The 144,179-nt window shown below is 42.6% G+C and overlaps 2 protein-coding genes and 1 long non-coding RNA gene across 4 annotated transcripts; 2 read left to right on the plus strand and 1 right to left on the minus strand.

Moving 5' to 3' along the window:
- Positions 1–3,542: 3,542 nt before the first annotated feature.
- On the minus strand, positions 3,543–4,100 carry LOC147897912 (uncharacterized). The gene is made up of 3 exons (XR_015541641.1): positions 3,941–4,100; positions 3,684–3,749; positions 3,543–3,561 (listed from the first exon to the last, which is right to left on the minus strand). It is a non-coding gene; the product is annotated as an uncharacterized LOC147897912 (long non-coding RNA).
- Positions 4,101–38,714: 34,614 nt separating this feature from the next.
- On the plus strand, positions 38,715–89,825 carry LOC147897913 (O-fucosyltransferase family protein). Of its 2 annotated transcripts, XM_087380572.1 has the most exons (12): positions 38,715–39,569; positions 39,675–39,725; positions 57,011–57,101; positions 57,272–57,348; positions 57,505–57,593; positions 59,426–59,545; positions 59,643–59,759; positions 80,874–81,017; positions 81,123–81,246; positions 88,423–88,614; positions 88,811–89,209; positions 89,251–89,825. In XM_087380572.1, exons 1-11 carry the CDS (start codon positions 39,351–39,353, stop codon positions 89,168–89,170), a joined length of 1,584 nt encoding a protein of 527 aa, XP_087236698.1. In that variant the 5' UTR covers positions 38,715–39,350; the 3' UTR covers positions 89,171–89,209; positions 89,251–89,825. The 2 variants fall into 2 exon arrangements, with proteins under 2 accessions (XP_087236698.1, XP_087236697.1); XM_087380571.1 differs by having other exon boundaries at positions 88,811–89,825.
- Positions 89,826–115,744: 25,919 nt separating this feature from the next.
- LOC147897914 (F-box/kelch-repeat protein At5g15710-like) lies at positions 115,745–117,665 on the plus strand. The gene has a single exon (XM_087380849.1). The coding sequence runs from the start codon at positions 116,393–116,395 to the stop codon at positions 117,584–117,586; it is 1,194 nt and encodes a 397-aa protein (XP_087236975.1). The 5' UTR covers positions 115,745–116,392; the 3' UTR covers positions 117,587–117,665.
- Positions 117,666–144,179: the final 26,514 nt, after the last annotated feature.

A 144,179-nucleotide genomic window follows, 5' to 3' on the forward strand; every position in this document is an offset into this window, starting at 1 on the left:
TTTCATCTATGCATTTACATGATGGTCACATAGTCTTTCTTGTATGACTTTTTTTGGGGCAAAAAACTTGTTTGTGTCAATCAAATCAAAAGATCGTACAAATGAACTTCAACATTGGATATCTAATGCTTTAGTTTTATTAGAAATAATATGATGTGTACTATTACAAATGTAGATCCTCCAACAAACTCATTATCTTTAAAAATGTCTTCCCCTACATGGATGTCCTTTTTGGTAATAACCACAATATAGCCTTCATCATCTAGGGTTGCATGTCCCTTCCATGAGGGTAGCATATTCTGAGTACACATTCATTTTATCTTTGCAAAATGTTGAGCTATATATGTATCCTACCATGTCAATGTACATATCTACTATGAAGCAAACACATTACTTTTTCCTACAAAACTCCTTAAAAAATACCACAAACTGAATTTCATTCATACCAACCATCATTAATACAAGAAAACAAACTACAATATTAATACTGAGGGGAATTTTTCAATCTAATAATGCATCAGAAAACTACATTCCATTTTCGTGTTTTCAAATGCTTCATGAAGTAGCAAGCCCCTTAACAACCTATACACATGTACATAAACATACAAATACACATGTTCCCCCCACCATGTAAAATCCCTTCCACGACCATGCAAACCTACCTTCCAATAACAACACTTTAACATACCAGCATGCTCAATTATATTCGATGTGACTATGGTTCTACCAAAATAAGCAAAGCATTGAAGGGGGGGAAAATGAAACTACCATGTCACTAACCACAATCTCTATCCAACAACAAACTATACATTCAATACACTTTCTCATCATTTCCCTCCCTTGAGTTAGCCGTATTTCCTTCTAGAAGGGCACAATGATCTTGCACCTTATTTAACAAGGTGGGGATCCCACTAGGGCCTTGCATAGTTGAAAGTTCAGAATGTGTAAATGAAGGCTATGGAGTGGTCTATCCAGTAGGCAAAGGATGTGCCACTGAGTGTGCTTGTTGTTGTTTGGTAGGTTGGCCCATATGTGGTATAGCTGTGATCTATAAGTTGTGGTGGCCTCTTTAAACTTGAGGTCAAACATGTGCATCATGTTTTGAAGATTTGTGGATTTTGGTGTTCTTCTTCCAATGTCTATGTTGAAGTCACTAACTAAAATTGTTGTCGAATTACATGCAATTCTGGTCGTGAGTATGTTATTAAGGTATGTTATGAACATATTGTATTGTATAGATGGTGTCCTATATACGTTGAAAATGGAGACATTATGGTTGCCCTTAGTTACATCGATGCTTGTTATTTCTATTCCTTGTTCAATGTGTTTGCAGATTTGTCTATTGTGAACTCCTTTGTGATCAGGGTGCATTGTCTTGAGTGTGAGGAGTTCTCTATCACGTAAAAGTTTGGCAAAATGAAGTTCTTCGCTTATCTCGTTCTTTTTTCTATTATAAGCAAATAATATCTAAATCGATAAGGTCTGGGGTCCCTTTAATGTGTGATATGTAATTCGATAGGGATCTAGTGTTGAGTGATCGTAGGCATATTGTAGTTGCATTAGGGGAGAATTGGGGTCTCAAAAGGGTCTCATAAGGAATGGATTAGGGAATGCTTAGTGGGCTAATGCAAGGGGCTTGGAGGGTCCCAAAGAGGCTTAACCAACCTAGGTGGGTTAAGCCCACATTTGAGCCCACCTCTCCCCCCATCAATGAGGGAAGGGGCCACTTTTTGAAATTTGAATTTCAAATTTCGAATCTCCCTCCCTCCGCCCTCTCTCTCCCTCCCTCCCCCTCCTCCCTCCCTCCCTCCCTCCACCTCCCTCCCTCTTCCTCCCTCTCGCTCTCTCTCCCTCCCCCTCCCTCCTCCTTTCCCCTCCTTTGTCTTGCTCCTCCTCCTCCCTCCTCCATCTCCCCTCCTCCTCCTCCTTCTAGCTCCTCCTCCCTCCGCCCTCTCCCCTCCTCCTCCTCCTTCTGGCTCCTCCTCCCTCCTTTCTCTCCCCTCCTTCTCCAGCTGCCCTACTCCCTCTCCTCTGCTTCTCACTACTATAAAACTAGGTAGAAATGGCAGCCCAAAAGTGACATTTCTACATTATTAAATGGCACTTTCTTTACGCCATTTCCACATGTGCCATTTTTTGGAAATGGCAACCAAAAGTGCCATATATTTTTTCCATTTCTATGTCCATAATGGCAACCAAAAGTGCCATATATTTTGCCATTTTTATGTATGAAATGGCAACTAAAAGTGCCATATAGTTTTGCCATTTCCACATATAAAATGGCAACCAAGAGTGCCATATATTTATGCCATTTTTCTGTCTAAAATGGCAACCGAAAGTGCCATATATTCTGCCATTTTTACGCATTAAATGGCAACTAAAAGTGCCATATATTTTTTCAATTTTCACATGCAAAATGGCAACCAAAAGTGCCATATATTTTTGCCATTTTATGTCTTAAATGGCAACCAAAAGTGCCATATATTTTGCCATTTTTATGTATGAAATGGCAACCAAAAGCGCCATATAGTATTGCCATTTCCACATGCAAAATGGCAACCAAAAGTGCCATATATTTTTGCCATATTGATGTCTAAAATGGCAACCAAAAGTGCCATTTTTACGTATGAAATGGCAACTAAAAGTGCCATATAGTTTTGCCATTTTCATAATTGAAATGGCAACCAAAAGTACCATATATTTTTGCCATTTTTAATGCATGAAATGGCACTACATTTGAGCCCAACTGTGAAAGAAATGGCAAAATGTGACATAAAGTTATGTTTGAAATGGCAAAAGATGACATAAAAATTATCACTTATTATATTCAAAATGACAAAAGATGACTTAAAATTTGCAAGATTTCATGTTGAAAATGGAAATAAAGTGACATACAAAATGCCAGTTATTATGTTACAAATGGCAAGAAATGAAATAACAATTGCCATTTCTTATTTTATAAACAATAGCATTCAAAATGGGCAAAAAAAAATTTAACTTCTACTAGCTTTTAAAATGGGCCAAAAAGTTACATGACATTGGAATCTTAAATGACTAAAATTTTACATTTGATACTTGGTATCCATGAATGAAATTTATTGTCTAAGTGTGAAAGATTAATCAAAAGTCTTAAGTACATCAGTACTCATAGTACATAGTGTGAAGAAGTCATCTAAAATTCTAAGGAATAACTTTTACTTTTTATAACACACACATTTTACTTGATAACAAATATTATTCGATAGTTGATTGAGAAATAAATATTATCATTTTTACATAACAAAATAAAATATAAAATTATAAAGACATTACATGAAGAGTTTTCCAAGCAATATTCAAGCCTATGGCTTGACCCAATGTTTGAATCTCATCATTTGCTTTAAATATACAAGCATCCTTAATGATTGCATCATCAACTCGTACTGCTACATAACCAACTCCTATTGGTATAGTATGAACTCTAAATGAAGGATCCAAACTAATTATTGTCTGTATTCCAACTATGTCTTTTGAGTCCTTATGTAAGATCTTTACTCGTTGTTCCCTTTGAAAAGCATCAACCTACAAAGATACATTCAAGAGATCATTACTAGAATATTTGTTAAAAATATCTTTATGAAAATATCCAAACATGTTATGGTCATTGCCATACTAATTAAGAAAAATAAATAAATTTAACTTACTTGGAAAATACGTATGTCATTTGTTTGTGCTGCTGTCTTTTTTACTCCAATTGTTGATTGATGAACCTTTCTAAAATAAAGTAAATATGATAATAATGCTTTATGTAAATGCTTTTTACTCTACTCAAAGATTCATAAACCTTTTCAAAACAATATCTACAATACACGTACGTGCGCATGTGTGTGTGTGTGTGTGTCTGTGTGAGCATGAATCATATTTTTTGTGAAAATTATCATGAAGTAGGCATGAAATTCACCAAAGGTAGAGCAGAAATGCTTTTCCTCAAATCATTAAGTTGTTCTTGCAAGACATCTATAGCCTTATCCTTTTCATGAAGCTTTCTTTGCAACTCAGTAGTCTTCTCATGTATCACTTGGTCTAAATCACCGATTGCAAAATTTTTTTTGCCACAAGTAGTCTTTTTAGTAGGTACAACCAGTCTGTTATTATCCCCATTATCATTTGGATTAGGATCCTACACAATAAAAAACATGAAATATATCAAATTGATATTCAATAAAGTGTGTGTGTGTGTATGTGTGTGTGTGTGTGTGTGTGTGTGTGTGTGTGTGTACCTTGAATTCCTTTGAATTTACCAGTGTCTTTATTCTTTCCCATACATCATCTGATAGCCATGTTAATTTTTGTACATCATCTCCATCCCGTAAGTAAACACTATAAGCCTAGCATCAACTCATAACAAACAACACATTAATAAAAACTCAACAAAATCAATGTTAAAGTAAACAAGTTTTTAATAGAATTTTTAAAAATTTCACATATAGCCTGTTTGTTCAGTCTGAATGCTTTTGAGACTTTAGTTTTCTAGCATTTTTCATTACTGATATTACATTCATATTGAGCCTGCAAATACAATAAAATATACACAAAAGTATTTATCGATATAAAAGAAAATTTAAATACTAAACATGTAAAAGTAAGATCATCGAAAGATATCAAGAAAAAGTCAAGCCTTACATCAACATATCTTCTCACTACCTCCTTTTGAATGATCGGTACAACTCTAATTGATTGCAATGAGAGATCCATATGCCTATGATTGTCTTGAGTTATTGTCTGAGCATATGAATCTTTGTGTATTCCACAAGAAACTTGTTCCTCATTTACATGCACACTCTATGGTTCAAAATGAAGCAATTATTTTCCCTCGTTATAGTGGCACGCAATACAGATACAATGAATGGATGAAACTAATAGTATGAAATAAACTAATAAATAAGCATGCATTGTGTGAGGAGAGAAATGTGGAACCAGAGGCAGACTTGAGGTGATTGTAGGTGATGCGAAAAGTGGTAACATGGTAGGATACATAAATAGCGCAACATTTTGCATAGATTAAATGATTGCATACTAGGAATATGCTCCAAAGATACCCTCATGGAAGAAAGATGACCATGATGCAACCCTGAATAATGAAAACTATATTGTGGCTGCGTAAAAAGGGCATCAATGTAGGTGAAGAGACTTTCAAACATTATGTATTTGATTAGACCAAATGCTCGAGGCTCTCCTTTTGTAATTGTAAATGTCATATTATTTCTAATACAAACAAGGATTTTATGAAAGTCAAGAAGTCTCTCCTTTGTTGAAGTTCTAATATATCAATCTTTTGTATATAACATTAATTTAATACTTACAATAGCAAAAAAATTAATTCTTAGGATCTAGTTTTATAGTTGCAAAGTCATATGAAAGTGAATACTACATTTGTACTTAACAAGTACTTGTATCAATAGTAAAGTTTGAAAGAAGCAACAGCATCCCACAAGGCAAATGGAGAAAGCACAATGAGAAATTTAAAATACATAATACATGTTGCAATATGAATAGTACAAATAATACATTTGAATGAAATTAAATAAGTTTTTTATAATGAGGCCACACGCTACCGTTATAATCAAGTCTAAGACTGCAAGTAAGCCTCAAGAAGCCCAAGTAGGTTCCAAAACCACCTAAAACTAATATGTAACATGTAGCCATTCTACATACACTCAAACGTAGGTATACAAATATACTATGTAAAAAGCCTTGAGTTTTGAAGTAAGAAATAGTGTCACTATCTCCCATAATGAGCAAAATAGTATGCGGGACAAACTTGGTGAGATTCACACACAATCTTAGTTCAATTCCTAAATCTATCTTCTTTGCCTTTTTTAGCCACTCCCTTTTTGTCATTGTTCCATTAGGGAAATTGATTATTGGACATTCAAGTCGATTGCATCTTGGTTCCAAGCATTCGAAATATGATCCTTATCTTAATCCTTTATTCTAATTCTCATTAGAGGGCCATCTTTTCTTGGTCCCTTGGGACTCTTCATTGAAATATGTGTGCCAAGAAGAGGCCAAGAAGCACATGAGCATGTGACTATAGGAAGAGATGAGATCATAAGAACAGTAAGTTATATTCTATTGGATGGCATTGATAAAAAGAGAATGTGATTGGACGAGCAAGATGGAGTGCATATGATTTTGACATGTGTATGTGAGTGGTTAAGCCTATAATCTTTTACAACTACCTATGTATGGCTAAATTATCTAATGGAAGGATTACCCCCTAGATCATCAGCTTTGCATGTACTTCATCTCAATGCTCTCTCTTGCGCCATGTCTTCAAAACTACTCTTGATAGGATTTAAGTCTCCGTACCTTCCCACATCCGAGCATGTGGTATCAAATTGCACATATGTCCTTCCAAAAACCACCATCACCATGTCACAATCTATACATCTGCTAGCTTTTCGTGTGAATCTATAGATACACCACTCTCTCCCTTCTTTCTTTGTAGCTCTGTCGTGTACTTCCTAAATACAAGGTGGTCAATTGAAAGCCTACTGTCTCACCTTTATTTCCCCTATTTGCCCCTTGTCTAAGAGCTTCATCTGCTCACAACTCATACCCCAAACATTCCTACGATAGACAAAGAGTTTTATATGGCAACTTAGAGTGGTAGACATAGATGGCATCTTTTTTATAAGGAACATTGACACAGTTGAGAAAACATGTGTGCCTCAGGATCTATGGAGTGCTCTAAGGTGGATGGAACCTATGTGGAAACTTGATGAAGAGAGTGCTCATGACGTGTACCTCAAGTCAATTAGGTTCCAAGATAGACTAGCTTGGACTCATAAACAGAATCTTGAGTGAATGTGCATTACTTCTTGTACTCAACAATACATGATAAGAATAGTCAACACTTGTGGGATCCTCTAATCCACATCTCTCCTTGTGGATATCCTTGATCCATATCTCCACATCATGTAGTCCACATCCTAGGGTGGCTACTTTAATTCTTTCCTATACCATACCTTAGCCTCTAATTATGTGCTCATGGCACCACAACTCTCAACACCTCCCCTTGGTGCCATGATCCTTTGGCTACTGTAAGGTGGTCAGATGTGAGTTCCATTCCATCACCTCCCCTTAGCACATGCATTGCTACTTAAGGTGGTCCAGTGTGGATTTTACATGTCAATACGTCCCCTGGACTTCAGTTAACCCAAGAAAAATGTTAACCTAAGCTATCTACCACGTGTCACTTTGTAACCTAACCCAAGTGTAGTTAACTAATCTAACCTTATGGGTTAATCTCCTATCTGCCACGTGTCATTTTTCTTGTGAACCTTGGAGAAGGATGAGGATGTTGTGACAGAGGAGAAACGTCGATGGCACATCTGTGCTAGAGTGTTTTGCATAAACCTTCGTTGGAGGTAGCGATCCGAGAGCCTGCTGCTGTCGTTTAGAGATGGAGGGGCTACCCATCGTTGAACTAGAAGGTGAGCAGGTGGGATTTGGAATTGCTATTCAGAGAGGCATATGGCTAGCTGGAGCACAATAGATGCAAGGCATGAGCTTCCTGGGCTTAGCGTGGTCTCAGCCTAGCTAGCTTTCAATAGTAAGGAGTTGCTAATAGATGGTCTCAGGGAACAATTGCCTTAGGAAATCGTTGCGGCCAAGAGCTTGCTGTGTTGTTTGGAGAGCCAGTTATTACAAGGCATTGGCATTTCATGGAGCAGCTCTTACGGGTTAAAGCAGAGACTGTGTGCAGTCAGGTCGTTGGAGAGCTTAGGTGCTAGGCAAAGTTGGATGGAGATGGCTGTCTGAGCATTGGCTCGTTGAGGCTATTGCTGCCGTTTTGGCTATCGAGCCGATGATAGTGTAGACTGCTGCATTGAACTGCTAATGCATGTGGAGAGTGATCTTTGCCACTGCTAAAGCCTCCAATTGCTTGATGGCACTGCTATGTCTTGGAGTCATTCGCCTTTATTCATGGTTGATGAAGCTACTTAGCCAGGTTGAAGTCAGTGATGGAGGGTCATTTTTTTGGAGGCCAGTTGTCGACTCGGTAGCAAAAGTCATCTATTGTGTGATTCCATCGAGGTTGAGTGTCGGGAGCCGTTGCTCATGAGTGGGAAGGTGAAAGCTTGTTGCATTTGTTGTTGTGGATGTTGGAGCTACATAATTGTTGAGAGAGCCATCGTGGGCATTATGGAGTGTCTTGAGTTACTTGTCTCGGGAAGCCCTGGAGGTGGTACTACTATAGACGGACGTTGACGAAGAAGAGGTGCAATCGCAATGCTTGTGTAGCATAAGCTCTGCTATTGGCAGCTAGAGCATGCGTTGAAGGACCTTGGGCTATTAGAGGAGTCGCGTTGGCTTGTGGGCTGGAGGCGTGGGCTAGAGGCGAGGTACTTGAAGGATGCGGAGGCTGTAGTTCATTTGCTGTTGTACACATACTATGATAAATAGTTCGTTGCTATTGCAGTTTGTTGCTACAGCTCGTTGCTTTTTGTTGGATGCACTCCGTGGATGGAGAGGTTGTGTGTTGATGAAGCTTTGGCTGTCATTTGAGAGCCGGCTCTTGCATGAAACCTTTGGAGGAAGGCACTACTACTAGATTTTCTCCACTAAGAGCATTAAGCTCTCTCTCACACACACACACACACACACACAAATCTCTCATGAAATGTATGGATGGAAATTCTAAAAGAAATGCAAAGAAATCATCTCTCAAATGGACGAAATTTCTTACTTAAAGTGGATGAAATTCTCTCAATCTAAAACTACAACTAACCTAGGAGAAAACATGTGCTTCTAAGGCAAGCCTGTAACTAATCTAGGAGACTAGACCTAAGCTCTGATACCATGAGAAAACATGCATGCCTTAAGATCTATGGAATGCTCTAAGGTGGATGGAACCTATGTGGAAACATGATGAAGAGAGTGCTCATGACATGTACCTCAAGTCAATTAGGTTCCCAGATAGATTAGCTTGGACTCATAAATAGAATCTTGAGTGAATGTGCATTTCTTCTTGTACTCAACAATACATGATAGGCCTCTTATATAGAGAGTGCCCTTAGAATAGTCAACACTTGTGTGATCCTCTAATCCACATCTCTCCTTATGGATATCCTTGATCCACATCTCCACATCATGTAGTCCACATCCTAGGGTGGCTGCTTTAATTCTTTCCTATACCATACCTTAGCCTCTAATTATGTGCTCATGGCACCACAACTCTCAACAACAATCGCTAAAGTCTCTTGCAAAGTTCCAAGCTATGTTTAAAGCTATGTTCAATGCTATGTTTAAAGCTCACAAAGTCTACCTATCCCATAACACAACTAAAATGTAACACAAAACAGCAAGCATACAAAAAGGCAACAAACAATTGTAAACAAGCACTCTACAATAGGTCCGACTCCTTTTCAAACTATCAAAGAAGGTGACTCTACTAATGTATAGCACAACCAAACAACAACATGTACAAGCATAGTAAGACCAACATCGAGGCCACTATATGTCTACAACAAGAAGTAGTCAACAAGCACAAACATGGCAATGCTACACAACCATCTTATCTCACTTGGAGGTTCTTTCTTTCACTAGTCTAGTGCTTGCAAATTTCTATCCATTTTTATATCTCTTGCACAACTTAATTCCATTTCAAGGCCTTACCTCAATACCTCGTATCCTCCCTTGCCCATGGATACTCACGGTGAGGGTTTCATGACCATATCTAAGGATGATATTGACTACACTAATGAGCTTTGCTTTCCATCCCTGCCTGCAGACTACTCCGAAGATCATTTAGAGAGATTATGAGTCAAAAAGGGCCTGATAATAAATGGTTTAGCACAACTTAATTCCATTTCAAGGCCTTACCTCAATACATCGTATCCTCCCTTGCCCATGGATACTCACGGTGAGGGTTTCATGACCATATCTAAGGATGATATTGGCTACACTGATGAGCTTTGCTTTCCATCCTTGCCTGCAGACTACTCCGAAGATCATTTAGAGAGATTATGAGTCAAAAAGGGCCTACAAACTCTTTGTGAATATATTATGTGGCACAAATCCACATTAGAAATTCGAGCTCACATTGTGCACTCAAAAAAACTACTCCAACCACCCAAAAACAAGGATAAACTTAAGATGACATTCACTTCACTACAACTCTTTAAGTTTCTTACACAATGTATAGGCAGTCTATGAGGCAAACTAGACTTCTTACTTTGAACATCGTACAAGCCCCTACTTCATTAAATCAAAACTACTCCAACACATATAGTTCCCCCTAAAGCAAGCTACCTGTTGTTACAGTTTCGAACCCCTGTGCCACATTGTCTGCACTCAAGACTTCAAAATCACAAATCCAATTCCAATGATCAAAGAACATGCACATAATTTTACAACACAATCTCTTCATTCCGAAAGCATAATCTTCCATCAGGCTTTACAAATTCATGCATATCTACAAACTTAGCTCATGGAAATGGGAAGCAAATGCCAAACCACAAAAGCATGCATGGATATAGACTTCTTTAAACTATATCCACAAAAGAGGTGCATATTTATGTGTGTATCTTCTACGTTGCAATTTCATATCATACCAAAAGCATTTAGAAAAATGGTTTACTTGCAATGTACAAAACTCCTAGAAGCGCCTCTCTTCCAACAAGAGGAATGGGGACAAAAAATCGTTGAATCAGTACTCTTTCAACAACTTTACCCATGATTCACAAGTATTAAGGACTCCTTAGGCACATTATTCTATAACAATTCGTGTTACTATGCAAAGGATTTGTTCTTACAATATGTTTTATTCCACATGTTTGGCTTCAAATTTGAAACACATCATTTCTATGGTGAATTGACAATGACAACTTTAGAAACTATAACACTTGCAGAAGAACCCCAAAAAATGTAGGTTCTCATAAAATACCCCAAAATGTCAACCTTTCCATGTAAAACCAAAACTCTAGAAAGAAAGAATACTCATTGGACAAAATACATGGTCATTACATTGGAAAACATTATTGAAAAAAATGCATCCATTTCCATGGCTAATGTAATGCACATCTTAAATTAGAAATACTTAATAGCATAAATGCGTGTCCAGACTACCAAATGTAAAAGCTCAGACATAAAAAAAGAGAAAAAGAAACATGATGACATTGTGCAAAGATGAGCCCAACAACCAAAACAATGACTACCCATCAAGGAATCGAATAGCATGACAACATTACAACAACAACCATAACAAAAGAAAACTTAAGTTCACAAATAATAGCAACAAAATAAAAGACAAAATGAACACACATAACAGATGACTACATAACATTACAAAAGTATTTGTTGCCATCTTCTTCCCATCTCTCTCCTTCATATTTCTTCCCTCTTCTACCCCGATTTTTGCTTAATCTTGTTGTCCCTCATATCCATACCATTTCCTGAGCCCTTTTAGTTGTAGTTTTCCCTTGATAGCATGCACTTTAGGCTTAGAGAAATATCCTCTTTGCTACCCATGTCGACACGTACTCTACCCGATGACCTCATGTTAAATTCTCTTTGCTAGAGACAAATTTCACCCATCACTCCTAGCTGCTATTGGAAGACCCTTTCAAGAAGATGTTGATGGCTTTTGAGCATGAATGCTCTAGTGGATGAGGATAAATGATTGAAAAACTAGTCAGGATTGCTTAAGCTCTCCTAGGTGACATTCTGCCATTTTGTGCCTGTCCTTGCTATTGGCCTTGGGTTGGTATACAAGCTTCACTTTGGCTTTAAAACCCCTCTCAAATTTGCTTCAGGGTGTTTGAATTGAGGTCTTCACTTTTCTCTGTTTTGACACTATAATTTTGGACAATTTTGGTGTTTGGATGCTTGATAAAAAATGCCGAGCTCTTGTTTCTCTTCTAATGCTTCAAATGTGAAAGAAAAAGCCAAAAAGAAGAAAGAAGCACCTAGATATGTCAATAGAAAAGTGACAAAGCTTGTGAAGAAAAATCCATATTATTATTCTAATGCAAAAAGATTAGGATTCTCTTATGTCATTGCTTGCAATATGCACTTGTATGGTTGAGATTTATAGCCATTTGTAAGAGAGCATAAACTACCTAATCATAAAGGTAAGACCCTCTCATTGCTACCTTTAAAATAGACAAATGTAATGGCCAAGGCTTTCATACTTGGTAGATGAAAATTAAATTTGTGCTTATGAAGGAGAATTATGGGATTTAGTTAAGCCAGGGAATCAGTCATCACAAGAGGGTTGAATCCACCACAACCAAGGGAAATGGGAAGGCAAGTGACTCCACTTCAATGCCATCAGCAAATGAAGTAACAAATTTTTTGGTAGCATCAACAAATGAAGAAACAAGTCCAGAATAGACCTAGAGAAGCTAGCTGATGTGAGGGAAGCAAAGAATAGAAGACAACTTACTCGAAAGAAGACAACGACAAACCAAAGTCTGCGCAAGGTCATGTCAAGGTGCATGCAGGGTTGTAGGGAGGGCATTTGTAGGGTAGGGGTAGGTTACAACTACTTAATCTTCCAAGATTTGATGGGTGGGAGGTGTGAAAATTCAAAATTTGTGGGAGTATCAAAATTTTCAGTGGATGGTTCTCCCTCTGGCGATGCACATCAGTAGAATTGGATATCCCAAACAACTGCCATGTGGCCTCAAATTCTTCAAAACACAAATAGGCCAAAGGGCATGCTATCGGGTTTGATGGTGTGTATTATGGAATGCAATGAACTTTGGCATGCTTATGAGCCATATAGCAAGCAAGTACATGGAAAAAGAATCAATCCAAAATTGTAAATAGTGTTGGATTTATTAAACGATCTTTGCACATGCACAAATTGCACATTTTCAACTTCTTCCATTTTAGGGTGAATCTAGATACCAATACCAAAAACTATCAATGTTTTAATACCACCATGCAGTAGTCCCACTAGTTTGGATTCCAAATTTTAAATCCGTTTTGGTTTTCAACAAATTTAAAAAAAAAGTTATGGAGCGTGCCCTCAAATGGGTGTGCATCACTTTAGCACAACATTGGAGGCCCATTAATCCATGCCTAATGTTCTCTTTTAGGTGTGCCATTGGGTTAAGGAGAAGCTCATGTAATGTACTTTTGAATGATTACTTGGTTGCATGTATGTACATAAAAAATTTTGATGTTTTTGAATAAATTGGTATATCCTATAGTCTTCACATGCCACATAGCACTTGAAATTCTTTGACGGTCTCGTTATAAATCCTTATTCCATAATTTTATGGTCTCATGTTCAAGCTTGGAATGTGTACTACAACTTGAAGACAAAACTTGCCAAATTTCATTGAGCAATGCATAAGTTATGGGTCATGCAAGATACCTATATATAGAAACGTCCCAGAACCTCACCAAAAATGGCTACACCCAAGCAAACAATGACTCATTGCACTTCGCTTAATGAGTATTAATGCAAAATTTCAAGTTATATATTGAATTGGGTTTTTGGCATAGCATTTTTGTGTCATGTCCTAATGTATCCTATAGCCATGTTTGGTAGTGCTTAAATGGGATCTCTCTCTCTCTCTCTCTCTCTCTCTCTCTCTCTCTCTCTCTCTCTCTCTCTCTTTGCATGCACGTGTGTGCGTGCGTGCGTGTGTGTGTGTGTGTAGGTAGAAAGATAGATAAATAGAAATATAGATAAATATGTGTGTGTGTGTGTATAAATATAAATATAAATATATGAATAAATAAACAATATGTATATGTAAATATTGAGAGAGTTTGTCAAACTCTACGAAAGACAAAAAGGTCTAAGAGACTATGGAAACTTGATACAACAATTAGTAAAAAGTCCCAAACTTGGCTATGTCACCTCCTTCGGGCTATTTATCCCATCTAGATCACACTCTAGGTGGAATTTGGCTTAGCATGTTGATCTCATCTATGTGCCATGATTAGTTGGTCTCTTTGTCTTGAAAAATGATGTAACCGTCAAAAATACATCCATATACTGTTGCTATTTTTGTCAAAAAATCAGTTATCAATGTCAATACCAACAATATTTGCAATGTTAATTTTGATGTTTTCTTATTGATAGTAATTGTAACACGTCTCAAACTTTTGAAACAAAATTTTCAATGTACTTTCAATCGAAAAAAGTGTTGAAATTCATGTCAATGGTTAAAGTGTATGTAGCTTTTTCTTGAAACCATACCATAAAGAAATAGCACTTTTTCTTGGTAACTAGATTGAGGAGCTCGATTCTTGGTCTTAAAACTTCTCTCTTTACATGATTGTACTCCCACATTGAATTATATATGTAAAGTGTCAAATAATTCAATTCAAGACTTTTGTAAAATTAGAGTTCCATTTCCAATTTCACAATGTCTAGTATGGCTTGTAGATTGATCTTCACTCTTGTATAATATAATTCCATTCAATTAAAGGATAGTAGTTTTTCTATGAAATTTTTTTGTACCTATATCATGTGGAACATGTGATTTAGAGACAAAATTTCTCTTGCATTCCTTATAAGAAGATTAGGCAATGCAAAAAAACCATCCATTTTTAAGTAGAGGATTTTCTTTGAAAATTTTCAGTATTACATGAGACAATATGAAACACCTGACACGATTTCATTGAGATTGATGCAAATTTGGTTGGTGCCAAGATCATTAAATTTAACATGCTCAATGCAATGGGTTGGATATTCTTTTTTTTCCCACAATTTCTCAATACAAAATGACAAAAGCCAACCGTCTTGAATTTTTCCACAATCTTCACATACTTCAAGCAGCAATTGCCCCAGAATGTTAGCTGTTGAAATGCAAACAAAAGTAATAGTCTCATAATCTAATAATGGAAGAGCTATGATAACAACTTGTTGGTAGAAACATTTGACAATGAAATGATACCGATATCAAGTCATCTACATCTTCACCACCATCACCAACGATCATCCATTTTCGCATTGAGCTTCCTAACTTGACGTCTGTAATTGCCACTGTAGCTAGAGGAAGGTCATTCATCTACCCTTTTTTAATGAGATCTTTGCACTCTTCCTTGTATTTTGAAATGGATGTCTTTGGGAAAAATATTGGATCAACTATGAACGGTTCGAAATGCTCAATCCTAGTGGAAGGGTTAAAAATTAAGGTGTAATCTGACATTCCACCGTCATTGCAGGTATTCCTACTATAGACTGGGAAGTAGGTCATCTTTATGCATATTTAAGGTTTTATTAAAGTCTACCTCACCTATGGTGGCAAGGGTAATGCATTTGCCTCCTTCCCTATTAGTTAAATCAAATTTTAGACTCTTTGGGTAGGCAACACTTTGTAGGGCCCACGTACCATATTTGTTGAGGACTTTCCCCTCAAATATTCCATTTTTTATGGACAGATCTATTTCATGTATCAACAGAGACCTATCATTAGGGCAGTACTCAGCCTCTTCGCTCAATTGGTTTAAGGATTCTACATTCAAAGTATTGGGGGAGTTCTCTTGCTTCTTCTTTCATTTGTTTCTCATCTCTAGTTTCGATGTCATGAAAGTATCTCTTGATGGGATAACTTGTCTATAGTTACTACAATGCAACTTTGATGATAGTGCATCATTGTCATGAGGAAGAATTCCTTCGTCCTTGTTGTAGCAATTGCTGGAATTTGAAACAACCACATTCACTATTGTGCCTTCAACATAACACGTTAATTATGAAATTACAAGTGCATACTAAAGCTTTCACTCCATGCTCTCCTATAATCGTTCCAAATTACAATTGCTCAATTTGAAAATCTAAATCATAGACTATGCACACTATCATTTTTTTAATTGGCAAGAAATCACATACAAAACATAGTGAGAAGATCCATATACTATGAAACATCAATGTTACATAATATGAGTGTTCACTTACCTTACAGTACATCTAATGATTCATGTTATAAGATAATCCATATGACAGAAATATGACCTTATATCCATAAATATAATAGAAGGTCTTGCTAGAGCGTAAAGTATGAAAGTGGTACAAAACTCAAAGAACCTATGTCTTAGATATCATAAGGCTTCTCAAATCTATGTGACCATGAAACTTACCCATGTGCACATCAAGGTTCTAATTGTATAAGTACATGTGTGTGCTCATAAACTTTGAAAATCCTAATGACCTAGCAGTCTCATAGTACCAGGGCTTCCTTATAGGCTTTCTTCTCCTCTTCTTATGATTGATCTTCTTCTTCTCTTTAACTTGAACATAATTTGAGTTTGAAGATTCATAAAAAAGGGCCACTTTGCTAGGAATTTTGCGAACAATGTAAAAAACTTGTAATGTACTGTTATGGATAAATTTGACCAAAGCAAAAGGCATAAATATGTGTGTATGCTTGTATGTGTGGCAATAGTATAATAAAATATGGTGTGCATAAGGCCCAGGGTTGAGGTGGCACGGCATCACCATGTGCCACCCTTCCATGTAAGAGGACCAATAAGGTGTGTTGTACATAATCCATGGTAGTCATAATATAAAATGATAAGGTGGCATGGGTCCTCCATGCATCACCCCTCCACCTAGGCAGTCCCACACCTGCATTTAGTGAGATATGGCCCAAGGACCATGGGAGAAGTAATATAAAATAGGTGGAGATGGATATTATATTGGATTATTCCGTCCATGTAGGATAGGCCCATGTGGGGGGGGGTGTAGAAAGTCCAAGAATGCAAGTTAAATAATGGAAAAGTAGGATGAGGTGGCAAGATTCCTTGTGCCAACCCTCCACTTGTCCTCCTAGATGTTTGAACGTACTATAAAATTGGGAAGAGGCCAAGGGAGTGTCTTAGACTTGGGATATGGGGGTTGATGTATGTGGAAAAATGAGGCAAAGGGTTGTCGCACACAATTGAGAGTGTGTAACCACCTAGCCCACATGGAACACTCTTCCACACACACCATGCATGTGGGAGGATGCATTTATTGGGAGAGACCCCCTCTCTTGGCTATAAAAGGAGGGGGCTATTCCTTGATGGGGCACGCTCATTCTTGTAAAGCCACCTAGCTAGTACTTTGATTTCTTCCCCCCCACCTTTCCTTTCAAATAAAGCATGACCCTCCTCCCTTGATGTCTCCATCTCTACATGCCTTGTCCCATCATGTACATGCTCCTCTTCCCCCTCTCCCTTCCCCCTTGTGGCATAGTCCCTCTCTTCATTCCCACCCCTCTTAATCCTTTTTCCCCACATATGTTAATGCTTCTTCCCTCACGTTCCCTTTTCCTCTATGGCCCTCGAGCATCACCATGCCTTGCATCTAGCATCATGTCTCGAATTATTTCCTAGTTAATAGTACTTACAAGGGTCAATATCAAACCCTTATCTTGCTAATATCATGTGCAAGCACCAACAAAGGTGTTAAAACTCGAGCACATATAACTACATGACATTTTACAACTATTATCCCATACATGCTCTCACTATCTTCGAGCTATCTTCATAACCATTTAATCACTTATTGCTAAAACACAACACAACTCTTAAAATCATTTCAAAATCCTCCTAAAGTGTATATGAGCTATTGAGGCAGACTACATGATTAGGGGACAAGACACATATGATATTTGCTTGTCTATCCTAATCATAGTAGTAGCTAGCCAATAATTTGCATTTACCATGTAGCTAGCCAATAATTTGCAATCGCCATTATAGAATTATGTGAAAAGTATGGGTATGTACAAGTGCACCAATGCTGCTTTATTGCCAACCTGACAAAATAAGAAAAGGAATTTAAACACATAAAATGAGGGGACATGGAAGAACATATGCATATGTAAAAAGTATTACATTGACATGGACCATATGTACAAGTCATCATTTCATAGAAGCTAAAGCAATGAAAATTCCCAAGTATAATGATTTCAATTAACTACCCCTTCACAATCATATTCTACAATATGTTCACAATTTTTAACCCTCATGTTCATCCAAACATTGTGCATTAGCAAGTACATCTTTAAAGAAATAACTTGACTACATGTGTGTCCAATGATTTCATTAAGGCAAATACAATGACAATCCCCAATTAGTTTATGCAAATCTGCACAATGATTTTGATAGACTACTCCATGACAATCATATTCTACAATATCTTTGTCATTTTCACCATTGATGTACATCCAAAAATTGCCCATGGGCAAGAATATCCTTAAAAAATAAGCACACCACTAGTGTTGCACATTATGCATACATCTATCATATCTTCAAATAGGCACGTAGGAGAGCAGAGTAGGATTGCTGTAGCAGCAAGAGAAAGAACGAGGAAGGATACAATAGGTAAGGCAGAGGTAGCATGAGGTTGTAGCCATAGTGGGGCTTGCTGTAGCCACATCATCCACCAAAATTAGCAACATGGGAGAAGCAAAAAGGAGCAATGAGACATCACAGTATGAGTTGTAGCCATTATACAAACACCTATTGCATACACAACAAGTTGGAGGAGGGGGGATCAATTCCACAGATCTTAATTAAGACACCATTACACTGTCACAATGATTTTCTACAATATGTTTATTTTCAACCCTCTTGTACATTCAAACATTGGCCAAGAGCAATATATCTTCAAAAAAAAAGCTAAACTACATGTGGGCCTGATGATTTTGTAAAAGAAAATGCTTGCCTTTGAGGGACGCCTTTGTTTGGTCTTGGTAAAGGTCCATCTCTTTGGCTTGACCCACTCCCACAATCCCAATTTTCTGCTTGCATATTGCAATTGCATTCATTATCCTATGGTTTACCTCCTCCTAAAGGCCTTAGGTTGATAATGAGAGCTGAATTTGTCATAGTGAAGGAATTTTAATGGAGTTGTGCATTAAGATTGGGATTCAAGGGGATTTAGTTCTTTTCATTTGGAACATTCTGAAATTTGGTAGAGAACTTTAAGTTTTTGGAACTGGTTTGATCATGGTGACTTAGGTCTCTTGGAATTCAAAAAACATTCTCACTTATCCTTTTAATGGTGCACATCATTTAGTCATGACTGTATTTCAAGATATGATAGATGCATAACTTGCAATAGTGAGGGCTTGCTAAGTTTTAAGGGTATCCTTGCCCATGGGCAATGTTTGGATGTACATGAGGGGTAAAAATGATGAACACATTGTAGAATATGATTGTGATGGAACTGAAATTATTTTGTGTAAAGTACTTGGAAATTTTAATTCCATTTTTGGATGTACATGAGGGGTGAGAATGATGAACACATTGTAGAATATGGTTGTGATGGGGTAGTGAGCTGAAATCACTCTGTGTAAAGTACTTGGAAAATTTAAAAAGGAAAAAATCTAGACTACATGTGGGTCCGATGATTTCATAAAAGCAAATGCAATTAAAATTTTCACGTACTTTACATAGAATGAATTCAGCTCACTACCCCATCATAACCATATTCTACAATGTGTTCATCATTTTCACCCCTCATGTACATCAAAAAATGGAATTAAAATTTCCAAGGAATTTACACAAAATGATTTCAGTTCACTACCCCATCACAACCATCTTCTTCATCATTTTCACCCATCATGTACATACAAACATTGCCCATGGGCAAGGATATCCTTAAAAATTAGCAAACCCTTACTATTGTAGGTAATGCATCTATCATATATTGAAATAAAGTCATGACTAAATGGTGTGCCATTAATAGGATAAATGGGAATGTTTTGTGAATGCCAAGATTCATCTTCGACATTCTCAACAAAAGATTAGATTTGAGTCACCATGCTCAAACTAGTTCAAAACTTAAAGTTCTCCATCAAATTTTAGAATCTTCAGAATTAAAAGAATTGAACCCCCTTGAATACCAATCTTAATGCACAATTCCATTCAAAATCCTTAACTATGACTGAACTCAGCTCTCATAGTCAACCTAAGACCTTTAGGAGGTAAACTACGAGATAATAAATGCAATTGCAATATGCTACTAGAAAATTGGGATTGAGAATGGGCTAAGCCAAAGAGATGGACCTTTACCAAAACCAAACGAAGGGGTCCATAGGAGGCTTTTAGTATTTAGCAAGCATGAGGTTTGACATGGCAAGCACAAGTTTGCACCAAAGGTGATGCATATAGAACTAGTTGACCATCAACGCTCTCTTAACATTCCATCAGCCAACCAATAAATTGTGAATTGCAATAACTAGGAGTCCAAAGATGAGTCTACAACAGGCAATAAACAAAGTGGTTGCACCAGTCATAGGTGATTGCCAGTGATGTACAAAACCAAATGCCTACCTAAGAAAAATTAACTCAAGATCATAAGACATGTTTGATGAATAACCTCATAAGTCAAGCAATTTAGACTTTCGCGACATGTAGCTAAAGACTAGCATCACAGTATACATCTTCCCAATCTCAAAATAGACTTTCGTGACATGTAGATCAAGACTAGCATCACACTATACATCTTCCCATTCTCACAAAAAACATTCTTTCTATCATCTACACACCTATAAACTTCCTCTTCATTCTTGTCATAATGAGTAGGACACATTATCAAATGTGCAGCATAGAAATATAGAACAAAGACACGAAAGCAGGGACATACAAAAATCCAAAAGACAACCTTTGAATATGAGTAGTATGACAAAATATGAAGAGGGGAGAGGAGAAGAGTGGAGATGAGGAGAGAGGGCACAGCTAGAGAGCACATCTAGTCTCTCTATGCCAACATGGACTTAGGTAGAACAGAATAAGTGTGTAGAGTAGCAGCAAAGCTCCGCTTGCACTTGCATAAAGCTAGAAATAATCCCTCTTAGAAATCCAACTTGCATGTTCTACATGCAAGTTCTACATGCAACTCCTACATGCGAGTTCTACATGCAACTCCTACATGTGAGTTCTACATGATGCGAGTTCTACATGCAACTTGCAGCTCCTACATGCAGGTTCTACATGTAGAGAGAGAATGTAGAGAGAGAAGCTCTCCAACTTGTATAAATACCCATTAATGGAATGAATCCCACACTCTTTGGGGCATTGTGTTGAGTTCTACTTTGGTATTCCAAGCAATTGTCTCAAATGTCCATGCTTCCTTGCACTCCACATCCAAAAGCATGTCCTAACCTTGCAACTCCTCCTCCCCTCTCCTCCAACCTTGCAACCCATCCTCTCCCTCTCCTCCTCCTTCCTCCTCCTCCCTTCTCCTCCTCCTCCTCCCTCCTCCTCCCTTCTCCTCCTCCCTCCTCCTCCTCCTCCTCCTCCTCCTCCTCCTCTCTCTTCTTTCCCCCATGCTCTTACACCTTCTTCCTCTCCCACTCCTATGCTCCCCCTAAATCCTTAGTTCCTCAACCCTTAACCTCCATGATCTACGAGGGAGACGAGTTCTCCACCATGTACTCCACCTTGAACCTTGGAACCTCTTCTAAACTTTGGAACCTCCTTCTAAACTTTGGAACCTCCTTCTAAACCTTGGAACCTCCTTCTAACCTTGGAACCTCTTCTAAACTCTGAAACCTCTCTCTAAACCTTGGAACCTCCTTCTAAACTCTAGAACCTCCTTCTAAACTCTGGAACCTCCTTCTATCCCTTAAACTCCTCCTAAACCCTACAACCCTTGATGAAGGTAAAAACCTTCATTGCCTCAACCATGATGATACACATTCCTTTTACACATGCATGCACTACGTTTGCTTACCACACTTAAGCCTATGTCTCGCATTGGAATATGACCCGAGGTCCTAAGCTACATGTATACTACAAACGACAACCCCGATATATTTGTAGGTGACAAAAAGCCTTGGAACCCTATATACTGAGAATACCCTGCTCTTCCTATGAAAGCCGTAGGAAAGAGCCAACATTTGGCACCACTTTTGGGGAGACTAGCATCTCTGAAACGAGTAAACATATGCAGGTACGTGTTTTTTAAAAAAAAAAACTACTATGAATTTTCACGAACATAACACTCAAGGGCAAGGAGAGTAAATTTTTTTCCCAACTCTAGCCAAACATATCAACCCCAAGCATCAACCTTGGGTTATAACCTTAAGAAATTTTCTTTATTTCTTAAAAAGAAGCCATGTGATAAACAATTAGGCTAGGTATTGGACACAAAGATGTAGAGCTTGCAATTTCGATCATCGTGCCAATAGCAATGCCAAGACCACTCAGAGAATCTGAAGTTCAAGAAACTGATAGCATTGGAGAAACTCCAATCTATGAGGGACCAACAAAAACACGCACAATAAACCTCACCCTTGAAGGGGAGGAAGAAAAACTAGATTTCATTGGGAAACAGCATCGATAAGAAGATGAAACCAAACTCAAAGCACTCCTAATGGAATACTATGACTGCCTAGCATGGTCATACAAAGTGATGAAAGGAATTTCACCAGACGTGGCAATACACACAATACCTATAAGGGAAGGTGCCCACCCTAAGGTATGTGGACCTTATCACACAAATCCTAAGTATGGCACACCATGGTTTATGATGAGCTAGAAAAACTCCTAGATGCCGGATTCATCTAGAGATAGAGCACACTGATTGGGTTTCACCCATTGTCATTGTACCTAAACACAACAAGAAGCTCATAATATGCATAAACTTAAAGAATGTGAATGCCACCACAATTAGGGATCACTATCCCCTACCCTTAATAGTTCAGAAATATATAGCTTCTTGGATGGCCTTAGTGGCTATAACCAAGTACAAATTGCTCCTAAAGACCAATCAAAAACAACATTTGCTACAAAATGGGGTATTTTTACATATAGAGTCATGCCATTCGGCCTTTGTAATGCCCCGGCCACATTCCAACGAGTCATGTTCACAACTTTCAAGTCATTTTTGAATAAGTTTTTACAGGTGTTCTTGGATGATTTATGCATCCATTCAAACAAAAAAGACCACTTCAAATGTCTTGAAGCAATGCTCATCAAATGCAAGGAGTACGGCATCTCCCTAAATCCAACAAAATGCCAATTCATGGTCACCCACAGAGTTGTTTTGGGACACATTGTCTCTCAACATGGGATTGCAACTAACATGGACAAAATCAAAATCATCATGGAATTGCCTCCTCCTACAAATTCCAAAGGTGTACAAGTTTTTATGGGACATGTTGGCTATTATAGAAGATTTATATTGCGGTATGCCATGATAGCTAGATCACTTTACAAATTATTAGTGGAATTCTTATGGATAGAAGAGTGTGACCAAGCCTTTGAGCTATTAAAGTAGACACATAGATGATTGCATGAATAATTGTGCCACACACTTTCATTCCACACTCTAAAAGCATGTATAAAAATAAGATCTCTCACAAACACACAGAAAGGTCATACCTGCATGCCAACCAATCTAATGATCAATGGTACACCACATGCACATGGATGTAGGTTCAAAAAAGATGCCGCCACTAAAGAGGATGCGTAGAAAGAGCCCATCACCTCAACCATGAGACCCCCTCCAGAGTTCGCAGTCATCTACATCCTCTCAACCACGATGACCATAGGCATTTGTGCCATTGCTACAAAGGCCATCACTATTATTTGCAAGACACGACATAACCGACATCCCACCCATGCAGCTGGATGATCCCATCGCACCAGCAAAAAGAAGTGTCAGAAGATGACAGGGCCTACTTCCCATATCTAACCACTCTCTCTGCCAACCTCATAACCTCACTTACCCTTGCTGCTACCACCCTCTTAACCTTCCCCTAGCTCCATCCTAACATCTATTCCCTCCATCGTCTCTTTGCTCATGCCTCTCACCATTTTCAACTAACCCAACAATCACAAACTTATGAGACCCTCACACCTAGCTTATTCCCCTCCCTTGCTAATCCTACCCTTAAGGATTAACAAGCTGCTCAAACCATTTGCCCAATTCTTCCCCCCCTCCCCTCTGCTCCCTCTTTCATAACTAACACTCTTCCATATTTCTCCCCCATGTTCCCAGATTCTCTCCCTGCCTCGTCATCACCTTCGACACTACTTGTGCTTCCATCAGTAGAAAATGACTCTCCCTCCTCCTCCTCCTCCTCCTCCTCTCTCTTCTTTCCCCCATGCTCTTACACCTTCTTCCTCTCTCACTCCTATGCTCCCCTTAAACCCTTAGTTCCTCAACCCTTAACCTCCATGATCTACGAGGGAGATGAGTTCTCCACCATGTACTTTGCCCTGAACCTTGGAACCTCTTCTAAACTCTGGAACCTCCTTCTAAACTTTGGAACCTCCTTCTAAACCTTGGAACCTCCTTCTAACCCTAGAACCTCTTCTAAGCTCTAGAACCTCTCTCTAAACCTTGGAACTTCCTTCTAAACTCTGGAACCTCCTTCTAACCCTTAAACTCCTCCTAAACCCTACAATTAATGAAGGTGAAAGCCTTCATTACCTCAACCATGATGATACATGTTCCTTTTACACATGCATGCACTATGTTTTCTTATCACACTTAAGCCTACGTCTCTCACCGGAATATGACTTGAGATCCTAAGCTACACGTATACTACAAATGACAACCCCGATATATCTATAGGTGACAAAAAGCCTCAGAATGCTGCATACTGAGAATACCCTGCTCTTCCTACGGAAGCCATAAGAAAGAGCTGAGCACATCACAAATGACTAAATGTACACTAGATTTAGTTGAAAATGTAGAATATATGCAAACCCGTCTAGGGTTAGGGTTAGGTCATCTAACCCTTTCCTTTATAGCACTCTATATGTGTTAGTGCTATGCACATGTAATAACATGGTGTTGAGCATGGTCTCTCAACACCTTTCCTTAAGATGGTGATCCTAGGGAATGGAAGAAGGACTGAACATTACATTCCATCACACCCCTTTAATGGGAATGTCCTTCCTCTACGCTGAACCAAGAGCTTGTCGGTGTTTCTCAAAAAGCTCTTTACCGAGTGGTTTGGTAAAGATGTCTGGAAGATTCTCTTTGTTGTCAGAATGCTGGAGTGTGATGTCACCAAGTAACACTCTTTCTCTGATGAAGTGCTCTCTGACAACAATGTGCTTTGTCCTAGAGTGATATACTGGATTCTTGGGCAATGCTTGAGCCGATTGATTATCACAGTATATTGTTGTTGGCTTTGATTCAAAAAAGTAATCTATTTCTAACAATAGTTGTCTAAGCCATATAGCCTCACATGCACCCGTAGTGAGTGCCCTATATTCTACTTCAGTTGAAGACATAGAAACAGTTGCTTGTTTGTTTGGCAACCATGATATAGCACATTGACCAAGGAAAAATGCATATCCATGTGTGGATCTCGTGGTCTCATGATCTTCGGCATAGTCACTATCACAGTATCCATGCAACCTTGGATGACTTCCTCTGTATTCTATCCTAAACTGTCTTGTACCTTTGATGTATCTCAAGACTCTTTTGGCTGCATTCCAGTGAAACTGTTTTGGATTTGCCATAAACTGTGCTAGTGAACTTACTATATAACAAATATCTGGTCATGTGATAGTCAGAGATATAAGAGATCCAATGAGCTGTCTGTAGTACTTGTCATTGATTGTAGGCTTTTTTGAATATTTAGCAAGTTTCAAACTCTGTTCCATGGGAGTGGCTACAATCTTGCAATCTACCATATGAAACTTCTTCAGGAGATTGTCAACATATTTCAGCGAACTCATGAAGGTGATGTTTGAATCTCTCTAGAACTCAATTCCAAGAAAATAGTGCATAAGTCCAAGATCTTTCATGTCAAACTCTACAGATAAGTCTTGTTTCAATTTCTTGATGAAGCTATCCTTGCTTCCGGTCACAATCAGATCATCTATGTACAAAAGTGCAATAGTAATGCCTTGCCCTTGAACTTTGTAGTAGAGAGTATGATCTGCATTGGATTTCATGTATCCTGGATTAGACAAATACTTGTCGATTCTGCTGTACCAACTTTTGGGTGCTTGCTTTAAGCTGTAGAGACTTTTCTTGAGATGGCAAACCTGATTCTCCTGTTCTAGTTCAACATAACCTATAGGTTGTTGTATGTAGACTTCCTCGTCTAGGTAACCATTGAGAAATGCATTCTTGACATCAAGCTAGTACACATTCCATCTGCTGAGTGTCACTTGTGATATCAAGAACCATATGGACCCAAAGTTGAGATGGAGTCATATCTATCTCATTAGGACCAATAACATTATCAATTCTTGGTATTTGATTTTGAATATCAAGATCCTGATAATCCAATTCGTACTCCCATGCCAAGTTCCAATGATGGGTATGATTTTGATGAGATACCACTTCCCAGTAACCCCATCAAGGAATTTTGGAGCAAATATCCTGATATGAAAACTCGAGGTGGATGGAACCTGGACAACTTTCCTACCAACCTTCGTCAGCATCAAATTAGTGAAGGTTGGATAAGCAAGTTGGATCCACAACCTGATTGGCACCGTCCCAAAATCTTTGATGTAATCTTCTTGAAGGAGTACCTATGTGCACCTCCATGTCTCTGAACCCATCCCAAGTTCTATGCAGTTCCACGATGTAAAAAATGGGAAGCCAACATACACACTTTGGATGAAGATTGAACCATTAATTGGCCAATGATCGAACCATACTCTGGTGTACAATGCAATATCCAAGGCACAATGATCCGAGCACTTCAGCAGCATGAGCAAATAATGTGCGGCAACATTGATCGCTTCCTTTGCCTAAGTGCTATATTCTATAAAACATTGGAATTCATTCTGGAAGTCCCATGTTACCTCAATACCCATTTGGCTCCACTCAGTTTTAATCCCAATGAACAGGTCGATGCTTAGATTACAAGCCGACACTATCAAAGAGTGATCTTCTTAGAAGCGTGCCACATATCTTTGTTCGAACAAATGGTGGATACAAGCTACCCAAAAATTGAGCAAAAATTGTATGGTGCCGAGGCTTTACAGCAGGATTGACTGGCATGACACAAGTTCCACAGCCACTGGACTAAAGTCATGGCAATGCAGGTACGTGCTCACAATAAGCCATAACCCAAGGATGGGTAATAAAATGCACTTGTACTTGCATAAAGCTAGAAATAATCCCTCTTAGAAATCCAACTTGCATGTTCTACATGCAACTCCTACATGTGAGTTCTACATGCAATTCCTACATGCAACTTCTATATGTAAGTTCTACATGTAGAGAGAGAATGTCTTACAATTCCTACATGCAGAGAGAGAAGCTCTCCAACTTGTATAAATACCCCATAATGGAATGAAGCCCACACTCTTTGGGGCATTGTGTTGAGTTCTACTTTGGTATTCCAAGAAATTGTCTCAAGTGTCCATGCTTCCTTGCACTCCACATCCAAAAGCATGTCTTAACCTTGCAACTCCTCCTCCCCTCTCCTCCAACCTTGCAACCCATCCTCTCCCTCTCCTCCTTCCTCCTCCTCCTCCCTTCTCCTCCCTCCTCCTCCCTCCTCCTCCTCCCTCCTACTCCTGTAAGTCTCATCATAATCCTGACCATATTGCCGTGCAAATCCTTTTACAACTAGTTTGGCTTTGTATCTTTGAATGCTTCCATCTTGATTATACTTCACTTTGTATACCCATTTGTTTGCTATGGCCTTCTTTCCTAGTGGAAGGTCGCATAATTCCCAACTATTATTCTTATACAAAGCATCCATTTCTTCATTCATAGCAGTTTGCCACCCTCGTTTGTCTACTGTGTCTTCAAAGTACACTGGCTCTTCTGTAGCCATAATGGTAGTCATAAGAGCAGAGTTGGTGGTTTCAACCTAGATTGCTTTGCCTTTCTGAGCATATGTCAATGTGGCTAGTGGTTTGCTTTCCCTAGTAGACCAACTGAGTTGATGTGGTTCTTCTCAAGGTGCTTCTAGCAATTCATGCTCTTCTTCATCAACCTTTTCTATAGATGACAATGTAATCGATGTGTCTATCTCCTATGTATTTGAGGTTTTCCATTCTGATTCCTCATCAAATATTACATCTTTGGAGATAATGGCCTTGTGGTTGATGGGATCATACAACTTGTATGCTTTGCTTTCTTCATTGTAGCCAACCATGATGCATTTGCATGACTTCACATCCAATTTTCTGTGATGGTCGTCATGCATGTGGGCATATGCTATGCAACCAAATATGCAGAGATGCCCAATGTGTGGTTTGTGTCCAGTGAATGCTTTGTAAGGTGTCATACCCTAAATCGGTTTGGTAGGAAGCTGATTAAGCAAGTAGTTTGCAGTGGCTATTGCTTCTACCCAACACTAACTCAGAAGATGCTTTTCATTAAGCATTGCTCTAGCACTGTCTACTAAAGTATCATTCTTCCTTTTAGCTCTTGCATTCTGTTGAGGAGTATCTACACAAGTGAATTGTCTTCGAGTGCCATGACTTTTGCAAAAGTTCATGAATGTCGAAGACACGTATTCATCTCCTTTGTCTGATCTCATGACTTTGATCATTTTGCCTGTCTGGTTTTCTACCATGGCTTTGAATTCTTGAAATCTGGAAAACACTACAGATTTCTCTTTCAGAAAGTAGACCCAACAATATCTGTTGTAGTCATCGATGAAAGTCAAGTAAAAAAGTAAACCACTGATGCTGTGGCTCTGGGCATAACCCCATACATTTGCATGTATCAAATCAAGAATACCTCTTGCTCGATAGGTGCTTCTGCCAAAGTTGGTTCACTTTGTTTGTCAAAGCAGCATGCTGCAAACTTTTGCAAGAAACTATAGCTTTGGAATCCCAATTGCCATATTCTGATTCTTGAGATCGATCAAGCTCTTGAAATTGACATGTCCATATCTCTTGTGCTATTTTGTGGATAGTGGCATCTGTTGTGGTTGAGCTGACATGGCATGCAAATCTGATCTTGTAGCTAGCATTCTGAATAAGCGTCCTTCCTTGACTCCTTTTCCTACTAGTTGAAATCCTTTGGATTTGTCTCTAATAGTGCATTCATCTCCGTCGAAGATGACTCTGTAGTTGTGTTCTGTCATTTGACCTACTGAAAAGAGGTTTTTGCTAAGCTTCGGAACATAGAGTACATCTTTCACCAATCCTTTTGTACCAGTGAAATTGTTCATAGGGATACTGCATGTCCCTTGAACTAGATTTGGTGTATTATTTGCTGCCGTGTAGATGACATTCGTCTGACCTTCTAACGGTTTCATCTCTATGAACCATTCTTGATGATTTATCACATAAGATGATGCACCGCTATCGATGTACCAAGGATCTTGATCTGCTTGGTTGACTTGATAGCTAAAATCCTCTTTTGAATTGCAATCAGTGTCTAGATACACTGTATCACTCTTCTACATTTCTTCATTTGCAAGAAACATATTCCCATGTTCATTTGCATAATGACTTCTTGTGGCAATCTCTTTCATAGTGTCCCAACTTATGACAATGGTTGCATTGGATGTTTGACACGTTGGTGGATGCATTCCCTCGTCCTTGGAATCTTCCTCAATTGGAATGATTTCCTCTTTGCTAATTTTGATGTCGCTGAGGATGATGCTGATTCTGACTTTGATGCTGATTTTGTTGCTGATTATGACCACTTCTCTATAATGATCTACCTCTACCTCTGCTTCTATCTAAAGCTATGAATGCTTGATCATTGTAATGACCTTTACATGCATGAATGGCCTGAGTCCTAAGTTCTTCACCAAGTAAGACCAACTGAAGTTCTTTGAGTGTTGGAATATGCCATTGGATGGCAATACTCTAGACTAGATTCTCATATCCCTCTCCTAGTCCATTGAGGATGACTTGAACCATTTTTGCTCGATTCATAGTGTCTCCTACTGCTGCAAGTTGATTGTTGTACTCTTTGATCCTGAGTACGTAAGCATGACCGGTTTCACTACTATTGTGGAAACATTGTGGTTGATGTGGTTTCTCAGTGTGAGAATCCTGGAAGTGTTCTTGGACTTGTAGAGAGTTGCAAGCATATCCCATGCTTCTTTGGATGTCTTGACTGTGTTGAGCTGTCTTGGCATGACATCTTGCACATTCTACTTGATCAGATGATATGCATACTTGTATTTCTTGTCGCATTCTTCTTGTGCTCAGGCAATGGCAGGATTTGCTATAGGTGCAAAAATTCTTTGTGTAGCAGGAAATCCTGCTATAGATCCCGCTACTGGTGCTATGATAATAGTTGGAGTAGAGCTACTATTGGCTAGATCATCCAATGGTCTAGGTATAGATCCATCGACATACTCCCATCTATCTTGAAGTACAAGAATGGTCTCCATTTGGTATTTCGATGTGCCGTAATTGGACTTGTCTAGCTTAGTAGATGCTGGAGGGGGGGATAGAGGGGGTAAAGGGGTGGAGAGTAGGGGCAGTGGGAGGTGGAGATGGGGGGGGTGGGGGTGGAGGGGGGGAAAGGTGGGGGTGGAGGGGGAGGTGGAGAAGGGGGGTGGAGGTGGAGGGGGGGTGGAAAGGTGGGGGGGGGTGGAGGAGGAAAAGGGGAGATGGGGTGTAGAGAGAGGTAGAGAGATGGTGAAGATGGGGGTGGAGGTGGAGGTGAAGGGGGGGAGGAAATGGGGGGTGGAGGAGAAAAAGGGGAGATGGGGTGTAAGAGATAGAGAGATGGTGGAGTGGAGGGTGATGAAGATGGGGGGTGGAGGAGGTGGGGGATAGAGAGAGGTAGAGAGATGGTGGAGTGGAGGGGGTGGGGGATAGAGAGAGGTAGAGAGATGGTGGAGTGGAGGGTGATGGAGATGGGGCGTGGAGGAGATGGGGGGTGGTGGAGGAAATGGGAGGTGGAGGTGGAGGAGGGAAAGGGAAGATGGGGTGTAGAGAGAGGTAGAGAGATGGTGGAGGGGAAAAGGATGGTTACCTTGAGTGGGGAGATGGGGGATGGACATAAAAAGTGGAGGTGGTGGGGAGGAAGATGATGGGAGGTGGAGATGGAGATGGAAGGGGGGGGTGATGGAAAAAGTGGTGGTGGAGGGGGGGGTTGACAGAAAAAGTGGTGGTGATGGTGGTGGAAATGGTGGACAGAAGTAGGAGGACAAAAAATAGAGATAGACGAAAAATATGAAGGCTTATAGAATTTGGAGAAGGAAGTGGCTAGCAAAAGTGTGGGGAAAGAAATGAGGGGGGTTGGTGTTGCTTTTATAGGATGTGGGGGGATTAAGGGTTAATTTTGGGTGTTAAGTGTATTAATGTGATTTTCTAAGTCAACATTATCCTTTTGCATAATTTGGAAGCATTTTTTTCACTCCTTTGCCTTGAGGGATGTATCTTGAGTCTAAGGTACTTTAGATGGTCATCCCACCTCAAGTTCACACAGATGTCATCCAAGAAGACTTCCACAAATTCTCTCAGATATTTCTTGAATGCCATGATCATCCATTGGAAGGTGGTCACGGCATTGGTTAGTTCGAATATCATCACCCTGGCTGCGCACACACCCCACTAAGTTGTGAAGGCAATTTTATGTTGATCTTACACGGCGATTGACACTTGGTTGTAACCCAAAAATCCATCTAGGAGCCTATAAGCTTCCTTTTCGACTACCCTTTCCAGAACATATTCTGTGAATGGCAAGGGGTACGGGTCACGTCTAGTGGTAGCATTAACGTTTTTCAAATCCGCATACTCTAATTTTTCCATTTTTCTTTAGGACTATTACGATGGGTGATACCCAGTCCATATGCTCAATCTCATAGATAAATCCTGCATCTATGAGTTTTTGGATTTCTTCCCTCATTATGAGTGCGTATGTGGGATTCATAGGGTAGGAGCATTGACGTACCGGCCTAGCATCATCTCGCATGGGGATTGTGTGTTGCACTGCTTCGGCAGGCACTCCATTCATGTCAGTGTACTTCTAGGCCATGCAGTCCTTGTACTCTTGTAGGAGAGCTATTAAGGCATTCTCCTCGTTGGGGGTAAGATCATCGGCAACGGTGGGGGTCCTGCCCTCCCGGGGCTAGGTTTACCTCCTTGACCAGGGCTGGCCTGTCATACCCTTGGGAGCATCCATCTTCCCAAGACCTTTTGGCCTATTGGTATAAGATCTTACAATCCTCAATCATGTAGGCCTTGTGATGGGCTGGTACCTGACGTAGGTCCTCTTTTTCTTCAGTCTCCTCCTTTGTTTCTATTGGAGCTGTGGTCCTTTTGGCCTTAGCCGCACTTTTGAATACAGTGGATGGGGGAGCAGTGAGAGGTTTAGTGATGGTGGCTGGTGAGGAATATTGTATAACATGTGTGCATAAAAGTGCCATAGTGGTGTCCATAAGAGGAGAGGGGGATCATCATTTGAGAATATTCTTCCAAAAGTCCTTACAGTTGTTGCCACTAAGCATAATGCTTATTAACTCCTCATTTTGGCAAACAAAACCCTTCTTCTTTTAATGGATCAAGCAACAATACTCGTGTATCCTATCTACCTCGCTTGGAAGGTGATGCTTGGACTTGAGTTGATGGTGTAGAGCCTTATACTCATCCTTGTACCAACTACTACAATTGGGTGAGTGGAGCAAGTGGTGTGTATGAATATGTGTAAGGAAGCCTCACAGAGGAAGCAAGTGATCAAGGCAACTTGATCTTTTAGTAGCAAGATGTCCTCGAGATATGTGAGGAAAGTGGAAAGGCCTGTGGAGTAGTCATGGGAGAGGTTGTACTCAAAGTATATGTCATGATATGTGGTGTGTGTGGGTAGTGTCATGATGTGTATCATGATGTGGGGGATGTTATATAATAAAGAGAAGATAGGTGTGATTAGATTCTAGAGGTGGTAGTGAGATAGAGAAGTCAGTGATACATGAGGCAGATAGCTACATTGTAGCCCCCACCATGTGGAAAATAAGTGAATTAGACCATTATAAATGACAAGATCATGTATCTTGCCCATGTCCAAGAAAGCATCCCCATAAGATGTGACTAGGACTTGCCTATTTGCTGAAACTCGGAACAACCTTGCCTCATCTAGATCAACATTTTGTAATAAAATAGAGTCACCATAAAAATGCTAGAATTGATACTTGATGCATACCTTCAACCGTGGCTCAATAAATCCATAATGTATAGGTACAAGGTTGCATATGGTGAAGTCTCAACCTTCTGGCATAAGTCTCATGCAAATTATAAGGTCCCTAGAGGGATTGCAATGAAGAGGTCCTATGGAGGGGGATACGACGAATCACGAGATTTTGGAGTGTGTGTCATGCCTCTGAATGGAGATCATCCCAATTTGAGATGATTTGTATATTAGCATTGCCACGCCTTTCGATCCCTGCACCCCACCTGTCTCTCAAGTCTCATCCCAATATGTTGCCTCCCATATGTATCCATTGATGATAGGAAAAGGGTAATTTGGGCTCTAATGTCTCTTTGTGTAGTACTAGCTATAACTCATCCTATTAACACTCTAAGAAATCCCTTGGATCTTACCATAAGGTACCATTGTAGTTCTAGGGTTTCGCTATAAATCTCATAGACCCTCTTCCCATAAATAGGGAAACCACTAGATGTTCATCAAGGGCCTATCAAAAGGCACCCATCTCAAACCGTCAACCATTTTCCCTCCTTGTAGGCTATGTCCCGTTGTTGTAGAAGGGTGATCTTGTCATCTACCTGAAGGGGTGTGAAGTCCTCATCCAAATGGGTCTACGGGTGATCCCAGAGAATTGTAGACCTTTGTAGTGCTACAAGGCAAGCGTAATTGTCCCTCAATCAGATGATAAGAGGATCTACTCAAATGTGGTCCTGTCCTATGCACCAGGTGCCCTTGCTACCCATGCTTTGGGACTCCAATGATGGAGACCATGAAGCTAGTTGCATCCTCAATGGGAGTGGGAAGGTGCGAGGGATCCTTTAGACTTTGATGTTGAGAGCCTTACTGGCTCTCTACTATTGTTGATCCAGGATAATGGCCAAAATGGTGGCATTGGCTCCGATTTTGTGATGTCCACCCATTTGAAAGTCTCTGTGGATAGCTCACTACGTGGCTATCTATGCCTCCACTATTGGCCCATTGCTCGAGGCCATTACTAATGACTACACACTCATTATGGAGCTCTATTATCTCTTGCTGACCGAGGTTGTGTACAAAGCGATCCTTGTGTACAAAGTGATGTATAGGGTAAGACATGAAACAAGGTTGAGTGATAGGGGATAAGGACAGAGGGGTGGGGATGGCAAAAACCTAAGAGTGGTAGGGAGACATAAGGGATGTAGCTAAGGTGAGCTCAACTGTACAAGGGAATGCTAGGTGAGCTCAAATGTACAAGGAGACATAAGGGATGTAGCTAAGGTGAGCTCAACTATACAAGGGAATGCTAGGGGTCACAAGGAGGACTATAATGGGAATGCATATGGAGGTACTATAAATGTTATGGACTAGTAGTGGAGGTACTGACGTTGAAAGAAATGCTAATGCCGATGCTAATTCGAGGTTGGTGGTGGTGGTGGTGCTGTTGCTAATGAGGATGATGCCACTGCCAAGGGTGATGAATGATGAAATGAGTGCTGAAGCTGAGGCCAATGCAACTACAGGATTTTGCATAGCCATACTATCTATCGACATACCGATATGATTGCGATAGTTATGGCAGGGAGGGATCAGATGCAAGTGAGGGGTGTGAAGAGGCAATCGAGGAGGGATTAGATGCAAGTGGGGGGGTGAGCAAAGCAATGGTGATGGAGGATGGGCAAGTAATGGATCGCAAGTGGAGCACTAGGTAGAATAGACGGGTGGAGCCAGCAAGTGGAGCGGCAAGCAATCGAGGGGGGAGCGATGAGCAAGAGCAAAAGCAAGCTAGGAGCAGCGAGCAACAAGGTGGGAGTGGTGAGCAGAAGTATTGTGAGAAAGAAAGAAAGAAAGTTTATTAAGGTCTTTGAAAAATTGAAGGGTTTCTAAGACTAAAAAAACCAGATTCAATTAACTGAATGGGTTGAGCCTCTAAGTGTGCATCTACTTAAGACGATTGCAAACATGAACATAGAAACTCTCGTGCATAAATCAACGCCATCAACTTCTAGCTACTAGCAGAGGGGTGAAACCCACAGGATACTAGGGGGCTACACTGGCATAAAACCTATGATGGACCAATGGCTACAATCAGTGTGTGTGGTTTACTATGGTCTTCGAGCTATGGCCCTGCATCCAACAAGTGCCACTCTCATACACGTTATCCAAGCCTCCGGTCTATTGAACATGCTGGTTGGAGGTAACCTAGAGAGGTGCGCTTAGCAACCCAAATGATTTACGCTTTTGCTACACCAAATCTCGAACTTGTACGCTTAGCCATCCAAATGATTTACGCTTTTGCTACACCAAATCTCGAACTTGTATGCTTGGGGGAAATAAAAATAGGTGGTTGAGGCCCATTTATATTTGGTCGTATGGAAAGATCCCAAGGCCTAATCTTATTGACAGTCTTTTCTCTCACCCCTTTGTTGACCACTATACCCGGTGCTCAATGTGTGCATAGTGCTCGGCGTATGTTAGAGTGCTCAGTGTGGAAGATGCCCTCTCTTGCACTCTAAAGTTTGCTTGGCATGCAACATCCTACTTGGTGATTGGGATGTAGAGAAACGAGCATCGTACTAACATGCGATTGTGCAAGCATGGATGGAACTATATGGAGGCGTGTGTTTGAGCACAGCAAAGTTACTACAAGTATTAAAGGGGAAAGCCAACTATGGAAACCAAGTACTTGTATAACAAACAAGGGCTTAGGGCCCATTACAACTAGCGGTAGTTATAGACGTGCTTGTACAACAAGATGTTTGTGCAAAAAACCCCACACTCTTGCCTCGACTCGAGGTACATAGTATCTCAACCTAGAGCTACAATGGCTTGACAATGTTGAGGACTCTACTTAGACTACTTAGAACTGGACAACCTGTTGGATCTTGTCCCACTTTGGGTTCTACCCTTGAATAGATCTACAACTCTACTAGACTAGTTCATTCTGTGAATTGACTTCCAAAATTTATCGAAGGACTTCTTAAAACCACTATCACTGATTTGGTCGCTTGTGTGGCTCCCTCTTGCCAATGTCCTCATTGCTTGGACCATTGAATTGTGAAACCCTAGCTCTTGATTACTTGGTACTGTAGTTGGGCAGTTTGATTAGAGGCCAACATTAATCGACCCTCTAGTGAGTCTATCTTGTCTCTTGCTCTTGCAGGCCTCGGCTCTGCCATCTCCTTGGGGTCAGCTAGCTCATGCTATTTCGTTTGGAAAAGCTCAGTGGATGATGCTCTAAATGGAATCTGGTTCTTCACCCTAGTCTCGTCTATGTGCCTTGAGCACATGGTCTCTATGGACAGCCTCATGAATGAAAGTCACCAAGCATCCTTGATCTGGGTAAGAGAGGAGACTACAAAGGGCTCCCAACCCATCCCTAAAAAGACAATGGCAACGACCTTGAATCTCATGGTACACAGAGCATTTGAAATTAAAGTGCTCCTCTAACTCCATCTCCAACTGATCACATAGTGATGTAGATGCGATCCTTTCTACACATGCCCTCAGCCCACCTACTCTCAATGCGTATAAAGTGCGATGAGACACAAAACTACGATATCAATATCCTCAAAGAATGGGGGAGAAAGAAAGTCTATAATTTCGGTAGGAGACCAATAGGTCTATGGGGCAGCCAAAAAAACAACTAATACATCCTCTCCCAAGGAGTGCAAAGGAGCAACCCCGAATTTTTAAAAAATACCTACATTGTAGTCTAAAAATTGAAAGCATACATTTAGTTTTAGATAGAGGGTCTTTTGATTTTGGATTTAAATTCTCTAATGAGGGCTACACCCTCATGATCTACTAGATCTATGTGCCAAATGTATCTAAAGCATGTCCTCTAAAGTGTTGAATATTAGTTGTAGTATCTTTCCTATCTTTGTCTTCATCTTCTTGCCATTCAATTTTAGGTGTTGTTGCTTTGATCTGTGCTAACGTCTCACTACATGTATCCTCTGCTTTGTAACAGGTTTTAGGGAAGCCCCCTATTTAGATCTTCAATGCATTTGCTATGACTAGCTTAATACTCCTCAATCTCATCTTATTTAGTTTTGTCACCTACAATCACTTCCTTCTTGATTGTTTGCACTTTAGTGTGAACAAGATCCTTGACTATAGAGACTACTTGAAGGGTAGGCGGGGAAGCCTTGCAAGTTTGCATTACCTCATATATTACTGCTTGATTAGAAGGCCCTTCAAGGACCTGGGATCTATCAGATTTGCTAACTGTAACGTAACTCTTGCACCTCTCGCTGTAGATAGAAAATGAGTTCTTATGGGTCAACAATGGATTGATTAAAGCACCCTCATTGGTATGTCTTCGCATAAGGAGAAGGTGTCAAGGATGCAACTGCAGAGAGTAAAGAGCTTTTTTGGTTGGAGTTGAGGTTAGAGGGGAGACTTCCAGGAGCCCCTGGTTGCTCCATTTTTTCCAAAGCTAAGTGTACCCCCTAGGTGAGACTAACCCTCAGACTGGGCTAGGGGTTCACCACAACTTGGGGAAGAAAAGAGAAGCTGCTATTACTGCTACGACCTATCAACCCTTGGAGTTGCCGCTACAAACTAGAGTGGTTTGGATTGAGTGGTGAACTAGTTAGTGATGAGCTAGAGCTTCTCTTTGGATGAACTAAGGCTGGAGCTACTACACAAAGCTCGCCGACCTGGAGCTGCACCCGCAACTTGGAACGATGCCACGGCTTGTCCAGAGAGAGAGAGAGAGAGAGAGAGAGAGAGAGAGAGAGAGAGAGAGAGAGAGGTGACATAATTGTATTCAAGTCTTTTGGAGACCCTTTAGAATCTATGGGATGGGTGACTATTATCAAAATGACAGCGGTCCGTTACATCTAAAATTTCGAGAACTTTATATGTTGCTTGCTATGTTATGCTGCAAGAACATATTTAGCTAACTAATGCACCTTGTTGAGGACTTTCTTACGGTGTCTTGGGCCAACATCCTCAAGAGGGTTTTCAGGCTAATGGTTTTATTGTTATATCTTTCCTTGATGTGTGTGTACACTTGGCAATGGAAGAGTGTACGTTCCTCATTTTTAATCTTCGTTGTGGGACAAATTTTACAGTTTTGCATTTCAGGGGCTTCTGGTCCTTGTCCACTTGCCTTTCTCCGCCTCTAGTTCATGAGACTTGGTCCTTACTTTACATATGAAATGTCATTTGCACTATGATATGCCCGCCTTGAGAGAGCTGATTGATTTCTCGTTTATAGACCTCGCCCAACTGCGTGGGCGAGCACATTTTTAAATTGAACATTGATCAAAATGATTGTCAATGAGGTTGGCGGGGCTTGAACCTATCACTTTGTGACATGTGAGACAGAAGCTTTACTGTTGGCTACTAGTGGGCAAGACCCTTACCCATGAGAAGGGGGAAATTTGTGGCTTTGTGTACCGGTGCTAAGAAGGAAGACCGTTCACACTAGAAGCGTTAGGGCAAGTACACACTGATGTCAAGCCACAATAGTTTCCCTTTCAGTGGGTAGGGATCAATATGTATTGCTAGTAGCCCAGTTGTAAGGCTTCTGCCCATGCGTCATGAAGTGTCGGGTTCAAGCCCCACCAACCGTAGTGACATTGATTTTCATCGTGAAGAACGTGTCCACCCATACGCTTGGGTAGGGGGTCTTGCCCGCCCATGTTTATCTAAGTGGCGTGAATGGCAAACTTGATTATTTGTTCGGCATGTGGCAGGTAGCCCCCCCTGCAGAGGAGGCTTGGTGGGCAGGGAAGTGCTCGGTGTGTAACAGGGCCTCCCTGCGCATGCCAATGGGGTTGGTCTAGCTCCACTTGCATGGGGGATTTGCATCCTTGTGGCTCCAAAATGTTACACCGAGCATTTTTCCTGGCATTGGACCTCTGGCGTGGCTTTGTGGATTTTGCCAATTCCAACATTCAAATGCCCAAGCCGTGCGATTGGTGCATAGACTTCGAGCTTCTTTCCGATTGGTTGAAACAACATGTAAACAACCTACTCACAAGTTGGGAATACAGAGCTTTCCTGGGGACGCGCTTTTCGCAATGCCGGCTTTAGCATCTCCTTGCTAGAGTTGTAGCTCTGATATGCGAGACAACGGACAAACATGGAGTCGTCCAAGGCACGTGACGAGTAGAACTAGAGGACACGTGATGGATCGCTACACTAAGCAATCTACTCACTCCTTGTTGGAAGTAGCTCCTCATGCTGCCCAATCTGCAGTGTCGATTCCTGCTCTAACCAGAATGAAGTAGCTCTTGATGCTGCCCAAATCGAAGTGTTGGAAGTAGATCCTGATGCTGCCCAATTTGAGGTGTTGATCCTTGTTGGAAATAGCTCCTGATGATGCTGTCCAATTTGAATTGTTGATTTGATTCTTGCTCTGAGCACAATGAGGCATCCTGCCAGACAGCTCGATGTTCCTCTCGTTGATCGTAGAGAACGACCTTCCGGATCCCCTGCCAACTCCTCATCTGGCACTCCCCCCCCCTGGGACTCCAACAAAGAAGACCGCTTCTTTTCAAGCTCCTACCGTAAAGCTCTCTCTGCTTTGTTTGTTGCAGCCCTGCTGCTCGGAGTCCTCTCGCTGCCGTCTGTCTCGGATGTTATTGTGAGTAGTTTTATCGATCACTTATGCTTAGTACACACTTCTTTGTTTCTCTCCCTCTTCCTTCACTTGTTGGTTGATGTTTTCTCTCATCACATGATTTTGCAGAATCCTCCGTTTCTCTGCAAAAAAGATGGGATTGCATTGCGTTGTCCACCGGTAAGTTTCACTTGCAACTTTTTAGCGTCGAATTACTTTGATCAAGAGTCAAGTTTCACACGTTCAGTAAGCTTGGGAGTCTGTCGTGCAATCCAGGCTCTCACACGTGTGCTTAATGTATACTGGTAGAAGCCAACCGAAACGATGTTAAGAGACTGATTCTTTTTTCACGGTGTAGCAGACACGTGTATAAAACCAGCTCCTACTCCAATGTAGCACAGTAAAGTTAAAGAAGCAGGTTATCAAATATATAGCGTTACCCACCTCCTTTCATAGACCGGTTAGATCAACTCATCTTCTAAAAACCGACTTCATTTGCCCACATGAAAGTTCCGGTTTAATCTAGGAACGAAAGTACTTTATATGAGTCCCTTTGTTTTTGAAGTGCGATGAAACCTCCCCAAAGCCTGCCTCTTGTCTTTCCACCTCCTCCCCCCTCCAAGCCTCCATCCAAGAGCTCCTTTATGACACGTGGCAGGCTCTTCTCCTCCAAGCTGCCACGTGTCCTCTCCTTTTTTTTTTGGTATGTGGTTAATAGGTTAAAGATATGCTATTTATCTTCTTGTCAAAAGTTGGGCTACTCCTGAATCATGCTTTTGTTGGAATGGTCACCTCCCCATCTGTAAGCCCCCATATGAGGAGAGCATTGGGGAGGTGGACCTAGGGATGTATAGACTGCCACATGGGCAGAGAATGGGGCTGCCACATGGGCAGCACATGAGGTGTCATGTGGACAGCACAAGAGACCTTGTGCAGGAGAGATGGCGGGGGCATGAAGCCCTGGATCTGACCTGGCAAGACAGAACTGCAGAACAGGTGTACGGGCTGGAACAGGCCCTGAATAGAGGTGCACAGGTGGCGCTGACATCAGCAAGCGTATGGAGCAGGGTACAAGGGTGTGCAGACCTGGGACAGGTGGCGCAACTGTACAGAACAGGGTACAAGGCTATACGGAGCTGCTGGATGAGGCCTGTTGGAGCAGCAAAAGAGGCTGCCATGAGGCAGGGATCTGCCTTTATATAGGCTGGGCCCTTGCCTTGATTGGAGGGCTAAGGCCCTAGAAGCTCCGGTTTGTGAGCCCTAATAGGGCTGGACTAGCCACAGACTGGTCGGCCAGATTGGGGCAGACTGGTCGGTTTTTGCCAGCCCCCTTGGGGCCTATCACCTGGAGCCGCCAAGAGTCAGCAGATAGGAGCAGCAGTAAGACCTACCTTGGGCCTATCTTCTGGAGGTGAAGGAGGTTCATCATAGCCTGCAGACAAAGCTGAGAAAGGGCTGCCCACCTAGGCTGGCTTCCGGACAGCAAGGTGGAAGGGATCTAGACAGAGAGTCTACATATGCTCGAGGTGGAGCACGCGGTTTCAGAGATCTAGGAATGCTTGACATTTAGTAGGAGAACCTTTTGGTATTGTATCCTGTCCTACTTTGTGGACGGACGGAAATATAAAGAGTTGCTTCTATATTTGTTTCTGAGCATTGTCTATTTACTGGTTGCACATTTATGCACATAAGTTTAAGAAGTCTGTGATTCCACACCCCACACGCACACTGTGTGAGCTCCTGGGCATTACTATCAGTCTTACGCTGTGCGTACCCTCTGTTGGGTAATTTCTAACAGCTTTTTGGCTGCCAAGATTTATCGTATTCTGGTGGGATTTTTTATGTGATAAAGTAAATCGGTGTTTGAACCCGTTTTCTGCTTGGTTGTGTCCCTCCTCATCCATAGGCAGTAGCTCAAAGAAAATCTGCACATTGCTGCTTGAAAAAGAAAACTTGTGGGCCAGCTTGGCGGTGTTATTACCTTTCAAGGAGGCATGTATGTGCTGTTGAAGCTGCAAATGTAGAGAATTCCCTTACTTCCAAATAGCTGTTGTGTCCATTTGCATTCTCCTTTTGCTGGGCCTAGGTAGAGAAGAGCTTCTATGTTCTCCATGTGATCTCGCGATTGCTAATATTTTATAGCCAGCTGCTAAAGCCATCCCAGCCTTGTATCCATACTTTGCCTCGAATGGGCGTATTCCAATAGATGAATGCTTGGTGCTTTATACTGAAATTTTGCATGCCTAAGCCAAGAGCTGTGTCCAAATATTCAACTCATGTGTTTACCCTCTTAGAGTGTCCATTTTACTTAGGATAATATTCTGCAGTTATGGTGCCTGGTGCTGTAGCTACCTGTTAAGTGGGCAGTATATTCACCTTGCTATAAGGTACTTGAGAGGGCATTTCATGTGTTCTCTTCTCCTCTCCTCTCCTTGCTGCCTCCTGGTATTGATTTTGGGTACTGTCACCCGATGATGTAGTGGAGCCAGACCCTATTCCTTGGGACAGCGGAAGCTAGTGGACAGGAAGCTGCTTTTTCTACCCCAAAGTCTTCCTTCTTCCTTCTATTTTATTATGAGCCATGAAAGGCATGATGACTGTGAGGTTGCAGATGCCTCAATCCATGATGCAGTGCAAGGAAAGAGCTAGAGAGAGGGAATGGAAAGAGAAGATAGAAATTGTCTATGGAGCTCACTTTCTCCCACATTAACAAAGATTCTTTTTATGGGGTTATAAGGATAGACGTTCCTTTTGGCTATTCTTTTGTGGAGTCGTCGATCTGGTAGCTACTTGCTGGATCTTATCAAAACACCGAACAATAAATTCCACTTAGCACACATGCATCTTACGGGAGCTCATCACTCCTTTGTTCCTTTTGTAGAGACCTTCTCCCTTCATGTTTCCCATCTCCAAAGAGGAAGGAGCTCCTTGAATCGATGCCAAGTGATGTGCTTTTTGCTACCTATAGATAGAGATAACCTTGGGTGGTTGTGACAGTTTTCCTAGAGGGCCTAGAGTGAAGGAGCCTCCACCTTGCAATAATAGAATATTTTTTGCAACTTAGTTTTTGTAGATGGCTCCCATGTGACCTATCAAGGACCTCTATAGAGACTCAGCTTTTAACATCTGACTTTTCTATGCCACATGCTACTGTAAAATTCATTGCCTCATTGCCAAGATTGTTATTGGCATCTGCAGCAATTCCCCCAAGGGGTCCTTACTGAAGGAGCCTTCGCCTTGTAGTCATAGACTGCATGTTAGCCTTTTTTTATGGAGGAGGATCATGGGCAACATATCGGAGATCCCTAGGGCCTACAGAGACCTGGTTCTTATACATCTACCTGGTTCTATAGATTTCCTCCCCAAATAGTGGTGATAGCATTTGCAAATGTCTATTTCTGGGATGGAAGTTTAACCCGTCGAGCCTATCAGCACATCAGGGAGAAATATGAAACGAAGATGTCTGCATACACAAACTTGCACATACTCTTCGAATAAGTACTGAAGGGGATAGGAGCTTACATCAAGGAGGTATTGGCACATTGTAGTAAAGTCTTAGACCGAGCACACGTGCTCGCAAGCATGCTCAAGGATGCAAACGCATGAACTATTGTTGTTGACAGCTATTTTTAGAGCTGCAGCATGGACTCACCTTTGTTTTGTACATCCAGTTGGGTCTCCAATGGACATTAACAATAGTTTGGTAATAGGACATAAAAATGTTTTAGGACAATTTTATGTCCCGTTAACGTGGCCACTTTCTAGAATTTTTCTAACGCATTGATAAGGTATTCTAGGGTTTTGATTATTGACCATATTAGCTTATGTGCTGGAAAAAACTTGGAATTATTATGGATTGAAACTCACACCTATGACTTTGAGTTTTACCTAAAGTTTAAAGGTCAAGATGTTAACCAAAATTTCAAGCTGTTTTCTAACTTCTAGATAAAATGGCCATACTTCTTGATTAGAATGAGTTTTTCATAGCTTTTAAGTCTCCTAGTCTAATAATAAGTATAACACATATGTTTGTATTGCTTTTGGAGTTAGGTAATTATACTTACAATGATTTATGGGCTCAAAATTAAATTTTGTGAATATGATAGTTAGGTAAAATTGATCTTTTGTACATTCTTTGACATGCCTATTAAGTTTCAAACTCAATTATACTTTGTATGTCTTCAATATGATATTATGGAGAGTATGAGTTTTTAGTGGGCCTAATATCATGTAGAACATCAAATTCAAACCATATTTTGATTGTTGGTTATGCTCAATTTATGCTAATTTCAAGATACAAAGATTAAGTAATATCATAGGAACCGTCCAAGGTATATAAGCTCAAAGCTTTGACTCTTCTCCAGTAGTTTGATGCAGTGTATGCTGGAGGAAATTTTTTGAGTCATCTAAGATATGTCGGGCTGCAAGTTTTCTGAAGGGTAGTGCTCTCCAGTGGTGGACCACTATGCTTATGCAGAACACTGCACCTACTACGTGGGTAGGCTCATCTACGTGGCTTACTACGACTTTTGAGATTGACATTATGACTACCTGGCATGAGCTCAATTCAAACAACTGTCGAGATCTCAAGGAGTACAATAGTAAATTTTGGGCGGCTTTGTTGCCTGTAAGCTCCTATCGGCATGTCTCTTTCTCTGAGCTGGTGGAAAAGTATTGTTGTGGCTTACCAAAGGAGCTTAGAGACTACTGTACGAAAACGAAGGTTTCTAACATGTCTCAATTGATTGAGAATGCTAGCACAGCCTATGCATTGATGCAGGGAAAGACTTTTGGATTCAAGGAAGGTTAGAAGCACGAAGTCAAGAAGGACAGAACGGAGAAGAAGTTTGGATCTCATATGAGACTTTTTCTTTTTTTGGATGATTTTGCAGGTAGCAAGATGACTCGTGATTTGCTATGGGATAATGTTTCTTTTGAGGCCAAGTATGGTGGCTCTGGTGCTCAAAAGTGAAAGTGCAAGTTATGTGGCCTTTCGAAAACTGGTAGTGGGACTAGGCTGAAGGCATATACTCCCTCATGTAGTGCATAGGCCTATACAATGACACCGTTTAGTCACGAAATCCAACCATCACATTTATCCATTCTAATAAGTGGTTCCAAAGTGCCCATTCATATCATAGGGACTTGTTTGAACTAGGGTAGCATGTTCATTACCAGGTTGGTCCAGTCGGCTGCAGCAGATTGGCCTGTTGGTCAACTTTCAGGGCTCCTTGCCCTCCTATAAAAGGGGCTTCATTCCCCCACTATTCTCCATCACCTACACTTACAGCCTTGCACACAGGCAAGCGCGTAGAGGGAGAGAAGTGGCTCAGCACTTGACATTATCCATTGGCTGTTTGTACATGCTCACCCGGTGAGCTTTTGTCTGCCCACAATTGTGGAAGAATATATCTGAGTTTTCTAACTATCTCTTTCTCCGTCTCACTGAGTGTTGTATGAGCTAGATCGGGAGTGAGGTGTGAGTGATTCTATCCTCTATTTCCAACATGGTATTAGAGCAAGGTTTCACAGCTCTAGATCGGAGTACCTCAGCAAGTAGGCGACTCCAATCGACACTCAGGTTTGCTGCGTGGTCAAGTTCTCCGCTGTAAATTCAGTTTACTGTTCTTTATTACAGCAAGGATGGAGGACAAAGATTCTATTGTTGCCTCTTCAGCCCCTTCTCTTCCTGCCTCCTCCTCCAAATTCCTCTCAGTCACCATCCTGAACTTCGGAGAGTCAGGGAAGCTAGACGGGTCAAACTACCGGATCTGGAAGATGAAAATCCGGAGCCATCTAGTGGCCCCGAAGTTGTGGAAGCTAACAACGGGGGTGGAAGCAAAACCGGAAGCCTTGCTGGATAGCAAGGGGAAGATTGTCATTCCAGTGGATGGTGAAGAGCTTGAGAATTGGGAAGAGAGAGATGCCCACTCCCTGGCATTAATCATTGGGACCATGGCGGACTCTGTTCTTCTGCACATCCAGATAGCCAAGACGTCTGTAGAGGCGTGGGCTATCTTGAAGGATTTGTATGAAACTGACAATACATCTCGAATTCTGATGTTCCAACATCAACTGTACAATCTGGACATGACTGAGGCAGACAATGTTCATGACCATCTAACAAAAGTCAAGGTGGTAAGGGACCAGCTCGCGGCAGTTGGTCAGAAGGTAGATTCAAGTCAACTGGCATTGTTGATTTTACACAAGCTACCTCGAAGTTTTAAGAGTTTCGTGTCTACGGTGACAGAGGGCCAAGCCTCTCATGTTCGAGGAGCTTGGGCCTTTACTATTGTAGGAAGAGGCTCGGGAAAAATTGTTTACTCAATCGGATGAGAACGCTCTCGTGGCAAGGGACAAGCCCGGCAAGGGTAAGTTCAAAGACTCCAAGAACAAAAGCAAGACTGAGGATGCAGAGAAAAAGAGGTAGATGAAGTGCTTCTACTGTGAGAAGCTTGGTCATTCTGCTAAAGAGTGCTGCAAGAAGGAGTCCAAGTCCAAGGAGGAGCCAAAGACTAAATTGGCAAACGTCACGGCCGGCGTTCTCTTCATCATCACTGAATACTGCTCCGCTTATGCAATCAGTGAAGGAGAGGAAGGTTGGTATGTGGACAGTGGAGCTTTAAAGCACATGTCCAACAAGGAGTGGTTCAAAACCATGGAAGGTATGCATCTCGATTTCAAGGTTACTGTTGGGGATAACCGGTAACCGGTCATGCCCTGTGAAGGGTGTCGGCAGTATTCCATTCATCACGACTACAGGAAATGAGGAGTTGATTTCCGGTGCATTGTATGTACCGAATTTGTGCAAGAACCTATTGTCAGTCAGTCAGATGGACAAGCACAATATGTCGGTCTTATTTGACACCGGCAAGGTTGCTGTCACATCCAAGGCAAATGGACAGGTGGTGGCTCAAGGTGTCGAGGAGCATGGGCTATATCGGCTCAACACTTTGTTGGTGCACGGGGACCATGGCAGATCCAAATTATGGCATGAGCGGTTCGGTCACGTCAACTATGGTACTCTCTCCGAGATGCAGAAGACAAAGATGGTGGATGGACTTCCACCGATTGCAAGCAATGATTGTGTCTGCAGGGCTTGCGTGGAAGGCAAGCAACATAGGGACAAGTTCCCACAAGAGGGCTCATCACGGGCCAAGAATTTGCTCGAGTTGGTTCACTTCGACATTTGCGGCCCAATGTCGACAAATTCATTCGCAGGTTCGCGGTATTCTCTCCTATTAGTGGATTATTTCAGTCGCATGGCGTGGGTATTATGCCTAGCCAAGAAATCTCAGGCTTTCGAGAAATTCAAAGACTGGAAGGCCCAGGTAGAGAAGGAGAGTGGGGAGGTAATCAAAGCCTTCTGCACCGACAGACGGGGAAAGTTCACTTCTACCGAGCTCGATGGATACTGCAAGAAGCACGTGATTAAGAGACAGCTCACTATAGCTTGCACATCTCAGCAGAATAGAGTTGCTGAGAGGAAGCACAGGACCGTCACAGAGAGAGGGTTGACCATGTTGGGAGGGAGGAATCTCTCGAAAGCCTACTGGGGTGAAGCCGTGAACACTACCGTTCACATCCTCAACAGAATCAAGACAAGGGTGTTGATGACAAGACTCCATACGAAGCTTATTATGGTAAGAAGCCCATCATATCTTATTTAAGGGTTTTTGGTTCTAATGCATTTGTGCATGTACATAAAGATGAGTGGACAAAGCTGAATCCCGATAGCCGGAGCTGTATCTTTGTGGGATACATCAAAGAGTCCAAGGCCTATTGCCTATTCGACCGGACAAGAAGAAGATCCTTATCAGCAGGGATGTGATCTTTGAGGAGACCGAGCCACAGCCTGCAGAAGAGGTTCCATAACTTTTGGCATTACCCCACCCAAGGTCACCATCCGAGAGGTGGAGCCGACTGAAGACCCCGAGGAGGAGGAGGAGGAGCTCCCAAGTCAATTCCATGTAAGGCACCTCCATCTGAGAAGAAGCTACCTCAATGGTATTTGAAGGCGTTAGCAAACTCATGGGTCACGGATATTCTCGAAAGCAGTTTTGGAGCGCGGCGGTCTCAACGAAACATGAAGACTCCCTCCTTGAACTATGCTTTGGTAGCTTAGCTTACTGAGCCCCGTTCCTTCCAAGAGGTGAAGGATATACCCGAATGACAGGAAGCCATGCAGGCAGAGATGGGTGCCATTTTGAAAAATAACACCTCGGATTTAGTGCCCAAACCAACCAAGCGGAAGGTCGTCAGGACTAAATGGGTATATAAGCTTAGGTTTAAGTCAGATGGGAGCTTGGACAAGTACAAAGCAAGATTGGTGGTGAAAGGCTATGCACAGTGAGAAGGGCTTGACTTTGACAAAACCTTCTCCACTACAGCTAGGATGGTGACTATTCGGACAGTGCCTTGGCTGCTCATCACACAGTTGGCCTATTTTTCAGATGGATTTCACAAAACAAATATTGCAGGGAACTGCTCAAACGCTTTGAGATGAAAAATTGCAAAGCAGCAGTGACTCCCATGGAAACTGGTTTGAAGCTGAGTGTACGTGATCCATCTCAGCCGGTTGATTCATCACTATATCGACGCTTGGTGGGGAGTTTGCTTTACCTCACCAATACCCGACCAGATAATTCCTTCGCAGTTGGATTGCTCTGTCAGTTCTTTGCCACACCCAAGAAGGCTCATTGGGACGCATGTATGAGGGTGCTAAGGTACTTGAAGGGTACTTGCACCTACGGCATCACTTATACGAGAGGCATTGAGTTGGGAGGTTTTTGTGATAGTGATTGGGCAGGTGACATGGATACTCGGAGATCAACCTCTGGATATTGTTTCTTACTCTCATCAGGAGCGGTGTCATGGCTGAGCTGTCGCCCTTTCATCTACAGAGACGGATACAGGGCTGCCTGTACAGCGGCATGTGAAGCATTGTGGCTTAGGTGGATCTTGGAGGACATGAATGTGGCCCAAGAAGATGCGACTGCGGTTATGTGCGACAACCAGAGTTGCATAGCGATCGCCAACAACCCCGTGTTTCACGCACGGACGAAGCACAGCGAGGTCCACTACCATTTTGTTCGAGAACTCATCGACGAAGAAGTCATAGAGTTGATATATTGCCCGACCAACGATGACATCTGAGATGTTTTCACGAAGGTGCTTCCCAGGGAGCAGATGGAACAGCTCATTCGACGCATGGAGATCGGCTCATAGTTGTGTCATTGAGAGGGGTGTTAGGAAAGTCTCTGCCCCACCTATGAGCCCCCTTTTTGAGAGGACAAGGGGGTAGGAGACTGTAGGGGGAAAGGGGCTATGGCTGCCTAGCTGCATGGAGGACTGCGCCTGCATGGACGACTGCGCCAGCATGATACGGAGGCACCTGGAGTAGTACCAGGACCAACCAGCAGCAACAAAAGGCCACCAGAAGGGGCCTATTTATAGGCCAGACCAGCCAGGTCTGGTCGGCCCACATTCATCCCTAAAAAGGGCCCTGACCAGGCCAGTCGGCTGCAGCAGACTGGCCCTCCTATAAAAGGGGCTTCATTCCCCGACTATTCTCCATCACCTGCACTTACAGCCTTGCACACAGGCAAGCGTGCAGAGGGAGAGAAGTGGCTCAGCACTTGACATCATCCTTTGGCTGTTTGTACATGCTCACCTAGTGAGCTTTTGTCTGCCCACGATTGTGGAAGAATATATCTAAGTTTTTTGACTATCTCTTTCTGCGTCTCATTGAGTGTTGTATGAGTTAGATCAGGAGTGAGGTGTGAGTGATTCTATCGTCTATTTCCAACAGGATCAGCGTCTCATGTTCCGCAATAATATCTCCATGTTTGGAAAACCGACTTCTTTGCTTTGTGACACACAGTTGCAGCCAGTTTCTGCTGGAGATATCATAGTCAAAGAGTGTGGTGATATGATGTGTTAGTGTGTAGTACTAGGTGATCTAGTACTAGCTTATGTGTGTGAGTCTTGTGTGAGTGCCACGTGTCATCATGGGACTTATCCCATATGCACTAGGTGCTAGAGTGTGTGTGAGTAGCCTACATAAGGCTTGTACTTCACTTGTCTTGTCACACTTGATGAATGAATGAAAGCCTTTGTCATGTCTTCATTTGAGCATCATTTCCTCACACCCTAATCTTCTCTGTCTCTCTCTCTCTCTCTCTCTCTCTCTCTCTCTCTCTCTCTCTCCCTTCACCATGTTTCTAACATGGTATCAGAGCAGGTCGGCCTTGCCCTAGTCTGTTCTACCCTAACCCTAATTCTGCTCAAGCTCTCAAGCTTCTCCTTGCTGCCACCTCAGTTCTGCTCCAGCCTTTGCATAGCCTCTCCACAGTTCACCGCCTAGGGTTTCTTCTGCTCCAGCCTCTTCTTTGCTGCCTCCTAGGGTTTTTGTCTCATTTCGCCTCCTCCTTCCTGCCATTTGTATCTGCTTTTAGCCCCTGCTGCCTGCCGCCTTGCTGCTGCTGCATATTCGACTGCCTTTGCACCTCCATAGCCTTTTATTTGCTGGTCGGCTCAGTTTTCAAAGCGTTTTTTCACACGTGTGGCCCCTCCAAGTCATTTCAGAGCATTCTGTTGCCAAAAATCAGGGTTTCCAGGCTGCTGCAGCAGAAGTCAACCACCTGTGGACATTGGTTGCAGAATTTCGAGGCTTTTGTAGGCTTTTTCAACCTGTTTTGGAGCTCCTATTGTTTTAGGGTTGCTGCTGCAGAACCGCCTCAATATTTCAGAGATTTTCTTGCTGTTTGGAGGATATTTCAGCCAACTTTGGCACTTAGCATCTATTCAAGGCACCTACAGCACCGACTTGTGAAGATCTCCCTCACCTCGTGATCTGCTACAGCATTCGGAGCTGTCTTATTTCGAGGGTATTCTTGGTGCTTTTTCATTAGGCTGCTGATCTTTTTCCCTATATGGAGCCTCATCCTCATGGTGAAGACACCTCCGCTAGAGATGACCAGCATGACAAAGCAATGGCCCTTCTTGGTGTGAGGTTGGTCAACAAATTGCTTCATCATCTTGACCTCACTATTTTAGCTAAGGAGAACCTGGACAAGCTCAAGAATATTTATGCTACATCTACTGGACCTGAGTAGGACGCTTCATCTACTGTGTTGCATGATCTATTTCTCTCTGAGGAGGAAGATGATGCTTAGTGCTATGTGTGTTTTTGTTGAGTCAAATAAAGGTTCTCAGCCTTGAGTTGTCTCTCTAAATTGAATGTATTGGGAGTCAATAAGAGGTCTTCTGCCTTGGGTTGTCCCCCAAAAATGATTGTATTGTGTTTCACTTTGGTTGATGGTATTGACCACCCAGTTCAGAGTAAAGGGGGATGACGAGTGATGGTTTACCCTGGCCGGTCGCAAGCTGATTGAGAAGTCACTATCACACGGGAGGTGTTGGATAGTTGGACTTGCTCTTTGCAATATTGCGGTGGAGGGGAGATCAGTCTACTCTTGCGTGTTGGGTCTCACACTCTTTGCTTTGAAGGGGGGTGTTGGAGATATCATAGTTAAAGAGTGTGGTGATATGATGTGTTAGTGTGTACTAGGTGATCTAGTACTAGTTTATGTGTGTGAGTCTTGTGTGAGTCCCACGTGTCATCATGGGACTTATCCCATATGCACTAGGTGCTAGAGTGTGTGGGAGTAGCCTACATAAGGCTTGTACTTCACTTGTCTTGTCACACTTGATGAATGAATGAAAGCCTTTGTCATGTCTTCATTTGAGCATCATTTCCTCACACCCTAATCTTCTCTCTCTCTCTCTCTCTCTCTCTCCCTTCACCATGTTTCCAATAGTTTCCAGGTGGGAGAAGTATGGCATTTCTACCCCAGAATTGGTAGGGTTGTTACCTCTTTTGATAACATATTTCGTTGTTTGTATTGAATTCTTTCTATGTCTCTTTCATTGAATATTTGCACTTCTTTGTAAATTGCAGAGACACATTGCCATGAAGGTTTTATCGCAGGACTGTAGTTCTGGTCCGTGTGAGAGAAATTGGAGTACTTGGGCTCTCTTTCACACAAAAAAGAGAAATAGGCTCTCCACTGCACGTCATTGCAATTTGAGATTACTGGAGTAGAAGGGGAATCTCATTGAGCCACAACAAGTCAATCCTGATAGAATTGACATGAACAAAACCAAGGGCATTCCAGACGTTCCTGAGAAGGAGAGAGACATTTAATCCATGCTATATGAGGAGATTTCAGCTCCATCTCATGCGACACGATCTTCTGAGAGGGCTTGTACCAGTGCTGGACCACCTCTAGCAAATGCAAGTAGCAGTGCTGGACCACCTCCTGCAAATGATGACACATTTGAGGAGTCATCCGTTGCTAGCGAGAGCGAGGATGAAGAGGATGTTGAGGATATGGAGGAGATGACTCATGAGTCATGAGTCATGAGCATTGACTGAGGACTCTTTTTCTACTCTAGTTAGTAGTACTTTCATATTTTGAGTCTTGACTCTTGACTACTTCAGTACTTTCATCTTTTGCTATGTACTCTTTTTTAATATTTTCCAACAACACTGGAGTACCTATTTAGTATTAGCATCATTTCAGCTTTGAAAATTGAACCATGTCACTATTGACTCTTGAATGTACAATGATGTGTTTTTAATTTTCAGAATTAGTAATATGTTTCAAGAATCAAATTTCAAATTCTAACTTCTAAGTTCTCACCGCGCAGTGACATATCCAATGTCTATGTACTATGTTTCATGAGTTTTCTTCAAGTATTGGAGCTCTGGTGGTAATAATCTAGAATGTTTTGATTTTTTGGGAAAAAGTAATATATTTAAATACCTTGTTATGCACGAAACGTTTTTACAGATGTTTCGGGTTTTCCCCGAAATGTTTTCGAAACTTGCCGTTTTGGAACTCCTCGCCTACTATGAATGAAGAGCATCCTATTTCTCGTATGGATAGAGAAAGAGCTGTTTTTTAAAATCAGTTTTCAGTTTGTTTTTCGAATGAATTCCTAGTGAGCTTCCGCCAGAAAGGCCAGAGGATCATGGGATTGATATTGTGCCTGGTAGTAGTCCGCCTAATAAACCACCCTACAGGGTCAGTGCGGCGTAGCAGGAGGAGATCATGAGTCAGGTTAATGAACTCTTGGAGAAAGGGCTGATTTAGCCAAGTGCGTCACCTTATTGTTCTCCAGTCTTGTTAGTGCAGAAGAAGGATGGTTCTTGGTGTATGTGTATTGATTACCATGCCTTGAACAAGATCACTATTAAAAATTCTTCCCGATACCCAGGATAGATGATATTTTGGATAGGTTGAAGTGGGGAGCTGTATTTTCCTGCATTGATCTTAAGAGTGGGTACCACCAGGTTCGCATCCGCTTAGATGATGTACATAAGATGGCGTTTGGGACTTCTTTTGGATTGTATGAGTTCTTGGTCATGTCTTTCGGCCTCATTGATGCTCCTACGACATTCAATCACACGATGGACATGATCTTTCGGAATCACATAGCCCTTGTTGGTACGTTCTTTGATAACATGATTGTGTTTTCGAAAGATGAAGAGGAGCATCGGGAGCATCTAGCAATTGTGTTTGCAAAGCTGAAGAAACAGAGGTTGTTTATTAACCCCAAAAAGAGTGAGTTTTTCATGGCTCAAATTCATTTTCTGGGCCATATTGTTTCCAAGGAAGGGGTTCGGATTGATCTGGCTAAAGTGGAAGCAATAAAGAATTGGCCATAACCGAAGAACTTATATGAAGTTCGCAATTTCTTGGGCTTGCGTTCATACTACCGCTGCTTTATCCGTCATTTTGCAGATATTGTGGCTCTTATGCATGCACTGTCAAAGAAAGAAAGGGTGTTTCTGTGGACAAAGGAAGTAAATTACTCTTTTGTGGAGCTGAAACAGAAGCTTATAATGAATTTGGTGCTGATTTTTCCTGATTTGCGAAAATCTTTTCATGTGCACGTTGATACCTGTGGTAAGAATGGTATTGGAGCTGTTCTAACACAGGATGGGCACCCTATAGTCTATGAGAGTTGCATATTACAGCCAGCTGAGAAGCATTTGCAGATCTATGAGAAGGAGATGTTGGCTGTACTTCATGCCTTGTCCACTTGGAAACATTACCTTCTTGGAACTGATTTTATGGTCCAGACGGATCATCAGTCCCTACGTTACTTTTTGACGCAATCCAAGCAAAGTCCCAAAGAGAGTGCTTCCTACTGCTTCAATGGTGCCCCTGTCAAAGTGCAGTGGAACGTATGAAGAGAAATAGAGAGCAGTTTTGCGAAATAGAGAGATAACAGACTGCAACTAAAGAGCGATTAGATTACACATGAGTATTGTTAAAACTCTGCATATACTGTTGAGGAAACCTCCAAAGAGATGATCACAACCCCCGGGTTAGAACTGCGCCTTTGGTGGTCTGGTAACTGAGGCTAAACTGCACCTCAAATGACACCAACAATAGGCTGGAACTGCACCTGCAATGTGTAGAATCTAAGGGCCAAAAGACTCATATATATAGAGAGAATTAGCAATAAACTGGTTGACCAAACTGCTTATTTGGCCGAGATCAGGTCTGGTTAGGTTAACCCGATCTAGTCATGTCAGTTGACTTGAGCTTGGTCAACTCGGTTGACTCGTCCTTGGTCGAGGTACTAGGCTAGTCTCGAATTTGGCCTAAAACTAGGGTTTTAACTAGGCCCGAACCAACCTCAAATCAGGCTATTAACCCACCAGTTGACCCTGGCATAAGCCCCCTCATAACTTGCATAAATACATCGAGAAAGGATCAAAACACTACACCTCTCTCTAGGCGGAGCACACCCAAGTAGAAGCCCACTCTCCCTAACCGACAGCTAGGAGATGACGAACTCTAACAGCCCCCTTTTTAGGGCTGCAAAATCAGCGCAACAACCTCTAGGGCCAAAAGGGTGCAATGGTTCTAGGGTCCTAGGCACTAGCCTCTAGGGTAGTGGGTAGCCTGGGCATTGATTGCGTCCGCGAAGCTGGAAGAGAGGGTCCTGATAAGATGAAGAATTGGGGCCAAACACATGTGATGATGAGATCAAAGTACCTAGGTCAGACACTAAGAGGTGGGGGGGCGATGGAGAGGTTTGAGACTGTGGGGGCGGAGGAGGTGGAGGGAGAGGTCTAGAAGGAGGGAAAATGATAAGAGTGATAATTGGTTGGATGAGGTAGTGGGAGGGAAGTGGGATGAGGTAGCGATATTGAGGGCTGGTCAGAAGATGATGTGGAGCGGGTGGGTGTGAGGGTCAAGAGGAGGAGGTGGAGGGATGGGGGGGAGCTATTATGGAATTGACTGGTGCAGTCAAGGTGGGACTCAATTGTCTACTCCCTTGTGTGACGGGGTCTCAGCCTGAGATCCCATCCTTGTGTACGTCAAGCCAGTTGTGTGGCATTCTTTGTTGCTCTCTTTCCTCTTTTCTTGCCCTCCCCTCTAATCCAAACCCCTTCTCATGGGGCAACCCAAGGGGTTTAGGACTGAGGAGGCTGGGGAGCTTTGCCTAGGGGATGGTCGGGTCTGATCTGCCCTCTTGTCCTATTGTCGATCCAAGGTGCCTACGGTCAAAGGGGATGAGTGGCTCGCAAAGCATGGCTAGGCCTTGGCGAGGTGGCCCATCTACCTGCACTGTAGGCAGAAACTTGGGAGTGCTGAAACCTCTACACATTGACAGAAGACACCTCTATCCAAGGGGTGTCCAGGGTGCTGCCATGTGAGAGCCCCTTTGGCTAGACCAAATGGACACCTTCTGAATCCTTTGTCAAATTGCTAGCTTAAAGGAAAAAGGAGAAAAGGGAGGGGAAAGGGAAAAGGGAACATAAGAAAGAGGGAAGGGCCGAAGGGCCTATGATTGTTAGGCACCTCTACCTCTCTCAAAGCTGCCAATGAGCAGCTTGGAGAGGTGGGTGAGGGCTGGGGCTTGCAAACAGAAATGGTGGCTGCAGAGGCCCCTTGGAGGGGTGTGAAAGGCCATACAGGCCCTAGCGTGGTGGAAGGCAAGCAAGGGCCTGGTCTAGGCCTTCCTTGAGCCCACAGTGAGCTTGATGGAACAGCGGCATATGGCTGAGGAACAGCCTGAATCGGCGGAAGGAATGTGAGGCGGAAAGGGTGGGCAGGAAGAAGGGATCACAAGCAAGGGAAGAAGGATGAGCTATCAAGAGGAGGTGAAGTAGGGAGTGCTGTAGTGGAGAGTCTTCCTTGACTTTCCCTTTGTGAAACTGTTGGAATATTATATGCCTCATGGTGGCATATTGGACACATGGCTGGAGGTGGTGGCACTTAATAAGCATACTTTGTCAACAGGCCATATACAGGTCAAGACATGGATTTTGGGACACTTTGTGTGTCCACTCTAGTTAGTTGGGGATCATGAAACCTTTGCCTTGAGCTCGTGCATGATTTCTTTTACATCTCACGTCACATAGGTTGGAGAAGGACCTAGTTCCTCATTACATAGGCCCTCTTCACTGCGGAGGGCCTCCAGAAGTGTGATGGAGCACCACTTATGCATGAGTGAATCAAGTACCTTAGACTGCACTGCCACAGCTTTTATTGGTTGGTTAACAGCTTGGTAGCTCATCACATATGGAAGAGTTGATGCTTGCATGTTATAGAGTGTCAATCTACTAATTTATTATAGGGAATTGGCAGCAGTTTTGGTCAGATTAAAATAGCTATTGTTTCAGAGATGTGCTAGTGTGGTCCCAACGCTATTTCAGATCAATGGGGAACTTTTTAAGGAGCTGAAGATTTGCATGTGAGGTATTGAGTTATGGTCGTTGTCAGCTACATCCCCTTATTGTGTTTTTTTGTCTTTAGGTTTCTTTCACCTTTGTGTTCTAGAATTATGCAACTAAAGAAGGGCTGCTTTGGTCCTTAGGCTGGCATGGCCTTTTTGCAGTCGTCCAGTTTTTAACAGACATCTGCATAGGATGCCCATTTTCTGTATAGTTTTGTCTAATGATAGTGATGTTTTTAAAGGAAAAAACAGGCTACTTAATTTCAGCTCAGAGGAAGAAAGGTACTTGCATATTTTCTGTGTAACTTTATATTTGTAGGCATATAGGAATGATGAAAATGTCTGTATAACTCTTGTGGTTGGATGTGATCATATGCAATTTATCTGATTTGCTGTACTCTCTAATGCTAGCTGTCATGGCAGAGTCTGTCATCGACCTTGGATAAAAGCTTAGCATGGTGTGCACAATGGCTTGCGCCTACTTTTGGGTGTGATAGCATGAGTGGGAATGTTGTAGCTTGTAGTCCACACATGCGTGACAAAGCCTACATTTTGAGGTTTTGCATTCTTCGTGCAATTGAAGCACTACCTGTGTGTAAAATTTGACCCCACAGTGTTTTGTCTGTCTATGATGCCGAATTTGGGCACAAATTCTGGACTTGTTGTCACTTGTTTGAATCTTCCCATTTTAATTTATGCAGGTAAGCGAGTCACCCTCTCTTTGGGAGAATCCATATTCTGCTACGACGTCCTGGAAACCCTGCGCTGAGAGGAGAGCTCACGAGCATGCTTGTAAGGCCAAACATCTATTGATCTAAGCTTGGTTGAGGTGGCTTTTGCACAAAATATCATCGTATGTTTAAATGTCGCCTTTTGAGTGATTGGTATGAGTTTTCATTTTTTCTGTTCCCTCAGATGTTTTTTTCAGAGATTTCAGAAATCTTGTGGTTTTATATCCGCAGCCCTTCCAGCAGAGAATGAGACAAATGGATATTTAGCTGTGCATGCGGAGGGTGGACTGAACCAGCAGCGTATTGCTGTGGGATCCCTTATTTTGCAAATGACATTTGTGATTGCTCCATGTTCTAATTGATTCTTTAGTCTAATTAGCTGTTGCACATTTCCCTCTTTTCTTGATACTTGAAAAAATCAGATTCTCGTTATTTTAATGTTTTGTTTGGCTATTGCGGTGTAGATCTGCAATGCTGTTGCTGTGGCAAAGATTATGAATGTCACATTGATCATTCCATTGATGAAACAGGACCAGATTTGGAAAGATCAAACGTGAGCTTTCTTGATTACTGCAATGATGATTTGAAAGATTAAACATGAGCTTTATTGGTTACTGCAATGATGATTTGACAGCAAATTTGGGATTTCTCTATTTGGTCTCAACCTGAGACTCAAGACCTGCTGTCTTAAATGCATGCAACCTGGATGAAAGAGGGCATATGTCTCTCCTAAAGCACTTGTTTTGAGTTATGAGTGAAGTAGATTGAGCTAGGAAAAATGATCCACAGGAGCAAAATATGCAGTGTACACAGGGTTGAAGGGTTCTTTGATGTACTCAAAGTCTGTCAAGACTTCATATCAAACTTTTTGTTTGGATTGTACAATAAGTTGCTATTTGTGTAGTTTTTGGTTCTAAGCATTTGTTCATGTAAGCTTCTCTCGTGTCCCCCCCCCCCCCCCCCCCCCAAACAAAATCTTCCTCTTTGCCGCCTCCTGCTGCTCCGTTTCTCCTCCCTCCTGCCCCTGACTTCCCCTTTGCCCTTCGCATACCCTTGCGCCTCAGCCTGCGGCTCGGTAGAAGGGTTTGCCCCCCGTTTGGGGGCCTGGATGCTGCCCGCAGCGCCGTGCGGGCCTATTGGGTCCCTGGCCTGGCTCTCAGAGGCTAGGAGGGCCTCAGCCCGCCCTCAATACCTTAGGGAGGCTGGCCAGCAGTCCCCCCCATTGGCTCGCGTTGCCTGTAGGAAGTAGGGGTCGATGGTTGTGCCTCCCTTGGAGATGGCACGCTCTTCCCCCCCCCCCCCCCCCCCAAATAAAAATAAAAATCCCCTAGGTGTTTTCGGGCGGTAACCCCAGCTCTTCAGCTCTCTTTTCGAAGTCCTCCTGGCAGTTTGGGAGGCGGTTGTTTTCTCAGCTTTTTGGAGTTCTCATCTTGGAGGCACCTCGTGGTTCTTCAGGGCATTTTCTTTTTGGTGCTGTCCCTCTTTGAGCAGCCCACAACTGGCCTCTGGCTGGCTTTGTTTTTTGGTTAAGGTGAAGAAAGCCGCACAGTCACTTCAAGACAGGGCCTTGGTAGGCAGGATAGTTGGCCTCATGTCAACCAGGAGCCAGGTTCGTGATTGGATCCAAGAGAGCTTAGCATTCGGTGGTTACCATCTATTGTAGAGGGGTCTTCCATCTACATCTGAGCTCCCCCGACACGACCAGGTCTCTTGTGGAACAGAGACCGCTTCTATTGGGCTTGCATCTGGTTTACCTTCTGCAGGCGCCTAACTTTCAACTGCTGGCTGAGGGTGGCGGCTGCAGGAAAACAGGTCAATTGAGGCTGTGGGTGAGATTCCTTGCAATAGAACTCCTCTCTTGGGCTTGGCATGGAGTGTGGAGTGTAGGGCAGGCTCACAGGCAGGCTTTGATACCAAATGTAAGAGATGGAGATGTGGAGCAAGAAAAATGCGGCTCCTTCAGCTTATCCTTGGTAGACTATGGGCTGTTGAAGTTTGAGAATGAAGAAGACCAAATCATATTCAGAGATGGAGGAGATATTTTTCTTGTGATTGCCACTTTCGCTTGCCCCTTTTACTTCTACCCTCTCTCTCTCTCTCTCTCTCTCTCTGTGTCCATATTCAAGAGAGCAGATGAGCTTCCAGTTTTCTTTGGGCATTGCTATGTCTTGGTATGTTTCCTGGCTCAAATATTACTTCTTTGAGCTCTCTTGGATATTTTTATTGCTTTTCTCGCATTGTTTTCTGCATCCAAGAAACTAACAATGCGAGTTTAAACCATGTAGATTTGATCATGCCCAGAAGTTCAAAGCATCTTTTTTTTTGTCACTAGTTCAGGTTTTCTCATGTCTGTTTTTTTCTAAAGATTCTTTTTGTTCCCTGCAGGCAATTTGAGGATATTTTTGATGTAGACCATTTTATCAACTATTTAAAGGATGATGTACGAATAGTGAAGGAAATTCCTACATGGTTTACAGAGAAAGGAGAGCTATATACCAGCATCAGGTTAATATGACCAGAGAACCCTCATTCATTCACAGGCCGACTATTGCTTGACTACAGGGAAGTGATGGCCACCTAATTTCCTTGTTTGTGCATGCAGACGCACAGTAAAGAATATTCCCAAGTATGCTTCGGCGCAATTTTATTTGGATAATGTTCTGCCACGGATCAAGGAAAAAAGAGTGATGGCATTGAAGCCATTTGTTGACAGACTTGGGTAATTAATTTTTCTCTGTTATTTATGGTCAAAATTACAAAAGTATCTGAAAAAAAGTTTGCATTTCAGTTGTTCAAATTCTTCAAGACATTCTATAAGTTTTTATTTTTTTTCAAGAAATAGACTTCTATTAAGTAAGAGAAAAAACCCGCGAGAGCAAGCTCTAAGCGGAATACATCATGAAATCATGAGGATAAATAAACCCCCTCAAAGTGAGGTGGAAAACAACCAAGGCTGAGCCTGAAAGTGCCACCTCAACCCTGTAGGAGTCTTAGAGAAGAAAGGATAATCCTTCCATTCCCTAAAGAAAGAAGCCGTCCTAGCTGAGGCTGCACGGGAGTCTCCCTGCATACTCGTCCATACGGCCATCAAGGTATGTACAGTGTCTGTCCAGATTGTCTGTCCAGATACTAGCCAATGTGTGCGAGGGATGAACCTGAGTTCCCTCCAATGCCTCTGTGCATTTGGCTCTCCAGATATGCCAGGATGCTATGCTCGCTAGAATCTCCCAAGAGGTATCCATAGAGGCATGTATAGTTGCAAAAGGAAGGTGTGGTATCACATCCAACGAACATGACTCAACCTGATGACGTCAAATCGAGATGGCCCGAGAGGAGTCAAGTCTCTCATAGAATACCTGAGGCCCTGTAAGAGAAAGCTAAGCCACTGAGCCCCATGTCATAAAGAATGGGGAGTGGGCAAAGTGACTGAAAATCCTGGCTACCCCCATCCAAATCATCCTTGCCTGTTTGCAATCCCATAAGCAATGCTGAATAGTCTCCAAAGCAGAGAGGCAACGAGGGCAAGCAGGGTCGGCTCCGAACCTGGATCTCTAAAGGTTCTCTGCAATCCCACCATGGATAGAAAGCCAAAATAAGAGAGTGATCTTTCTATTCTTGTGGGATTTCCAGAGTCTCTTCCAGAAGCACCTCTGCTAATCCGTAGTGATATCAAATGTCTCCCAATGAGGAACTTTGGAAGGTCTCCAACCTCTACTACTGAGCTGGAATCTCCTGGCATTACTGACCGTGTAACAAAAGAAGGGGATGCTCTTCTCTTGATGCCCTGCGTCAATCCACTCCCACTCTCTAGGGTCCCACTGCAAATACCTAATGGGAACTCCCCCGTAGAGCCAAAGCCTCCAAGATCTGGTGGAGACTAGCCAGGGGTCTGGGTCGAGAAACCACTTTGAATGTGTTCCCTGCATCAAAAGACCTATAAACCCTGATAGGCTGAAAAGCAGACTCAAGCAAGATGTCCTCTGTGGACCTGAGCAATCTGCCACCATCATGCACACTAAAGACTAAAGCATCCTCATGTGCATCTCGAAAGGCCAAAACCTGAAGAGGAACACTGCCTCTCGTAAAAGTACTTGCCCAAGTGGAGCAAGTGAGTGGCATATCATCTGTGTCTACCTAATCCGCCGGAAGGGCTGCCTCAATCTGCAAGATCCTCCTTGCACTCCCTCTGAGATGTCCTGTCAACTGAGATTTGGTCTCCTATGGAAGCCTGCGGAAAGCTCCATGACCCCAAAGATGATGCGGGTCCCCTCTCCCACCTGGACCACTGCATGTAGAGTGAGGCACCAAGTGGTCTGCCATGATCATCCAATAAACTGTCATTCCACATGATCAGTTGCCTATTAATCTCTTCACGAGAGGAAGGAGGAATCCTCCGAAGAGTGCTCCTGAAACTGACCCATGCTTTCAGTATGGCAACCATGAGAGGAGACGAAGGTGATTTGAGGTGTGCTGTGGTGAAAATCCACCTAATACTGCTCATCTAGTCTCCTCCTGAAGAAGGTGTGCATGTTTGTATGCTGCTAATAAGAAATGCCTTCCACGGCTCCTGCCCTGGCATAAGTCCCTGCACCACCATCTTGTAGAGTAAAGCTCTGCATTGTAGATCTGGATCAATGATATTGAGACCCCTTTTCTGTGTAGGGAGGATGAGGGTCTCCCAAGCCACCCTGGCTAAACGCATCTGCTGTGCCATCAAGCCCACTCCAAAGAAAATTTCTGATCGGTCTCCTGAGCTGAGTGATGCAGTCCCTAGAACGGCACTAGCATGAACAAACAAACCAAGCCGTGGCCAAGAGTTCCTGGTACCACCACAACCCTAGAGCTTGGCTGAGCTCCAAAAAAGGAGCTTCCTCCTGATGCTCTCCAACACGGGAGCAAACTGTTGCGTGGAAGAAAACCTGGCAGCGCAAATACCTGACAGGCACACCCCTCTGAACCCAAGTGAATCCTATGTCAAGTCCCCAAACTAGAGTGTCCTCATCACTGATCCAAAAGCCATTGGATTTATGCCAATTTATCTGCGCCCCCGCCGCCAAGCAAAATAAATCCAATGCTGTCCTAAAAGAAGTGAGCATCTGTGGTGTGGCATCCAAGTAAACTATTGTGTCATCTGCCAACTCACTGTCAAGTAGCTCCTCTTCCCTTCTGATGGGAAGTCTCAGCCCAAAGATGTCAGCTTGAGATCTAACATAGATACTCATAGCTTCAGCCACGAACAAAAAAAGAAAAGGAGCAAGGGGGCATCCCTGACGGACTGATCTGGAAATATGAAATCTCTCACCCCTTACCCCACCAATAAGTACCTGGCTGTGGGCTGATCTGTACAAAGAGGAAACACCTCTGATCCAAGCATCGATAAAGCCAAAACGTAGAAGGGTGCCCTCCAAAAAACCCCAATCTACTCTGTCATAAGCTTTCTCAAAATCCAAGAGTAGAATGGCTAGATTTTGGCCGCTCTGCATGGCCCACTCTGAAGCTTCCCAAAAAGAGAAAATGTTATAAAAAATGCTTCTGCCATGCACAAATCCCGTCGGAGTGTCATGAATAAGATCTGGGAGAAGAGGTTGCAATCGGACGCTGATTGCCTTGGCTAGAATCTTGTAACATCCCCCCAAAAGTGTGATAGGCCTCCACTGGGACACTAAATTTCTGCAACCTCCTTTCGGGATAAGGTGGATGAGACCCTCTGTGAATGTCCCGGGCATCTCGCCAGAGTCCCAAATGCCCTGCAGGGTTGATGTAATGTAGTCTCCAATCATATCTCAAAATGCAATGAAAAAAGAAGGGGTGAGGCCATCCGAACCTGGGCACTTGCCCTTGTGAAGGGCTGAAAGTACAGTCCTGAACTCTGTGTTGGTGAAAGGTGCATCAAGCAAAACATGCATATCCGGTTTCACCAACAAGGGGATGCTCTACCAAATAACCTATCTAGCATCCTCTCTATCTCGTGTGTCAGGATCTGCAGTAAGAAGGGCGGCATAAAAATCTGAAGCTATGCGCATGACATCATCTGGATCTGTCTGTAAAACCCCATGTGAGTCAATAAGCTGGGATAGACTCTCTCTACTATTTCTAGGGCCAAGAGTAGAGAAAAAGTGTTTATTGACTCTGCCACCCATCTGAATCCAGAAGGACTCCCTGGCATGAAAGGCATACTTTGCTCTTTGATCAAGTAATATCTGCTGATGAGTCCTTGCTGCAGCAAGGCGCTCCTGAATCCAAGCATCTGAAGGCCGTTTGTGCTCTTCCCTCTGCAAAGCTGTCAACTACTGGCGAACACCAATCTCACGTCTGAGAATATCTCGTCTCCTGGTACAAGCAACTGAGTGGTAGAAGTCGCTAATACCAAAAAGGGCAGCAGCTACATGTGATGGATACGACTGCCCACCCTAGACATAAGAAACCCATGTCTGCAGGGCTGTAAGGTCCTGCTCTGTGTACAAGGCATCTGGAATCTTGATGTTGGCAGACCAGTCTCTTAAGTGAGGTTGTGAGATAGCCAGCACAACAGGAAAGTGGTCTGAAGTGGAAACCCCAGCAGCAATGCATACCGATCCACCTCTGTCTAGTGCCCAATCATCTACATAGAATCTGTCAATGCGTGCATGAATAGGCATCTGCTGCCTCCTGTTCGACCAAGAGAACATGAGGGACTGTGGCTGAATAAGAAAGGCATCGTCCAACCAAGTATCTTTGCCACAGTAGTGAAAAAGGAAGGCATCCCAAGCTGCTCTCTCCAAAGAGTGAAGTCCTTCTCTACCTCCTTTTTTGTCTGACGGTAACTCAACCATGTTAAAGTCACCTCCAATCACCCATGAATCCGCAATGGGGGCGCAGGAGAGCAAATCCTTCCACATAATGACACGTTCCCCTCTAATGTTGGAGGCATATAGGTTAAGGAAACCAACCTTACACCCTCTAATCAAAAGAATAATCCACTGAGCCCTAGAGGGAATAATGACTCCGTGTCCAACAACTAAGGGGAGAACCGACTACGAAATTGAAATAGAAGTGTCCCCCCTAGTGCCCAAGGCAGGTGACCAAAAAGTATGGCCAGAAAGCAACTTGCCTGACTTGGCACAATCTCTAGAATCCAATTTGTGCTCTTGAATAAATAAGATATCAATGGAATCCCCAGTAACACCTGGATGAAGCTAGTCCCGGATCAGCTGTCTGCAGCGGCGATGTGGGACGCCACCTAGGCCTTGTATGTTCCAGCTAATAATCCTCATTGACTCTCGGATGTAGAGTGGAACACCTTACCCGACCTAGTGGCGGAAACAAACCCCTCGACAGGGGGAAACCTCCTGCTTGAGGAGCGAGGAATGGAACCAAGTGGCGGAAAATCAACAGGGGAAAGAACCTTGTCACTTGATGAAGAAGCCCTATCAACAGGAAACCCAATCAATGGCTCACCAAAAGTAGAGGGCACAAACTCCTCCTCTGGGAAATCTGAAGCATCTGCCGGAGCTGAAAATGAGTTCCTGTGAATCAGGCCAGACACCGGAGTGTGAAGGATCCCTTCTGAGGGAAGAGGATCAATAGTGTAAACCATCCCCTTCCCCCTATCCAAGGGAGGAAGTGAGGACTCTGCTCTCGATCCTGTGTCCGAAGAGAGCATTCTTTTTCCTGCGGGCAAGCACTTTCAAAGCTCTCTGCACTCTGGCTCGAAGTCGGATCACACGTAGCTGGACTTCAATACATCTGTCCTTCCTGTGACCACATTCTCCACACCAGTCACACTGTATCACTCTCGTGTGGATTCCTCCCCATTGCTTGCAACACGTCTCAGAACACCTGCTCCTTCAGCTTTGTAAACTGAAGTGAACTTCCTCCGTGGAGGCACCAAAACGTGGATGGACAAAAGCAATAGAGCCTAACCCGCCTTCACAGCCACCCTCATCCACGTTTAAACACCCGAACAACACAATCACAAGGCAAAAGGCATTCATTCAACATCCTTCTCTCTACACACCTTCTGATACAACTCACACTCTAGCCACATTTTCTCCAGAAAATGACAACTTCAGAATTGCATCATTTCCATGACCACATCCTGACAACTCATTTTATAAACAACCATGCTCATATCTCCCCTGACTAAATCCGTGAAGAACAATCCCGGCTCTCTTTGACTTCAAGCTTCTTCTAAAATCAACAATGAGCACCGGGTATGCTACAAGCATACAAGCATACACTATATCTCTACAAGATATGCACGGGGATGTATATAGCCCCGTCACTCTTTCTCTGCGCCACCCTTGTTATTCCTTACCTCTTCATGGCCCCTCACCGCTTCTTCTACTCCCACTACGAGCCTCCAATAACTATGATCCTTGCGTGCATAATCACGTCCACCCGCTCTTAACCGCTACCTTCCCGTCTCCATATCGTGGAATTCGATCTGCAGTAGCTCACGATCATGCATCCACTAGAGTCCTCCTTCCACAAGAAGCTTCCATCACCAAGCCACAATTGACCTCTCTCCGTTATCCCAGATCCTCCCTGTAATAGTGACGCCCCTTGCTTCGTTTTGAAGCTCTAGCCTTCCATAGTTGTCACCCAGCTAGCCCGTTGGATACCGCCTCTTCTTCGAGCTCATCACCTTCTCCCCAGGTTCTCTAACTTTGCACGCTTCGTAGAGATTCCCAGCTCCTTTGCGAGTTCACCAAACAATCGAGCTTCCCTTTTTTGCCCTTCCCTCACACACCTCCTCGCCCATCGACGGAAGCCTCCACGAGCGTCCTATCCTTCCGTCTCTAGAAACCTGTCGCCCGTCACCTTCATGAGATCATCCTGTAGTCTCACAGCTTTCCTCCCGTATATTCTCGACCTCCCTCCAGACTCTGCAGTCTGTAATTGCGACATCACCCTAGAAGCTCTCTCGCTCTGTCGTCTGAGATCCTCCGGGTGCCCACCACCCTTCTCGAAACTCACAGGCTCCCTTTTGTAGTCGTTGCGACCCCCTCGACAAGCAGCAGCTCCTCCTTTCAAAGCTCACACAGTCCTTCCTTCAACACGAGGTCCGTGCCTACGACCCTGCTGGTCCTTCATGGTTCTCCTTCTCCAGCTCCTTGAAGCTCTCCACACACACGTCATTAAGCTACCTCTCTCACCCGATCATAGCTCCCTGAGCTCCCCTAGCCGTCGCCTTCATCGAGAAGAGCCTCTTCTACTCCAGCGAGCCCCCTCTGTCGTCCACAAACTCCTTCTAAAGTAGTCCTTCTCGTAGCATGCCAGCATCGTCGTCGAGAAGCTTCCTCTTCCTTTTCACGTAGCCACTTGCATGCATGCTTTTTTGATTATGGCCACGTCACCTTTTGCTTTTTCACCACTCTCCCCCTTCCCTTCAAACTTTACACTAAGGCAATTAGTGCACCTTATCCAACCTTAGGCACTCCACCTTTACACATATCCTTCAAGCAAATTTTTATTATTTGATTGCCACATATAACCGCGAGTCCATGAAGCTCAAGTGCTTGATGCGCTCTCATTGCTTTTCATTATCTCCCAGAAATCCATGTAGAAGCGTCTTCCATCTCAAGACAATATGTCATCAGTGTGGAGTCCGTCATGAGGGTATCCACAGCTCATTTCCACAACCAACTAGCTATGTACATAGCTATGCACTCACCCAGCAACATACAACAAGTGAAAAATATTTTTCCTTTTTTATCCACACACCGCAGAGACCTCTATTGCCTCGAGGAGAGTGTCTGGCACCGCTGGTTCTAGGGGAGAAGTTGCAACTAGGGAGGAGGTCGTAGCTGAAGCGTCTCGGATTGTGTGAGGTGAGATTGGAAGGATAGCTTAAGGTGAAGCAGAGTCCACTAGTGTATTCTCGTGAATTGAAGGAGGAATCTGCACACGAACCGGAACCCACTGGTATGCGTCGGGTGCCCCTGAGGTAGAAGGTCGAGAGGCACCTGAGGTAGAAGGTGGCGGTATCAAAGGAGCGCTCAGTGGAGGAGCACTCTGGCGAGTAGGAGCTATACCACCATCCTGAGGAGGACCGCCATGTGGAGGTCGAGGAGCAGGTGTTGGACCTGTACCACCCCCCTGTCGAGGCCGAGGAGCAGGTGCTGGACCTGTACCACCCCCTGTCGAGGCCGTGGGGCGGTAGCTGTACCAGAGGGCTTCTTGGGTCTTTTCTTCTTTCTGGGGCAATCCCTGGCAAAGTGTCTAATGGTCCTGCATATCCTGCACTGGTCCTGCGTGCCTGTAATCTCTACTCTCTAGTGAAAAAAGGAACCATCTGGGCGCTGGATCATAACATGGTCCATCGTGAGGTTAGGATCCTTACAGAGGACCCTAACTCTAGGTACCCCATCAGCCTGGTTGCCTTTGCTGCAGTCAATGGCAATCCAGGGAGGGGTGGGATCTCAGCAACTGCGCTGAAATGCTCCCTAATAACAGAAAGAAGTTGATGGTAAACCTGGGGAAGTCTGGGAAATTTGATGAAGAGCGAAAAGATTTCCTTATCTGCCTCCACTGGGTCGAAACCAATATCAAAGGCGTCAAAGAAGATCTTCCTGTGTCCCAGGTGTAAAAACTCAACTTTGAGCATTGTGCTCGCAGCCTTTGGAGTCTCAAAAACAACCTGGAAAAAACCTCGTCCCAGAAGACGAACATCTAACAATCGTGGAGTGAGGTATGGGGGGAGAGCCGCAAGCATCCCGTCTCTGGCTTGGGATCTGGAAGGGTGAGACCGTGCGAGCAACGTGGTAGAGCATATTCAATCTCTACGTCCTTCTTGAGTTGCTGAACTCGTCTTTAGAAAAGTAATAGTTTTCGCGGCCGGTGGAGGTGGAGTAGGATTGGCTGACGGAATATCCATCGCCAATCGAGGTGAGGAGGGCGACTCGGACACTTTTGAGGCTCCATCCGCTCCCAAAAAAACTGTGGGAGAAGGAAGAGGGGGGAGACGGGAAGAAGGAAAAAGAACGCGGGGGGTAGGGAGCGGGGAAGAGGGAGGGCTGAGGTAGGAGCGGGGGGAGGGAGCGGGGTAGAGGGAGCGAGGGAGCAAGGAAGGGGGAGTGGGCTGAGAGGGGAGGGGGTAGCTGAGTGGGAGAGGATAGAAGGGGGTAGAGGAGAGGGAGGTAGAGGTGGGGGGGGAGAGGCGGGAGTAGGGAGCGGGTAGAGGAGAGGGGTGTAGAGGTGGGGGAAGGGTAGGGGGAGAGGGGTGTAGAGGCGGGGGGAAGGGTAGAGGCGGGGGAAGGGTAGAGGAGAGGGGTGTAGAGGCGGGGGAAGGGTAGGGGGAGGGTAGAGGTGGGGGGAAGGGTAGAGGCGGGGTTGAGGGGAGCGGGGGAGCAGGGAAGGGGGAGCTGGCTGAGAGGGAGAGGAGGGGCTGAGAGGGAGAGGAGGGGGGGAAGCGGGCTGAGAGGGGAGGGGGCGCGCTGAGAGGGAGAGGAGGGGGAGGAAGGGAGAGGCTGAAGGAGGGGGAGGGGGAGGGGCTGAAAGCGAGGGAAGGGGCTGAGGGAGGGGCTGAAGGAGAGGGGGCAGCAAGGGAGCGGGGAGGAGCAGCAGCTCAGGCCAATTTTTAAGGACTCTATGGGCTGAGGGAGGGGGAAGGGTAGGGGGAGGGTAGAGGCGGGGGGAAGGGTAGAGGCGGGGTTGAGGGGAGCGGGGTAGAGGGAGCGGGGGAGAGCAGGGAAGGGGGAGCGGGCTGAGAGGGGAGGGGGTGGGCTGAGAGGGAGAGGAGGGGGAGGAAGGGAGAGGCTGAAGGAGGGGGAGGGGGAGGGGCTGAGGGCGAGGGAGGGGGCTGAGGGAGGGGCTGAAGGAGAGGGGGCAGCAAGGGAGCGGGGAGGAGCAGCAGCTCAGGCCAAACTCACATTTTTTAAGGACTCTATGGGCTAAGTTTGAAGAATTGTCGGCAACAAAATCATCAATTCAAAGGTATTCCTCAGACAGGAATTCTTCAAGCTGCAAATGAAGCATGATTCTATAAGTTCTGGGATGAGAATCTTGTCAATAATGTCGTATGTTTTGGAGAATAAAAACAACATGCAAACTCACTGGCCAAAGGCATATTGTTTCTTCTGTGGGTTTCTAGAAGCCCCCTCCCCCCCCCCCCCCCCCCCTCACCCCCTCCCCGCCTTCCATGAAGAGTTTTATTGAGTATGAAAAAAGCCCCAAGAGCAAAGTGCTCAAGCCAAGATTACACCATGGGTAGCATGAGAAAAACATGAGAAGGTCAAGCTATACGCAACAAAAAGCCCGGTAAAGATCCAGGGCTAAGGCTGTAGTCTTGAATATAGTGCTATTGGCACATGAGATAGGAAACAAAGCTTGCAAATTAAAAGTTTGATAATCTATATCTTTTGACTGACAAATCCAAATTGGGTCATGTAGCATATCAAAACAAATGGCAAGACATGATCCAAACATTTTTCATGATTTTTGCACCATTTAGTATAGTTAAATGCATCAAAATAAACACTTTATGAAGTTATGGCTAATTTTCTCCACCAAGTTTGGAGCGCAGTCGCCCATTTTAGACTATCGTTTCTCAAGGGTGAGGATGGTAGGATAGCCCAGTTGGCACTCCTTTTCCAAGGGGTGTCTCTGGAAAAAAGACATTGCATTGGAGATGAAAAAGTTGCTCTAAATGCGCACTAAGGAAATTGACTATCATTTATAATATGCAGAAAACTCTACAACACATGCCATCGACATTTGCTATAGTCCTGGGCTAGAGTATACACGTGATTCAATGGCATCTAGAAAACAAGCGTAAGACATTTTGTCATGCCATGTATATCCATTACTGCATAACATGTCCCCCTAGGGTAACATCTCTACTACTAAAGTTTAGTACCCCTCCAACTTTGTAAGATAAACCAAAACTTAGATCTATCTTTTGTCATCCTATCTCGGAAGGAAATATCTTTTTCATAGACCTCAAATCTGCACATTCTAAAATTACCAGTATACTCACTAGTTGAAGGTACGATTGCGAAGAGAGAGAGAGAGTGCAGGTACAAGACGAGTCGATAGAGAAGTCACGTCAATCTTAGATAAAAAGAAGAAACACAAGTACAAAGTACTTGTACCTAGACCTAGGACTAAATGTCCTAGGTGTCACATAGGACTAAGTGTCCTATGTGGCCTAGAAGGCACTAACACTATAAGTGCCTACACTTATGCCTACAAGGTACATACCATGGCCTATAGGGCATCACTAGAACCACCAGAAGATGGCCTATAAACCCCTCTCCATGGGATGGGCTGAAGTACTCTGGAAACGTCTCAGAATACCTGGTAGTTTCTGGTCATGGTGGCACATGTTCATCCAAAAGGATATAGCCACCTATGAATGTACAAGGAATGTCAGATCTTGTAACAAAGGGAACCAAGTGTAAAGCCTGTCGGAAGACTTCGAACTTGGGACGAGGAAGTGGCTTTGTAAACATATCTGCGATGTTGTCCTCTGTGGGAAGATAGGACAACTCTATGTCTCTTGCTGACAACCGCTCCCGAACATAATGATAGTGAACTTCAATATGCTTGGTACGCGCATGAAACACTGGGTTACACGCAATGGCCAAAGCACTCTGGCTGTCAGTATAGACAATAGTGGAGGATGTCTGGCGAATACCAAGATCTGTAAGTAACTGTCGAAGCCAAACACACTCTACTGTAGCGGTGAAAGCTGCCCTGTACTCAGCCTCACAGCTAGACGTGGCAACTGTCGGTTGCTTCTTGCTGAGCCAAGAAATACATGAATTTCCAAGCAAAAAGCAATTGCCAGTATGTGACACTCTGGTGTCGGAACATCCTGCCCAGTCACTATCCGTGTAAGCATGCATGGTAAGTGAACCCTGATCACCATAGAAGAGGGCTAAATCCTGAGTGCCTCTGAGATATCTGAAGACTCTCTTCACTGCCTGCCAATGCTGTGAACTGGGCATGTGCATGAATCTGCTGAGCTGAGATACTGCATACTGCAAGTCAGGTCTGGTGTGACATAAATAAATAAGGCATCCAACAGCCTGCTGACAAAGAGTGATATCACATGGTGGGCTCCCATCATGAGCTGAGAATTTGAAGCCAGGGTCTACTGGAGTAGAGATTGGCTTGCAATCCTCAAACTGAAAACGATCAAGGAGCTGTCCAATATACTTGGACTGAGACATTATGATACCCCCCTCAACATGAGCAAACTGAATACCCAAATAATAATGGAGCCGTCCCATGTCTGACATGTCAAAAATCTGCTGCAAATCAGCTTTGAAGGCTGCAATTTGCTGAGTATGTGGGCCCGTGATAAGCATATCATCCACATATAAAATCGGCATTAAAAAATCAGATCCACTCCCACGAAAATAAAGAGTGGGTTCTGTGGGACTATTCTGAAAACCAAGGGATAGTAAGTGTGCATGAATTTTGGCATACCATGCCCTGGGTGCCTGCTTTAAACCATAAAGGGCTTTTCTAAGCCGGCATACCTTATTTTCAGAATTAACAACCTCAAAGCCAGGAGGTTGTGTGACATAAACTTCTTCCTGCAGATCCCCATGAAGAAAAGCGGTCTTGATGTCAAGTTGGTGCACTTGCCAATGATGATGGGCTGCAATGGCAATGACACATCGAATGGTAGTAATCCTGGATGTGGGAGCAAATGTCTCCTCAAAGTCAATGCCTTGTTGTTGGGCATACCCTTTTGCAACAAGACGGGCTTTGTATCGATCTATGCTGCCATCAGATTTCCTTTTTAATTTGTAGACCCACCGCGTTCCAATGGCATGCTTGCCAGGTGGGAGATCTACTAATTCCCATGTGTCATTTTTGGCAATAGATTGTAACTCAGCTTTCATTGCATCCATCCACTCTTTGCTGTCAAAAGCATCTTTATGGCACAAAGGCTCTTCATTGCAAGCTGTAGCAAGGAGTGCAAACTCAAGAAAGTGACCATGCTGTCTATTCCCTGATCTTGTCCGGGCAGCAAAAGGCTGATCTTGTTTGCTGTCCCTCAATGTGTCTAGAAGCCATCTGGGAACTTGCCTTTGCTGTCTATTGACAGCTCTTTCTTCAATGACTGCATCATGAGTAATGGGATCATTCTGTGCCGGAAGAGTAACCTGCAAATCAGCATGAGGTTGTGGCTGATTATTGCTTAGTGGAGGGCCTGCAGGAGGCTCATGTTGCTGCTCAAAATCCTCTTCTGTTGGTGGCAGAGGTAACCAAGATTCAAAGGCATCAAACATGTCAATATCTGGCTTTGCTTTGCAGTCCACAAGAGGAGAAGCTGAATGTTCAGCAAAGATCACATCTCTACTGACAATAATCTTCCCAGTATTTGGTTGATATAATTGATACCCTCTGCTCTCTTGGCTGTAACCAATGAATATGCATTTGATTGCCTTGTCATCAAGCTTATGTCTCAGCTGAGATGGTACATGAACATATGCAAGAGACCCAAAAACTTTCATGTGTGAAAGTGAAGGCTTCCTGCCTTTCCATGCTTCATAAGGTGTGATAGTCTTTAATGCCCGTGTAGGTGATCTATTCAGCACATAGTTGGCACACATTACTGCATCAAGCCAAAATTTATTGGGCAAAGACTTGGTCTTAAGCATGCCTCTGGCCATCTCCATTGTGGACCTGTTTTTTCTTTCAGAAACAGGATTCTGCTGAGGAGTGTAAGGAGTAGTGCATGAGTGAATAATGCCCCGTGAGGATAGATATGCATCAAACTCCTTTGACATATATTCACCCCCCCTATCTGTGTTGAGGGTGACAAGCTTGCATCCTGATTCATTCTTAACCATATTCAGCCATCTCTGAAAGCATAAGAAAACTTCAGATTTGGCCTTTAAAGGATATACCTAGCAATACCTTGTGAAATCATCAATGAGAGTCATGAAATACTTGTATCCTCCAATGGCATTTGTCCTCATTGGGCCACAGACATCACTGTGTACTAGCTGCAATTTCCTTTGTGAGAGTTTTGGACAATTCTTTTGAAAAGGAAATCGATGCATCTTACCCAAAAGACAACCTTCACACACATGTTTGGAAACTGTGTGAGTCTGAGGTACATCATTTGCCATCTGCTGTGAATGTAGCTTTGCAAGAGCTCTATAATTAAGATGGCCCATTCTCTCATGCCAAAGATGAGTTTCAGCAAGCTGTGAATCTGAAATAGCCAATGCTTCAATAGAAAGTGCAGCTGAATGATGATCAAGGTGATAAAGCCCTTTTTGCAAAGTGCCAGTGAGAACTATGGCATTGTCATCACGAAGATCATATACTAGGCATCTGTAGCCATCAAAAATTACTCTGAAACTTGAAGTAGCAATTGCTGAAATTGAAATCAAGTTGACTTCAATGCCAGGCACAAAAAGAACATTTGTCAGAGTGACAGGATGGCTGGAAATGGATGTGAGCTGCACATCTCCAACACCTTTTACAGCATACGAAGCATTATTGGCACATGTAACAGTCCCCCCTCGAGGTGCATCAGCTAGAGAATGAAACAACTGTCTGCAAGATGTGACATGCTTGGAAGCACCACTATCAAAGTACCAGGACTGAGCATCATTAGCAGTAAAGAGTGCATCAGCTTTGGAGGGATCAAATGAGCAATGGACAGCCCATGCCCAATCATCCTGAAGAGCATGTGCATGTGAAGCATCTGCTGGCTCATGGGATTCAATGGCATGTGAGGCATTAACTGTCAATCCTGCTTTCTTTTTCTCCGAAGCAATGCGCTTCCTACATTCTGAAATGTCATGTCCAGGTTTGCGACAATAGTTGCATCTTTTCTTCTTTCCTTTATCTGCTGTATTTTTAGATGCATGGGAGGAATTGCAGCTGCTATGCGTAGAGGAATTGCAGCTGCTATGCGCAGATTTTGGCTTGCCCATAGGCTTGGAAGCCTTGCCTCTTCCTGTCTGCTGTGAAGCAAATGCATGATCATGAATAATGGCTTGTCTGTTAGCTCTACTTTGCTCTTCCTGCAAAAGCAAAGTAACTAGCTGGTCAAAAGAATAGTGGTCTGGATTACCCATGGCTACTAATCGAAGGGTTGTAGCAAACCCTTGATATGTATCTGGCAGTCCATTCAATGTGGTACTGACAAGCTGTGAATTTGGCACCACCTCATCAATGTTGGCAAGCTGTTCCATGAGGTCTTTGACCTTTGTCAAATATGCATCCATTGACTCACCTTCATTCATATTCACTTCCTGTAATTGCCTTCTCAAATATGCAACACGAGCTTCATTGCGTATCTGATAGAGAGAAGCCAATTTATCCCAAGCATCCTTTGCTGTCCTGCAAGACCGGATGTGTGGAATAATGATTCTCTTGCATGATAAAGCAATGCATGAATGTGCATTTGCATCTCTTGCATCCCATCTTGACTGTTCTTGAGTTGGAAGAGCAGCAGCAGGAGTGCTAGAGGAAGAGGCATCAGGAGGAGTACCACCTGCAGAAGGACCAGCAGTAGAAACAACCACTGTAGCATTGGTTGGCCTCAGATCAGCCCCAGAAACAATATTCCACAAATGCTTTGCAACAAGAATATGTTTCATGAGATAAGACCACATCGGATAGTTGGTGCCATCCAACTTATCATCTTCACGAAGAACTCCAAATAAATCTTGATTGTTCCCAGCCATAGCAACTGTGATAACCTGTAAAAGACCTGAAAAACCTAAAGCCTCAAGGCTATCACTGCAAAAAAACTGGCTGTCCCAACAAATGACAGCAAATATCTGCAAATTTTTGACCCAAATCAAAGGGCAAATGCAGATCTGACCCAAATGTGACTGTGACAGGCAATGTTCACTGCAAAAACAGCAAATTTGGCAAAAGCCCCAAATTTATTGAGGGCAAATAGGCCAAAAAGAGGGCAAATGTGGAAAAGCCCCAAATTTTGCTGAAATTTTGCAAATGTGACCCAATGTCCTGCAAATCTGACTCAATATCCTGCAAAAAAGACTCAATGTCCTGCAAATGTGACTCAATGCACTGCAATCAAGCTGTACAGACAGCTCAAGTACAACGTACGGCTGTACTGTTAGCTTAAGTACTGCTGTACGGTTGTACGGACGTACGGTGTACCACTGAAGGTACGGAGATCTGCGTAGGACTTGTATTGTAGGTATGGGTCTGTACGGGCAGCGCAAGTACGGATCGCATGTATGGATCAGGTACCACTGAAGGTAGGACGACGCAGAGTACGGAGCAGAGTACGGCATAGGTACAAGTGACGACGGATGTACGGCGTAGGTACAAGTGACGACGGATGTACGGCGACCTTCAATGCAGATGTACGGCGACGACGCAGAGTACGGTGCCGACGGGTGTACGGCGACCTTCGATGCAGATGTACGACGACGAAGCAGATCTGCTCACGTACGGATTGTACGACGCATATACTGTACGGAAGGTACGGACTGTACGACGCCTGAATATTGGACAACAGCTGAAGAGCCTCGAACAGGCTGGGAATTTGTCGACCAGCAGGGCAGAAAAATATCCAATGAGCAATGGAGGACTCGGGGTTGAGGAGAGCTGGAAGGCTAGAGTAAAACCTGCTCTGATACCATTGAAGGTACGATTGCGAAGAGAGAGAGAGAGTGCAGGTACAAGACGAGTCGATAGAGAAGTCACGTCAATCTTAGATAAAAAGAAGAAACACAAGTACAAAGTACTTGTACCTAGACCTAGGACTAAATGTCCTAGGTGTCGCATAGGACTAAGTGTCCTATGTGGCCTAGAAGGCACTAACACTATAAGTGCCTACACTTATGCCTACAAGGCACATACCATGGCCTATAGGGCATCACTAGAACCACCAGAAGATGGCCTACACTAGTAACCCTAGTGCACCTTAAGATATGGCACTATGGCCCATCCTCACCATGATGACAACAATGAAGTTATCCATGGTCATAAAGAAACCTCATTAGTGTGTTTAACCAAGCGTACTACTCCAAGCTATGGTATGATAGGTTCAAATCTGTACATTGCACAAGTTAAACTTGCATTTCGAATGCCATATTAGATCTTGAGTAAGTCACATTGTAGAAGTTAAACTTGCATCTACAACGTTATACCACATCTAGAATCTAGTCAAACCCAACCTCTAAATAAACCTGTGTCAAACTCACGTGTTTCAATATACAAGTTCGAAGACCTGAACACGACATTAACTCATCCTCCCTTCTCCCAATTTTGACAGAGAGGAGGAACTCAATGTGAAAACTGTATCTAGAAATCTTCCCAAGTAATGAGTTTGTACTTCAACCCCTTTTTGTTTGCTTGAATTGTAGCTATCTTGGCATTAAAGTAACCTGTTTTACTATCCTTTCAACCTACTTATCCTCTCTCTTCCTAGACATGGAAGCTTCATAACTTGTCTTTCCCATGTGTGTCCTTTCAGGAGCAGCGTCAACTTCCTACCATCCATCCGAGGGTATAGAAAGATAAGTAAAAAAGAAGACAAAAGTAATCATACCCTGTTCTGGTGTTCCACAAGTCTATGAAAATTATGCTGTCTCGGGTCCTTGGACAAAAGTCCCCAAATACCCGCTAATCCAAGGAATAGTTGGACCTAGAGAGAGACTCTCACGATGCCAAATTAATGGTCAAGTGTGCACTCTGCTGCGCCCGCTTGATTGCTCTATGTGCATGTACGACTAATGCCACTGCTTGTGCTTCTACACCAGCTAGCCGATCCTTAGCGCCTAGATCTGTTGCCTTCCCTCATTGTTTGGCTGGCTTGCACGTAGGAACTTACCCATAACTTGCCCTAGGCTAGCCTGTCTTGGCCACCTGGGCTGCCCCTTGGGTGGCCCACTTTATGCAAGGGATTTCTACAGTCCGCACAAGTTCCTTCAAAGAGTTTCAAAAGCATATTCAATCTCTAATCGACTCCTATGAATCAACCAAGACTGCACACGTATACATGCATACCTAAATCTATATTGGGCTTCTCTCTCTACATCCCCAAAGACCACATGATTAATCCAACAAGACCAAAAACTGGAAAACGTCATATGAAGCCATGCGATCCAAGAAAGTCAGCAATTTATCAAAGTATTCATCGGATTCTTGATCTTCATTGTATACCTTGAGAAGTCATGCAAACCTTGCTCTTTCTTGCCCGCAATTTCATTTAGATCAGCTCCTAACTCGCCTCCCAACCATGGTATTGTTTAATGGACCACCCATCGAGCCAAGGGCTAAGGGTCCCTCCCATTTGGCATGGACATGATGCGAGTCCTCATGCTCTTGATTAGTCTCGACAATACAATAGAATATCTGAATAATAGCCCATGCCTCAATTGTGTTGTGCCCACTGCTGCTATATATAAAACTATCTCGTTATGAATAGCTAGTACACATGTATTTATTCCTTAGCTACCTGTATAAGCTTGCTCCTAATCTCAGGGCTCCCCTTACCCTACTAGATTAGGTCTGCTAATCCTAGGATTAGCGGAGTGCGTAACATATTAGCTCCAAGTATTGCGGCTTATTGCCAAGCAATCCAGCTAGGGATTCAGCCTGTTGAGATTCTTGTACAAGTTAATCCAGTGGATATGCACTTATAGTTCTATTGTTAGTGATGCAATCATCCCTGCTTGCCTTCTTTTGCAAGTGTCTCTGCTGAAGTAATGGTTTAAAAATACCAAATTATATTGTCATAGCATGATGTTGCTTAGTTTGTCCTTTCCTTGACAGAAATGCAAAAATTGAGCATACTGATCTATATGAGCAAGTTCTTGGATTCATCTAGACTCATGTTTCGAATGTATGTCATCCTCTCTGTTTGTAGTCATGCTTTGCTCATCAGCTATCTTTTCTATGCTTTTTTTTGCTTAGAAAGGCTCGTTTGGGATAGTGTGACTTGTCTCTTGGAGAAGAGAATGTGGACTACTTTTGATTAGCCTTCTCTGATAGAGAAAGCCACAGCTAAATCTGCCCTTCATCTCTGGAGTATTGATAGAAACTCGGTATGAAAACCCTAGTATAATGTGTGTGCGAATATGTGTATATTTGTGAGAGCATTTGTTGGCACTACCCCGCTAGGGGCAGAATATAGCAACGAAAAAGTTGCCCTTTGAGGGCCCGTCTAAACCGGACTTGCTAAGGTGTATTTTTACATTGGAAAAGGAGACTTTTAAAAAATAAAAGGTAAGCTCACCGCTCCCGCTCTTCTTCCCTCGCTCCTAACGCCTGTACAGTTCTTTGCAGATCCTCTATCCTGCGCTCTTGACCTATAAAGTGTCTACTTGCCGTGGGGATCGTCTTGGGAGTCCAGCAAGAGGGGGATAAATCAAGCGTGAAAGATGCGGGTACTAGAGAGTGTCGTTCGATAATTGCATTGCTTTGGACGGTCAAATGCTTCTGTTGCAAGCGCGCAAGCTGCATAGGGAGTTTTGATTCTCTTTTTTGCATGCGCTTCTAATACTAGCCTCGCTTGCTCCGACCCGTATTCTGGCAATTGAATCTCCTCGTTCGCCTCGCAAGCGTGAAGAAATTATTGTGTATTAGCATCCTAACACAAATCCCTCTTTTTCCATCAACACCGGAACATGGTAGCTTCTAGCAAACCTTGGTCCGAATCTGTTTGGCATGATCGGCCTTGTGTAAGGTATTTTGAGTCTCTCCAAAATACAAATTACTCGGGCTGATGTTTGCGATATAGAAGTTTGACAGGCACCACCTAAGGAATCCTATAAGTCCCACACCCAAAACGGCCTCGTACTCATCTTAGTAGCAGTGCCAAAAAATCGAATGTCAGATGCTGTAGCGTGCTGAGAAATACCTTTAAGAGCTGAGTGAGCTTGGAATTTTTGGGAGTGCTAGTAATTTGAGGATCTGGCCTTTGGCTGCTCGAGAAGATTGGGAGTTACGAGCTTCTTATCCTACTCACCTTTAAGTATCATCTGTTGTATCCAGGTGGTTCAAACCCTCTTGTTAGCAGGTCTATGGAAAGATAAAGCATTCGTTTTTTGATTTCCCCAAGCGACCTGCGATTTCTGTGGAGGAGTGCTTTCCACAGTATATTGGAGAGCTCGCCTTTGCCTATCCTCTGATCGAAATGCAACGTTTCTCTTTGCCAACAGTGTGATCTGGACACCCACGGTCACACAATCGACTGTTCCACGGGTTGTCCATCTACGGGAGAGCTTGCTTGCCTTTGGGGTTGTGAGGTCAGCGATGCTTCAGCTGCTATTTCTTCAACTGCTAATGTGGTTCGTCTAGTCCTACTCTGTGCCCAGCAATTCGAAGGTGACGGCAATTGTTGGGTTACGATAGGTGCTACGTCGAACTCGCTTAATTCTTCCTTGGCATGTTGAGAATTTTGTAAGCATCGATCGAGCAGCTTTTAGATAATCTCTGCCTTCCTGTCATAATTTGTTGTTGATATAGTCCAAGCCACTAGCAAAGTCGATGTCCGTTGTAGTCTGTTGACGGATGGACCAGCGGGGCTCCCGTACCATTTGATAACGAACTTAGCTTCGTAGATCATCTTTAGCTGTTGCAAATCGAGCAAACACTCCGAAAATCATCTCACCATCTCGTACAGCGAAGCTCTAGTGCTTAGCACTCTCGCACACTGGGGTTCCAGCGCAAGAGTTTGGTTACAATCTGCGATGGCATCTACTACCTTTCTTGTCGCTTGGTATGCTATAGCTCTGTGAAGGTATCAATCCGCAATGAAACCTTGAGGAGTGCCTTGCCTACCATCCACAATTTTGGAGAAATGCCTCACGGATTGGAATAGAGACCCATCTCCAAGGCAGCTAATGCAGCAGTCCTACGTCTTGAATGAAACTTGATGTTTCCTACAATCTGGTTGACGAGATCAGCCTCGGCGGCAATCATGCTATGGCTGAGCAGAAGTTATCATCACGCATAATTGCCCCCTCTCAAACCTCTTTAAGAGATGGGCAAACAAAATTTCCTTTAATTTTGCAACCGAGAAGTACTTGATGACGGGCAGCTTGCCTCCCATGCCTGCAACAAATGCTTCCAATCTGGTTCAGAGAGGTGGCTTTGAAAAGAGAGCTTAATGATAGCTCAGAATATGCTTACTCATCTGTCGATGGATCAATGAGAGCACAGTCATAGCCGTGCCCATGACCAGCCAGCTCGGAACTGATAAAGTGAATTTCAGTATCGATCTCATTAGCAATGGTGTCATTTCTCAAACCGCGCCGACCTATGCAAGAGCCGAATACCTCTTGCTTTGAGCTCTAGCTCTCACACACTTTAGTTCTCTGAGGGCAGTGCTCTAGGCACCCCCACGCCTCTTGTTTATACTCTGGTCTACACCCATCATTGGACACTGATGACATTGGGGATATCATAGCAGCTAGTCCCTGCGATGCATGATGGAGTTACTGGTTTTCAGCCTTGCGCTTGACTATCATGAGGTCTTTGTTTTTAGAGGATGAGTATGAGTATGTTCCCGGATTCATCTAGAGATATGATTAAATGTGTGAATAATGTACAACATGCCCATATATCAGAATCTGAGACTAAGCATAGAAGTACGTATATTATTTTCCTTGAATGACCGAGTTCTTGTAACACGTGTTCATGCATTTAACTAAGTATTGTTACTTTGAGAGTACAGGTGAGCTTTTCATTTAAGATATTTTGACTCCACCGCAATACCACGAGACAAGTGGTAACAATTGCGAAGGACTGGGCCTGCTTGCAATTTTACCCATATTATGGCTAGTAGGGCAAGTATATATATATATATATATATATGCATGCATGCTTACCAACACATGAGTTTTGGCGGTATGATGAGAAACATATGTGGGTTTTATCTTCATCACAGGTATGATAATGTTCCACAGGAGATAAATCGGCTTCGCTGTAGAGTGAATTATCATGCTTTGAAGTTTTTACCAGAGATTGAGGAGATGGCAGCCGGGCTAGTTGCAAAGATGAGAAATCGTACTGGCATACAACATCCTTACATGTAAGATTTCACTTTTGTAAAGTGTTATTGAACATTTTGTCTGATCATAAATCTAATATACAGGCTATGTTTTGTAAATTTTGTTATACCATCTACTGTTTTCAGGGCATTACACTTACGATTTGAGAAGGGTATGGTGGGCCTTTCTTTCTGTGACTTCGTGGGCAATCGGCAAGAGAAGGCCATGATGGCTGCCTACAGACAAAAGGAATGGCCTCGGCGGTACAAGGTGACAACATGACTAACTTTAATCTTCTTTAGCTTGCTGTTACAAGGCAGATATTCCTGGTGGACCATTGTTTTTTTGGAAAGTAACAGGTGAAGAATTTGTATTTGTACAAATATTTAGAAGTGATAATAGCTATTTACTTGCTGCAGCTTGCAAATAAAGATAAGAGTTTCAAAAATTTGACATATCGCTAAAACAAGATGATGAGCTGGAGCTGAAGTTGGACAAGACATTCATCGCATGCTGTGCAAAAGCTAATTATCTAGTCTTTGCCAATGTAAACCTTATGTATGCTATATTACCTCTGTGAGTTGACGCTGATGATCTGAAATTTCCCTTAGTCAATATCACTGAGAGTCATTGAGTAAACTAAATCACTAAGAGTGCATGATAATGTACAGTGTGGAATCTGTGCTAGGAACCATCCCATCAACGAGTGCCCTCGCCTTCGGGCAAGGCCAGAACTCTATTGTGCCCATTGTGATGGGAAACCATGATACATCCCAGTGTTGTTATTTCAGGGTCAACCCCCAATGGATATACCAGCAAAGGCCACCTCTTGCCTTACTTGCACCGCCAAATCCATTCAGCCAGGGACAATTAGCAATACAAGGAGCCACACCTGCCATCCCAGGGCAGTTTAGGGCTCAAAATCTCCCGTACTCCCACCATACCAGGACCTCAACCCCCACCACCACGAATCACTTCCATGAATCACGTATTGGTGGAGAAACTACCTAGTCATTGGGAAGAACCATTGTGCACTGGGTGTGGAGTTGACTACCTCTATAAGGATGCTCAAGGGAGAGACCAGCAGTGCCAGCTACTGCACATAAGAATGCAAGTCTTAATTTTCTCAGCATTGAGAGAGGCCAAGCGTCCTCGGCACCCTTAAATGTAACTACAAGGGCCCAAGCCAAGGCCTTCAGTAAAGAGCTGCGTAAGCAAGCGAAAAGAGACAAGGCTAGTACATTGCAACCTAGAGAGGCAACTCCATCTACGCGTGGGGGGCCCATCATCTTCTTCTGGTGGTACTTCCTCTAATGGAGGATTGATCAATGCTCCTCCCAAAGAAGTCAAGGGAATCGCCTGTCCAAGGTAGTGCCACAGTAACCAAAAATCATGACGAATATCCAAACTCCTTGGTAGAGAAACAACGCCTTATCAAGGCACAAAACTTGTGCGTGAGTGCCAAGAAAGGTTTGCGGCAAGACTCAAGGCAAGCAAGGGAGCTGATACGATCTACCCGAGGTACCAAGCAATCAACCAAGCCTCTAAATTCTTGAATTGCCCCAAAGAGTGATCGAGGAAATTACCTCATGCTCTTCATTGGCCGTAATAGATCTGTCAAGTACAAAAGGAATACAATTTATGTACCTCGACAATGATAAACCTACTGCCATTACACCTTTTTACACCATAAGAATAGTACTATCTAATCAAGTTGAACTTACAATATATAATTCCATTAATACTAAGGAGATAGATATCACTCCATCTCAACTTTGGGTAGAGTTGACATTAGCAGGTGCAACATGCCAAAAATAGGCCTTGGCAGATGGTCGAGCAAGCAACAACCTCGTCTCTTTAAGTCCGTGATTGTGAAATTCAATCCATAGGAGGTACCTCAATTAAGGTGGTGGGTTCTTTAATGCTGAATGTTTCCATGGACAATCACGTTGTGCCTTCCAAGGTTTTTCTAACTTCTACAAGTACCTTAATGGAGGCCGCGATTCTTGGTAAAAGCTGAATCCAAGACACTCCCAAAGGGTTGTTTGGTGATGAATCAACCCATCAAGAACCAAACAGCTCAGCATTCGAGCATCAACATCAACATGCACTTCCACCTCTCAACCTCTATAAAAGCCTCATTGGTAAAGTCGACAAAAAAGAAGAGCAACTAAGCAAGTGTGGGCCTAAAAGAATCTACTAGAGGCCCAAGGATACTTCGAAGGTGAATCATATACTTAGGTCCGACAAAACATCGACATCAAAAGCCACCCCATCTTGTAAACAACAAACCTTGATATTGAAGACCAAAACGACGCCATTCATCAAGGAAGATACAATACTGTTGGGTTCCCACAAGACTACTAGAGGTCCAAGGATATTACCTTGGTAATGCTTAAATTTGGGTACCCAAGGTACTAGGTGTAACAAGATCACTTCCATCACCTTCAAGCAGCAATGATAATGCGCTCAATAAAGAGTAGAAGCACGAATGGAGACCAAAGCCTCTAAAATCATCATCATCAACAAATGAGAGTCAAATTCAAGCCTACCGATCAAGGCAAGGATTGGAGAGCAGAACCACAAGAACCTACCTTGAAAAAGGTAGAACCACAAGAACTTGCTCGCAAGGACAAGGGAAAAGCACCAATAAAGTAGGATGACACACAAAGAACATCCTCTACCTCCTATCGAGTAGTTACACAAGAACCTAGTCGGCCACTAGTCTATTGAAACATCGTTGAATTCACTGCATTATCTTCAAGGCAAATGGCAGTTACACAAGAACCTACCTCCAAAAAAGAGATAGTAATACAAGAACCGTGCCTCCTCTTTTTATTTGGATGAATTTCTTGTGATCCTCAAAGATTTGTTTTCACTTCATTTGCCAACCGCACCCTTCATTTGCTAACTAAAACTCTACCTCCTCTTTTTATTTCATCTTATTCTTCCTTTTTGTGCTTAACACTAGTACCCACTTAACCATTCGAGCTTCCCAATGTAATATCAATTTTAAGTTAGAGGACTTTCCTAAATCCACGATGCTCTAAACCTCTTCAGCCATGGTTTGTGGAATGCTTCAAAGTATTATCTAGGTATTGTCTTGGTGAATAGATTAGCAACAATGTCGTGTGTAGAGAAATAGGTCAATGTGATCCCCCTTGCATGAAGCCTCTCTCTGACATAATGATCGTGAATCTGAATGTGCTTGGTATGGGCATGGTCTACACCCAATGTTAGGCATTGATGACATTAGTGGGGATGTCATAGTAGCTAGTTCCTGCTATGCTTGATGGAGTTTATGGTTTTCAATCTTATGAGTGACTATCGTGAGATTAAAACTGCACGATGTGTTGTTATTTTAGAGGATGAGTTTGGGCATGCTCCTTTGGATTCATCCAGATATATTTTCTGCCGTATTAGCGGACATGCAAATTTCACCTTGTGAAGTTTTCGTCCATGTTGCGACCTGCTGATATTGCGATAAATGGTTTCTAGCTTAAGTGGTGTGTTGCCCTATCAGCTAGATAGAGAGACTAAATGAAATCATTTAGTCTTCACAAGCAGTCGTAGCTTGAATGAAGAGAATGTGGACTACTTTTGATTAGCCTTATCTTCAGGAACAAGTTTATGTTACTCAGCCTATTGGTTTTCCCTTTATTAAGATTTTTCCCCCTAACCTTACTCCTAGTAGCTAGTCCATGCTATGCGTGATGGAGTTTATGGTTTTCAATCTTATGAGTGACTATCATGAGATTCAAATTGCATTATGTGTTGTAATTTTAGAGGATGACTTTGGGCATGTTCCTGGATTCATCTAGATATATGCTTGGTATGGGATGGAAAACGGACAGCACTCTGACTATTATTGAGAATGTTAGTGGGTGTTTGACGCTGACGAAGATCTCCAAGTAAGCTCCCCAGCTATACACAATCTACTATAGCAATGAAGGCTTCCCTGTATGGGCATGATTCATCTAGATATATGCTTGGTATGGGCATGGAAAACGGACAGCACTCTGACTATTATTGAGAATGTTAGTGGGTGTTTGACGCTGACGAAGATCTCCAAGTAAGCTCCCCAGCTATACACAATCTACTATAGCAATGAAGGCTTCCTTGTATGCAGCCTTGCAAGGATAGTAGGCAACATTGGGTTGTCTTTTAACCAAGGTATGCACGACTTGCCAAGAAAAAAACAATTCCCACTGGTGGACTGTTGGGGGTATCATAATTACTTGCCCAGTCTGAATCACTGAAAGCATATAACTGTAAGCTGTACCCCCTGGTTTAAAACAATCCAAGATTCTGCGTACCTTGTAGGTAATGGAAAATACACTTAATTGCTTGCCAATGCTTAGTACTGGGACTGTGCATAAACTTGCTTGCTGGGAAACCACTAATTGAATATCTGGTCCAATGTAGAACACCATGATCCTCTTTAACATGATCTCCATTGGATGTTTCTGAATTCCTTGCAACTGGACGTTTTTGAATAGGCATCTATCTTCTCATACCAAGCTCTAGGAGCTTGTTTGAGACCATAAAGTGCTTTCTCAGCTGACACACCTTGGCTTCCTGACCAGACACAACAAACCCATTGGGTTGATGCCTTCCTACAAATCCCGATGTAAGAAGGCTATTTTTATGTCCAACTTACGCACATTCATCTTTGATGGCAGCCAATCCAACTACACATCTGATAGTGGACAGCCTAGAAGTAAAGCAAAAGTTATTTATAAAATCTATGCCCTTTTGCTGAGCATAGCCTTTAGCCACAAGTTCAGCTTTGTGCCTGTCAATGGTACCATCAGACTTTCTCTTGATTTTATATACCCCTTAGTGCCTATGGGCTTCTTGCCATGTGGTAGATCCACTAGATCCAATGCCTCATTTCAATGAATTGTATTCATTTCGCCATGGCTTCTTGCATTGCAATGTTCATGTTCTTGAGCTTCTTCAAATGAAGCTCGCTCATCTGCATCATAGAGAGTGCTCATACAGGTCACATCTGCATGCTCTCAAGAATTTCTTTCGGCAGCCCGTCCTACTGGGTTGATGTGCTGAGAGCTTACTCTCCTGTGAAGTTTGGATCAACCAACGTCGAACTGTTCTACCTTGTTCCACGGCTTCTCTCTTTGCCTATACTGCTTCCTGTGCCTCATGGTCTGGAATGGGCTGATTTTCTGCGTCTTCATGCTGTCCATTAGGCATTCCTAGTGGCTGGTCTTCATGGACCTCTGTGCCAATGGAAGTACACCTTCAAGCATATCTTGTGGGCTGTGTGTTTATCTGTCTGCTGAATTTAACTGACCAAGGTGAATCCACTACGTTGTTGCTGTCAAAGATACTCTGCTTGCATGGATCAAAGAGACAGTACGCTTTGCTGCCACTACTGTAACCCACAAATATGCACCTGACAGCCTTGTCATGTAGTTTGCCTCTCATCTATGAAGGCACATGAATGTAAGCAAAGCTACCAAAAGTCGTGAGATGGTCAAATTTAGGCTTTCTATCATACCAGGCTTCAAATGGAGTGATGGTCTTCAAAGCCTTTGTAGGGCACCTATTCTCGCACACATAATGGCCTTAAGCCAAAACTTGTGAGGTAGATGTTTGCCCTTCACCATGCATCTTGCCATTTCCATCAAGGTCCTGTTCTTTCTTTCTTTCAGCATCACCATTCATCTCTGGCATAGTACAGTGTTACTTTATCCCCTTCAACAAAAATAAACCCCCCCCCCCCCTGTAGCCTTATTCATTTTCAGCTATTGCAACAAAATGCTGAAACCACATAGTACTTCAGAATTTTGTTTCAATTGGTATACCCAAGCAAATATGGAGAAACCACCAATAAAGGTGACAAAGAATAGATACTTTCCAAAAGGTAGTGTCCTCATGGAACCACACATCACTGTGAATTTCTTGACAGTTTTTATGGACCCATCACTTGGAACAGCATTTTGTGCATTTTACCCACGATGCACCCTTCACAGACATGCTTTGTTGGTGCCAGCTCTACATGAGGCATATTCTGTACCATACCATATTTTTGCAGCAGCATTAAGCTGCCATAATTCACATGCCCAAACCTGGCATGCCATAATTTTGCCTCGTGCATGGCAGATGAAATTTTGTAGCCACCATACATGCTTCCTATTCCTTGTTCTCAAAAGAGTCCAAATGATACAAGCCCTGCTACAATGTTCCAGTACTGATTATCATGTAGTCCTCTCTATCCCTCACTGTGTATCTGTCATCCTCAAAATTTACAGCATAACCTTGCTTTGAAAGTGGGAAACTGAGAACAGATTTTTCGTTATGCCTTGTGCAAATAATACATCTGAAATGCACAAATCTCTACCATCAGCAGTAGTAAGAGTTATTTCTCCCACACCTTTAACTGGATAGGCAGAATTATTAGCACAGGTGACTTTTTTATCCAACGTTTGTTAAAGAGCATTGATATTGTCACTTTTTGCTTATCAAAGCTCGCTCACCCTCTTAAGCCCCTCATATTTGTACATTTTCTAGGCCATTTAGTTTCCAAGGTAAGTGTGAGGCCTGTGCCTCCAACGCATTTGTGACTGTAGTTGAGGATGGCCAATGGATATGAGGACCATTAAACCATTAGTCATTATATATTAGGGTTAATTTATGCCCAATCTACTTAGTTCTTTCACCATGTTTCACACAACATTTTAGACGGGGCCATGAATCCCTCATATTTGTACCTTTTCTAGGCCATTTGGTCCCCAAGGTAAGGGTGAGGCCTATGCCTCCAACACATTTGTGACTGTAGTTGATAACCATGGTAATTTAATATTTAAGCCCCAGCAAATGCAAATTTTTTCATTCAGAAAACATGTTTAACTTCCAAAATGAACATATTTTGTTAACCTGAGTTGATATATCTAAGCTTCTTGGAAACGAAACTGTTATTATTTGAAAATTATGTGTAAAACTTCTAATCTTTAGATATGAAATCTTTTCAAATTGTGTTGATATATGGTCACCAATTTTGGTCTCAGAAAGCCTTGCCCAAGTTAGAAGATATATGCTTGCTTGCCACAAGCAACCAAACCTAATTACCCCACATATGATCTTGAACACAGAATCTTATAGACATTGTTGACATTTATCCTAGGACACGTAATACTCGTGACTTGCATGAAACTCACATGTCATGGCCAGGCATACACCTTTGGAGCTGAAATGGTTTTACTAAAAACTGGATGGTTTTCAATCCTATTATGTATGTAAGGGAAGGCCATATCAAGAATGAGCCTTTATATGTGTATAAAGCAGAAGCATAAATTGGGGGGAGTGCAGCATTGCTAATTAGTTTGAGGAATGAATTCATGCTTTTCAGTTGCTCGTCTTGGGTTCAGCTTAGACATGCATATGCCCATTTTATTTACCAAATGCTTTAGTCCTTGCTTGCAGAATGGGTCACATCTTTGGCACCAGGCTTTGCAGAAGCGAAAGGAGGGGAGATGCCCTCTTGAGCCAGGTGAAGTTGCTGTGATTCTTATGGCCATGGGTTATCCCAAAGAAACACAGATATATGTGGCATCTGGCAAAGTTTATGGGGGAGACAGACGAATGGCCCCTTTGCGTAATATGTTTCCAAACTTGGTAATCCAACCTGCTTTCATATATTGCTACATATTTTGCTACCTCACTTCGATAGTACTGATTTTGTAACCGTTTTTGTTTTCTTTAGTTGCGGATTATATAATTTCCTTTCTAGTGTATAACTGCCAGTTTTCTCTTTCTAATTGATTGTGTGAACACATAAATGACAATGATATTTGTCTCCTCTGGAGGACAGGTTACTAAAGACGAGTTGACAACAAAAGAAGAATTGGAGCCCTTCAAAAAGCATGTTACAAGCCTTGCTGCTTTGGATTTTCTTGTCTGTCTGAAGTCGGATGTTTTTGTGATGACCCATGGTGGGAATTTTGCAAAGCTGATTATTGGAGCTCGAAGATATGTGGGCCACCGTCAGAAGTCCATTAAACCAAACAAAGGTCTTATGGCCAAGGCCCTTGGAGATCCCAGCTTGGGATGGCCAGCTTTTGTAGAGGATGTAGTCATCACGCATGAAGGCAGATCAGGACTGCCAGAGCCAACATTTCCTGTGTATGATATTTATGAAAACCCTCTTTCCCATTGTATGTGCAGGACCTAGTACTGGTGATTTGAGAAGCCACCTAGCAACCACGATTCTGGAATGAGGATTCTTTGGAGTATAGATGATGAAAGGGTCTCTAGCTAACTTCTACTATGGTGCTGAGGAGTCAAGAGGATGATGTAATGTTTGCGGTTGCGAGGAGCTCACATTTGTCTTGATTTATCTGTGCGTATGGCAGGTTGCACCACTTTTGAGCATTGGTGTGTAATATTCTTAATGTAGTAGTCCTTAGTCAAATGATCATAGTTTCGGACTGGGTGGTGATCTAAAAATCAGACCTTTTTGGCAAGTATATTATCGTATCGTGGAGGACAAATAGATCCGATTATTGTCTACCCTGTGAGAAACCTCACCGTATGAAAGTTCACATACCAGTTTTAGAAGTGTAAGTAGCATTCAAGAAACGGACACGTTGCCCACATGTATAGATACTGAATTGATCAAAATTCCACTTGCAACCAGGAAAGTTGCATATGGGCCACCTATGCCTTTACGGGGCATCAGTTGGGAATATGTGGCTGTACCTACAGCCTCTTAGAACTACCTTTGACTAGTGCGTGTGTTTTAATCTCTCGTCACCATTATAAATGTAAATCTCTCTTACTGCTATGCTGTCCTACTCTGTATCGTGAATAATGCCGTGCTCTTTAAAGTAAAGCCCAAAAGGCATTGATATTCAGTCACTTTTGGGAGGTTTGTGCTTGCAAATTGTTTCGTTCTCAATGAACGCACACTTATGATTTATTATTCATGAGATAATCCATGTACAATGGGAAATGCATCAATTGGTCTACACACATCAGTGTACATTAGCTACCAAATTTCGCTTTGATCCATGTTTTAAAAGGAGAATGGTGCAACTTTCCTGTGACGACACCATCAAATAGACCATTGCAAAAAAATTAGTCCTCGAGGTATGCTGACGTTACATCAAAACTACCTTCTTAGGTGCACAGACATGAAGAAGATAGTTAAATCGAAAGCCACACTGCATGTAGTGTTTCCAGAGAATTGTTGTAAAATGCTTCATGTTCTTGATTGTCGTCCTTGAGAGTCCCTGTTGCATTCGAATAGCATTTACAACATGGTCGCACAGACAAAGCAATCTAATGCATAACATTCCTCTTCGATGTAATGCAACGATCCTATATACACATTTTCTCCATACCGCCCGTCACTCCTAGCACTCGGGAAATCTAGGATATTTGGCTTAGGCTTGTGAGTGACCGGGTCGACTCCCATTTGCAGTAACAGCTTCTTAAGATGAGTGTTCTAGTAGTTCTTAATTTCGTTGTCTGCCCTCCTTAGGCAAATGGGTAGCGATGGTGGACCACCCAGTGTCACAAGAAACGTTTCTAGATTTTTACAGGCGTTTCGTCTAGCCTAAAAATACTTATTTTATAGAAGTTATATATATAATATGCTTCATAAATAATTGTCTTCAGATTCTCTCTCTTTCCCTCAAAAGAGCTCTCAGACTCCTCTCAAAAGAGCTCTCAGATATTTATATTGTGCACACAATGCACATTGCACACACACATTACACAGTTGAAAGAGTAAAAAGATGCGTCACGCAGCCTATAGATTAAGGTTTACAAAGACACAGATCTTCCAGTTTACAAATTACTATTATCTAATTAGTTGCAAGTGTATATGGTTGCTAGCATATGCCATGGCGTATAGTTCAAACAATAAACTTTATAATTCAAATTTCAAGATTTAAGATTCAAAATATAACAAGATTCAAAATATAACAAAATGTATTATGTATTATTGTTTACATCATACATGTAACATGTCATAATGATATACTGGTAACTGGATGGTGTAAATTGTATACATAATCAAAGCTCGTCGTCTGCAAGCTAGCTGCTAACAATTGCAGTGTACACAGTACACTCTAGAGCTAGGGACCGTTGCCCTCTCCAAGATCTGTTGTCTCATCATTGTCATCATCAGCATTGGAATTAGCAGATGGATCTACATCCTCTGTGGAGGAAGAGGAAGTGTCACCCTCGAACCAAGTAGGGGCTCGCAATTGATCTGAGTCCTTTGAGTCCGCACTGTCTATCAATGCCGCCTCCTCCTCTGGCTTATCTCTGCCTGGACGTCCTCGGGATGACGATGCAAGAACAGATACTTGTGATTCTCCTCGTGAGGCTCGTGCTCGACGTTGATAACCACGAATCTGGGGTGTCCTTGTATCCTTTGCAACAGTAGCAGCACGTACTCATGGTGCACGAGCTTGAGCCATTGAACGTGTCTAATGTCGGAATTGAAGCATATCTTGTCGCAGGAACTCGTAAGCATCGTCATTCTCTCGACTGTGTTGGATGATGGACATGTCGACAGGTTCTAGCTTGATCTTGTCACGATTGACTTGCTTGGGCTTTCACTCGATGCTACTGGTACCATCTGTAGACCTGTACTTCTCAAGTAGACGTAGGTTGGCATTGATATATACCAACCTATTGAGCTGCTTCATGCTCAACTTGACATAGTTTACAAAGCATAAAGAAGTCAATTCTCACGACTTAAGAATTGTTTTTCAAAATGTTACAAGCTTGACGCTATACTATATAGCCTATAAATAAGAACTATAAGAAGTTAGAACTTACTTGTTTCTCTTCCTGGTGTGTTTGTCTGCACATATGCTCCATATCCTCTCAATTGGACCTGATGTGCAATCTTGCGAAAGGATGCGGAGAGCTAAGTTCTGTAATGAGGGATTCAAAATCCCAAATTTCTCCCACCAAGTAAGAGCCAACAGCCTGTTGTCTCTTTCCTTGGCAATTGCACGAGAGAAATGACCCATGTCATTGTGGAACTCCACTATGTCCTCTTCAATGCTATTGCAATTTGCAATACAGAAGAAGACAATATAAATAATTAGATAAATCATAAATGATAATAGTAAATACAAAGTTGAAAGCACTTAGAAGTTAGTAGTGAGTAGGCTGCAAACTTGTACGCCATGCTACCTCACCTATTCTGGACCGATGAGTCGCATACTTTCCCCAAGTATTGGGTCCATCCGTTCACAAGCACCCGATCATTCCATTAGTAGGCTCCTTCCACAAGGGATGGAGCATATGTGCAAGAGTGTGGATTGGCCTATGAAACCAATCCCATCTCTTTCTCCAAATTCCTAATATGTCATCCTTTTTGAAAATTTACCATAAGGAATCAAGTTAGAGGCTAGACTCTAGAGCTAAGAGAACTAAGTATTAAACTTACAAGTTTCAACTTATATGTACTTGCTCTGGTTGAGGATCTCAATAGGACAATCCTCTGTTGCTTTTCAAAGCTTCAGCATGAACTGGTATGGCAAGCCCATAGTACAACCCTCATGGTCAAAGAGTCGAAGCACGAAGTACAAGGGCTCTATGGACATCTGAATGCAAAGGGCATATTGCCAAAACTGATTATCAAAGACAATCCCCTCGACATTCTGTCCAGCAGGCAATCTCGAGTCACTCCAATCCAGCCAATCTGAACTGCTCATCATGCGATGAAGGCTCTCTTTGGTCTTAACCATCCTACAAATGATAAAGTTTAAACAAATTTAAACAATGAATAATTTGAGGAATTGAGCTTTGAATGATGAAAATTGAATCATGATTCATGAATCATACCTACTACAAACCAGGAAGATGTAGCCAAAGCGTGTCTTTGAGGGTCTCAATAGCTCCCAATTATAGTCCCTTCTGAATAGGGCCAGTGCATGTGGCTTACGAGTGATATAAGTCACTAGTTGCATTGCTTTTTCGACCACACTAGACACCCAAGGCAGCTTTCCAATATCCTCCATCATCAAATCAAGAGAGTGTGAGGCACAAGGTGTCCATACTATCTTCGGATACTTCTCCTCAAGAAGACTTCCCATTCTCTTGCAGTTGGAGCCATTATCGATGATGACTTGCACCACATTGTTCTCACCAACCTCCTTGATGGCTGCCTCAATATGACCCCATATCCACTCTCCAGTGATGTGAAGGCCGGCATGTGAGGCATCAACCACCCTTAAGAATATGCTTCCCACACAACTAGTGACCAAGATATTAATCATGTGTCTCCTCTTCGTGTCACTCCATCCATCGGAGACTATGGTGCATCCATACCGACTCCAAGCTTCCTTGAGTCCCTCCATGTCTTTCTTGATTAATCCCACCTGCTTCTTCAAACGTGTGGTGCGGAGAGTCTCAGAACTAGCAGGTGTAAGGGATGATGCTCCTACTCTACCAGTAGCTACAAGTGCATGATAAAACTTCTTGTAGGCAGGAGTTCTTGCAACATTGAAGGGAATATTGCAAGTGTAGAAAAACTGCTCCTCTGCAATTGCAACCTCTTGCTTCAGGCGTGGTGCCCAAGCAGCCTGTATAGGAGTAACTCTCAGAGTGATAGGTGCTGGACCATGCGGCCTCTTGGCAGGAGGCTGTGGAGGAGCTGATGGCATAGCAGATAGCTCAACTGATACAGATGCCGATGGAGTGGTGCCATGTAGAGGCTGAGTAGAGACACTCCCATGAACTTGTGATGTCGATGTAGATGGAGTATACCCATGCCCCTCCTGCTATGAGTGAGAACACTCCACATTCCCGGTATCCGATTGGGATGATGTGAGAGTGACGGTTGCCTCTATGCCCAACTTCTGCTGCTCAACCAACACATTAGCTTGAAGAACTTGATCTGTGATCACAGGATGGAGGAGGGATCAAATCTCAGCAAATTTGGATGAGGTACCTCCATATGCCAAGAAGATCCCCTCTGGAATGGCATGGCAAGCACACTTATCTTGGCCTCCGATCCTAAAAAATGTGCTCGAACTCGAGGGGCAGATCCCGTCAAAGTGTCACCACAAAACTTGCATACTGACCTCCTCGTGTCATATGTGCCATATCTCTTTATAAAAACGGTATCCTACGATACATCCTGTTTTGTGCTTCCACTCGGTCCACCAGCACGTCTTGAGGCCATGGTATGGGAGTAGAGAGTAGAGTAGAGTAGATTGTAGAGGCTAGAGGAGAGTAGAGGGTAGAGACTAGAGTAGAGGGTAGAGTAGAGGGTAGGGTAGAGTAGAGGGTAGACCGTAGAGGAAAGTAGAGAGTAGACCGTAGAGACTAGAGTAGAGGGTAGAGTAGAGAAGAGTAGAGGCCCGAGGGTAGAGTAGAGAGTAGAGAGTAGAGGAGAGTAGAAGGTGGAGTAGAGGGTAGAGTAGACTGTAGAGGGTAGGCACTAGGAGGCTGGAGCAAGGCAAGCAATGGAGCGACGCGGGAGGAGCAAAAAAACGAAAACGACGGCCAAAATCTGCAAGAAACTCGTCGCGGCGGATTTTTGGACAGGCAACGTTTCGCCCTAACTACACGTTTCGGGCATTTCGAAGAAACATTTCGTCGCGTTTCGGTGCCTCGAAACATGTTTTTTGGTGACACTGGGACCACCTACAAAATATGAGCCACCCTGAGATATAGCATGCTTCTCCATCGACACCCTTTTTGTTTAGCAAGCATAAAATTTAGCTTAACCACAATGGATGACGTATTGCAATGGCAAAGTAAAGAAGTTATCCAACATGTTTCCTAAGATCACGATGACCCGTCTTTGAAACTGGAGAGTATTCCTGAGGTTGTATGTGTATGCACAAGTACTCGAAAAAGATCTCAATCAAGCAGAATGGAAGTTTTGGAGGATACGACAAAGCCAAAACAGTCCTTTCCATTTGGTAAGAAGTCACATTCAAGGTCGCTAGCAGCTAATACATCGGTACTAGTGGCGCCCCTTGGATGCCCATCTTTTGCAACATCGCCTACCTTAGTAGAAGAATGCTGGTTTTGCAAGAAGGCAGCCAAGCTCCCTTATTGCTAGCGATGATCAAGATGAGATTGAGACAAACCTCAATGGATCACGGACGAAAACACAAAAGCAACGTAAAACGGCTTCTCGCGGATGACTTGCAATGACAAGAGGGTGGTCCATCATGCTCCAGAATCGAAAGCTCTATCGACAATCCAAGACTGTAGCGTTGAGAGCAAAGGGGCTGCCATCCAAGAACCAAAATTTGAATAGCTTAGTTGCGCTACCAAATGACATTTTGGATGAACCCATTGCATGCGTGACAACACGAATTGCACTTTGAAAGAAGATAAACCGAAATGTATTGCCAAAAGGGAGGCTCACTTGCGCACCATGTGCACCGCCCCCCGATCATGGACAAGCAAGATTGCTTGCCCATGTTGAGTCCACGGCCTAGATGCATTCAATGCACGATGGACGGCATGGGCGGCTCTAGTCTATAAACTCCCTAAATGCGCCTCCCATCCCTACTTTGAAGTGTGTTGATACAATGCAAAATGTAGACAAAATGACAAAAGCATACCTCATCCAGAGACAAAATCTATAATCAAAAGAGCCAAGATAGGCCAACACCAACATTTGCCATAACACAAGATGGATCCCATCGTATCTGCATTAGCCTTGGCATGCTGGAGAACACACCGACTTGTCGATGCATAATAAGTAAACCAAACCCAGAAAATGAAGACCAAGCGGGCTAAAACGTGTGCATGTTTATGTGCCGGTCTTGAGTTCAAGCCCTCGCGATAGCTCAGGATTCTATCTTGGTCACCTCGTATAGGGACACTATAGGCACTTTCAATTTTAGTACAACGCAAAAAAAAGAATAAAAGAAAATGAAGACCAATCAAATGATCGACAACTACTTATTTTGAAATTAGGGAATTTGTCCTTTTCACAAAACACACACCCTCTCCTTATTAAGCCTTACCCAAAAATAGTGTATAGAGACACTTGTGGTATTCACTCATCTCTAGGTTGTGCGTGTGTAGCTCCATCATTTTTAATACTTTCTATCAGAGCCTCTTGTTTGAGCTTACTATCCATCACATCCTCTCCAAGTTTCTGGAGAAGCTTTGTGGTGAGAGGAGCCTTATCCGTACAAAGGGAAGAGAAATGGAGGGTTTATGAGTTTTTGGCCTAGTTATGATTGTGTGAATAATGATTCTCCTCAATTTGGCTACATTTGCTATGGAACTTTGACAACAAATTTGGAGGCTAGTCCTATAGCTCCTCTACCATTCAACCATGCCACAATAAAAAACAACACTAAAATGGAAATCATAGGGTAAGTAAAAACATTGAACAACCATAAAACAACAAGAACAATATTGAAATGGAAATAAAAGAACTCTTCAGTTGAATAAATGAACATTGTCCCAAAGGCTTATCTCAAACTGCTAAGAACTCTTTCAATATAGCAATGGAGATGTCTAGTAGACTCGCCTAATCAAAGATCTAAAAGACTCATCGCATAAAGAAAAATAATATTATGAATCATATTCACATAGCAACATGAGAGACATTGTATTAACCAAGCCACAAAAAACCGAACTCTCTTGGTTTCTGAAACTCGAGCATCAACATTGCAAGCCGTATAGAACAACAAATTCATTTTGAAGTTGTGTCCCATCGTCCAACATGGCTGAACAATACCAAACTCTACCGAATTCAATCCCCAACGCATGCAACGATACCACCTCTATAAACACAAATTGCTGAAGATAGTCATGGCACTGTGAGTTCATGTGTGTGTGTAAAAATCGCCTCAGATATTCACACAATCATAACTAAGGCCAAAAACTCATAAACCCTCCATTTCTCTTCCCTTTGTACGGATAAGGCTCCTCTCACCACAAAGCTTCTCCAGAAACTTGGAGAGGATGTGATGGATAGTAAGCTCAAACAAGAGGCTCTGATAGAAAGTATTAAAAATGATGGAGCTACACACGCACAACCTAGAGATGAGTGAATACCACAAGTGTCTCTATACACTATTTTTGGGTAAGGCTTAATAAGGAGAGGGTGTGTGTTTTGTGAAAAGGACAAATTCCCTAATTTCAAAATAAGTAGTTGTCGATCATTTGATTGGTCTTCATTTTCTTTTATTCTTTTTTTTGCGTTGTACTAAAATTGAAAGTGCCTATAGTGTCCCTATACGAGGTGACCAAGATAGAATCCCGAGCTATTGCTAGGGCTTGAACTCAAGACCGGCACATAAACATGCACACGTTTTAGCCCGCTTGGTCTTCATTTTCTGGGTTTGGTTTGCTTATTATGCACCGACAAGTCGGTGTGTTCTCCAGCATGCCAAGGCTAATGCAGATACGATGGGATCCATGTTGTGTTATGGCAAATGTTGGTGTTGGCCTATCTTGGCTCTTTTGATTATAGATTTTGTCTCTGGATGAGGTATGCTTTTGTCATTTTGTCTACATTTTACATTGTATCAACACACTTCAAAGTAGGGATGGGAGGCGCATTTAAGGAGTTTATAGACTAGAGCCGCCCATGCCATCCATCGTGCATTGAATGCATCTAGGCCGTGGACTCAACATGGGCAAGCAATCTTGCTTGTCCATGATCGGGGGGCGGTGCCCATGGTGCGCAAGTGAGCCTCCCTTTTGGCAATACATTTCGGTTTATCTTCTTTCAGAGATTAATGGAGAGCCTCCTAAGGTAATTCACAATTGTTTCTCACGCTCTTGGGTCCAAGCAATGTAAGGCTGCCTCTAGAATAAGTGGAACAAAGGAACTATGACCACATGAGGTTAATCAATAGAACACAGCAATGTAGTGTGCAACCCAAACCCATGTGCAATGGTGTACTAACTTTACCTCCATCGAATTGCAACACTTTGAGTCTTTGAAAATAGTAGAAAAGAATCTCAAAGAATCCACAAGCATTGCTCTAGAGTTAGAATCGTTCTCTAGTATTTCTGCTATGTATTGTCTCGATAAAGGCCACTTGTCGTCATCCCTAGTTGCTAGTTTGTACCAAGATGTTGTAGTTGGATTAGGAGAGTTTGTTATACTTTTGGAAAAGTGTTTCATAAGCCATATGTGAATGGAGGAGTTGTGGGCAATGCAATACATTCATATTGTTTGGATGCTGCTTTGTCCAAATATGATTTGCAATTATCCATTTCTTACAACAATAAATCTTATATGTTCATTATGTTCGTATAGAAGACGTAGAAGACAATATGAGTGAAAGAAGCTTTATTTCATTGGTCAAGAGAAAATTGACAATCGAAGTTCAGTGACAAAAGCTACATTTATTTGCACACAAGACAATGGAAATGGTAGTGCTTCAAAATGAGCACACATCAAGAGTATGGCTTGAAAGCAATCACGGAATCAACACTGTTGATATAGTGAAGCTGCCATTGGGCCTTGTGTCCAAAAGAGTCAAGCGAGTACGAAAGACACTGCTACTATAGAGGTCAATGAATGAACAATCCAAGCGAAGAAGAGTGCCCACATGTGTCCCCCTGATCTCCACAAATATGTCGGTGCCTTCTCCAAGAAGGATGCGCCCAATCAAGGAAAGAATCTTCACAATGTGCTAGATGCTATCATAAGAAAAGTTGAGAGGGATCACGGCTGACATAAGTACCCTTGTAGGCTTGAAATTGAAACTCAATCAATTGAGCATTGGGGTGTGTAAAGTGAAGAATGCCAGACACCTGGAAACATGCAAGAACGACATTGTGAGCATGAAGCAATTGTGGATTCAATGCAATAACAAGTTGATGGAAATCATTTTTCATCCATAACCTAGCTCAGAGGCTTGGCCGATAAAAGCTTGCTAGAGATCCTTCCTTTTCTAACCCTCTAGTATGCTAGCAAGTATGGTGAAGTCGAACACACCAAGGCCATTCTTTCCAAGAATGTGTAATATGTTCATGAGGCTGTGCATCATAATCCCTTCCTCATGGTACTCTTGCATGAGCTTTGACAATATATTCTTTTGTTCGCTCACAAAGTACAACTGGAAAGATCGAATAAGATAAAAACAAAGTCATTGTTAATCACTAGAACAAATTAGGTTCAATGATATGTCTTCTGTAGCAAATGTGCACTTACGGTGGCACGTTCTTCATTCAGTGGTCCATCAGCAATGGTAAGACAATCCAATCCACTTTAATGATGATGAATGCTATGGTTCCAACTATCGAGACGACATGATGCCTTTATTTAACCTGACAAAGTAGGGATGTTTTTATCAAAGCTATGCTTATATGTTAATATAAAATAGGATAACTTGGATCCTTGGCCTTGAACGTGCCGTACTTTGCTAGAACCTTCACCTCAAAGATATAGAGATGGCACATGAACTCACATAGATTATATAATGCAAAGTACTTGTAGATAATTTCTGTCACTACAGAATTGCTCCTTTGTGGGGACTAAAGCTCTCAATTTGATCTCGGAGCTTTGCAAACAATACCTACTTTTGCTCCTTTGTATTGCTTGTTCGAGCGAGTTTATTTGCTCACTACCCTCTTTTCTAAAAGTAGTGTTTCTATCTACTGCAACATTTTGAATGAAAAGAGTTGGAGCCACGTGCTCTTTTGCTGCCTTTACCTCGCCTTGGGCATCATGACTTGTTTGTGCTTTAGGATTGTTGTAATGTGTACTATTGATATGTACATCTGAAGGGGTGTATGGGCTATGGTCTCCTTGTCTTAATGGGCAATCCAGAATCATGGATTATGTAGACCTTCTTGTCAATTGCCTTAAGATTGTATTTCTTGGATTTTGTAGACCTTCTTTGTCAATTGCCTTAAGACAATATTTCTTATGTGAAATGCAATGGCGATCTTCTTAGCAGAGATTAATGGAGAGCCTCCTAAGGTAATTCACAATTGTTTCTCATGCTCTTGGGTCCAAGCAACGTAAGGCTGCCTCTAGAATAAGTGGAACAAAGGAACTATGACCACATGAGGTTAATCAATAGAACACAGCAATGTAGTGTGCAACCCAAACCCATGTGCAATGGTGTACTAACTTTACCTCCATCGAATTGCAACACTTTGAGTCTTTGAAAATAGTAGAAAAGAATCTCAAAGAATCCACAAGCATTGCTCTAGAGTTAGAATCATTCTCTAGTATTTCTGCTATGTATTGTCTCGATAAAGGTCACTTGTCGTCATCCCTAGTTGCTAGTTTGTACCAAGATGTTGTAGTTGGATTAGGAGAGTTTGTTATACTTTTGGAAAAGTGTTTCATAAGCCATATGTGAATGGAGGAGTTGTGGGCAATGCAATACATTCATATTGTTTGGATGCTGCTTTGTCCAAATATGATTTGCAATTATCCATTTCTTACAACAATAAATCTTATATGTTCATTATGTTCGTATAGAAGACGTAGAAGACAATATGAGTGAAAGAAGCTTTATTTCATTGGTCAAGAGAAAATTGACAATGGAAGTTCAGTGCCAAGGGGTGTGCTTCAAGCTATGCTCATCCCACCCTCTGTCCTAGTTGGGAGTCTGGCAGCTCAATTCCTAGCCTCCACTCATTTGTAGGAACTTGCCCAGAAACTCAATCTAGTTCAGATGACATAGAGAGTATTGAAGGAGTGATGCAAGACCCCACAAGTCCAAGGGCATCGGAAGGCCCCTTCATGAGTGTAGCCTCTCCCAAATCTCCTGCACCTTCGGTTGCATCCAGGCTTAGAGGTATGTTCTCTAATATGTTCGGTCGCTTGGGAAGAATAGAGTCGGTAGACATGGAGAACCCCTTTGTCGGCATGTCCGCAGGAAGGGAAGGCCAACAACATGCAATTCTTGAGCCACAAACCAAGCTAGAAACTACTTTTGCCAATCCAAGTTCCTCCTCTTACACCAGACCCCCCCAATGGGAGAACATGGATGAGGGAGCTCCGTAGACAAGACCGAAGTCGAGGGGATGCTAGGAACTTCCAAGGTGGAATGCATTATGACCCTCTAACTGCCTCAACCCCACCAGCCTTTGTCAACATTGGGGCGCTGCAGTTTCCACCCCACTGCTCGTAGCATGGGACCAATCCTACCATGCCCAGGACCGCCCACCATCGGGACTTTATTCCTTCCCGTCTATACTGGTTGCACCAATGAACGCAAGCATGGGTACTTCGGTCCCGATGCCAACACTAGCAACTACATGGATACCACCACTTGGGCAAGGCCTAAGGCCAACCCAGTGACTCGTTAGGCCCACAGCAACACCACCTCCACTAGCTACTCAATTGGTGTTGACTGATGAGGCTATGCATATTTTGGTGAAAGCCCTGGGAAGGGGGGCAACACCACCGCCACCCACCCCAATGTTCCCTACAGGGATGGCAAATCCCTCGAGGAGTTGTCCCATAGCCATGTCCAAGCTGATGACCAAGTTCCTCGCCGATCAATCACATGGAAAGGTTCGAGCAAATTTGTGAAGCCTTTGGTGCACCAAGCGACCTTGAAATGGCCAATGCATTCGGCCTTAGCCTAGATGGCAAGGTAGGTCAATGTATAGAGCTCTCACCCCAGGGGAAAAGATCAATGGGGAGACGTTGAAAAAGGCTTTTATTGTGGGATTCGCTCCCAGTGGTCATAAATGATGAACGATCAAGAAGCTGTATGGGGTGAAACAAAACGACAAAGAATCCCTTAGGGATTAGATTGTGAGGATTAAGCACCTCAATGCTTGCTACGAACCCTATGAGTGAATGAGCGACGAAAACTATTGCCACGCTTCCTTATCGGGTTAGTAGGCCCAAAGCTGCATGACCATCTCATGGTGATGAGCCCCACCTCCTTTGATCTATGCAGCAAAGTGGCCATCCGTATATGTGACAATATGATGGACAAAGTGGATTCAGATAAGGCCTCAGCCCCTCCAAAGTAACCCCAGAGTTAGGTCCTCGAGTGTAGAGTCAACTAAGAAGGAGGCTAATGAGCCTAAAAGCTTGGATGTGAGTGAGCTAGCCTCCAATTTGTTGGAGTAGCTAGGTCAGCAATGGAGAGCAGGAACCTCCAAAGAAGTGCCAAGCAACCTCCACTTATTTCCATGATGAGACAATGTCTGGTGTGGGGTATGCAATGGCAACCACCCTTCCAATGAGTGCCCATGCCTAAGGGCAAGGCCAACACTCTACTGTGCACATTGCCATAGGTGGGGAAACCATAATACCTCCCAATGTCACTTTTCGAGGTCCCTTCCCCAACCCATGTATCAAATGCAACCCCCATTGGCCACCCAACCTGCAACTCCCATAAGGTGGCCTTGTAGCTAGCTCTAGCTAGTGCCATGCTTAGCTAGCTCCGCTGCCTCCACCCATACTAGGCCCGCAAACCTTGCTACCTCGCATCACCCCAGTCAATCAAGTGTTGGTTAAAGAGTTGCCCAACGACTGGGAGGAGATAGACCCTGATCATGGACCTCATGATTATTACCCTTACGAGGAGGGAACTGGAACCTTAGCTCACTACCTCCCGCCAGAGGATCAACAAGTCCCCGTATTCCAAACTGCCCCGTAAATGCAAGGGTGAGAGATTTGAACTCAATTGCTCAGAGGCCCCCGCTCCAATGTTATACCTACCAAGGTACCCATAGGGCAAATGAATGCCCCTACCGAGGCACGTCAAACTTGCCGGTGTCCTGTTTCAAATGTTAGGGCCCACACTTCTTGAAGGACTCTCTATACAGGGAACCCTCGACCACAGCCACCCGCCCCCTTGTGTAGGATGTGGCATGGAGCATCTATTCCAGGACTGTCCCACAAGGAGACCAACCACTCCACTGACCCCGCCAAAGAGCACCAGCCTCAATCTACATAGCATCAAACAAGGCCATGTGGCCACAGTGCCACTACAAGTCATTGCAAGGATGCAGGCTAAGGCACTAGGCAAGGCCATGAAGAAGCTCACCAAGAAGGGTAAGGTATTCCTACTGCCCGACGGGTCCCGAGATTCTTCCACATCCTCTAACTTGTTCCAAGAAAGCCATTCGAGTAGGTGATGGTTCCGATCCGGCAGTGTTCATCCAGGATGGTTCCAATGAGGAGACACCTACCCTTGCCACCTCCTCTACCTCTGAACAGTCTTCCATCTAGGGTGATCCTGAGGTACCCCCTATTCCAAAAGTAAACACACTAGTGTAGGCTCAGGGCCATTGGCACTAGCTCCCAACTATAAAGAGACCTAACCTAACTCGATCCTAAAAAAGAAATACGTAAAGGATGCCTAGGACTTAGTGCATGAGTGCCAGGATAAGTTCAAGCATCGACTAAAGGCCAGTAGGGGATCAGATACTATCCATCCAGCCCACCTGATGGGGCATCGAGGAGCGAAATCTCTCAAGGTCCTAGAAAGAGTGGAAGAAGAAGAAGACCTTAGTGTGGAGCAGTCGAAAGCTCTGGATCTGATGCAGAAGGTGTTCCATGAGGATCCAGTGCTACAAAACCTCCAAGACGAAGGAGACCTATATGACTCCAATGACATGTTATCCATGGAGGAAGAAGCTTCACTGAAACCCTGCGATAGTGCCGGGTTGGCTGCTTCCTATCTACAGAAGTGAAAATGCCGATTGCATCTCTGCTAAGAGGAAATCCCATCCTATGGCGTGATCTGTCCAATTGGATAAATAGGCCGTTCCTACCTCTAGCCCCTGCTAGCTCTAAGCCCAACCAATCAATGCTAGGTAAGGGAATAACCTACCCAAGATTCCCATCAACAAGCTAGGCCAGTATTTTGAGGGTGACGACACAAACGCCTTAATCCCCATAGTCTACCAGAACTAGAAGGTAGAATCCATCCTAGATGGGGGAGCAGGAGTGAGTGTCTACACCAAGGAATGCTAGGAAAAGTGGGGAAAGCCCGCACTCGAGCAGACCCATCTGGTAGTAAAGCTAGCTGATGGAGGAACCGCTAAACCTCTGGGAGTAATGACTGGCATCAACATTAAGAGAGCATTAAGATGTTTGGATTCATGTACCCTCTTAGGTTCGTGGTCATGGACTTCACACGGCAGCCTGGATATGAAGCTATCCTAGGCATAGACCATTCTTACGAATGTTTGAACTCGTGCATGACTGGCGCAAACCATGAGAGTGGACCTGCATTCCTACAAGGCCCAACCATTGTCAGGACACCTCTTTGCTGCGAAGTCTGACACCACCACCCAAACCACCTCCGTGAAGCTATTCCAACCGTGTGACAAGGGAGAGGATGAGAAGGAGTCTGATGACTTCTGGTATGCACCCCTCCCCGAGCTAGAATTCTCACAAAACTGGATGCACATCTTAGCCAACATAGATGCTCTAGAAAGAGTAGGGTTTCAGATCACCACCCCAGAGCTCGAGGGTCTGACCCCAGTGGTTCCCCTAAGGATGTTCAATATGCTCAAACCACGAGAGGTAAGCAAGGGTACAATAAGGGTAAAATTAGATCTTCACTGGCTGACCTACATAGGCACCACAACCGCCCGCCACAAGTTCTCCTCTAATTGGGGAAATAGGGTGAGTAAGGTAACCACCCCCGTCGGCTCTATAAGTACAAGGGAAGAGCCCTCTTTAGGTCCCAAATCCCCTGCATTCAAAGGCAAGGCAAAGGCCAAAAAGTCCACTACCTAGCAGAAAATGAGGAGATTGAGGATAAAGAAGACCTGCGGTAGGTGCCAGCCCACTACAAGGCCTATACTATTCAAGATCGCAAGATCTTATACCAATAGGCCAAAAGAACCCAAGAGGACGGTTGTTCTCGGGGACATGATGGACCGGCCCCGGTCAAGGAAGTAAACTTAGCCCCGAAAGGCTAGGACCCACAACCCATATTTGTCACCGATGACCTCACTCCCAGTGAGGAGAATGCCTTAATAGCTCTCCTACGAGAATTTAAGGATTGCATGGGGAAGTACACAGACATGAAAGGAGTAACAACCACATTAGTGCAGCATACAATCCCCATGATGGATGATACCAACCAATACGGCAACGCCCCTATCCTATGAATCTAAATATGCACTCATAGTGAGGGAAGAAATCCAAAAACTCATAGATGTAGGATTCATCTACGAGATCGAGCATACAGACTGGGTATCACCCATTGTGATAGTCCTGAAGAAGAATGGAAAAATCAGAGTATGCATGGATTTAAAGAAGGTTAACGTGGCCACTAGGTGTGTGCGGCCCACAACCTTCTGTCTTTCACAGTCAAAGGGCTAGTAGGACCCCAAACTTTTCTTCACCACAACCTTCTGTCTTTCACAGTCTACAAGCACTTTGTTGACTCTTTCCCTCCTCTTCCATGTCCTCCATAGCTAGGCTTCGTGGTCGTGCAGATGCTGCCATTCCTCATCAAAATTTTGCCTACTACATGGCCTCTTGGTCTTCTTGTGAATAGAGTGTGGAGAGAAGTAAGGAGTCTCACTTGCAGCTTTTTCACATACACAATGGGGGAATACACACAAAGGTGGAGGCTGAAAACAGTTTTTCTCTTGTCAGTTGTGAAAGCCAAAAGAACTCTCTCTAAGTACAATAGAATAGGTGAACCCTATATGTGGGTCTCAAACCAAACTCAGCTAACTAAGGTGGCATACTAACTGAGCCACTAACTAGAGTACATAAAGATAGCTGTCATCTAGCTATTATTCATGGGCGGTGCACCAACTGCATCTACAGCTAACAAGTCGGTGACATAAATGCACAACAGTCACCCTGGCATATCATGAGTGAAGCTCGATATCTCAACACTCCCCCTCGAGCTCAATCCCAATTCCTCCACACCAAGCAGGTCTCTGAACTTGCGTAGCTTCTCTGCACCCAATGCCTTCGTGAATATGTCAGCTACTTGATCCTCTGTGCTGACATAAACTAGATCAATAAAACCTTCTAGAACCTTCTTCCGCACATAGTTGTAATGCACCTCAATGTGCTTTGTTCTAGCATGATAGACTGGGTATTTGCTAAGTGTATACTACTCATGTTGTCACAATAAATGACAACTAGCCCATCTGTAGACTGATGCATATCATAAAGTAACTTATGTAACCAAGTTACCTCACATGCAGCCATTGCTGCACCCCTGTACTCAGCCTTTGTGCTAGACACGGCAACTGTAGGCTATTTCTTGCTACTCCAAGTGACAGTAGCACTCCCAAAAGAGAACACATACACTGCTATATCGTCTATCAGAAATACTACTAGCCCAATCAGCATCAGTGTATCCATGCAACTGTATCTGAACCCCAGTCTCATAAAATAGTCCATACTGCAATGTGGACTTCACATACCTCAGTATGCGTCTAGCCGCATCCAAATGCGGTTTCCTTGGAGCCTGCATAAACTGACTTACCAATCCAACAGCAGCATAGCTCAAATCTAGCCTGGTAATAGTCATATAAATCAAACTTCCTACTATGCGTCTGTACATAGTAGGGTCTTCCAGAAGCTCACCTGCATCTCGCTCAACTTCACATTCTGCTCAAAAGGGACTGAAATAATACAGCTTGTCATCCCATATTTGGACAGCATGTCCAATCCATACTGCCTTTGCAAGAGCCATATCCTACTTGTGGATCTAATCACCTCAATGCCCAAGAAGTAACACAGCTCTCCCAAATCCTTCATCTCGAACTTCTGCTTCAATAGCATTTTCACATGAAGGATATCTTCATCACTATCACCTATGATAATCAAATCATCAACATAAATGACAAGCAGCATAATGCCTCTCTGTTTTTCTCACATATAGTGAGAAATCTGCCTTGGAAATTTGAAAGCCAATAGTGACAAGATACTGTCCTATCTTGTCAGACCATGCTCTGGGTGCTTGCTTCAAGCCATACAAGGCTTTCTTCAACCTACAAACAAACCCAGGATGAACAGCATGAACATAACCTGGTGGCTGCTCCATATAGACCTCTTCTTGCAAATCACCATGCAAGAAAGCATTCTTTACATCCATCTGATGTAAAGAGCATCCCTTTGATGCAGCCATAGCAATGACTGCTCTTACGCTTGCATCCTTGCAACCGGACTGAATGTTTCTTCATAATCAATGCCATATGTCTGTGCATACCCCTTGACAACTAATTTTGCCTTATATCTGTTCATAGAACCATCTGCATTGTGCTTCACCTTATTAACCCACTTGCAGCCAATTGCATTCTTGTCTTTAGGCAAAGGCACCAATTCCCATGTAGCATTTCCTTCCAAGGCATCCATTTCTTCATCCATGGCTTTCTCCCATTTTTCTTTTCCCATGGCTTGCTCAAAAGAAGTGGGTTCTGGTTCATGTATCACTTTGACCATATAGGCATAGTGAATGGCTATAAATCCATCATATTTCAGCCTATCCACAGGATACCTAACTCTGGTAGACCTGTGCAAAATAGGCTCACTACCAGGTGCTCTCAAAACATCCCTTGTCTTCATTACTCCACGTGCAACAACAGAAGGAATACCCAACTCATCATCAAGACTCTGTTCTGAGCCATTGGATTCACCATTCACATAAGAGTGACCTGCATTCACATCAACCATGGGCTGATCTACTTTCTCTTTTCCTTTTCGTGATACATGCATACCCCTATCTGCATTGCTTTGAGGAGATCCTTGTGATCTCAATCTGCCTGTCCATGGCGAAGTATGTGAACCACTGCTAGAGGACACTACAGGTCCACTAATATTTTGTGATTGCTGCTGTGAATTATGTGCAGCGTTACCATCTTGTGCATCTACATCATCAATCACATTTACTGGTTTATACTAGCTGCTCATCTCATAAAAAACAACATCTCTGCTCACTGTAAACTTATGAGTAGAAGGGTTATAGCATCTATACCCTTTCTGCTGCAGAGAATAACCAATAAATACATTTTTGTCAAAGTATCCCACGCCTCCTTCGACGTGCTTGCATCTTGAATATGCATAATCATAGAATCTAAAACACTGATAGACAGCTAGTACATAACTTTTCTAGCTCTCTCATGCCATCCTTTAAATGCCTGCAACTCCTGTTGATTGGGAACATTAGGAATAACTGGTTCTTGTTCAGCTCCAGTAATGAACTCCCAATAGCCTTTTCCCTTAAGGAAATTCGTCATTCTAAACTTCCATATTGGGAAGTTGTTCTTATCAAGCTTTTCAGTGACAATTTGTGAAAGAGCATCAGACGCCATTACAGAAAACTACAAAATATTATGTCACTGCAAAAAAACACAACTTCTGCCTCACAAGGGCAAATCTGCAAAACTAACGAAAGTGGTATTTAACCACACAGTCACTTCCTAGTGACGATTTTGCATCAACAGGAAACAAGAATGATTCTGTCACTCCCAGTATCTCTACGTACAGGCATACGATGCAATTTCTGCGGTAAATTTTCACCGACCTGCAGAACAGTGGTCGCACAGTAAAAACAAGGCGCTTTTTGGAGTGCCTGCGGAAAACTTTTGCCACCAAAACGAGCCTTAAAATGGCTTGAATCAAAGAAATGATGTCACAGAGGCCTTCGCTTAGTCCCGTAGCATATATTGCCCTCTCACCACACCACAAAGGGCGTCCCAATTTGAGACAGTGCACTCTTGCACTTTCCAACTGTGCTACCTGTAGAGATTTGCTCCCAAAAAAAGGAAAGCAAGACTGATCCTCTTACCAAGACACCGCGAACTTGGTTTGCTTTCTTAAGCTCCTTACCACGAACCAAGCTCTAATACCATGTGGAGAGCGGGAGAGAAGTAAGGAGTCTCACTTGCAGCTTTTTCACATACACAATGGGGGAATACACACAAAGGTAGAGGCTGAAAACAGTTTTTCTCTTCTCAGTTGTGAAAGCCAAAAGAACTCTCTCTAAGTACAATAGAATAGGTGAACCCTATATGTGGGTCTGAAACCAAACTCAACTAACTAAGGTGGCATACTAACTGAGCCACTAACTAAAGTACATAAAAATAGCTATCATCCAGCTATTATTCATGGGCGGTGTACCAACCGCATCTGCAGCTAACAAGTCAGTGACATAAATGCACAACGGTCACCCTGACATATCACGAGTGGAGCTCGATATCTCAACACTTCTTCTTGATCTCTTTTACCTTCTTTGCGATGTGAGCCTCTACTGTAGCGAGATGGGTATGGAGTTCATTACCGCTTCATTTTTTGCATCGTTGCTTTGGCTTTCTACTTCGTTGTTACTTCAGCTTTTTGGTTCTTTATTTGGCATTTGGTTGCTGCCAGAGTGTTGCCTGGTTATGTTGTTTTGTGGGTGTAGGAGCCCCTTCAACTGTGTGTGGTGTTGCACACAGTCGAAGGGCTAGTAAGGGTTTCATAATTGCTAATACCTCAAATGCACTACAAACAACGAGTGATCGAGATTGATAAACAAGAAGACACGTTAGGAAAAATTTAAGAGCGAAGAGGTATAGCACTTGCGAGAGCACTTGACGAAGCATGGAGCCTTTATGCTTGAGGCACAGGCTGGACTTCTACTTTTATTTCTGGCCTATTCTTTTTCTATCTATCAATTGAACCTAACCACTATGGCTATCTTTCGAATGTTTGGTAGGAGGCAATGCTATCATGTTCAATTTCCACTACAAGGCAAGCGATGAATTTTGGGCCTCGTCTCTAATCCCATTTCACATGATTGAGGCCTACTACTAGCAAAACTCACAACTTCTCTTGGGTGTAAGCCATTGGAATCACGTTCGATAATCTTAAGTTGAGTGTCACATAGACCACAGTGCCACACATAATCAAAACCCTTTGGTGCTACCATCCTTTTAACCTTCTCAATGAAGTATCAAAACTTTGATTGAATCATAAGTGTTTTTTGGCATACTATCAATGAAGTATCAAAACATTGATTCAATCCACCATAGTTTTGTGGATCTATGGTAGTTGATGCCCAAGCACATTAGTAGGCAGTGAGGACTCTATATAATGGAAGGTCATCTACAATGTCATTCAAGAAAAAGAATGACCATATGTTTTTCATTAGGAGGAAGGGTTGCAAAAATTCACAAGAAAATACATATACCAGACTTCAACAAACGTACTTAGAACACTATAGAGCCTAAAGGAATGCAAAATAGTCAATTGTAATGAGAGCATGTTGGAGAAACAACCATGCCCAAGAAAGTGACATTCCATTCTTGGACCAATGGATGTCTTGGTAGGAGAGCAAGAAAGCTCTTCACAGTTCAAGCCAAGTAACATACATGTAGGCCATGTGAGTTTTGTTTTCTTTTGGATTGCAATGCAATTTAAGCTAGCTTATTTGTAGGTGATGGAATCTGAGAGACTTCCCAACAATTCAAAGACAAACTTAATGGAATCCAAGCATAGAATTTGGTTGGCCTTGGACTACATAAGGTTGCTAGCTTCATAGAAGAAGGCCTTTGCTGAGCATATCGAGGATGCGTCAATTTTATGAGCAAAAACCTATGAGCAAGTTTATCCGAGTGTGTTTTTCAAGAGATTTAAAAAATTGTATTTCTTTAGGAAACATGGTTTTTACACTTTTGTTTCACTAGAACTAGATCCCTTTATCATAAAAATATATAGACTAGTCACTCATTCAGTTTTACATCACATAAATTTTCTTATTCATATTCATCCTTTACCCTGTTATTATCTTAAAAAAGTGTTGAAAAATAACTCCTTAAGAAACATCCCTCATAATCACTCTCAATGTCATAATATTATACATATATAAATACTTATTAAACACTTTCATATCATATGGCAATATCTTTCTATTGTTTTAATAGCCACTGGATGAAAAACAGGAAAAGATTTCAATATCGAAAAGTTTCATAGGACTACATGTGGATGTACCTGCCCAGAGAGAGGTGTCACATTTTCATCCTTTCTCAGTAAATTTCCAAAAGTTAGAATGGTGTTAGCCAGGATACATAGCAAGGTTAGTGGCTTAGCTCTACCAAGCCTAGTTGGGGGTGGTTTGGGATCCTAACCAATGTTGGGCCAATCGACCTGACCAAGTTCGAGTTAATTAACTACACTAGGTCAAGTGGATTGACCAAGTTAACTAACTTGGTGGGCCACATCAAAAGTCCCCTTGCTCCTATATATAGCCTAGCTCCTCTCGAGTTGTTTGGGAGTTATTGTGCAGTCTATAGCCTACTACTAACTTTGGCATGCAGTTCGACCTCATCACTAGCCAGTGAAAAAGTTTTGACCTAGTGTTGTATCACTCCTGTGGAGATTTTCTTAGCAATACTTTTTCATATATACTCATGATCAACCACTCTCCCTCTAGTCACTGGTGATTATGATGCTTAATCAAGAGGAGCATTTCGACAACCCCTCTAGGGAAGAGGATCAGAAGCCTTAACTGCCCCGTAGGAACAAGGTTTTGTCTTCGAGGCCTCAGGGTCTACATCAAACTTCTTGAGAGAAGAAATTTTGTTTACCTTTGTCGATTCTCCACCCATGTAACCACTATGGTAAGAAGGGTCAATCTTGGAGAAAGTGCTCTTTGCAAAGCCACGAGCAAGGTATGAGCTCGTCAATAACAACCACCACAACCCTAGCATTCCTACATCTAGAGATTGTGGACGAGGAGTCCCAACTTCTTCAAGTTCAGAGGGAGTGGTTGTCGCTCTAGTTGCGCTAGAGCCCCTATCCTTGATTTCGATCTCACCTCCTCGATGATAGCCCATAGAGTGAAGATATAGTTAAGAGTAGACTGTTGCCCTTGTGCCTCCTCAATGGTAGCCCGTAGAGTGAAGATATGGTTACGAGTAGACTGCTGCCCTTGTGTCTCTATGTATGAGTTGATCTCTCTCTAGTACTGATCCATAAATCGTAACCAATCATGGGAGTACAGTGTTTCCCAATGTCCATGGAATCCCTTGCTTTGCATATCCCATTATGGAGCCAACGCAATGCAGCTCGCACATTATGTGTGATGAACAAAATCGATGTGGTAGGCTTGGGTAGAGAGGACAAGTCAAGTGGGACAAGGGAGGTGGTGTATGTATCGGGATGGCATAGAGTGATGTCACATAAGTGTTCTAGAAACCTAGATCTACGATGGGGATAGGTGGCTTCCCCTCAAAGAGAAGCCCCCATGCAATTGTGAGGTCCCCTCATCGAAAGGATCGGATCACGGTGATGTATCAGGTGACGTGAGATCTATTGTGCCTCAAGCGCCATCAGGTGAGACCCAAAGCTTGCACACATATGAGGTGAGATCTCATCTCAATTCCCTTGCTTTGGATTTGGTTTCTTCATCATATTTGCATGTAGTGATTTTGAAAATTTTGAGGTTGGAAATTCTATTACATTGGAATGCCTTTATGTTAAAGCTATTTATTGACCTTAGAATTTTGCGCCCTTCTAGGTCATCTTTTCACTTCATCTCATTGGTGGATATTTGTACCTTCCATTTAAGGATTGCAACTATTTTGTTTCTTGGATCCTTGTTTTGAATTGTATACGTCAATTCTATCATACATTTTCTAAAGATTCTTCTCTTAATATGTTTATTTATCCATGCTTTTCATTGGCCCTAAGTCGCACTATGACCAAGCCCCCACCAAGACACCCTTTCTTTGATTTCAAACATAATGCTTACTATATAAGGTGAATTCACCTTGTTGTTAATGTACGATAAGAAGGCTTGGTCCAATGCTTCATAATTAGAATGCCATTGAAAGGATATATGCATAATTGTGACCTTGAAATCCATCTTAGGGCTAGGTGTGTTAGCTTTTGTGGCTTCAGCTTAAGCTTTGCATTGGAGATAGTTTGTGTTGTATGAGGTAAGATGTGGTGGATGATAAAAGTAATGAAATGCATAGGTTGATTAGATACACTCAAATGAACCCATGATCTTCTTCTACAATAATCTTGCCGTGCTGAATATTATGTGGTGTTGCCCCACTTGGTCACATAGTTAGGTGCCACCACTGTTGCTTTGACTAGTAATAGAACTTCATGGAACCCACTTTAGTAAAGGAGGATAGTACTAGGCCTTGTGGATACCCATCTCTAGAAAGGTGTCTTGCTCTTTTGATTGTGAATTTTGGTCCATCAATGAGGGCAGTGCATGAGGTGGAGCATCTAGCAAATTACTCTCTCTCTCTCTCTCTCTCTCTCTCTCTCTCTCTCTCTCTCTTTCTCTCTCTCTCTCTCTCTCTCACTTTTTTTTTTGGGGGTAATTCCTGGGGCTTATATTATAAATTAATATTGTACAAAGAGTCTCTCTTTCTCTCTCTCTCTCTCTCTCTCTCTCTCTCTCTCTCTCTCTCTCTCTCTCTCTCTCTCTCTCTCTCTCTCCCTCTCTCTCTCTCTCTCTCTCTCTCTCTCTCTCTCACACACACACACACACACACACACACACACACACACACACGTACGTATAAAGGCATGTGTACATATGTGCATATATGTGTATCCACGCAAGCACATAAACAAGGGGCATGGGTGCCGCTAGCACTACTTGTAATTTTCAAGGAAGAGGAAAAACGTAGCTTCAAAACAAAGTACACAAAAAGGTATCCGATATAGCATTAAAAATGTCATGAAATTTTCAAATGTTGAGCAGTGAGTTGATGGCAACACTGGCACATGGAAGGTAGTGCTATGAGAGCTAGCAATGTGCTGAGTGATGTGGCAAGAGGGAGGCCATGCCAAGTGGGTTAGGTTGTGAAAACAAACACATACCCAACTCACTCACTTACCCACCCAAATGACCTTACAAATGTGTGTATGTGTGTGTGTGTGGAGGGGGCTCCTTTTCTTTGAAAAGACTTGTTTCCTTTTTCATCATGTTGTCTTCTTCTTCAGTAGTAGTGTCCTCTACTATGAGAGTGCACCTTCCTCTGCTATGAGAGTGCAACAGTTTGCAAAGGGATGTGAGGGAGGACATGCCAAGTGGGTTAAGTTGTGAAAACAACCGTACCACATGTATGAGTGAAAAGCCCGAGGGAGGCTTTTCCTCAAAGTGAAACTAGAGAGTGGTGTGGAGCCACGAGCCATTTTGACAAAAAGCCTCCTGCAAGTTTTTCACGGACGGTGAGGGGTCGCGGGAGGCATCGGTTGGGATGGGAGGCATCGGTTGGGATGGGAGAGTTATTTTCTGCATGCGACATCGGAATTTCGTGCGTTTCGTCCATTTGTGAGCCTTGGATGTGCGACTTGTCCTCCCAGACAATTCGTGATTTGACAATGATTGCGACGTGGGAGTGGATAGGATTCATCTTAGTTGGTAGGAGAGCTAGCGATCGGAGGGTGAAAGAATCGCCTCGCGTTATTTCTAAGCTTCTTAGATTTGTCGTATGCATCCATCTCGTGTGCGTGCTGGAAAACGTTGTGCACATATTATGTGCAAAAGGTTGTGCACTTAGGTGGTCAAACCCAACACCTCACACATCTGTGTTGTTCGCTCCACAACTACACCTTGCATATGGCCGTGCACATTCAGCGCGTTAGTTTGCACATATGTGAAAATCTTGTCCCGCTACACCTTCAGCGCCATAGCTCCGACAAAATGGGTCTTGCTACACTTGCATAGGAGAAACCTAAGAAGCCTAGAAATATCATCAAATATTCCATCCGGACCGCAGGCCTTTGTGTGTGTGTGTGTGTGTGAGTGTGTGTGAAGGAACTCTTTGCCTCCTGAAGGAACTCTTTGAACGTCCATACGAGGGAAGGACGTTGCGGAATTAGACAACCTTGATTTGGGAAGCGCAATTCACCAACGGACTAGGAAGATAGGTAAAGAGCTTGGAATCAGAAGAGCATAGCGAGACAGCGCTGGAACGTACAACTAATTATCTCCCTTTGGGACAATAAAGGTAGGGGGCGAGGGTGAGGATGCGTTACGCTTGACGCTAGGGGGAGGAGATGCAGAGGAGGTTGACGAATCGGGTGGAGCAAGGAGAGACGTTGAGGGAGAGGAAGGGACGAGAAGGAGAGGAGAGATGAGGCAAAGCCACACGTACTTGCAAAGTCACATAGCCATGCTTGCAAGCTGCCAGAAGCTCATCAAGGGCGTCACAATCAGAAACCAACAAAAAAATACGAAGTAGCAGACTCCTTGACAATGCATTGACATTTGACGGCTTATTGTTAAAGCAGGTACAAGTGGACCAATCCTTGAATTACACGAAATAATGCTCAACAAATAATGCAAACAACTTAGGGGGTTTCACACCCATGTGCCCACAAAAAAGTAGACGGGGTGAGAACCAATTGCAGTTGTCTCCTGCAAGGAGGCCTATCTACATGTGTCTGCCCGTCGTCACGATGAAATGCCTATCCGAGCAAAATTTCTTAGGTGACCTAGGTACAACGCCCAACTTCGCCTCCGCGAGGACCATCCACTCATGAGATCCGAACATGGGACGATCTCTCCGGCATGCTGACAATCTTACCACTGAGCCCAATCTTTTTTGGTGTTAAGTAAAGGAAGCATTTAATATATGTTCATATTTAATCCGCCCTGTTGTGAATGGATGTGAGTCCGGACTCTCGTTTTCTCAGTGCCCACACATTTTGGGGGTGAGAGTGGTGCGGGCGGGTGTGAAAAACCCCTTATGTTCCCTTATGTTAGCTTGTGAAGGAGGAGAACCATGAGGATACAGGTCCGAAAGGGCAGGCCAAAAAATGTGCATTAAAAAAGTGTCAAGAGAGAAATTCTCACCCAAAAAAGAGAAAGTGTGAGAGAGAGAGAGGGGAGGGGGGGTGATTGGAGGGGACGCAGTTTGTGCGTCTTTGAAAAGACTCGTCTTCTTTCTTTCTTCTTCATCTTCTTCTGTAGCTTCCTCTGCACTTTAGGGTTTCAGATCCTCCATAGCTTCTTCCCTCCCCTCTCCCTCACTCCTCCCTTCCTTTCCCCTTTCGATCTCCCCTGCTCTGCTTTTCCTGCCCGAATCTTTGCGATTTCGGTCTTCACCTCTCTTCGCTTGCATCCTCCTTCATCTTCTTAAGGTATTGTATCGTTTCTCGCTCTTCTAGGGAGATTTCGGCTCTTCCTTCCTTTGCCTGCACCCCGACGCTTCCGTTTTCACCAATGGCTGATTTCCCCTTCGTCCTCTTCCCCTTCCTTGATGTTCGCTGCGGGTTTTCCCCCTCTCCCTTCTCTGCACCGAACGTCTCGGGTAAATTCCTCGATGATCCGGTATGCAATAGCTAGCGTGCATTTCGAAGAATCGGAAGTGTGCAAACACCTATAGTGAAGGATTTTGCACGCTTCTGTGATGAACGAGATTCAGGACAGCTACTTCCCTGAACGCGTTTCCCCAGCGAAGAATTTGATTTAAGGCTTTCTATTGATGAATTTCTTGTAGGATGGTTGTGTTGTGAGGTCATCGTTGCCCTTGAGAAATTTTCAAGTTGATCGTCTCGTGTAGAACCATTCAGATGGACTCAAAGGAAGCTGACGATAGACCTTTCCCAAAACAGCAATTGTGTAAGCACAGAAAAACAGAAGTCAATGGCGAAGTTTATCATCGTAGTGTCTGGGATAAACTGCCTCAGGAGCTTGCTGAAAGGGTATTTGCCCTCTTGCCGGTTTCTTCCGCGGTTGAAAGCCGGCGTGTCTGCAAGAAATGGAAGATAATTCTTTCTTCCCGCAGTTTCTTAAATCTTTGGGTCAAGATTTCCCCCCAAGTGTCGTGGTTCCTTGTGTATCACAATTCCCGTGGCTTCGCGGCATTCAGCCCCATTTCAAAGAGTTGGAATAACATCCCCGTATTTGCAAGGTGCTCTTTAGATCCCCGCCAGGTGCTTCTCATGGCATCGTCAGGGGGCTTGCTCTGCTTTAGAAGTCGAACCACAGAGTACCCGACCCTCACGATCTGCAACCCAGTTACCAAATCTCATAGAGTTCTACCCGACATGCTTCAGATCCGGTACATTGACATTTTGGGAATGGTTGCTGACAAGAACACTAACAGCTACAAGATTCTTGTAACTGGAACGACGGACACAAATGTTGGCAATAGCATCACCGAGGTTTACGACTCTATAACCGGTCGCTGGGTTCATCATTGTAATTCCGAGCAAGAATTCTTGCAATTCTGGTATGAAGTGCATGCTATATGGTGCGATGGGTCTTTCTATTGTTTGACCATGCCCATTTCATCTACGCAAGGTTACCGATTGTTGTCTTATAATATGCTGCGGAAAGATTGGTGCGATCTTGATGTTGCGATGCCATCCAAAAATCTGCGGTGCCCATCTCTTTTAGCTTGCCAGGGACGATTACTATTGGCTGGAAAAATAGTTGTTGAGAGTACAATAAAAAGTGTTCGTATCTGGGAGCTTGATCGGGCCACCTTAAAATGGAAAGAAATTGATTCCATGCCTAGTTCCATTTTGAGTAAGATTCACATACCATATTTTTTGGCGATCCAGTGCTATGGAAACACAGATTTAATTTGTTTCAGCAGACATCGTGGCTGGCAATCAGTAATTTATGACTTATCACGACAGACTTGGTACTGGATACCAGACAATAATGCATGCAAGGAACGTAAGTCTCAAGATGCAGCTCCTGACCGAAACAACCTTATTGGAATGTCTTATGAACCTAGCCTGGTAGCCAGTGTCTAGTATCAAAGTTAAGAATGCCCTTGTAATTTCCTGTTCATCTGTATTTAGCTCCATCCTGTACAATTTAATTGTAAAGTGAACTTTTTTTTCTTTGCAAAGGGCTCGTGTTCTGCAGCGATTTTGTTCATTCTTAATTTCTTCTAGCGTTCCCATTTGCTTCAGCGCAGCTGTTGGCATGGTGATGATCTAGAACTTACAATGTAAATATGACCTTGCTTTTTTGCTTTAGGTCAAGCTGATATGAGTGGTTTTTGCAGAGAGTTTGGGGTTCTCAATGTGAGGTTTCCAGTTCACATGTTGAAAGCTTCGGTTTGTGTATTGGTTAATTGTTTTGATGCGTTTAATATGATCAAGTTGACCATAAGCTGCAGTGCACGGTAATCCAGCTTTGGACCCTTATATGATATATGCCCGTTATTATCCGTGGCTTTTTGGATACCATGAGTTTCACTAGTTGTTATGAAACCAAGGCTTTGCTAGTTGGGAACTGCAGATGTTTTTAAAGCTGTTGATACATTACGTGCTTTATGGCAGCACACTTGTTGTCAATATTTTCATAAACGAAGTCATATATTCCAACAACGGGCTTCACATCAATCTTATGGCAGCAAGCAGTTCATTGTGGCAGCAGCCTTATTCTTGGGCTTACCGAAATAGCTTATGTTTCTGCCTCCAGTTTTTCCCTATTTGTTTCATTGAGGAGGCAGTCTCGTGGAGAGTGAACATTGAGAACTTAAATTATGAATCATTCTAAGTGACATTGTGAAAATAATGAGCAAACTTGCACATCGTTCTAAGAAGATGATGCCAAAGTTTTGGCCACGGGTTCTTTTAAACAGATATCAATTGCCTATTTTCCTGATATCTCCAAAGGTTGGCCATATAATGACTTGTCTTTAAATGGTACCGATGAGTTTGCAACTCTCTCTAAACATATCCCTTTCATTCTAGATGTAGCTTCTTGAGCTGACCTCTGGCTTTGGTATTTTCAATCAGTTAAGCTCCAGCTGGGAACACGTTCACTTCCTGTAATTGCCTAGTGCAGAACCTTTTTTTCTACTCTTCTTACATCTCACATCCTTGTTGTTTACATATATGCATGATCTCGACTCGATAGCTGGGTGAGGAGGCAAGCAGGGAAGAGTGACTGTATTGTGTGAGTTTCTCAAGGGCGGGCGATTGGAAAGGCCTGCATTAGTAAGTCATTTGACATAGTCGTGCAAGTTTGGTTGTTTTCTTGTAGACATGTCTATTGGTTAGCCAATTACCCACCCCAGTAATGGTTCTTGCCCTTGAAACTGTGTAGAGATACATCTTCGTTCTGGCATGATTGGGGAAGTAATATGTGCCCTACTATTTTCTGCACTGTTTTGCACGATTGTTACTTTCGGACGTTTTTATCAATCCAAGGGGTCCAAATGGGAATGTTCATGGCAGAAAGAAGAGGTATTTAGGAGAGAGAGGGAGAGGCGAGGGCTGAGTGGAGGGAAAGAGAGAGAGTGGGGGGGAAGAGAGAGAGAGTAGAAGAGGTAATCGCGACAGGGAGGCAGATTCGGTTAATTGCGATTCTTCGTGAATTAATCAGGTTAATTGCGAGCTAGGGAGGGGGGGGGGGAAGGAGAAATTAATTAATAGGTGAAGCGAATTCTATGCAACATCAAATAACAAGCAATCATGTTACGCTTTTGATAGTCCCATTGCCAATATTAGAAAACAAGAATTGTCTCTCTTCTATGCTTCCATGCAACATAATTGTACTTCCACAATGCTTTAGAGTTATACGCTTTAGAAATATCTCAAAACTCCAACAATTCTTTGCTGTAGATGCATGTGGCTGTTGGAACACTTGACTTATCATGAGTTATGAAATAGATATTCGCAAGAGGGAAACGGAGAACCTCAGACTTGAGGTGGCACCGAATATATAAGGTCTCAAGGGAAAGAGCTCTCAATGAGATGTTTGGTCAAGAGAAAGCCAGCTCTAAAAGAGAACAAAACATGGATAATGGCATATAGCTGCTATGCATAATGCCCATTGCCACCATTGCTATGCTTGTTTGACTCGAGCGATCTGACTTTGTTTGTGTCTCTGCTGGTGTCGTTGCTTGGCCGTAGGCTTCGTGGTTGGCCCAGTTGTCATTGATAATTGCTCACTCTTCTTGTCTTCTTCTTTTGCTTGCCTTGGAAGTTGGTGATGTATTTCATCTCTTTTCTTACGGTTTCTTTTCACACTTGTCCTCTTGCTTGTATAGACTTGTGCCAATGCTTACCGCTTAAATGCTGTGTCTCCTTGTTCTCGTGTGTCTCCGTTTCGACTGGCGTGAACTTTCCATGCTGACCACGTTCGGTCTCACGTGGTGCAGTCGACAACTCGTTCCGCAACTTTGTAGCGCTGAAGCTTCAAAAGATCCATGCAGGAAAGCATGACAGTGGCTCATAACCGATCTTAAATTTCAAACATTGCCAACCCCACTTTGCCCGCTTTTGACGCAATGTCCGTCCAGGCCTTCTTCCCAGGATAGTGAAAAGAGTTGACAGCTGAACGGAAGCGGATCGCTGCTTGCTATCACTGCTATCGTATACTAAATGCCTGGCTGCGATTCACTGAATGTAATTCAACTTGTGCAAAAGTCCAAGAAAGGACCCAGTATAAATTCCGGGGCAGATTTGGATGCTGTCGGCGACGACTCCACGTCAGTTCAGAGATTAGCAAAGCACACAGAGATTTGGATGCTGTCGGTCAAAAGCACAACTCCTATTCAGTTCAGGGATTAGCAAAGCACATAGAAAGTACGCAGTCACCAACACCAAAATCTCAGCACAAGGCAAGTAAAGCAACAGACTTTACAACCCGATGTACAAGTAGCAGCTCTGCTGATAAGGCTGCCCAATAGTTGTATTATAGTTCATGCGTGTAAGTACTAGATTTTAATATATGAAATTGCTTGTGGAGTTCTTGTAATTGTAGGTTTGTTGGGTGCTCTAATAACCTTAGGCCTAAGAAGACTTGAAGAAGGTCCTTCACGTGTGTGTACATGTGATTGGCTTGCTACTCTTGCAACGTCCATTGGGTGATGGACCTGGGCGGTTGCTGGTGATTGGGCAGCATACAAAGCAAGATTTGATTGGCCTAGGAGGGCGGCTCTCTTCATGCATGCTTTACAAGCGGCAAATGCATGCACGCATGTGAAGTCCAGTGGCGGCGGATCTAGGAATATCTACATAAGCACAGAAAATGCAATGTTCTCCTTCCTTTTGTTCGAGAAGAATCTAATGAGGGTCGTATTTCGGTCGCTCTACTCTTAGTATTGTCATGCATAGGGCAATTGTTAGTGTGTTGCGTCATGCTGCGGCTTAGAGTTGCATGTAGAGGTCGTTCGTGAGTCTTTCTCATAGGACTGTCGCAGCTTGTTAGGGGTCTTTGTAAGAGGCAACAAACCCGATCGGGTTGAACCAATTTTGTTAGCATTGCCCCGTTAGGGGCAGAGCTCTAGCTACCATAAAGTTTCTTTTTAACGACCCTTTGAAAGCGGATCAACTCGAGTTCTATGCAACCATAACGGGGCAGTGCTCTAGCTACTATAAAGTTTCTTTTTTAAGACCCTTTGAAAGCGGATCAACTCGAGTTCTATTCAACCACTTGGAGCAATGCTGTAGGCACGTGTGTGCCCCTTGTTTTGATTATATATCGCAGTTTTAGTCTATGATATTGTCGACTCTCTGAGCTGTCGTTATTTGAATCTAATCCATAAATTTTGTGAACACTTTCATCATTCTATGTAATCAAGAATTGCATGCATTAGAATCCAACAATTGATATAAGAGCCAGGTTTACTGGGAAGGCGTGTGAACTATTGTATGAAGTCTGTTGTTACAGTTCGGTGTGACCACTCCTCGATGCCATCTACAACACAAAAAATCAAAAGTGACATCAAGATGTTACAAAAAAAGCTATCATAGGGAGCACGTTGAATATTTTCCATGTTGTATTTGTCCTTTGAAGCATTCGTGTAGAAAAGGTGAGGGATCAGATGTTTTTGGTTGGGCTCACACGAAGCTAGTTGTTTGGTGCATAGCTCGTAAAATTGAATGCATGTTCTCCATGCAAGTTATACGGAGAATATCCAAGCATGTTTCATAGAGCTTGCTTGGTCCACAGAAGATCATGTCTAGCCCACATAATTTTCCATGTGGTTATGATTTATCTCGCACATGCGCATGTCTATGGCCTGACCTATCAGTGATACCTTGTCAAGTTCTACGTTTTGGTATTTTGTTGATAGTTGTTGTAGCATGTCTGTTGTGAGGCTACCATACGAACATGTTCGCAACGGCAATTGCAATGCAGAGTGAATAGTTGTGCCACCAATACTGAAAACATGTACACGAGGAGCAATGCTCTAGGGAGTTTCCTGTCTAATGTCTCCTTACATGAGTAGTATCGTAGAAGTGCCTATACAATTAGGAGTAGCATGTAAGTTCTCCTAGTTCCTACATTCCCTGTCAAGAACAATTGTATAGGACTCTTGGGGTCAACTCTTTTTTCCAACTGAATGTCCTCCAGAGTATCAGGTGTTGCTCTGAGTTCAACTGTCTCATGGATGAATGGTATTCCTTTTTTGGCATTATTTTGTATGTTAGTGCACGTTTATTGACGATTTGTTGTAAGCTTTATGTCATCGAAGTTCTCGTTTGCAGGTCATCATTGTTGCTTGTGCTTTCATTGTTTGAATTGACCATACTAGGTGAGCCAAGGCTACTTTGTTTTGGGAAAGTTAGAGGAGCCAGGATTACCTTAATGAATTTCTCTCTGTCGGTATCAATTGTTTCTTTCGCGTACATATACAAGTCGTACCACATTGGGTCAAGTAATGTTCAGTTACAATGAAAGGCAAGTGGATTAATCACCTCTCTCTGTAATGATTGTCGGGGTCTTTATTCTTATTGTAGTTGTTGAAATAAAAATTTGTCGTATTCTTTTCTTGTTTCCACTATTTGCGATAGTGTAGTTAGAAGTGAATGTTGCTAAGCTCACGGTGGCTAAAGTTTTGTTGTATCTCATGCAATGGGCAACATCATCAAGGAATAAAATATTGGTTGCACTTGGGTCCATTTTCTCAAGGTCATGTCATCTTTGTAGTAGTAGTGTCCGTTCATCTAAAGGGCTTGTGTTAATGTACGTGATGTCTCTAGTGCTATTTGTGAGGGGTAGGGAAAGTGCCAAGTAGACTGCTTGTGCACTGACATGTTGTGTGTTCAAAATTGCATTGCCATTCGCACAAATGCATTCGTTTGCAGATTCACCCTTCTAGACATACACAGACATAGCCTAGTTGATTTCTTCTAATGTCGCTTTGTCAACTTTTATCATGTATGAAGGTTGAAATTGATTGTGTAGATGTCTTTTGGATATCTCCTTAGAAATATTGTGAGATGTGTGGTTCTTGCATGCAAAGCAAGGATGTACTCATCCTCAGTTTATTGTAGTTTTTCAAAAAGGAATTGTAGTCCATAAATAATGTGGAGGGATTTTCTAGGATGGAGTCAAGTTGTTCTAATTTGTCTTTAAAGCAATAGGTGACTGATGCATTCTCTAAGGGGAGCATAATTCGCAAGGGTTTCATCGGTAATCTCGAAAAACCAAATCTACAACATCCATGCCTTTGTTTGCATGTTTTCGTGTGTCTATGTATTTGTTTTGCAAGTTTAGTTTCGACATGTCCGTCTTGATGTATGTATCCACTAATCCTTCAATCTCTTCATTAGGAACACTCCAAATTGAGGAGCTTCCCATACCCATAAAGCTGCCAGGATCATGTTGGTTTTCCCTATTTTGGAACTCCATGACAGAGAACTGGTCCTACAATGCTTGCATCTTGTTTCAAGAGGCATTTAAGGTTTCAAAATTTGTGCACGTAGTACCTGGCAGTTGTTGACTGGGTCAAATCAAATCAATTCTCATATGTGAGGGCTAGCAAAAGATGTGTCTATAGGTTTGCTTTTGTGTCTTATTGCTTCTAAAAAATTGAGCAACGGGTCCCATAATTTTTCACAACAAAAAAAGTTTTTAAAAAAGATGGTAGTCTAACTTGCCTTAGCATTGCAAAAAGGTTTTTTAAAATCTTGTGCCTGTAGTAGGAAGACATTCTAATGCACATGAAGTTGTAGTACCCAATATTGGATTGCAACAACCTCTTGATATAATTTGTATCCAATAGAGCATCCTGTGCTTTGATTGTCCTTCCTCATAATTGTCCCTTTCGCATTCGTACCCATGTTGATGATAGTACTTGTCTCACTAGAATTTTCATTGTCTTGAAGAAAAGATTCTCTATTGATAGAGAGAAGCACCTATCCTAATCCAGTAAGCTCCCATCGTGCTACCTCTTCAATGTTATAATTTCATGGTTGACTATAGAAGAGTGTGGGAAAAGCAAGCTCCTCGCAACTCTTGTCCTTGAAAATGCTAAGGGGAGAGAAACCCTCCGAAGGAACAATGGCAATGGTCTTGTCCTCAAAGTCAGTTTCTTATTGTGCTGTGTAGATGCCATGCACCAAACTATTGTTGCATTGTCCTCTTCACCTTCCTCTGCATAGATGTCATCTTCACATGTAGTATTCTTGTTTAGAGATATCTTGACTTTCTGTATGTGTTCCATCCACATTGGATTAGTTGGATGGTGTTATGGTCGTACAAAGGACTCATCAAGAGCTCATCGAGTTCAGAATTGTCATGGATGGTTTGACAAGCACTCTCATATAATTATGGGCATATCGCAACTTGTGTTTATAGCTACTAAAACAATTGCACTATCAGAAAAAAATCTAGGTAAGACCGTTTGGGCTCTATCCACGTCCGCGAAGACATTTACGACGCTGCAGCACAAACGATATTGACCATCATATGAGGGCTCCCTAATTTGAGCAAACAGAATCCTAATCGATATTGACCGAGCTTCGATGTCATTTAGCTTGCTAATGTATGCTTTCTATTGAGCCTGGATTATGTTGTTCATGCATAGTGTGGGCACCTTACGTTTGCATATTTGCATCATACATAGGGAGCATAGGCATCTTATGCTCGAGTCGATAGCATGTGCTTGTAATTCGTGTTGGATCAAGATCTATTGAGATGTGTCATCCAATTTCTTTAATTGTGATTTAGTCGTTCTTGTAGGACTATTTGTGGTTATCTTTTATGGCGATGGTCTCCATAATTGGGCATAACTAAATTATGAATTGGATCGAGGGTAAAGTTTTAACATTGTTATGTGTTATGTGTTATGTAATTGGCCGTAGCAAATCTAGAAATTGGACACATTACAATGTTTCCAAAATAAATGAACCACTTTCATGCACAAAAACCATAGCAACATATCTGCAAATTTCATTGTCTTTGAAGGTCATTCACAAAATTTCAAATCCATAAGTAGAGACAATGAATCCATATTTGAAGTTCTAAGTGATGTTACAATTTTAGATCATATTCTAACTTACTGAAATGCTAAATTTACATCATATTCTAGCTTAGACAAATGCAATGTTAGTGAGCAAATAAACTCGCTCGAACAAGCAATACAAAGGAGCAAAAGTAGGTATTGTTTGCAAAGCTCCGAGATCAAATTGAGAGCTTTAGTCCCCACAAAGGAGCAATTCTGTAGTGACAGAAATTATCTACAAGTACTTTGCATTATATAATCTATGTGAGTTCATGTGCCATCTCTATATCTTTGAGGTGAAGGTTCTAGCAAAGTACGGCACGTTCAAGGCCAAGGATCCAAGTTATCCTATTTTATATTAACATATAAGCATAGCTTTGATAAAAACATCCCTACTTTGTCAGGTTAAATAAAGGCATCATGTCGTCTCGGTAGTTGGAACCATAGCATTCGTTATCATTAAAGTGGATTGGATTGTCTTACCATTGCTGATGGACCACTGAATGAAGAACGTGCCACCGTAAGTGCACATTTGCTACAGAAGACATATCATTGAACCTAATTTGTTCTAGTAATTAACAATGACTTTGTTTTTATCTTATTCGATCTTTCCAGTTGTACTTTGTGAGCGAACAAAAGAATATATTGTCAAAGCTCATGCAAGAGTACCATGAGGAAGGGATTATGATGCACAGCCTCATGAACATATTATACATTCTTGGAAAGAATGGCCTTGGTGTGTTTGACTTCACCATACTTGCTAGCATACTAGAGGGTCAGAAAAGGAAGGATCTCTAGCAAGCTTTTATCGGCCAAGCCTCTGAGCTAGGTTATGGATGAAAAATGATTTCCATCAACTTGTTATTGCATTGAATCCACAAATGCTTCATGCTCACAATGTCGTTCTTGCATGTTTCCAGGTGTCTGGCATTCTTCACTTTACACACCCCAATGCTCAATTGATTGAGTTTCAATTTCAAGCCTACAAGGGTACTTATGTCAGCCGTGATCCCTCTCAACTTTTCTTATGATAGCATCTAGCACATTGTGAAGATTCTTTCCTTGATTGGGTGCATCCTTCTTGGAGAAGGCACCGACATATTTGTGGAGATCAGGGGGACACATGTGGGCACTCTTCTTTGCTTGGATTGTTCATTCATTGACCTCTATAGTAGCAGTGTCTTTCGTACTCGCTTGACTCTTTTGGACACAAGGCCCAATGGCAGCTTCACTATATCAACAGTGTTGATTCCGTGATTGCTTTCAAGCCATACTCTTGATGTGTGCTCATTTTGAAGCACTACCATTTCCATTGTCTTGTGTTCAAATAAATGTAGCTTTTGTCACTGAACTTCTATTGTCAATTTTCTCTTGACCAATGAAATAAAGCTTCTTTCACTCATATTGTCTTCTACGTCTTCTATACGAACATAATGAACATATAAGATTTATTGTTGTAAGAAATGGATAATTGCAAATCATATTTGGACAAAGCAGCATCCAAACAATATGAATGTATTGCATTGCCCACAACTCCTCCATTCACATATGGCTTATGAAACACTTTTCCAAAAGTATAACAAACTCTCCTAATCCAACTACAACATCTTGGTACAAACTCGCAACTAGGGATGATGACAAGTGGCCTTTATCGAGACAATACATAGCAGAAATACTAGAGAACGATTCTAACTCTAGAGCAATGCTTGTGGATTCTTTGAGATTCTTTTCTACTATTTTCAAAGACTCAAAGTGTTGCAATTCGATGGAGGTAAAGTTAGTACACCATTGCACATGGGTTTGGGTTGCACACTACATTGCTGTGTTCTATTGATTAACCTCATGTGGTCATAGTTCCTTTGTTCCACTTATTCTAGAGGCAGCCTTACGTTGCTTGGACCCAAGAGCGTGAGAAACAATTGTGAATTACCTTAGGAGGCTCTCCATTAATCTCTGCTAAGAAGATCGCCATTGCATTTTACATAAGAAATATTGTCTTAAGGCAATTGACAAAGAAGGTCTACAAAATCCAAGAAATACAATCTTAAGGTATTTGACAAGAAGGTCTACATAATCCATGATTCTGGATTGCCCATTAAGACAAGGAGACCATAGCCCATACACCCCTTCAGATGTACATATCAATAGTACACATTACAACAATCCTAAAGCACAAACAAGTCATGATGCCCAAGGCGAGGTAAACGCAGCAAAAGAGCACGTGGCTCCAACTCTTTTCATTCAAAATGTTGCAGTAGATAGAAACACTACTTTTAGAAAAGAGGGTAGTGAGCAAATAAACTCGCTCGAACAAGCAATACAAAGGAGCAAAAGTAGGTATTGTTTGCAAAGCTCCGAGATCAAATTGAGAGCTTTAGTCCCCACAAAGGAGCAATTCTGTAGTGACAGAAATTATCTACAAGTACTTTGCATTATATAATCTATGTGAGTTCATGTGCCATCTCTATATCTTTGAGGTGAAGGTTCTAGCAAAGTACGGCACGTTCAAGGCCAAGGATCCAAGTTATCCTATTTTATATTAACATATAAGCATAGCTTTGATAAAAAGATCCCTACTTTGTCAGGTTAAATAAAGGCATCATGTCGTCTCGGTAGTTGGAACCATAGCATTCGTCATCATTAAAGTGGATTGGATTGTCTTACCATTGCTGATGGACCACTGAATGAAGAACGTGCCACCGTAAGTGCACATTTGCTACAGAAGACATATCATTGAACCTAATTTGTTCTAGTAATTAACAATGACTTTGTTTTTATCTTATTCGATCTTTCCAGTTGTACTTTGTGAGCGAACAAAAGAATATATTGTCAAAGCTCATGCAAGAGTACCATGAGGAAGGGATTATGATGCACAGCCTCATGAACATATTATACATTCTTGGAAAGAATGGCCTTGGTGTGTTCGACTTCACCATACTTGCTAGCATACTAGAGGGTCATAAAAGGAAGGATCTCTAGCAAGCTTTTATCGGCCAAGCCTCTGAGCTAGGTTATGGATGAAAAATGATTTCCAGCAACTTGTTATTGCATTGAATCCACACTTGCTTCATGCTCACAATGTCGTTCATACATGTTTCCAGGTGTCTGGCATTCTTCACTTTACACACCCCAATGCTCAATTGATTGAGTTTCAATTTCAAGCCTACAAGGGTACTTATGTCAGCCGTGATCCCTCTCAACTTTTCTTATGATAGCATCTAGCACATTGTGAAGATTCTTTCCTTGATTGGGCGCATTCTTGGAGAAGGCACCGACATATTTGTGGAGATCAGGGGGACACATGTGGGCACTCTTCTTCGCTTGGATTGTTCATTCATTGACCTCTATAGTAGCAGTGTCTTTCGTACTCGCTTGACTCTTTTGGACACAAGGCCCAATGGCAGCTTCACTATATCAACAGTGTTGATTCCGTGATTGCTTTCAAGCCATACTCTTGATGTGTGCTCATTTTGAAGCACTACCATTTCCATTGTCTTGTGTGCAAATAAATGTTCACCTTTATTGCCCTATCAGTCAACTATGACATCCATCATTCAAATGCATCACAATGAAATGTCTCTATAAGAAAACTCTTATTTTTCACTAGAGATTGCAAATTGTAGAAGTACGTGGCAAATCTCGTGGTTGCTGGCAATTGCAGCATGGTAGAACCATCACGAGGAGACATAAAGATTGCTTCAAGATGTTGCTTTGATCGTCCTAACTTGACGATGTCTCGAGCCTCACAAACAATCTCTTTGAACCATGGCACTTGTTTATACCAATCTTTCAAATGCGAGATTTAAAGTATGTGTACAACACATAGATGGGTTACTAGAGTCCTTACCATTATCTTTCTTTGATCCAGCATAGAAAGCCGAATCTTCTCTAGTCCTCGTCTTTTAATGCATCTTCTCCTCTAGAAGCATCACACTGAAATCCTCAAAGTTGAGGGGTGGATTTCTGTTTTGCATATTCAGTGCCGTAACAAGACCGTCGTAGTTTGGTGGGAGAATTCGTATGCACCTTCGTGCTAGATTCTCGCTGGTGATGGTGATGCCAATCGCAGTCATCTGATTGCACAGATTCTTCACTTTGATGATGAACTTCTCTGCCGCTTCAAACTCATACAATTTCTCATTCGCGAGTTGAGTCTCCAGATTTTGAATCCACGTCTGATTTGTGGTCTCGTACTAATTTTTCAAGACCGGTCCATGCCTCCTCCACTATGGTGACATGTTGAATTAACACCATGATGGAATCACTTACACTGTAGACAATAGAACACATCGCATCTGCATTTCTTCTTGTCCATGCGAGAATCTCATTCGCAGTTGGTACTATCTATTGTCTTGCATTGGCTGGATTCGTCTTGGGCCTCACATTTTTTAAGAAGGTGAGTCTCTTTAAGCAATGTAGGTTCATTTTTTGTGAGATTTCATTTTGTGAGTGTTGAAGCATGCACCCCAATAGCAGTGTCCCAAAGCTCATATGCGCTTAGGATGGTCTTCATCTTGAACTTCTAGAGTGGATAGTTAGAGCCCTCCAACTTTCCGCTTTCACCGAACAGTGGGATTCGCAGTCTTGCGGGTTGGGCCATCTCTCACAATCTGCTCGCAAACAGAAACACACTACCAAATCTTCTTACTAGAGTCCAGGCTTTGATACCATGTAAGAAAACAATACAACGTCTGTGCTCAACAGATAACAGGATCTCGTATGCAAGAGAGAAAATAGATAGTATGGAGAATCAAAAATTTGATTACTATAGAACTGATACAATAGATGGCGCTGCCTCCCAGCCATGCGCTCCTATGAGAGAAGCTTCGATGGCAATCTAGAAACAATAGAGGACAGAGGCTAGATGCTAAGGAATCAGGGTTGCTGTAGCCAGTGATGAAATGGGCTTCACGGGCTTGCTCTTATATAGCCACTAGTCATAGTCGGTTAGACCCAATTTAGTGACCGACCCAGACCGCCCAAAACAGTCGATTGGGGGTCGGTCTTGAAATAGGCCACCGACCACACGATAGAACCGTGGCATAAAATAGAGCAACTGACCTATGGTTGCCGTTTGGTCCACAGCCATCCAAGATCATCTGGGGCTCCAAACGAGCCCCGTAACCCGAGAGTGGGCTGCCCCAAGAAATGCTCCGTCTACCCTCATTGCGGTCAGTCATGGGATGCCTTCCTGCACTTGCATGTAGCCTAGTTGGTAGTGTGCCAACTCCGTCCAGCTATCAGGCCACACATGGCCCCCATCTGGTGTCCAAACCAGGACCTACTGGATAACCAAGCTACTCAAATGCCTCTCCTCATATGGGGGGCTTACAAGTAGAGTTAGCTGGTTCCCGCATAGTTACATGAGAGTGGAGCATTGATATCTAACATGCTATCACTGGTAGTGTCTTGTGTACCGATGGTGCTATGGGGTGCAGATTCCTAGTTTCCCACGTTCCCCGAGGCTATGTATCGGTGGAAATGGTGATAGAGACTCGTCATTTGATCCGGTTGTGGTTCATATCCTAATAAGTTGGGAAAGAAAGTGAACCACGATTTGGATCTGAATAGTTATAAGGCTAAGTGGTTTAGAGTGAGTCAGCATTCAATATACTTGTGGGTGTGGTTTACTCCTCCGATTCCTTGCATCTTGGGGAAATTGTAGACCACGAACACGAGGGCTAGTGGATGTGAGTTTTTGTTGTGTGTTCTTGAGGGTGGTCTATATTCTGACTCCTTGCATTTTGGGAAACTTGAGGACCGCGATCATGAGTGCCAATGAATGTGATTGTTAGTGAGCAGTCTTGACTCTTAAGCTAAGGGCCTTAGGTATGGAGAGAAGGGGGAGACAAGATGGCAATGACTTGAGCAGAAATAGGGCACGTGTTGCGACTACAAATGCACAATCAGAAATGCTTGAAATTAGAAATGCTCGTTCACAATCTTCAAGACTAGTTGTGACTAGACAAACTATGGATGCATCGAGTCATGCCCATGCTAGTATTGATATGCTTGAAAATGTTCCCGAGGTTGAAGAAGGAGTTGCAAAAGAGGATCTCATCACGGAAATGGGCACTACCCCAATGCTTGATCCGTGAGGTTGATAACCAAGATATGGGGAGAGGATTTATGTGGGTGTCACAATCCTCTCAAAGAGTTGTTCCACATGCACAGGGGGGAAAATGTAAGTCACATGGTCCAGAGTGGGACTTTGTTATTAATATTTGTGACTACATTGAGTACATTCATTGTTGTGCGGCCCCAAGAGCTACTGCAGTAGCTCGCACCATGACAGAGAAGCTGCAAGCTTCTGGAAAAATACGAAGAAGATCAATTTGGAAAAGTTAAGGTATAAATAAGTGGGGTAGAGTTTGTAAGCATACACGGTGATGGAAGTACTAGTGTTGCAGGCTCCCATGCCAAAACTCCTTGTGTGGACACTAGCATGCAAGATAGATCGCCACCTATGGCTCGTGAAGCTAGATCGGCAACTGCTACTCCTAACTTGAGGCAACCCATGATAGTTGAGAGCATCCAGGTTCAAGACTTGGAGAATGTATAGTACAACCCATGATAGTTGAGAGCATCCAGGTTCAAGACTTGGAGAATGTATAGTATGTACTTGGTAGATCAATCTTGCGATCAGAATATCCACTAAGTATGGTTGATAATGACGGATATGAGAGCTACATGGAATTGCATTGCTAACTATGGGTTGGGCCGCCTTCTTACTACACATTGTGTACATCATTGTTAGATAAGGTATATGTAGAAGAGAAAGAGAACATAAATCGTAGAATTTTTGAGCAACTGCATAACACCGGATGCACAATTGGTCTCAGATGGGTGAACAAGCATAAAACACCATGCTTTATTGAATGTGATGGTTAAATCGCCACATGGGGAGGCCTTCCACACATCGATTGATGCCTCACATGTAAAGAAGTCGGGGACATATATGTCTAATATGTTATCCAAGGTTATAAGAGAGTAAGGCCCTCAAAAGGTTGTTCAGGTTGTCATGGATAATGCCGAGTTGTAAAAAGGTGGGAAGAATATTGCAAAGGGAGTATACCACCGATGACACTTACTGAGGAAGAATGGTGAGAACGCTATCAGCATGAGAAGCAACAACGTCAAGAGAAACCTTTCATGAAGATAGGTTTAGAGAGGTTTTTCAATCTCACCCCCTATTAAGTAAAAGTTGTAGGAAGGATCATAAGGGAATTTTCATAGAGAAGTTGGGTTTCTTCAAAAGCCATCCCATTATATTCTTATCATTCCGAAAGATTCACGCAAAGATTTTTGTATAAAATAGGCATTGCTGTAATACTTTGCATATTTTTTTTCCTTCGCTCGGATGCTCGAAAGATTTTGCTTGAAAAATGCTCGTCGCGGGTAGACCAAGGCATGATTAGGCTGCTACATGGGCAGCACAAAGGAGACCTTGTGCAGGAAAGATGGCAGGGGCATGAAGCCCAAGATTTGGCTTCGCAAGATGAAACTAATGAGTAGGCATACGACTTGCAACAGGGCCTTGTGAAGGGCACGTTGACATTAGCAGGGTACGGCCCCACTATATGGGGCTGTATGGAGGCTTATTTGATGGAGAACATGACTTCTTGAATGCCTGACAGAGGGTGGGATCTACAGTGGCCAAAGGTGCCTACATGGCAGGGACTTTGGGGCTTGTATGGACCCTATAACAAGGTTGGAACAGGGCCAACAAGTGGGCAGTGGCTTGGGCCTATGGCGAGCTACCACGTGGCCAGGCGGGTCTATAGAACAGCCCCCAAATTAGGTTGGTTTACAGACTGGGGGGGCAGCCTGATCAGCCTAAACAGACCCTAGGGGTTGGCCCTACCAGGTCAGTCCATTTCAGGGCCCCTTGGGCCTGTAAAAGAGGAGGCATTTGGCCTCATTCAATATCACCTGGAGCAGCCAAAAGTCAGCAAATTGGAGCAGTAGTAAGACCTACTATCTTTTGGAGGTAAAGGAGTTACATCATAGCCTACAGATAAAGTTGAGAAAGGGCTGCCCACCTAGGCTGGCTTCCGGACAACAAGGTGGAAGGGACCTAGACAGAGAGTCTACATATGCTTGAGGTGGAGCACGTGGGCTTAGAGATCTAGAAGTGCTTCACATCTAGTAGGAGAACCTTTTGGTGTTGTATCCTATCCTACTTTGTGGACGGAGGGAAACATAAAGAGTTGCTTCTATATTTGTTTCTAAGCATTGTCTATTTATTAGATTGTAGATCTATACACATTAAGTTAAGATGTGGTTGGGGAAAGAGAAATTGTTAAGTCTCAATTCATAACTACTTGCTAGGCTATGAACAACTACTTCTAGAGCCAACTCAAGAACTAAATTTGGGATCATAATAGGAATCCAAAATAGTGGTCATTAGTGCTTATGTGGTTGATGATTATTGAACGAAGTTAAGAATCTCTTTATGCAGTATAAGAATGTTTTTGCATGGAGCTATGAAGATTTAAAAGGAGTTCCTATAAACATTGGTTAGCATCAAATCCCCTTGATCCCTAATGCCAAACCTATTAGACAATAGAGGTATACAATGAACCCAAATTATGCTAAGCAAGTCAAAGTCGAGCTAGATAAGTTCATGCAAGCAGGTTTCATTTATTCTATTGACAAAAGTGATTAGATTTTTGCTATTATGGTAGTACCTAAGAAAAACACAAAGCTCTCAGTAGGTGTGGATTACGGGAAGTTAAATACCCAGAATGTACCAAACCCTTTTCTTATTCCATTCACAGATGGTATACTTGAACACGTTCTAGGACATGAGATGCACTCATTCATGGATGGCTATATTTCTATTGCACCAAAAGATCAAACTAAAAATACTTTTAACACTATATTAGAGAATTTGGGAAAATACCAATTCCCACGAAATAAAATATAGTCACTTCAAAAGTAAAATTTGATGTTTTTTATTGAAACATTAGCTCCATTCAGGACCCAAGTTTCAATTATGTTGGGGGAGACTAGACCATGCACAATACTTTCCCAATTCCTAGAACCCAAGCAACAAGCTTCTGTATGTTGCTATGGCAAAAGGCCTTAATAGATGTGAACATGGCTCCATGGCCAAAACATTTGTTGATTTGCTAGTGAAAGAAAGATGTTTGTTGTTTCATATGCATTGAAACCACAAACAAAAGCCAATTTATAGATGTTGCGTTAGGAAGATTCATTTGAGTTAATTAAATTGCAGTATTGATATATGCAATAGAATTGTTATAGATCTTTGACATCCATCATATAAATGTGTCTTCAAAAACAAAATTAAACTTGCAACAACTGTCAATTTTTATTTGGTATATTAGATGTATCAAATTAATGTCAAATGCATATGTTTCTATGTTGATAAATTGCAGTATTGACATATGCAATAGGATTATGGTAGAGCTTTGACATCCATCATATAAATGTGGTGTTCAAAAACACCGTTCCATCACAATAGAGCTCGTGAAACTCTCCATCACAATAGAGCTCATGAAACTTAGAGACATGGTCTTGATAAAAACATTCTTTTAAATTGCTTTCTTGTACTAAATATAATCAAAACCATTGACACATAGCCAATTTTGCACCACATCATTTAACATAATCATTAACACTTCCATACTAGTATTCATACTCACAAAGTAGCTCATCTCTGAAGAAGATATCCTTTATGGTTTGCACAGTAATGTAGCCATGGGCACTCAAATCTCCTTGTGACTTTTGAGCCCAAGGTGGTAGTTTAGGGATGTATACAAATATAACATTTGTTCTTTCTTTATAATACATTGAGCTATTTATATATCCAGCAATGTTTCCATACAATACATCTCCCACGATACATTTCACATCTGTCAATGGCTCAATGAATGGAACTTTAAACATTCCATAAGTTTTCATCCTTGGGAAAAACTTGAGGAGAGATCTCCAAGTATCATAATCATAGTTTGGACCATTATATACCATCAAATCTTGTTTGTTCTTGATGCTCATATGTACAAAAAGACCATATCCTGCCCCATGTATTGTTGATTTCTTTACTTCATAATGGATGCCATTCATTTCGAACACATGCTCAATGGGTATGGGCAATTCATGTTTCCATAAACCATTGGATGTAGGATCAAAATTTGTGATAAGATAGCTCTTCAACTTTTCAGGACAATCCGCAACACCTATCATATGTTTAAAATCAAATAATCATTCTTTTAGTGGAGGAATACAAACTCACATCACAAAGCACAAAGCATATTTTGGACAAGGTACTAACTCAATGTTTATTAATTCTTTCACAAAACAAATTGAAACATAATGTTTTGCAAATCAAATCTAACCAAATAGTGTCCAAATATAAATCAGAATGTAGGTACAAATGTTTTAGTTGAGCATTTGTGTCTGCAACTCTAATTAACAAGATCACTCAGATTCACCAAGGGTTGTCTATGTAATAAAATTGAATCAAGTTGGCTAAGAATGCCCTTGTAGCATCGGCGGTGATTCCCCTTTCCTTGCATCCAAGAACCATAGCAAAGCGTTTTGCCTCACTATCTTTCAATGGATCCATTTTGGCAATTTTTCCTAGCATGCATTCTTCCTCTTCATTCAATGTAACATGTTGAGCATGCACCATACTTCTTGTAGTAGGACAAGTCCCTCTCACTCTAGTTTTGGTTATAGGTGAAGTAATACCTTTCTCTGTGTCTTTTTTTGAACTACGAGTAGACATATGAGATTCGACATTCATCCTTTCGAGCACTTCTTTGTTTTTTTCTTTGAATTCAAGGATCACTAGTTGAAAATAATAGAACATATCATGCCCTTCGACAATCAGAGCTTGACCAAATCGGTTAGAAGAGATGGCACTGTGCACATCTATTGCATCATCTAGCATCTGTAAGTACGGTAATAACTCATGAAGCAAAATAGAATCACCACAATATATATTAAATTTTGTAGGGAAAATGCAATTTTCTGCTGGGGATTAACACAACCCGTGTAAGGCAAAACATCAATGAACACTGTTCTTGCTGGTTTGCCTCGTGACTTATAAAAAGCTAGAAAGATTTCGCATCGTAGCCAAATCTCCCCAAACCTTAGTGCTTTGAAAAGATTTGGTTGCATGGACAAATCTCCCCAAACCCTGGTGCTTTGAAAAGATTTGGCTGCACGGCCAAATCTCCGCAAACCCTGGTGCTTTGAAAAGATTTGGCCGGATAGCCAAATCTCCATAGACCCTCGTGATTAGAAAGAGGCTAGCAAGATTTGATCGCATGCAAATCTCCCCAAACCCTGGTGCTTTGAAAAGATTTGGCTGCATGGCCAAATCTCCATAGACCCTCGTGATTAGAAAGAAGCTAGCAAGATTTGGCCGCATGGCCAAATCTCTCTAAACCCAAGTGATTTAAAAGAAGCTAGAAAGATTTGACCGATTCGAAAGAAGCTAGCAAGATTTGGTTGCACGACCAAATCTCTCCAGACCCTAGTGTTTTAAAAGAAGCCCACAAGATCTAGCCACAAGGCCAAATCTCCCCAAACTTTGGTGCTTTGAAAAAAGCCCATATGATTTGGCCACACATCCAAACCTCCCCTTCCAGTGCTTTAAAAGAAGCCCATAAGATTTGGCCGCACGGCCAAATCTCCCTAGAATCTAGTGCTTTCTCAAATCTACTACTATGTCTAGTGTTAATTCTAGATTCTATTTTAGATATGTTTATCGATAATGTGTTTTGTCTAACATTAAAGATTATAAAGATGATAGTTTGTACATTGCTTGGGTTTTTTATAGGAAAGACACAAATGTGAAGGTTGAGAAAGTTGTAAGTGGATTTGGAGAAAAAAGCATACCTTGGTACTTTGACATATATAGTATCGAGGGAGCACAGTTGACACGAGTTCACTTATTTGTTTTGTTACCTAATAAAAGTGCATACACTTGTGTTGGATTGGTACATCAAATCACAGAAGATGTGGTTGGAAAAGAGGGAGATATTGGATTGTTGATTATTATAAATCAAAATAAGAAATTTCTCTTGGATCCCAGCGATTATGAAGCATCTCGTATGAAGTCTGATGTAGATGACAACATGCACTCAAGAGGCTGGATAAGTGTTAAATCAATTGATGGAAATGAAATTGAAACAGTGACAACAATCATTGAATCATATCGCAAAGTTTCAGCAACATTAAAGAAGCGAAAGAGTGGGGAAGATAGTGGGGAAGGAACAAAGAAAGGAAAGTCAACTATGGTTCAAGCACCAGGTGGTAGCGGAGAAGGGGAAAAGAAAGGAAAGCTAACTATAATTGATGTACCACAAGAAGGAACACCTCCAAAGGGTATGCTAGCAGTTGTGGAAAGAAGTAGTGGTAGTGAATTGGAGCCAAGTGGAAAGGTCATAGGAGAAAAAGGGCAAAAGAAACCATCAGGCTTGGTGGAATATGAAAAATACTACCCATTCAGGTTGCATGCAACATTTCCAATTCCAGTTGCAAGATGTCAAAAAGCTCCTCCAAGCTATGTATATAGAGGGTTGAACAAAGAGCATGTGGAGAAGCTTGCTGCAGACTTCGGTCATAACTCTAGGCCTCCTACTACTGTAGCAGATTTAATGCCTTTCAATCTTGAAACAAAGCAGCCCCTAGAAAGGGTAGATAAAAAGGATTTAACCAAGTGCCACTACTAGATACTATCTGAACATACTATCTGAACAACATTCAATATATGCTGCTAAAATATTCACATCTAATGATGATAATAGCACGGCCCAAAGAAAGAACTACTACCGCACCTGCCAGGCGAGGATTGTAGTGAATTGTCCCAGACGCTTTTGTGTGGAGATATCAAAGATGGCAAACCTGGAGTCTCAAAATATCTTGAGACGGATCTCCATACATTGATATACTTAAGCAGGTGAGGGGACAATGGATTCTCTTTAACATACCCAAGAAAGCACAACAAGGGCTTGCAAAAGGACATCCAGATCGTGAGAATTGGGATGTAAGTACAAATTTTAATTATGAATCATTTTTTACAAGTCTGTTTTCTTAATTATTACATTCTAATGGATTCATATATTTTGCAGGCTTTCATTGACACTAGCAAGGTAACATTGGGCAATAGCTTTGCCATGAAGGATGTACATATGATAATCACAAGCGATGCCATTTATGATGGTTAGATCTCCATCCTTGAGGATTACATTGCATGCAAATATTCACAAGATGGAAAATGCCATAGGCAATCCACAGTCTCAATGTTTAGATGCTTGCGTGGATTGACTGATGATCAAATTGGTCAAATTCAAAATGACATTAAGGAAGGTAGAGTAGTCATAGCTAAAACAAAGACTGATGCCATGATTCTTGATATTGAAGGACGAGCTATGTAGATCAAGAGAGATGCTACACTACAAAAAGAACTTTATATGTTTATATGGGCAGAACGGCCTTCTTTAATGTTAAAAAATTGGGATGAGTGCAGATTACATTTTAAAATTACTCCAGAATTGTATCATCAGATTCGTGGTTGCTCTAACTCATGGTTAAAGTGAAGCTTCAATAGGGCAAGGAAACTCCACCATTGCCTGATGCTACAAAGGGGTATCTGAGGTGGATTATGGGACAAAGTGAAGGTGCAAGTCATGGCCGTCGGCCTTGGAGGTTCTACACAGTCGGTTCAAACATGGAGGGAATGGAATTTATACATAATGTGTTCCAAGAGCCAATGGCAATAGGGGTTGCTTTTTTGGATGTAATATATGGACCAAGCAGAAGTAGAAATTGGAACGAGGATTGCTTTGAGTGTTTGTTGAAAAGCTTGATGACAATCGCATCTCCCCCAGTGCAATTCCTTCTTGTGGTGTTCTTGACCATGGATCATGTATCATGTTTGAAGAATGCATTAAATAAGACATTCGGACAATATAAAATACACTTCGGTTGCCTTAATTTTGAAACTACAAATATATTTGTCACTAGATCTATGGATGGCTTAATTGCCTGTGTACTCGTAAGCAAGGAAAAGCATTTCAACGATATTGAGCGCTATACTAATGCACAATGTAAGCCATCAATATATGTTGCAGATGAAAAATATGAAAAATCAAGTGGTGCAAAAGAATCAGGTGATGAGGATGATAATGATGAGGATGATGATGATGAATTTGACATTGAATTGTCCTTGAAAAGAAAACGTTCAAGTATCATGAAATACATGAACATGGGTTTCTATCGAGAAGATGAGTATGTATTGGACTTGTTCTCTGAGGGGCTTGCTGCAATAGAGTCTCGTTCTTATAAGAGGCATGTTGTTTCAGTTGTTGAGACTTATGAGGAGTTGGCAAAGGTTGAAAGTATATGTTGCACGTATGCTTACAGTAATCATGAAATTCGACAATGGGCTGGCTTGCAAGAACCAACATTGGCAATAGAGGGGGTACCAAAAGAAGATGATACAACTGAAGGTGGAGGGGATAAAGAAATTGATACCATACCAAGACAAAAAGAGCTTCAACCCTTCAATGAAGAGCAGCGTGAGCATTTACAAAAACACGCTTCAAAGTTTTGGGAAACAGAAGAGGAAGCAATAGGTCCTTGAAATTGTTCTTTTATATGGTGTTCGTGTTTTCCATATGTTATCTTGCTATATTCTCCATATGATGTATTAATTTTGTTCCAAAGATCTTTTAATATTACTTGGAAATTTCTTCTATCTCATTGCCATAATTCAAACATTCATATGTATTCTTGAATATGTTTAATTTTCTATATTTCATGAAAAGATGTGTTTGCATGTTGTAATACCTTTGGAGTGTGATACACATCCAAATTTATTTATGAGTTCATAAATGTTAAAAAGTGTGTTGAGTCTTGATCATGATGAATGAATTAGTGTAAATTGTTGTTTCTATCCTTATTCACTTCATATGAATGCTTAAATATGTTTTGGCCACTTGGCCAAATCTTTTCTTAGTGGGAACACTCGGGCAATGCTAGATAATGTTGGACTCCACTCTATCTATCACGCAAAGGTTTTTGGCATCGTAAGAATATGTAGTTTTGGGGATTGAAATAACTTGAAAGGGTATAGATTCAACAACTTTAGGGGGTATACTAAGCATATGAACATGAATGCTTTCTTTTTTTTAGTAATCCAATTTTGTTTTGAAAAAGAAAAACATGAATGCTTTCACACAAACAAATTGCATTGAGAGCACATAACCTAAAGTTTGACAATTTGGTTTTCCATCTCAATCTTCAGTTTGTTTCTACTTATGAATTTCATTTCCTTGTTTATCAACAGATCTTGGCCATCTCAATTTCACATCGCTAGAAGCATTGCCTGTACATGTGACACCTGATCCAATGATTCGTTATGTGCCTAATTTGAACATTAGCATGCAAGCTCCAAGCTCAACATGGTTGATTGAAAATGTTGAGGATGCAATGTCTGGAGTTAATGTTCCATTAACAAATGTGGATGCAAGCTTAGAAGGTAAAGGAGAAGATTAAATGTCATTGTATGAAGCCAAGGTGCAGAAAGAAATCTTAGAAGGTAAAGGAGAAGACATAATGTCACCCTCAGAAATAATGTCAAAAGAGGTGATAACAAAAATAAGATTAGCAGTGATAATAGATTTGAAAGGGTTATTGCTCGAGTGTTGTTTTTTGAAGTAAAACAAACATATGAGCTTGCACAATGCGAAGCATTGGCTTGTTCTCCATCCTGGGTCTTTAGAGTTTCTACAATGTTTGCTCGATCACTACCATGTTAGCATTTAGCCCACTGGAGGAGAAAAGGGCATGGTGCAACACGTGCTGGACACTTTGGAGCATCATGTTAACAGAAAGTTACATTTTTTCATGGTTTGGGGTGTGATGGCATGCCACAAGCATACAAAGAGCCGACAGGAAGAGGATTTTGTCCAAAAGGAGAGAGGGGATTTGGCAGGAGAGAGGAGCGGCAAGAAGGATTTCATCCAAAAGGAGATTTACCAGGAGAGGGGAGCGTGAAGAAGGATGGAGGGGCACCAAGAGGGGATTTGCCAGGAGAGGGGAGTGTGAAGAAGGAGGGAGGGGCACACAGGATTTTGCCAAGAGGAGTGGCAAGAAGAATGGGGGGGTGCACAGGTTGTCATCTAAAGAAGAACGGAGCGGCATTTGGAGGAAGACAAAGCAATCCCCCCAAAAAAGCATGCTTTTGGGGGGAAGGAGCAATCCCCCCAAAAGCATGTAGAGAAAAAAAAAAAAAGACCTTTTTCTAATCCAACTATTGAGTGTGGAATCTATGGAGAGTTTAATTGGTAATGGAAGTTTAAAACCTATATAGTTAAGTGCACACTGTTAGGACAATGGGGAGCCCCCCGGGACCTCTTATTTTGACATAGTTTTGAAACTTTGTGCTTGCAATTAGCTAACCAAGGGTGTGTTTTCCAAGAACTACCCCATCTAAGACGTTGTCCTAAGGCTCTCAAACCACCCTAGTTACACATTTGAGATCTAGGAAGGGAGAGAACATGGTGAGCCTAGCACTTGATCCCCCACGAAGATGAATTCAATTCCTTCTTATAGGTTTACTTTTTATGCTTGGTTTAAAAGGTTTGTTTAGCTTTTCCTTTTAAAGTTTTGGTTTTTTAATAGTTTTAGATTTTTTGGTTTGCTTTTAAAGTAATAGTATGATTTTAAAGTGTAATAGCGTGAATCATGAAAAGCATGTACGATTTTTTTGAAAGTAGGATCTCTAGATTTGAATTTCAAAATTTGAAACTTGAAAGTTGAAACTTGAAATTTGAATTTTGAAATTTCAAATTTGAATTTTTTATTTTACATTTTGAAAATTGAATTTTGAACTTTAAATTTTAAATTTTAAAATCTGGATTTTCAATTTTTAAATCTAACGTTTGAAGATTTGGCCATGTGGCCAAGTCTTCCTAGTGATTTGAAGAAGCTAGCAACAATTGGTAGCACATCAAAATCTTCCCAAACCCTAATGCTTTGAAAGATTTGGCCACACGGCCAAATCTCCTAGAACCTGGTGATTTGAAAGAAGCATGCAAGAGGAGGTTGCACGGCCAAAACTCCCCATACCCTAGTGCTTTGAAAGAAGCCTACAAGATTTGGCCACATGACCAAATCTCCCCAAGTTTGAAAGAACGCCACAACCAAATCTTCTTAGTGCTTTGAAAGAAGTCACCAAGGTCTCGAAGGATTTGGCCGTGCATCCAAATCTTGCTAGCTTCTTTGAAAGCACCAAGGTCTGAGTAGATTTGGCCATGCGGCCAAATCTTATTGCTTCTTTCAAAGCACTAGTGTCTTAGGAGATTTGGCCATGTGGCCAAATCTTGTTGGCTCCTTTCAAAGCACCAGGGTCTGGGGAGATTTGACCATGTGGCCAAGTCTTATGGGCTTCTTTCAACGCACCAAGTTATGTGGAGATTTGGCTTCTTTCAAAGCACCAAGGTCTAAGTAGATTTGGATGTGTGGATAACTCTTGGTGGCTTCTTGAAAGCACCAGCGTCTTGGGAGATTTGGTTGTGTGGACAAATCTTGCTATCTCCCTTTCAAAGCACCATGGTCTATGAAGATTTGGCCATGTAGCCAAATTTTGTTGCCTAAAATTCAAAGCACCAAGGTTTAGGAAGATTTGGTCTTGCAATGAAATCTTGTAAAGCATTTTCAGCCTAAGTCACACCATCAGATATCAATATTGAACTATAACAAATGCTATGTACTATGCAGGTGCCACATTGAAAGTGGGGGTTAAAGTCAACTTGCTTGTCAGTGGAAAGATTGTTGCCATTGGGACAATATTCTCTACATCACATGATGACATGTGCCAAGGTGTGCCCTTGGAAGAAAACAATGTATCGGTGGCGATCGATATTTGTATGGATGAAAGTGCACTTCTTCCATTTCCTACAATGGATGCATTCTTAGTCTATGAGGCTTTGGGTAGTGTTGTTCGTTGGAAAGCACGATCAATGAGTTGTGTGGACAATGTCAATGGAGCTATTGTACCAATGAATGATATAACATCAGATACCATTGATGTTGAACCTCTATGTGAATATGATGAGTTTTCCATTCGAGAATCATGGAAGGACAAGAAAGTCTTAATATGGGATGAGCAGAAAACCAAGAGCATTGTAGAGGGTGTTGTTTTGTATGTCTACCCATTTGAACCTATAAATTTTGAGATGCTTGGTGAAGGTAATCTAGGTGTGGGAATTGAAAAGTATCATAGTGATGTATCAGGCATCGATACCATCCACTTAATAAAAGCACAAATAACCTTTTTAGATGGAACTTCATTAAGAATCGATGACACCATGAATTTTCCAAGTGGTTCTGGGAAAAAGCACATGGAAGATGAGGACCCAATGGAAAAATCCACAAAAAAGAGGCGTTACTGCATGGTAAAGAGGAAAGCTAAAAAACATGGCATGCCATTAGCATCATCTAGACTCATAAGGGATGCAGTCACAAAAGTATCTATGATTGATTCTTGTAAACAAAATTGTTGTCAATTTGCCGATCATCAAATGATATACAAATTATGCATAGAGTATTGGGGCCAAAGTTTGGAGGCTCGCACCAATTATGTATATGACACTCTTGGGGTCGCTTGTCGAAAAGATGACAATGGGTGGTTCAAATATGTCTTTTCATTGAATGGTATTCAAGTTTGTTATAGAGCATGGTATTCCAAAAACAACATTTTATCAATACAGGGAGCAATATGAAATTGGTATACGAAGGTGCATGCATGGTAATAAAGGAATCGTGCGGAGAGGTTGGGACCACACAGAACTAGGTAGAGCCATAATCCAAGATTTTGTGGATAACAATTCTGAGCGTATGCCACACAAAAGTAGAACACTTTAGGATGGATCAAGGGAAACACAGTTGGTGATACCAGATGTATACAAGCAGGTTGATATTCTCTATGAGGTTAACATGCAGTTAAAGCATAGTTTGGGTTGTAAGGAGATGTCAACTTCCACGTTCAACCGCATATGGAACTCTAAATTCAAGCATGTAACTTTGTCAAAAACAAGTGAATTCTCTAAGTGTGGTTTATGCAGTGCAATCAAGGCTTAGCTTGCAGTGACAAAATGCCAAAATGAACG

Source organism: Dipteris shenzhenensis, chromosome 10 (genome assembly GCF_047967505.1).
Source record: "Dipteris shenzhenensis isolate YYH24624 ecotype China chromosome 10, Dip_SZ_1.0, whole genome shotgun sequence".
NCBI classification, from domain to species: Eukaryota; Viridiplantae; Streptophyta; class Polypodiopsida; order Gleicheniales; family Dipteridaceae; genus Dipteris; species Dipteris shenzhenensis.

Coding starts and splice junctions, on each gene's coding strand:
- LOC147897914 (XM_087380849.1), top strand. CDS start 116,393: ATGGACTCAAAGGAAGCTGACGATAGACCTTTCCCAAAACAGCAATTG.
- LOC147897913 (XM_087380571.1), top strand. CDS start 39,351: ATGAGGCATCCTGCCAGACAGCTCGATGTTCCTCTCGTTGATCGTAGA. Junction 57,102..57,271: donor GAGAGCTCACGAGCATGCTT/GTAAGGCCAAAC, acceptor TTATATCCGCAG/CCCTTCCAGCAGAGAATGAG. Junction 57,349..57,504: donor TGAACCAGCAGCGTATTGCT/GTGGGATCCCTT, acceptor ATTGCGGTGTAG/ATCTGCAATGCTGTTGCTGT.